Source organism: Pseudorasbora parva, chromosome 4 (assembly GCF_024679245.1).
Source record: "Pseudorasbora parva isolate DD20220531a chromosome 4, ASM2467924v1, whole genome shotgun sequence".
NCBI classification, from domain to species: Eukaryota; Metazoa; Chordata; class Actinopteri; order Cypriniformes; family Gobionidae; genus Pseudorasbora; species Pseudorasbora parva.
The window spans coordinates 40,362,478-40,506,656 of record NC_090175.1 but is presented as its reverse complement, the minus strand read 5'-3'; the positions used below and the strand labels follow the sequence as shown (position 1 = coordinate 40,506,656).

General features: G+C 38.9%; 4 protein-coding genes across 4 annotated transcripts in view; all 4 read right to left on the bottom strand.

Moving 5' to 3' along the window:
* Positions 1 to 43,995, bottom strand: part of tll1 (tolloid-like 1) — a 67,886-nt gene extending 23,891 nt beyond the window's left edge. Inside the window, exons 1-12 of the mRNA XM_067441775.1 lie at positions 43,801 to 43,995; positions 42,080 to 42,517; positions 18,847 to 18,957; positions 15,800 to 15,880; positions 12,903 to 13,073; positions 12,708 to 12,825; positions 5,883 to 6,061; positions 5,098 to 5,203; positions 4,882 to 5,006; positions 1,652 to 1,767; positions 1,360 to 1,462; positions 1,129 to 1,245 (exon numbers count right to left, since the gene is read on the bottom strand). Coding sequence (XP_067297876.1) covers positions 1,129 to 1,245; positions 1,360 to 1,462; positions 1,652 to 1,767; positions 4,882 to 5,006; positions 5,098 to 5,203; positions 5,883 to 6,061; positions 12,708 to 12,825; positions 12,903 to 13,073; positions 15,800 to 15,880; positions 18,847 to 18,957; positions 42,080 to 42,257 — 1,405 coding nt within the window. The 5' untranslated portion in view covers positions 42,258 to 42,517; positions 43,801 to 43,995. The remainder of the gene's footprint in view (positions 1 to 1,128; positions 1,246 to 1,359; positions 1,463 to 1,651; positions 1,768 to 4,881; positions 5,007 to 5,097; positions 5,204 to 5,882; positions 6,062 to 12,707; positions 12,826 to 12,902; positions 13,074 to 15,799; positions 15,881 to 18,846; positions 18,958 to 42,079; positions 42,518 to 43,800) is intronic.
* Positions 43,996 to 81,527: 37,532 nt separating this feature from the next.
* On the bottom strand, positions 81,528 to 109,940 carry cpe (carboxypeptidase E). The gene is made up of 9 exons (XM_067441774.1): positions 109,376 to 109,940; positions 95,374 to 95,570; positions 93,133 to 93,300; positions 92,875 to 92,992; positions 85,926 to 86,108; positions 85,012 to 85,151; positions 84,773 to 84,872; positions 83,126 to 83,244; positions 81,528 to 83,045 (listed from the first exon to the last, which is right to left on the bottom strand). Exons 1-9 carry the CDS (start codon positions 109,614 to 109,616, stop codon positions 82,947 to 82,949), a joined length of 1,365 nt encoding a protein of 454 aa, XP_067297875.1. The 5' UTR covers positions 109,617 to 109,940; the 3' UTR covers positions 81,528 to 82,946.
* Positions 109,941 to 111,286: 1,346 nt separating this feature from the next.
* msmo1 (methylsterol monooxygenase 1) lies at positions 111,287 to 116,883 on the bottom strand. Its single transcript, XM_067442763.1, has 6 exons — positions 116,766 to 116,883; positions 115,634 to 115,922; positions 115,358 to 115,506; positions 115,087 to 115,213; positions 112,839 to 112,993; positions 111,287 to 111,993 (listed from the first exon to the last, which is right to left on the bottom strand). The coding sequence occupies exons 2-6, from the start codon at positions 115,886 to 115,888 to the stop codon at positions 111,804 to 111,806; spliced, it is 876 nt and encodes a 291-aa protein (XP_067298864.1). The 5' UTR covers positions 115,889 to 115,922; positions 116,766 to 116,883; the 3' UTR covers positions 111,287 to 111,803.
* Positions 116,884 to 117,696: 813 nt separating this feature from the next.
* On the bottom strand, positions 117,697 to 142,484 carry klhl2 (kelch-like family member 2). The gene is made up of 15 exons (XM_067441773.1): positions 142,170 to 142,484; positions 141,531 to 141,656; positions 137,990 to 138,096; positions 135,460 to 135,581; positions 134,067 to 134,229; positions 133,818 to 133,927; positions 131,566 to 131,682; positions 131,318 to 131,467; positions 129,226 to 129,343; positions 127,439 to 127,636; positions 124,359 to 124,460; positions 121,922 to 122,050; positions 121,692 to 121,832; positions 121,413 to 121,556; positions 117,697 to 119,105 (listed from the first exon to the last, which is right to left on the bottom strand). Exons 1-15 carry the CDS (start codon positions 142,184 to 142,186, stop codon positions 119,077 to 119,079), a joined length of 1,773 nt encoding a protein of 590 aa, XP_067297874.1. The 5' UTR covers positions 142,187 to 142,484; the 3' UTR covers positions 117,697 to 119,076.
* Positions 142,485 to 144,179: the final 1,695 nt, after the last annotated feature.

Below are 144,179 nucleotides of genomic sequence, written 5' to 3'. Positions count from 1 at the left end.
GTGTTGTTTTTTCGTTTTGTTTTTTTTTTTAAACAGAGGCTCTGTTCTTTCTTTTGATATATTGCATGTTCAGATGTTCATATTTTACAAAATATTCTAGTGGCTCTTAATTTTTTTGTGGAAAATGATCAAAAATGCTAGCCTGGATGCCAGCCGAACTTAGCCCCGCCCACAACATTTTTAGGTCGAGCGGTTCGGTCTGGCATTGCCCCATAGAGGAGTAATTATCTCCGAACAGAAACTGTTCGGACCAATGAAATCATCAGGGTAGGCTTTAGACGATGACGGAGAGATGATCAACAAAGGTCTATCCAATTGATGTCTTTCCTGGTTCGGTTGAAACACGCCTTATAATCACAGCCCAATGGAGCGGTTTCAGACTCATATTCTGACTAGAATTGAGTATGACCACGTCAGGCTACAAAAATGCTGGTGGTGACTGGCAAATATTTTTTTAAACACTGGAGGAGAAAGAGGTAAAAATAATAATTGTTAATGTTATAACATTTTCATTAATGTTATTGTTTTGTAAAACTGGTTTTAGATACAAATTTAAAGCTGATGTAATTTGAATTATTAAAATATTTTTATATTTATATATTTAATATGCAGTCAGCTACAAGCAATCATTTTGTAGGCTGATTTGACCAATGGCAGATGGGGGATTTTTTTTAAATACGTTTAGAAGCATTAATTTGTTTTTGCAATTCTGTTTTTTGTTGCTAGTGCCACACACTTCACCGTTATTAAATTGCAATGAACAGGAAATTGCTTCGTAATAGTTCACACACACTAGGGGTGTCATAATATACTGGTGTTGACCACGACCTTGACATTTAAAAAATGATACACAGATATGATTTTAATACTACACATATGATAATATCGCAAGTAATCCAGAACCATTCGGTTGACAGTCCAACACAGTCTCCACCCATCATACAACAGAAAACAGAGGAAGAGTTTTTTGGATTCCGTAAAAAAGACCAGGTGTTAGACAATTAAGTTAGCAGCGGATCAACAGTAAGTTCTTTTGTAAATGTTTGTACAGTTGTGCTTACAAAATCTCTCTCTGCCTGCCTACACTACACAAAAGCTGATATTGTGATAGCCCTGACACACACAAACCTTCATAGACTGCTGCGAATCCCTTTCCAACCCAGTTGCTGCTACTGCGGAACTCAATCCACATCCGACTGTCTGTGGAAACCAAAACTTCTGGAATTTTATCCCCACAGAAACGACCTGCACAGATACACAAACAATAAGATATAAGATGATAGATGCCCATAAGCACACATTGGTGATTCAAATGACTGTTTCATAAATTCTAGATTGAGGCCACCAGTATGAATGTACCCAGCAATGGCGCTTTCCTCCAGTATCCATCACGAACCTCAATGTAGTCATACCAGCACAGGCTGCTCTTGTAAAGGTCCATAGTGGTGAAGTTTAACACAATCTGAAATGGGCAGCACACATGCAGCTGTCAAATACATCAAACTTCACACATTAGATAAATGTTTCTTTATCTACAACCTCACAGTGAAGACAATCACAGAAAAAAAATGGATTGAAATTTGCAGACACAGATGACTGCTGAACAGTTCAGTGTAATGAACCTTTGTAAAGTCACACAGAAGTGTCTTACCTTCTCCCCAGGTGTGACGGAGATCCTCCATACGCAGTGTGTATATGAAGGGTACCCATTAGGATATCCCGGAGATGAGAAATTCCCCACTGAGTCCTGAAGTGTTTCTCCACATGCTGGAAAGGGACCAACGCAATAACATGATTATTGATAATAAAAAATTTTTGCATAACATTTCAGTATTTGGAAAATTGGAAAAACTGGATTCAAACTGAGTCTTTTTGACCAATTAATTAAAAGAACTGACTCACAAGAGTGATTCGCTCATGATTCAGACTACAGTGGATGTGCTGGATGTTTTTTCATGCAGCCGGGAAGACAACACAATAGAAAGATGTTCACAACTCGGCAAAAAATTATTGTGCCGTAGCACTGTATATTCAGCAGTGGCCGAGCGCCACCGCTAAATAGCAGTGCAGGAAACAGATACACACACACACAATGAAGTAACAAAGACCTATTGATTGTTCTAACGAGATCTCAGGAGCCAAACAGTGCAGGATAGGGTAGAAGATTCTCTGTTCAAGAGAAGCCAAATAATCTGCTGACATTTGCCAAATGTTCCTCCCAATTAGTGATGTAGCGGTTGGCTAAACATTAGTCTGAAGGCCTCTGTTTTTCATCACAGCTCATTGGGCAGTGATTTTGTAGACTCGTTGCGTATGTAGGTGCTTTTGGGTGTCAGTTTCAATGAAGTATAGAGAGACGCAAGTCACAGAACAAACCGGTGCACAGCCATGCATTAGATAAGCTGTTATCTTTGGCTTGGGTGGAGACAGTCAGCCCTATTTCAGACTAAACTTTGACTGACAACCTGCATTTAGAGATATGAACGTTGGACTTACAACAGTAGTTTTCAAAACTTAAGATGAATATGGTGTCATCATTTATCCACCCCATGGCAAATTATATTTAGGGCTGTTAATAGATTAACATTTTTAATCGCAATCAAACACTCTAGTTTGTGCATATAATAACAATTAATCACAGTCGTATCGCTTGTTTACAATTAAGAGAAGTCTAGTTCTAGTGATACTGAACAGGACCACATAGAGTTGGCAAAAAAAAGAGTGAAAGGTCCTGTTCTTAGCGATTCCATCTTTCAAACTTTATTTAGTGTGTAATGTTGCTGTTAGAGCATAAATAATACCTGTAAAATTATAAAGCTCAAAGTTCAATGCCAAGCGAGATATTTTATTTAACAGAAGTTCCCTTTCAAAGCCTACAGCGAATGGCCGGTTTGGACTACACCCCTGCACTTCCTTCAGGAATGACGTCACTAGAACCGTTTGTTGACTAACCCTCCGCCCACAAGAACACACAAAATAGGGGGCGTGGTCTTGTTGTTCTCCCACGTGGAGAAGAGCGTGCATTCAGCGCTTGCATCTCCCCGTTATGGTAAGAGGCGGGACCTTTCCAGGCAAAGTGCGCTATACTGCTGTCCAATCACAACACGGGAAGCGCTGGCCCAATCAGAACTCGTTATGTATTTCTGAAGGAGGGACTTCATAGAACAAGCGGTGTACAGATAAGTAAAATGTGTGTTTTTTTTACAAGCGAAACATAAACTCATGTTATATTGCACACTGTAAACATAATCAAAGCTTCGAAAACACGCGAAGAACGGGACCTTTAAGTATAGTCGAACCCATAGATTTTATAGTATGCTCCATTTGATACTGTGCACGAGCGCATAACATGCACTCTAGAATGTTTCATTTTTCTATTTTTCTATTTTAATTTAAAGTTACAGCAATCTCATAATCCCTCCACAGAAGCGCTCGTCAATGCGGGTGTCTGTTGTTGTTCCATCTCTTTAGTTTTCTTTACAATAGTGCTGTTTTGCACTCATTTTTTGAATACGTTTGTTTTTCTGGATCCTTGGACTGAATACTTTCTCAAAGTGTAACGGCTTAAAATAATCTGATTGCAAATCGGTATAAAGGGTTAGATTAGAAATTTCTGCCTATCAGGGTTACAGTTGCTTGCGCCATTGTAGATGCTCAGTGTGATAATCTCCTGACTTCTGAGATCATCTAACAGTGTATTTTATTTGCATTAAATTATTTTACTGCTTTAAGGACTTGGAATTAATTGCATGCGACAGGCCTAATTAGTTTCTTTCTTCCACAAAACACAAAAGCAGATGTGAGGCAGAATATCGAAGCTGTTCTTTTCCATACAGAGAAAGTCAATGATGATTTATACAGTCGAGAACCAAAAATATAATTAAAGACTTGCATTAATCTTTAACGCTACTTTTAGGGGACTTTCATTATGCTTTTTTATTCTTTTTGGAGAATGTTCCATTCACATATATAATTGAAGACTTGTATGAATCATTTGGGCTAATTTTAGTGGACTTTTATTATGCTTTTGTCCTTTTTGGACAATTTTTTCTTCACATGCTTTAAAAGGAAAAGAACAGTTCTACTTAACATTCTAAATTCTTAAAGACATTCTACTTAACTTCTCATTTTGTGTTTCAAAGAGAACTGCTCGTTTAGGCAAATTGTAAAATGAAAGTGGGCATTCAGTTCACAAATTTTGTCACAGACAGTGAACATGGTGGAAGGGAGATGGCTTGTCTTTGTATGTGAAGTAGGCCATGCGTCACACATTTACACACACACCCTCACTGGTGCATGAGCTCAAACCAATACAGCAGTAAAGTAGCACACTCATATGCTACTCTCATGGACACACACACACACACACAGGCAGTTGAGCCTGTGAGGATCCAATGCTCTTTGTCCCTAAAATGTCAGGGTGGTCCTCTCCTCTTTCCAGAGCAAAATGCACATCCATCCATTCAACAAACCACTTGTCCCCTGAAGGGTGGCAATTTAATTTCTCCAGTTCACCTATGGTGGCATGTGTTTGGATTGTGGGGGGAACTTGAGGACCCGGGGGGAACCCATGCCAGCATGGGCAGAACATGCAAACTCCACATAGAAAGGACACCTAGCTCAGCCGGAATTTAAACAAGGGACCTTCTTGCTGTGAGGCATTTGGCCTACCCAATGAGACAAATAAGCAAAAAGTGTACGTGCATCAAAAAACTGACAAAACAAATGATCTCATGCAAGCTAACACACACACACACATAAATGGAGACACTTTTCTGCTCATAAAGTGAGGTCATCTTCCTGCAGTTAACACCCCTGGTCTTCATTCATTTAAGTTTTCATTTTTTCTCTCACAAACACACTTACACACTGCAGGCCTACCTGGGCATCGGTACAACTTCTTAGCTTGCGATATATCTCCTTTGCTGAGTCTAGTTCTTTGACCTATAGCAGGCCTGACGCCGTTCTCATCACGAGAGGGAAGAATTGTGTCCAAAAACATTCCTCTACGGAAGAGAAAGACAAAAGGAGAATACTTAGAAAGTTGTGTATTAAATTACTGAGTGTGAAATTCCTTGTGTGTGACAGAAGTCTCACCTGGAGAAAGTGTTTCTGGCATAATGCATGATGCTGTCAAAATCATACGGCTCACCAAGAGAGTTGACATCCCCTGGTTCCATCTTAATGAAGTTATACTCCTGACCTGAGTGCGCACAGATACACTCATATTAAAACAGATGTTTAGGCTCACAGGATCAAACAGTGTGTTTAGGCATGAATAATGAAAGTGGAAGTGACTAAAATAAATACCAAAGATTATTTAATTAATAACAACCAAAAATTAACTGATAAAATAAAAGTGCAAATTAATTGATCATATCTTAATTTAAATAGATAGTCTGTGCTTGCTTGATATGTGAGAACCAATGAGGATTGTTTTAACGCGTCAAGCAATCCCAGTTGAGCTTTCATTTTAATATTTGATGAGCTCTATGTATTTGCATTGATCAATGTAAGCAAAAGACAATTAAATCTGTTTAATTATATTATATAAAGTGATCATGTCTCTTCAGAAGACATGGATTTAACCACTCAATTCATATGGGTTACTTTTACAATGTTTTATTAACATTTTGAAGCATAAAAATAAATTAATCTGGGTTACTTTTACATTGTCTTTATGAATTATTTGAAACATGAACTTTTGGGTAATGGATAGATAAAAATTATGAGAGCATATTAAAATATATATTTCATTCATTTTCGTTTTTCCTGTTTAAAATTGTTTTTTGTGTGAAATGTACTGCCGTTGTAAAACGCAGCATTGAACTTAGCAGTTATCTGGGAGGATTCAAATATTTAAGTCATGGGTCATCTATTACCTGGTTGGATGTTGTCTCGGATGATGGTCACATGATCGTCACGGTCAGGTCGTGTGTGCTCGTGCCAAAAGCCAATTACATGGCCAAGTTCGTGAACGACAATGCCAAACTTGTCGCAGTTCTTCCCGATGGATATTGCCTGAGGACCATTGCCACGACGACCGACGTAAGAGCAACACCTTGAGAAACAAAAGATAAAAAGTTAAATGTCTGAAGATCTCAATTAAATCTCAGCTTCTTGTTAGCTCACCCAACTCTTCAATAACTCAGATTCTGGTTATGTCACAGGAGTGTGATAAAATGTACAATGAGTGTAATGAGGGGTTGATGAGAGGTGAGCTGGGATAATGCTTAGTTGTTTGGGGTAATGTAGTTTACTGTGGGGTGAGCAGGGGATAGTGTGAAATGGTGAGAGCTGATTATCGTGATCAGGGTGAGTCGAGGTTAGTTTTCAGATACTTGCAGTGTTGTTTCCTTAACGACAAATAAGCACACATTTTTCACCTCAGACTGAGTGCTACTACAAAGAAACGCAGGAGAGACAAAGAGGAACTAAAAAGAGAAAGGTGGGTCCCAAAGTAAGTCCCATAAGACAGTCTAAAGCAGGGGTTTTGCTCCAGAAGCCAGATTTTAAGTTGAACATCAAGCAGGGAATTTTAGCCACTACAGTACCAAAACTGTTTTTTTTTTTGATGCGATATTATAAGGCGAAGAGTTGTGATTTATGATTGTGTCTGGACAGCGCTATTCCAAGTTGCACTGTATTATTTGAGTTGCATTAAGCAGGTGAGAATATTTGGCACATTAAGGTGAATTTTTTCACTTGCTGGTGTTTGTACAAGCCTACAAATCCGATTATTATTAACAGCAATATTGCCAGCGGCCTCACACCCTGCTGACCGTGTGTGTGTGTGTGTGTGTGTGTGTGTGTGTGTGTGTGTGTGTGTGTGTGTGTGTGTGTGTGTGTGTGTGTGTGTGTGTGTGTGTGTGTGTGTGTGTGTGTGTGTGTTGTAGTGGTCAGCTATGCAGTTCTGTATGCTGTTCTTTTTTTTCAGTTGTTTTTTCTGAATAACAATAGCATGTTGGCAAGAGAGTAGAAGTATTTACAGTGAGAAGAATTTACAGTATGAGGAGTTGGAAATATCATAATTACGTGTTCCATGCACATGAATGACCAAGCCAAGTCATATGTAAAAGAAGGAATCTCTGAATTCTAGATGATACACAAGTTGTAACATTGGAAAAGGTGTGTGTCGATTTAAAAACAATAATCTGTATTATTGACAATATAGGGCCAGATTTACTAACAGCTTGCATCAGCAAGAACACTTTTTTAGCCTGGATGCCAGCTGAACTTAGCCCCGCCCACAACTTTTTTAGGTCGGGCGGTTCGGTCTGGTCTCAATCCATAGAGGAGTAATTATCCCCGAAAAGAAACTGTTCAGACCAATGAAATCATCAGGGCGGGCTTTAGACGATGACGGACAGATGATCAACAGTAACATAATCATCACGTCATCAAAAGGGCTTGGATTATATTTGTTTGAATCCTAAACGGAGAGCCTGTTTGTATATGCATTCACCTTCACAATTTCTCTCAAAAATGATGATCATGTTGGGTAAGTACTTTATGTATCATTAAATTCTTACATTTTTTTACAACACTGGCAAAGATCGTTTATTCCAGCGCGAGTGCAGACAAGGTTGCCAAGTTTTTACAACAAAACCCGCCAACTACTAGCCCTAAACAATAGCTTCTTGGGGGGGTTCCCCGAAAAATGAAGAGAAAAAGAAACAAAAAAGAAACAAAAAAGAAAAAGTTAAAAAAACTACTGTCAGGATTTACTAAAGACGTGCAGTGATAAATTAGCACTGAAAAGATGTGGACATCGGCTTGCGGCTGCCCTTACTGGATATGTATTTGTAAGAATTTCCCTTTCAGACACAACATTTATGAGACTTTTTAAATGAATTAATTTTATAATTTACTGGTGTTTTCACCATTATTTACAGCCCCAAAAAAGCACGTCTTAAACGACGCTACCGGGTAGCGCTAACGGGTAGATTATCTGGCTGCGTCTGCGTTTTTTTAAAAGGGTTGGGGAATTGAGAAATCAACTTTCCCTTGAGCTTTTGATATATAAAAGGGCATGGTAATATAAGATTATCCTGTAAGTTTCAGAGCTGAAAACTTCCTTTTTAGTCAAAGAAAAGCTTTTATAGACACCAGGCCCAGAAAACGATCGTGGGCTTCATCCTTACGTCATCGCGTGATAAAACAGCCTCTACAGCACGTCTAAATCAGTAGCCCCACCCACCGACCCACTAGAGCTGTTTGGATCACTAGCCAGCAGCAATAACAATGTGGAAGAAGATTGCAAAATATTGTGGAAGAACACAGTCGCTGCATAAGCTTCCTTCGGATCATAATATTAGGAATGTGTGATACTTCATTTATTTTAATGAAGTTCTAGCTCACGTGGGGAAGAACATTTGTGTGTTTGCTTCATTTCATGGCAGAACCGTTTGTAAACAATCCTCAAGTGCTGGATTTGCAGACACAATGTTGTGCCTTCTATATTGGATTCGACAGGAATGGTGCAACAAACCTAGGTGAGTAAAACATATTTTTTATATGTAGTAGTAATTGTAGTCTGGAGGTCCTGTTTAGTAAATCTGGCCCATAATCTATAATCAAGTTGGTATCCAATGGCGTAAAACGTATCACTCAAATTTTACGGTTTGCTTTATGTAACAGTAACATTTAGTTGTGAAAACAAGTATAAGCTTTACTTGGAAAATGATTTTTTAATTCAGATATTGTATTATATTACTATGTACTAGTTATACTTCATATTATAAAAAGAGTGAAGGGCTATCTATCAACACATATGATATTATGCACCAAGACCGGGCAGAGGTGTGTGTATAAATGAGGACAATGTATCATTTAAATTTGTATAGACTATCCCTCATAAAATGATCAGCACTAAAGTAGGGGGGAAGGTCTCGATGAAATCCTAACACAATATTTTAGGGGGCCAAAAAAAGGTTAAACCTGTAAAGTCGGAGTCCAAGGGAATCCAGATAGTCTACCATTAAGAATGACTCAGACACACAAACAAAGCAGTAATCTTGATTCCAGTCACTCCCTATTTATAACTTGGATTAGAACACCTTAATCCCTCATTTCATAGCCATTGATAGTGTGGAGTAGACACTCAGACTCAAAATAAAACACATTCACCAATCTACATCAAAAAAGAGAAAGGAATATTTAACCGAAACAACAATGAAAATCTTTTCTGTAATGCCGCTTTGGAACCATTTGTATTATATATAAAAGTGCTATACTAATAAATTAAATCAAGCTGAACTAAATTTACATATTTAGTCGCTTGCTTACAACCCATACCTAACCTAGTAAAATTTTGTCTTTATATTTTTGCAAAGGAGTCAATCATTAGCCCTGTCAAACCTTCTCAACATTAACGCATGGATACAACCTATGTGCTAAATGCCTAAAAAGCACATGCAGACACGTAGAAGGTTAACGCTCACTGATTGAGTTGGTCTGTCAGCAGGTTTATAGTTGAATGACGTCTGCTGATTATAAGAGATATGACTGCACTGAGATGGATAATATTATGTAATGCTCTCTCTACCTCTCTCCCCTTCCGCTAATCTAGTCTTGTCCTTCTGTCAATGGTCGTTCTGTCTATTTCTCTGTAATCAGTCTGGATCTGCCTCATTATTTCACCTCACCTTTCATCAACATCATTCCCAAACAGACATTTCGGATCCTCAGTTTCCATTCATAATAACTGATATAACATTCATAGTCATGATGACACTTCTAATGCTGGTTCAAATTCAACAAGTGATCATGTGATCAAATAATCAATAAAAAGCAAAGTTCTCAGACAGGAACAATCGCCAACAATATATTTATCTAGACTTATGTGATTTCCGTCTTCCCTTTTCTCTCTCTCTCTCTCTCTCTCTCTCTCTCTCTCTCTCTCTCTCTCTCTCTCTCTCTCTCTCTCTCTCTCTCTCTCTTCCTTGTTAACACACTGTTAGGATTCCATTCCTAAGAACAATGGATGGTTTGCTCACCGTGGTAACGGGAAAGGAAGGAAAGCCAGGCCGACTGTAGTCATCTCAGCCGACTCTCACTCCCTCGCTCTCGCAAACACACACATACCTTTGTTTCAAACACACATTACAGGATACACTCATAACAATGAGAGCTGAGTATCTGAGTTTCACTCAACTTTTTTTTACTTTGGACAGACGTCAATAATCAAAACTCTAAACTAGTTTTTATACACTATCAAGTACCGGTGCTGGAGCTAGAAGCCAACTTTGTAGTGTTTCTCCATTGAAGAAAATATGGTTTAAAGCTCTCTAAATCCTGCTAGTTTCAAAGATTCACCCCATCTAATGCATGCATTTATATGATAACACTTTACAATAAGGGTGCACTAATATGCATTAATTCATGCTTAACTAATGCACAGATAATCGTGAGTTAATGTATTACTAATGGTGAACTAACCCATTTATTATTGATTACTTTTTTGGCCTAGCCAAATTGAAAAGCTTCCCATTCACACATACAGTGGTCTAGGTTCAAAATTCTGGTGTCATTTTACAGGAAACCCTTTAAAGTTACATAAAACACTGCTTAAAGTAATAAACATGTAAGTATATGTTGTGTAAGCTGTAATAACCCCCCCCCCCCCCCCCCCCCCAAAAAAAGTAGGCGTTTTTTGATATTTATATTTTTTTCATAAATTCATTTTTGAAAGTGTGTAACTCCGGCCCTGTGTGCTCTAGGAACCTTCAGACAGTTTGGGCTATTTCCACTAAATTCTAGAAACTAGTGGAAAAAAGAAGTTTGTCTGTGTCATGTTGTATGCAAGATTTATTCAAATGGGTCTGAAGGGATGACACCCCCTTCCCCCCTCCACCACCCCCTCCCACCACCATATACAGTGATATAAATGCAATATCCCAGTGTCATTAAATTAATTATACATGCTGGAAACAGCCCAAACTGTCTGCAGGGTCCTAGAGAACACAGGGCCTGAGTCACACACTTTCAAAAATGAATTTATATTAAAAAAATCTAAAATCAAAGCGCCTAATTTTTGGGGGGTTAAAACAGCTTACACAGCATATACTTACATGTTTATGACTTTTAGCAGTGTTTTATGTAACTTTAAAGGGTTTCCTGTAAAATGTATCCAACATTTTGAACCTAGACCACTGTATGTGTGTATGGGAAGCTTTTCAATTTGGGTAGGCCAAATCCAGGCGGAAATGGCACCAGAGTAATTTAGTGTAAATACATTACTTTGTGTAAAACAAATGCCAAAGTGATGCATATCTCCAGAAAGTAGAGACTCTAAGCTTTCAAATGGCACCACGTCATAGCTCCTCCAGAGATATTTAAAATGGAAAGTATATGCATGACAATGTCATTCCCGACCCTGTACAGGATCCTTGGAGTTTAATCGGCTATGTTAATATATATTAAAAAAATCATCAATATCAAGGTTTTAGTTAGTGTTACTATAGTAAACCATGGTAAATGTTGGTGACTTGTTAATTTAAAAGCATTTATCTTTATCTTTGTGGCTCATTGTTTCTCCTGTTTTTCACATAAGTGTTGGTGAGAATGTCAGCTGTGTTTCCTCTTTAAATTAGGCTTTAAATTAGTTTAAATCATGAATCATTTCATTTGTGGTTGTATGGGACAACTCTGCACCAAGCTGGAACGCTTCTTACAGGATCTCACAGTGCTGTTTAGTGCTTGTGTGATTGAGACGGTAAGCGAGTAAAAGCATTCGCTCTAAGTTCACGCTTATGTCAGTTTTGAGCCGAGCTGATACATTTTCCGTGTGGTACATTGTGCAAACGAGCAGCTCTGTTTCATTCCGCTTTTGGCACATTTACCATTTATTGTTTCTCATACGCAACAGAAAAATGTCAGCATTTATCAGTCAGGCAGATTGGTACTGGCACCAGTGCGATGATCTGCAACAACACGCATCCGCAGAATTTGCCTAGTGCATAAACATATCAAACACTTATCGAACTTTTATTATAATTTTACCTCTCCCCGTTTTTACAGTCGTCTGCAAGCTCACATTCAGATTTTTCTCCATCCAATCAACAACCGATGAATAGAACCAAGTCCCAGCCCTATATTTGTTCTTTTTCGATAATCCGTCTCAGACGTGCGACACAACACGGAAGAAAAGATCTGTCACTACTTCCATTACATCACAACTTTAAAGGGTTTTAGTTTTCAAAACAACAACTTAGAAGATGAGATCCAAAACAAATCTAGTCACTTCTAAAATGATCAACAAAGCTGTAAACACTAGAATCACTCAATGTGGTAATGTGTGTTCAGTTGACAGACATTCTACTAAGACTATAAATCTCACTGCATATAATTTGATGATTTAATTAGTATCAAATGTATGAGTTGATTGATTATGACTTCTGATCAATGAATCAAACATAGCTTCTAGCTTGTGATGTCAGATTTTTTCAAATGAAATTACTTTGGATGTTAATTACTCTGGATGTTTGATTGTGCAAAGGTTTTTTGCTAACATTGTCGGTTACATTATCTTTAGCTCTAAATCAATGTAAATGCAGGCTGGTGAAAAGTCCCACCAGCTGACCATTAACTGAACACTCAGCACTATTAATGAGGATCTTGGTGCCAGAAGCACAAGGATGCAGTATAAATGTGTGCGTTACTATTCTCAAATGTATTATGATTATAGTGAAAACTGAAAAACGAACCCGCAGGGTCTGTAAGTGAAGACGATGTAGCTCTCCTCGTCAGTTTTCTCAATGAAGGTCACGCACGTCTGTTTCTCCCAGTGTCTCATTGCTTGTTTTAGCATGGCCCTCTGACTTCCTGAGTTTCCACACACAGAAATCATTTGTAAATCACACATATTCGTATGCTGATGTTAAACCCAGACACACACTTACCGGTGAAGTTGCCTCCTATGACGTAAGGGATGACTCCTCCGGGCCAGATCTTCTCAGCTCGCGATGTGGCAGCACGTGGCACTCGAGACTTCACACCTCTGCCGCCGTTTACACTCCTCCCTCCAGGCTTGGAGCTCGACACATCTTTACTGCTGTTCAATGGCCACGACTCTGTATCACAGAGACAGTAGACAGAAGGATAGAAAACACCTTACAGTAGGTTTGTGTACATTTGCGTCCATTCCTTTTTCCTTTTTTAAACCAGAAATGAAATATGGAGGATGTGTTTTCTTCTTTATTGATACTAAGACCAATAAATAGAATAAGCAGATACAAACAATTTTTTTCTTACACAAATGTCCCTACTTTAATTTCTAGTATTTTTGCGTAACTACACAGATGCTGAAAACACCTTCTAGTGGCTTTTTACTAGGCTTTCAAACAGAAGCCTTTGGTGTCAATAGAACGAATTGCATCAATAATTCTATGATCATAAATATAGTTTCTCAAAATAACTTTATAAATCGGCAACCCTAAAAAAAGATGACATTGAATAATTTAATTTTAATTCAGTTAATTATATATATTTTTTACATTTATAATTTTACCCAAAACCTGACCATTTCTAAACCATATAAAATTGACTTTTGTGTAGCGCTCCAACACATTATGCTTAGAGGTCCCGGCTGTTGTCGTCTCTGATCCAGTCCCTTTGCTCTCTATTGTGTTTTATTAGCCTAGAAATCTAGACGCACCCTAGCCGCAGCAAATGTAATTTGCCGCGAGTGTCGTCTAGCAACTCTCAATACACTTCTGAGCTGTAAACGCCAAACTCTGGTCGGGCCAATCACATCGTATAAAGAGTCGGTGGGTGGGGCTTAACATAATGACGCAGAGTTGCGTTTGCGTGCTTCTGGTAAACACAGAAATTGTCAAACGGCGGTCTTTCAAACCAGCTTTGACCGCGACTCTGGAAGACTTGGAGTTGAGCTTTTCTCTGAGAAAAGGACAAAGAATGGCACTGAAGTCATTCTTAAGAAGGGAAGATGTGTTCTGAGTTTTGTCGACCGGATAAGTCGAACGCTCTGCTTCACCTTCGTTGCTCTGGTTGGTTGTAGCGATATCCAATTGCGTGCACGCTGTGCAGAGGGAGTTTGAAAGACAACCGTTTATCCCGCCCCTCAGATTGAGCCCTGTCAATGGTGAGTTTCCAGACCAAACACCTTGATGTGGGTCTGGCTTGTCAGGCTAGTGTTTTATAATATAAAACATTTGATTTCACCCCTCACTTAAGTCAACCGAGCTCAGTATACAGTTAGAATGCTGAATAAGTTAAAACCAGCATCATAGGACAGAGTCCTGCAACGGGTCGGGTACCCGCGGGTATCCGCGGGTACCCGCATAAAAGTGGCTAAAACGGGTGGATTATGACATTTATAAAATTCACGGGCGGGGATGCGGGCGGATAATTAACTCTGTGCGGGCGGGTAGTAGCGCGGATGGGCGGATGAAAAATATGAGCAATATTTCTGTGGCAAAGTGAACGAGAGAGAGAGAGCGAGAGCGAGCGAGCGAGACCGGCGCGTGATTGTGAATGAGCGTCACCTGCGAGCCACACCGGTCTCGAGTTCTCTGAGGGAGCTCGGAAGCATATAAGGACGAGAGATCACCAGACCTGGATTTGACGTTGAGTTGTGTTTATGTTTTATTATGCGTGTGCGCATGGGAGATGTCCATGAAGGGCTACTCACGTTACTTTCGTTTTGTTTGGTTGAAGTCTTTTAAATGTTCGCCGGTTCCCGCCTCCTTCTTCCCCCATCCAACATATTGTAGGCTATTACAATTTCTATGTCCAAATTACCATTACACATACACGCAACAATGATATACCATTTGACCCATCACGTCACCACCACTGCGACATTGAAACTTTAGTTGATGCCTCTCGTAGCGCAGAAGGAGCGAGCGTTGCAGGAGTAGCAATGGATGAAGTAAAAGTAAAGCTGGTGAGTGGAGTAGCTATATGAAATTGTTGACAATGAGTCTTTAAAGGCACTTTTGCCTGTTTCACTAGCCCATTCATGACGCTGTTGATGTTGAGAGAGGTGTAGGATAAAAAAATAAAGCATTTTAATTTGAATGTTTTAGCGTGTGTGATTTATCGCGGGCACGGGTCGGGTAACGGGCCAATAATTAACGGGTCTGGGCGGGTCCGGATTTAATTTTGAAATTTTCACGGGTCACGGGTCGGATCTGGTGCTAAACTTTGCGGGTACGGGCGGGGGCGGGTCTCCAAAAATGGACCCGTGCAGGACTCTGTCATAGGATCATATACTCTGGAATATCTGGCTCATTTAGAGTCGGTGTGTCTGTCAGACATGTCAGAAAGTGTTTCAAATGACATAGGTTCTATATTTATCAATTTGCATCAAAACGCATGGACTATGCAAATACTAAACAATACAAATCGGAAATAAATAAATAACACAACATCACAATATTGTGGAATGAATGAATGCTTACATTCGTACAAATTATAGTGTTTCTCACAGGTTAATAATTTCATGAGATTTAAAATCGGCCAAACAAATGCTGTGTGTTCAAAATTAAATAAAAATGCTTTTAGGCCTTTATTTATGAAAGATTCTAAAAGAATGCTCTCAAAATTGTAAAAGATTCACAATCTCAGGTGTCTCATTAAAGGGAGAGGCTATGGAATTCTTTTGGTTTAAAAGTTATTTTATTAATATTACAGTAGCAATGTAACAGAAATAACCACAAATATATGTAAACACATTTTAATGTTAATTCTAAATGTCTTACTGATGGTGTTGTGGGGTTCATAGAAAAATTAAAAATACAGTGTTTCATTGCTTATGCATAAAGGGTGAACTTACCAAAGCCTAACCGTCGTATTCTGTCCAGCAACAGATATAACGAACCTCTCTTCTTACTGGGATTATGCTCTCCTAGACCACCTGAGAGAAAGAAAAATATAAGGGAGTTATTAGAAGAATGCTGTGAGAGCGATATTATAATGTTGTGAGAACTTTGTGTGAGTGTTATTGTTAAGCACTGAGTAAACGGCCCTCCTTTATGTGCTATAGGAATTATCATAAATACGATAATTAGCCCTATCACTGGGAATCTTTGGGATAATTTTGTATACCCAAGTTCACGAGTTGGGCGGGCCATAAACTTTAAACTTGGTGGAGGGGAGAACGATTGCTGCTGTGAGGGGTATTCTTTATTAGTTTTTTCCCACAACATCTACATCGCTTTGTCTTCTTGTTAAAGTAGTGCATATTTACATATATGAATATTCATCTGAAATGTATTGTATGTTTTATACACAGTGAAAATAGCCTGTATTTGACCAAAATTCAGAATTTTCATGGATCTGACTATCTAGATAGTGCGGTGAGTTTGTCAAATTTGTCATTGATTGGGATGCTAAATATCTTTATGGATTTAATAAGATCCCAAATAAATAGGCAATAATCAATCTGGTGTCCTCCATGATTCCTGTTCTTTCCAACAACAGACCACCTGAATGCGACAAGATTGTAATCGCACCTTCAGAAGTGGGAAATGTCTGATAGCATGTGAAGCCGTCATAAAACTATGTTTTAAATTGCAATAGGGCCATTATAATGTTATATGAAGACTGTCAGTTAGCCGAAAAACTTCCATCACTGGCTGTCTGCCATTATCACACCTATTGTATCCATTTATCCTCACTTCTACTCATCCCCCATTCACCATCCTCTTCTCCTTCATTCCACATCTCACCTACTCTGGTTTTTCACTCCCAGGGTTCTCACTGAACATCTCTATAGTATATAGTATTCACACATCTCGGTTCCTTTTGCATTTATTCTCTCTCTATCTCTCTCTCTCTCTCTCTCTCTCTCTCTCTCTCTCTCTCTCTCTCTCTCTCTCTCTCTCTCTCTCTCTCTATCTCTCTCTCTTTCTCTTTCTCTCTCTCTCTCTCTGGAATTTCTCAGATGTGGACAGGAAAGTGAGAAACAAACAAAACTCTAAATCCAAGACACAGGAAAAGTCTGAGCTATGGGATTAATGTGCGTACAATCTCACACACATTGTACTGGCAGGTATACAAGTGTGGGCCGTTGTCTACATCAACAGCATCCTGATAAATCTGGAAATATCCAAGGAGGACCTGTCCTGACTGGGTCGAACATGCATCAGTTCTCCTGTTATTCATGGTCCTGATGCAGTTTGCCCTTTTGCCCTGGTGGCACATCCTGTAACAAGCCCAATAAGAACGGAAACGCAAAGCTGAATCCTTATCGTCTTTTTGGTCTCACTTCCGTCTATGTGCTGCCAAAGACTCAGACGATGATAAAGGTGATGTTGCTGACAATGCCGCTACCAGCAAGGTAAAGTTCTCTTAGTTGGCTGTTAGTCTGTGAGTAGTCATTACTCATAGCAATAATTGTATTCTGTTTTAGACACACAGTTTACCTTAACACGCTAATGGTAAAGACGCACACACACATTTCGACTGATCAGTTTAGATAATAGCAAGGAAGGATTTTGTTAACAACATTTATTCAAACTTACAAAGAAACTAACATTTGCACACACACACACACACACACACACACACACACACACACACACACTCACAAACACACACACACACACACACACACGCACGCACACACACTTCTGCACTTTTCTCATTACATAAGGAGTAAAAGACAAAGACCTTGCTGTGCAAACACACACAGCTGTTTGCTGATGGTGCAGTGGAGTTGAGACAGGAGCATTTATCAAGTCTAATCACTTGAAACTATAAACTCTCAATATCCCCACACATTCTTCAATGTCAATATGACTTTAATGACTTTAAATCACCCACAGCCCACAACACAATCATGGACATTTATTCCATCCTTATGACAGCTCAGCATCTCAGACTGATCAAGACATTATCTTAAATAAACAACCCACAGATGCTACTGTGACCATGTGTGTGTGTGGAGGGGGGGAGGGTGTTTTTGTGAAATATGAGGACACAAATGTGTATAATGACATGGGTACAACATAGGTATTACAAGGAGAGGGTGAAATATAAAGTCATTACCCATGTCCCAATTTTTCAAAATGCTTATAATTCATACAGGTTTTTTTTAAGAAAGTAGAAATGTAGAATGTTTCCTGTGATATAGGTTTAGGGGCAGGGGCAGTGGCAGTGTAAGGGGATAGAAAATATGGTTTGTACCGTTTAAAAACCATTACGCCTTTTGTGTGTGTGTGTGTGTGTGTGTGTGTGTGTGTGTGTGTGTGTGTGTGTGTGTGTGTGTGTGTGTGTGTGTGTGTGTGTGTGTGTGTGTGTGTGTGTGTGTGTGTGTGTGTGTGTGTGTGTGTGTGTGTGTGTGTGTGTGTGCCCGTTTCTGTGTGTCACCCTGCAGTTGAATCTGCACAGAGGTCAGCGCTAGATCAGAAAATGTAACGCCTGGAGGAAGGTCTGACTTCAAACATGACATCAGGATGAAAAAAGCACATGAGCGGCTTCAAGGACTGAGTCTAACAGAAGCGCAAACCTTGAACTTGTAGAAAGAGTCATTGTTGTTGTTCTGCACCAGAAACAATCCACAACCAGCTGCTGACCGCAGCTTTAACCTCGTCTACTGTACATCTGCTACTGAACTCAGCTGAAAAAACATGTGCATTAGAATCTTAAACTAAACTGAGGACGTCTCAGTCAGTTGTGAACTCAGTAAGGGCTCAGAACGATTTCCTGAGTCAGATCCTAAATCCTAAAACTCCTAAATCACAAGGGAGTTTGAGGCTGTTTCGCAAATCTTAAAAAAAAAAAACTGATTCGTAATAGAAATTAGTTTTCAATTTGGCCAATTTTAAACTATTGTTGACAAGTGGAGCATGGAGCCCTGTGATATCTGATGTGTCTTACCAGATGTGTGTCCCTGTTTCCCATGTGACTGCTGTGAAAGCTCTATCGTCCCATCGATCTGGAACATTTTCAAGTCCTCTTCATCCAAGGCAATATCTCCCCAAAATACAGCTGGAAAAAAGAAACAGAGAAGGATATTATTAGAGGACACAAACACACACTCTGGCAGCATCATAGATTGATGGCCTAAGTGCTGGCAGACCAACTGAGATTCAGATCAGTGTGGCCTGAGCTATTGACTGATGCTAATTTAAGGTTTGCTGCATATGCAATCGATTGACAAGTTAACATGAGAGGAAACATCTTGGCTTGTCAATTTGCCCTTCACTCTCACTCACTCAGATCAGAGTTACTTACTTCCAGTTGGGATCTTACCAACCATGTTCATATAATGTCAGTATTGCTCTTGTCCCAACATTCCTAAGGTTTAACTACAGTCATGACATCATACACCCTTAAATTAGCCTGTCGCCAAGGAAGTCATAGAGATGGCCATGAAAAAGGAGATAATATTGGGAACCGCGCCATTTGTGTGTGCGGGTAGTTTTGGCAGGCCATTCACTCCTCAACCTTGATATAAAACAATAAACAATGAAGACCATGCTTTAAGCTATCTTGATTGTTCCAACCTTGCCCTTGTGCATACATTCTGTGGGTGTGTGTGTGTGTGTGTGTGTGTGTGTGTGTGTGTGTGTGTGTGTGTGTGTGTGTGTGTGTGTGTGTGTGTGTGTGTGTGTGTGTGTGTGTGTGTGTGTGTGTGTGTGTGTGTGTGCATGTTTTTGTGACATATGAGGACACACATGTGTATAATGACATAGGTATGACATTACAAGAAGAGGGTGAAATATGAGGACATTGGCCATGTCCCCACTTTTCAAATTGCTTATAAATCATACAGGATGAATTTTTTTAGATAGTAAAAATGCACAATGTCTCCTGTGATGGGTAGGTTTAGGGGCAGGTGCAGTGTAGGGGGATAGAAAATACAGTTTGTACAGTATAAAAACTATTACGCCTATAGAATGTGTCACCATATGTCACAAAAACAAACGTGTTTGCGTGTGTGTGTGTGTGTGTGTGTGTGTGTGTGTGTGTGTGTGTGTGTGTGTGTGTGTGTGTGTGTGTGTGTGTGTGTGTGTGTGTGTGTGTGTGTGTGTGTGTGTGTGTGTGTGTGTGTGTGTGTGCGCGCGCGCGAGGTGCACGTAAAGGTGAACTGCACTATTGTTTGTGAGTGTATGTGCACGTGTGTATACAAGCATCCATCCCTCCCCCATCAATTCCTTGGACATTGTTCAGCCTGAATCTGTGATTGTGCTTCATGTCACATTCATATAAAGCTGGAATCTCCAGTGGATCACACCCTTCATACAGAACTAATATTAGCACTGATCTAACCCCACTTCATTTACCTGTGGGACTCTTTGCTATAGTCTAAGGGCTAGAACAGGGCAAATTAGCGTGAAAGCGCAATTGCATAAAATGGGAGTGCACAGTTCTGCACGTGATCTACCAGCAACGTGCAAATGAAAGAACACGGACGCAGCCAGACATTTGCATAACTTCTAATGTAATTTAGGCTTCCCGTTAGTGTGTAGTTTAAGAAATGCTTTTTTGAGGCAGTAAATAATGGCGCAAACACCAATAAATTGACAATCACAAACCTTTGTAAATTACCTTGTGTGATTCATTTATATACTCTCCTCCCATACGTTTTTCACCTGAAAGGGAAACTCCTACAAATACATATGCAATAAGATCAGCCGCAAAAATAACTGTGTCCATGCCTTTTAAGTGCTAATTTATTGCTGCGCGTCTTTAGTAAATTCTGAGTATTCTAAGTAGTTTTTTTTATTAACCAATAGAGGGTTCTTGCTGGCACAAGCTGTTAGTAAATCTGACCCTGAATACTTTTGTTTATTGTAAATTTTTCACACATTTCATTGCAATTTCTTTAATCAAATACTTTTCAAATACATCAAATACTTTTTTCAATTATACAGTTGTTTTTATTATACAGAAATTCCAGGAAAAGCATATTCATATTTTATATTTAAAGATGCAACTGCAAATTTTACGTTTTACAGTAAATCACTGTGTAGTCTTGAATATTTTTGTCCACATCACACACAGGCATTTGTGCATGTATACAAATCTAGCCCCCAGACAGCTAAGCATTCAGTTTCTGCTGAATAATTTTTGAAAGCTGACATGAGGTCTTTCTGCATTTTTCATAAAACCATTAACAGTGAGACAAGACAAAGTGAAATATGTCTTCAGGTTAAGGCAAAGTGCCTTCGACTTGACCGCAGAGGAAAAGGCTTTGTGTTGAATTTGTACATTGATTTGGCAAGTCTGGGAGTGAAGCCCAGTAATGCCTCAGCAATCATGTATCCGTTTAACATCAGTGAGTCTTTGACTGCACATCTTAACTTAGCACCAGTCAATAACTTCAGTCGTGATGATCGATAAACAGAAACACAAAGCATCAAACTAGTTGGGGAATGAACTAGTTTTGTGACTAGCATGAAACCATCACAGTCACATGGGATTGTTAATTGTATACTGTCTCTTTCATTGAAAGTTAAATGTTAAAAGTCAAATTAAACTGATAGTTTAACAGCTTTGCATCTGGTCAAACGGGAACAAAGTGTCATCTGGGGGGATAGGTTTTGGCGAATATGAAATGATAATCTCCGTTCCAAGGATATTGTAGCGTGGTGGGAGGTGTGTTTTAATCTGGGTGCAGTGATATCCGCAGATAAAATTGTGTATTAAAATAGCAGATTATCCTGGAGGTCACACTACAGTTCCAAATGAGATAGAGCAGGTTATCCGGGAAACATCTAAGTCATTCTCACTGTTTCCAATGAATGATTTAAGAGTTGGAGGAGAGTATTGCTGTAACTAATGGCGCATCTTCTTTGAGTGAACTTGTCTCAGCAAGTACATCGAGACACTGAGAATGTTTTTTTTTTTTGCATTGCAAATCTTACCAAAAGTAATACATTCAGTTAACCACTTAGTTTCTAAAATAAAAGCACTTTTAAAACCTATTTGTAACCTACCATTTGTATGCATTATAAGCAATGCTTAACATTGTGGATAAAGCAATACAAAATGTTCATTATAAATATACGTACATTTAATTGGATAAAAAAAAATGCAATCCAATTACATTTGAGTTACTTTATATAATATTTGTGTGCTATACTAAAACAATAATGTTGGCTTTAATGGTTTTCACTCAGAAATTGAAAAGTAGAAATACTAAAATAGTATTATCTTGTAAAATATACTTATACTTAAAAAATATTTCACAGCAAATGTTTTGTAAGGATCAGTTGTAAGTTTTGAAATGCAAAAAACTTGCTGTGTGTGAATGGCCTGTTAGAAGGCAACTGTCTGTGATATCAAGACAGCTCATTAGGCTTTAGAACAGAGCTGTATACTTGAATGAAGAATCCCTTCAGTTTTGACAGACTGTTTTTTATGTACACAGTGACAGCAGATGTTCTGGAGAATCCTGGAGGGAGACTCTGATGAACACACACTACGAGCTCAGAAAGTCTGGCCATATGTTGACGCTTCATTACTGTGATGTCAGTTTAATACCAAGAATCCCTTCCTCATTAAACCCGCTGAAATACACAGCTGAGACTGATGAATGAGTACCATGGGAGCTGAAGGATGAGTGGGGTGTTTCTGTTTGTCAGTGACATGCGTAACTAAAGACATCTGTGCCACATGTCAGAGAGACATGACGCAAAGCATTTTGGGTGACAGCCCAAAAAGGATTCCTGCGAGCTTGATCACAGGAAGAATCAGGGACAGAAAGACAGTCAAACAAAAACACATACGCATCCAAACACAATTCCAGTTGAAGCTGCAAGCAGCGATGAAAGGGCCCTCGCACCCGGAACCACCCGCCACTCGGTGGCCTCAGGAAAACAGGGAATAGTGGGCGGCATACATTTAAGCGGTTAAATATAGGAGAAATATGGCAATGTCACTTTGATGTGCCACACTTCCTTTTGCCAGCAAGTCTCGCTTTGACTATAACTGAATATTGGCATGTAGATGTCTTCAGGTTAGTACTAGCATTATCAAACATGTGAAGTTTGGGGCAGATCGGACATTGTATGCCTGAGTTACAACAACTTCCTGTTTCATGGCGTTAATCGCATACGTTAGAACTGAGCCACGTATTACTTGATTTAATGTGTTTCTAGCATGTTTGGGACTTGATGGCAAATTTAATGTTTCTGGGAGTGAATTACCGTGTAAAGCATGCCATTTCCTGTTGCAAGCAAGTGGCGCTATACCAGAGATGTACAGTAACGAAGTAGAACTACTTCACTACTGTATTTAAGTACTAAAAAGCGGTATCTGTACTTTACTAGAGTATTATTTTTTTCTCCTACTTCCACTTTTACTTCAGTACATATTTTCGATGAGTTTAATACTTTTACTCCGATATTTTTTTAATGTGCTGCATAGTTACTCGTTACAATTATAAAAATGCTACGAATTAGTGATGTCCGGTTCGCGAACGAATCGTTCTTTTTAACCGGATCTTTATAGTGAACCGGTCGAACCAGTTCACCAAATCGAACTGAATCGTTCTAAACGGTTCGCGTCTCAAATCAGGGCTGATCCCAAAAATACTGTAGATATTAACTTTCTGCCATCAGTGACAGTCTCTCAAACTAGAAATAAAACGAATATCTTGAAGTAGATGCTGTAACTCCAATCGTTAGCTGAAGTGAGACATGTTTTGCTGAGAGATCTGATGATGAACTCACGAGCAGCTGATACTGAGCATGCGCGTGTAACCGAACGTACCGGTTGTCGGATCCTCGGATCAGCAGCAGTACAGAATCAAAAACCGTTTCTATCGGACACGTTCGATACTGAGAACCGATGAACCGATGAGCTGCGCATGCGTGTTATTTGTTCAGAGGAACGAAATGCAGGTTAAGTGTATTTAAAACTAATCACGTTTGGAAACATCATAACAAAGCTGTCTCATCACTGTATTATTTTAAAGTTTTGCAAACAATAGATTGTAAAACGGTCAAATTAAACATTTATTTGTTTTATCAATAATGCATGATATTTTCAGGAACAGCTTTTATCTTATTTAATTTCTAAGTCGATACAGATTTTAAAATACATGTAATCAAAACAGTAGGTTTGATATAGACTATTCAGCTTGCAGCAGTTCGCAGCTCAGCACCCTGTGCTCAGCACACACACACACACACACTGATACAGCGGTTCTCGAGTCAGATCGACCGGTTGCAACGGATCACCAGTACAGAATCGAGAACCGTTTCTATCGGACACGTTCGATCTTTCGGACATGTTCGATTCTGAGAACCGGTGAGCGAGATACTGAGCATGCGTGAGAGCGTCGTAACCGAACTGTTTCTCTCGGACTGGGACAGCTGATGCTGATAATACATGAGCCCGGGTGAACACTGAGGATTTGTGTAAGTAGGCCTATTATGTCAATGTATGTTTATTTAATCCGTGTAAAACATCAGTGTTTGCACGACAGTGAGAGTCTCTCAAACTAGAAATAAAACTAATATCTTGAAGTAGATGTTGTAAATCGATTCAGTACGATTTGGTGAACTGTATTTAGTGCTGTTGCAAAACATAAATGAAAAAATGTTTCCAAGATGATGATGATGTCAATTATAATTATTACTATACTAAGTTTTGATTACAAATACTTTATATGGATGTGTTTGAATGTATTTTCATCCTCCGGGATGATAGAAATGACGTCATTACGTAAAGACGTAAAAGAACCGGTGATCCGGTTTTTTTAACCGGATCATTGAAACGAACTGTCCGAAAGAACCGGTTCGCGGAAAAGAACCGAACTTCCCATCACTACTACGAATCAATCCATTCCAAACCCACATTACCACTGCCAGAACGGTAGATGGCAGGTTTGATGAAGCTGGCACATCATTGAGCGAATCAAGCGATTCAAGAAGACTGCATGTGCTCCCGTTCTGCCTATTTTTAGCTGCCAAAAGTTTGGTGAGTGATGTAGAACAGAATAACTGCTGCGCTTGTCAGGGCGCATATGCGAGAGAGAGCGCGCGTCCCGGCCACTATATTTGTTTATATAGTTAATGTGCACTGTGAAGTAACATACAAATAATGAACAGCTGTATTTTTATTAACAAAGTTTAACAAAGATTAATGAACACAGTAACAAATGTATTGGTCATGGTTAGGTCATGTTAGTTATTAGTCTAATACATTAACTAATGTAATGTTAACAAATCAAGCCATATTGTAAAGTGTTACAAACAAATCATTTCCACAGAACACCGCTTGAAATAAGAATATAAGTGTGCTTATATTTGTTTTTAGTAAGAGTGGTAAGTAAGATTTAATCTTAATGAACTACAATATTTTCAGGTTATTTATATGACAATGTGTAAAAAAAAATTAACTAAAAAAATAATTTAGCCTAGTTTAGACCGGAGTGAGGTGAGAACAGAAAAAAGTACAAAGCAAGTTGTTGTTAGCTAGCTGTTCATTTTATTCAATTGTAATTGGTAGACAGTTAGGCTATTAGTCAAAATAAACTTTTGGGAAATGAAATATGATGTTCAAACTTTTGACTACTTTCTTTAATAACTATATAACACAATACTTTTACTTTAACTTTCAGTACTTGAGTAGTACATTTTTAAATAAACTACTTGCAATACTTAAGTACAACATTTTTTGAATACTTTTGTACTTCTACTTAAGTGTGGTGCTTAAAGGGTTAAAATGAAAATTATTTCATTAATTACTCACCCTCATGTCGTTGGACACCTGTAACACCTTCGTTCATCTTCGGAACACAAATGAAGATATTTTTGTTGAAAGCTGATGGCTGAGAAAGGCTTCAGAAAGGCCTCCATTGGCATTCAGTATATTTCCATCCACTGACCCACTCAGAAGACCCAAACAAGGCACTAAAGACTTCGTTACAAAGTCCATCTCACTACAGTGGCTGTACAATAATTTTACCCAGCGAGGAGAATAGTTTTGTGCGCATAAAAAATAAAAATAATGACTTTATCCATCAAGTTATTGTCTTCCGTGTAGGTCTCTGACGTGAACTCACACGATAGCGGCGCTCCTCCTCTTCCGGGTCATGTATTGAACGGTAGAGCTGCGTCATATTCTCGTGCATGCATCGAGTTCACGTCAATAACTTGGTGGATAAAGTCGTTATTTTGATTTTTGTCTGCAAAATAACTATTTTCGTCGCGTTGTAAAATTATTGTACAGCCACTGTAGTGAGATGGACTTTTGTAACGAAGTCTTTAGTGCCTTTATGGGTCTTGAAATGTACTGAATCCCAATGGAGGCCTTTTTGAAGCCTTTCTCAGCCATCAGCTTTCAACAAAAATATCTTCATTTGTGTTCCGAAGATGAACGAAGGTGTTATGGGTGTCCAACGGCATGAGGGTGAGAAATTAATTAAATATTTTTTTTATTTTTGGGTAAACTAACCCTTTAAAGAGCACTTTAACTTCTACTCAAGTCACTTTTTTGATAGAGTACTTGTACTTTTAATCAAGTCTGGGTCTCTAGTACTTTATGCATCTCTGCGCAATACAACTAACTAATATGCGCATGTAGTTTTCTTCAGGCCAGGACTCTTATCAAACGTGAAGTTTGAGTCAGATCGGACATTGTACACCTGACTTACAACAGCTTCCTCTTTCAAGGCCAAAGATCCAAGATCAGATTTTGACAGGCCTCCACGGACACAGCCTTCAGTGAAATCTCAAGATCTTCTCAATGTAACATCACAAAGGCCTTTAGATTAGACTGTGGCACTGTGCAAATATGATTTTGATCCAATTAAATCTCTAGGAGGAGTTTGTTAAAGTATGACGTCTGGAATCGTCATCTAATAACTGATTGATGTCACCTAGGATCCTCACAATGTCAAAAACAGACCGTCTTGTTTTTTAGACATCATCAATCATAACAGTCACAAGAACAATGACATTTCAGGAGATATACATGACACCTGACTAAAAACTGAAGACTGAAAAACCAATATTTTAAAAGATTTTCATTGGTCCTGAGATTAAACTCAACCACAATGGAAAATGCACTGGATCCCACTGCTCAAGAGAGTCAGGCTGAGCTATAAGCATCAAGGGCCCGTTTACACCTGGTATTAAAATCTGTCTCTGTGAATCTGTGATGAGATCACAAGTGGTCAGCTGAGACACATTGCAGTTAACACCTGGCAGTAACATGCAGATAGTTATTGCAGTACCAGTTTTGGCCACAATCTTACATACACTTCCTTTAAACTTACATCAAGTTTACTAAAACTAAACTTGTATTCAGATAGTGAATTGGTAATGCAAAGAAAGCAAGAGAAGAGTCCTTCTTCTATAATCACTAATTCTGTCAATCTCTTATCCATAATGATAGATAAAATTTCAAATAAAAATGAACATTTTACGAAAAAACAGAACCTTTTAACTGACTTACTGACTAACCTCTGATAGGCCATCGTGCTCACGCACTCATGTATGTCTGCCAAACAAAATGACACTGATGTACCCGATAAATGAATTACTCTAAATGCAGTATATTATTGCACAAACTTTTGTATTAGGTTATGTTGAAACACTACATAAACACTACAGGGAAATTTACCCAAGTGCCAAGACGTTTGACAGCCAGCATGTCATAAATACTGACATTAAAGGGATAGTTCATCATCCAAAAATGAAAATTCTGTCATTAATTACTCACCCTCATGTCGTTCCAAACCTGTAAGACTCTTCTTCGGAATACAAATGAAGATCTTTTTGAGTTTTCAGTCCTTTTGAGCTGTCCCTCCGTTGACAGCTCAAAAAGTTCACAAAGACATTGCTTAGTCCACATTTTCTAAAAAGACTCGATCGCTTTATGTGATGAACAATGAGCCTTTTATTCACATATAAACATTCATCAACTCACACATCAGTTGTCGTAAACGTTTGATATGCGAGAACCAATGAAAGTCACTCTCGTGTGTTACGCAGCACGTTTGAGCTTCTGCAAGAACCACTGAGGTTTGTTATCGCGCGTCAAGCAGGTTCGGTTGAGCTTCTGTTTATGTTCGCTGATCAATTTTAACGTGAATAAAAGAATACATTTATTATGTTTATCATTTAAAGCTGTCTCTTCAGAAAATTTTGACTAAGGCCCCGTCCACACGAAGCCAGAGCTTTCCCAAGCCGATATTTTTTTTTCCTCGTTTCAAGAAATATCTGCATCCACACGAGATTACCGAAACCAACTAAAAACGATGTAGTTTGCATGCCAGGCCAGTGTGTGGCGCTGTAATTCTGCCACAGAAATACACTAAAAATGGAGAAGAAGAGTTGTGGCTAGAAGGGGTATAGCAGTGAGGCAAAATCTCACAATAAAATAATAAATATATTTGCTACTTAACAGATGTGTTTTATTAATGCCTACACCTACCCTAACCCAAAACATACCCTTACAATAATGTAGATACGGTAATTAAATGACGCGATATTGATGTGCGCATGCCCAGTGCCCATAGTTGTATCCCTTAACTCTTTCACCGTGCTGGATGTAGTGTGATGACATCCCCATTTCAGAAAATATACGGATTCGCTGTACACGCGAAAACGGAAGATTGCTGTTTTCAGATTTATCCACTTTGGGACCCGGTTCCGAAAAATATCAGATTCATGCTTCTAAAACGCCGGATCCGTGTGGACGAAACGCTGATACGGTACAAAATGTATACGTATACAGCTAAACGCGTCTCCGTGTGGATGGGGCCTAAATCACTCATATGGATTCATATGGATTAGTTTTACAATCTCTTCATTAGAGAGAGTACAGAAAGCTCTCAGATTTCATCACAAAGATCTTCATTTGGGTTTTGAAGATGATTAAAAGTCTTACGGGTTTGGAATGACATGAAGGAGAGTATATGATGACAGAATTTTCATTTTTGGGTGAACTAACCCTTTAACACAAAGGAAAAATGTATAACTTTATGCAAAAAGGATTAAATAATGCATTTGTTGCTCGTGTGTGCATTTTTTCTTAAAGGGGGGGATAAATGCTGTTTCATGCATACTGATCTTTTTACACTGTTAAAGACTTGGAATCCCATACTAAACATAGACAAAGTTTCAAAAGTTAAGGTGGACGTTTGATGGGAGTATTTCTTTGTCAAAAATACTACTTCCGGTTAGTCATAAGTTTCGGCAATTTTTTTTCGATCATGGGTCCACTTGACGTTAAAATTTCGGAATTTCCTTGTATGGGCCGTACGGACAATTCTACCGGAAGAGCGTGAGAGAGAGAGCGAAAGCAACAGGCTACGCCCATCAAAGCGGGGCTCGTAGGCTGCGTTGCACAGGTGATGTGACTTCAAGAAATTAACAATGTCACCAAAAAAGTGTGTTTTTGGTTGCCAGACCAAGACAGTCCTGTACAGATTGCCAAAAAACCCCGCGTTAAGGCAACAGTGGATGTAATTTGCTTTTCCGGATCAGCAACTGAGTTGCGCAAAGGTTTATATCTGTTCACTGCATTTCGGTGCCGACTGTTTCATAAACAAGGCCCAGCTCGACGCCGGATTTTCCGATCGCCTAATGCTGAAGGATGGAGCAGTCCCAACGATAAAGGTCCCAACGTTAGAACCGCAGGCGGTGAGTAAGACTGCTTCAAATGTCTGTGTTTTTGCCTATGCCCATCAAGTAGCCCAAACATGATCACGTATAGTTAATTGATCAATGGAGCATGCAATGTGTAGTGCGTGTAACGTTACATTTGTTTAGCTGGCCACTATACGTGTAACTTTATGTTTGTGTATTGTAAAAGCACTCCAAACAACAATACACAAAGAGTGGGGAAATATGTTGAACTAAATAAGCGAGCTTCTTCATTCAAATGCGCTACTATTCCATGTCTTTCTATGTAAACACTAGCCTGCCGTGCAAAACCAGTCCACTTTCTACAATTGTCTACACAAACCACGCGTAAACACACACACACACGTGCACAACTGCACTTCCCACATGTACACCTTCAAAGACAAAAATACGACGATATAATTCAAGTATAAATATGTAAATAACACAAGCCGCTAAGCATATTATATAGTTAGTGTATAACTTGTACCACATAGAGACGTCCTGCTCTAGTCGTTTTTGCTGCTGCTCCTGTTCAACTGCAGCCTCTGGGTCTGATTCCGGATCATAGATGTATGGCTGTATCTGATTAAAAGCCATATTTTTATTTTGAATAAAGTTTTTTTCCCGCTGTTAGGGATGACACAGCTTTACGACGCACTCAACACAATAACAGCGGCGCGCACACGTCATTATTTAGCTCCACTCACACGATACGCCCCCACCCGCTCGGCTTTTTCCGGAAAGACTCGGAACAGCGCATCTTTCTTATATAATTATTAAAAAAATAAAGACTTTTCGGAAATATGCAGGATGCAATGCTACTCTATAGGTACTCAAGATTGACATGACACTGACTGAAACTGAGTGTTTCACCCCCCCTTTAAAGGTCCCATGCCAAGACATTTTCATTTTATGAGGTTTCATTAATATGAGTTCGCCTAGCCTGAATATTGTCCCCAGGTTGCTAGAAATTTTGACTGGTGTAAACCGAGTTCTGTCTGTCTTTCTCTGCCTTTGAGAAAATTAGAGCTCAGACGAGCCGATCTTGAATTTCCCTGTTATGACATCATACCTAGCCTGACAAGCCAGACCCACATCAAGATGTTTTTTTCTTTTCTCAGAGAAAAGCTTAACTCTAAGTCTCCCAGAGTCGCGGTCAAAAATGATTCGAAAGAACGCCGCTCGCCAGCTTCTGTGTTTACTAGTAGCATGCAAGCGCAGCTCAGCCGTCATAATGTTAAGCCCCGCCCACCGATTCTATACACGATGTGATTGGCCCGACCAGAGTTTGCCGTTTACAGCTCAGAAGTGTATTGAGAGTTGCTAGACGACACTCGCGGCAGATTAGATTTGCTGCTGCTAGGGTGCGTCTAGATATCTAGGCTAACGTCATTCCAGGAACGGTTACCTCCCTTTCCTCTGCCCAGAGAATTTGGCACGACCATGAGGGCGCTATATTTGTTTGTCCTCAAGAGATCATGTCTTGTGAACGAGCGAAGCATAGCAATTGCTCAGTGTTTGGATGTACAGATGAAAACAGAAATCTTTTTTCAGTTCCTTCCTCTGAGCCTCAGAAGAACCAGTGGGTTAATTTTATTTTCTGATGTGTAGCTAATCATCTAAGTTCACACAGACTTTCTAAACCGTTTAATGCTGTTTATGCATCAGTGAATCAAACCAGTGACTAAACAAACAACTTCACATTGTTGCTGTTAGTAGCATGAAACAAATCTGTTATTTAAATTATTACAAAGAGCGATCAAAGAACAATCTTTTTATAATGTCTGAAGCTGTCAATCACACATCGTGAGTATATATACACACTTGTCCGAACTCCTGTAATAATGAAAGAAGCTCAACAACGAAGCTCTTACTGTATTCATATCGATGTTGTGTTTGCTGTTAGTTGTGGTCAAAGCATTTTGTGAGAAAAATAGCATTACAATGACAAGATCACTGCACTAACGCGATCAACAGACTGCCTGTGTAGGCCACTCAATGCTCAAAGGAGGAACAATACAGGCTCGGCGTGATTGGGACTCAACATCCCTTATGAAAGGAAAATATATTTACCAATATATTACTTCAAAATATATTATAATATATTGTAAATACATTGAATAATATATTGATTGTATTATACAATATATTATATATTCCTCTAATATATTGCAAAATATACAAATGATTGCCGCTTTTATATATTGCAATATATTGGTGAATATAAATATTAAATCCCATTTATGTGAATATATTGCCTAATGTATTACATGATATTTTCCAATATACTGCAATATATTTTTGTTTCGTTAGGAATGTATCATGTCTTTGTATGTAATGAAGAAAACAAATGAATAAAATGAATAAAAGTCATATAGAACGACCAACACCATTCAAATCAATTATTCACTTTTATAAAAACATCCCGCATACTGTATTCTACACAACTGACGATGTGTCCTGGTAGCCATATAGCCTTACAGCAGCCATCTTTCAAGAATTCCCGAATTAGAAGTGTTGCAAATATTAGGGATTGTAACATCTAGTCCTTTGAATTAACCTACTATTCCTTTTCTTTCTGCAAACATAGAGATTTTTGCTTTTGAATTATCATTCAAAATTTGCAAGTTTAGTTGTTCATGTGGTCTACCACAGAGTCTGATCCAGCGCTTGCATTTTTCAGAGGTACTGGCTGGTTTTCGGAACAGAACAGACCATAACAATACCTTTTTACCATGTTGGGAATTTGCCACAAAAAAAAATTAAGAAAAAGATTTGTATGTCACAGTCAGTTCAGTAGTTATACGGTATATATGGCAAATAACAACGAGGCTTTTAAGTGCAGGGATTGAATATTGAAAATGTGATGATATTCTGGAGCCAATTTATTATCTTCTTAATATTTGTATTTATCAATGATTACTTGTGATTGTCTAAAACTGATATTAATACTGGTCTGGGAAAGATCACTTAAACAGCAGCAGTTACTGTCATCAGACTCAGACAGACAAACTTCTGTCAGTACAACTATCAGAGCATCAAAGTACCTTTTCACACATCAGGATGTGTAAAGCCATAATTGTTTAATTAGCGAACACATTCAAGGAGGAAGTGTGCGGGTCGCTGACTCATGTTTCCCTGCTCCAAAACAAACAGTCCACGGTGAAACAGAGTGCTGACGTTGGATTTTGGGGAATTTTCGGAAGCTGGCTGTCCGGCCGGAGTGCTCCTGGAAAATCCTCCTTTATTAAACACAACTCCACCGACCATCTCCATGTCATACATATACAACAACGCATCTACTCTGATTATGGCAAGTTGATTTCAGAGAAAAGTGGAAGTAAATGCAGTCAAAGAGCCAAGAGCAGTCTGATGAGGTATTGAAAGCTTTGAATTTTAATGTGAGCGTGTCAAGACATGCGAAGGCAGGCTGATGCCATGTGTGATTTGCTTTACATTCAATACTGAGTCAATTTGTTGGTGTATAATCAAATTCAAATTTGTCCACACAACTATATACTATACATAAACTTCTGTGCTGCAAATAGTCACAATACAACTGCAAGTGAAAGTTTTTTTCCTTGTCACTCACTCTCTCTGTTTTGCTGTGTGCACAGTTTTATGACAAAATCCCTCTTTTGTAAAGGGCATGAATGAAGGTGCGTGCGTGCGTGTGTGTGTGTGTGTGTGTGTGTGTGTGTGTGTGTGTGTGTGTGTGTGTGTGTGTGTGTGTGTGTGTGTGTGTGTGTGTGTGTGTGTGAGAGAGAGAGAGAGAGAGAGAGAGAGAGAGAGAGAGAGAGAGAGAGAGAGAGAGAGAGAGAGAGAGAGAGAGAGAGGGAGAGAGATTCTTCTCAAGCTAAGTGGCAGGATGCAGGCTACCAGGAAGAGATAAGTGCCTGAATGAAGTGGGCTCCCACATTCGTCACACACACGCGCACATACACACACAGTGAGGGAAATCAGCGTACAAAGAGATGGAAATGTGTTTAGTGCACTCTAATGGCATGAGATAAGCACACGGCCAAATATTCACATTCTGTTTTCCCAAGAACAACAGCAGCAAGATGATCAACCACACAGAGTCATTTCCACTGTACATACACACACATACAAGGTCATAAGCAATATGTAAACAGATGGCCATGAATCTGACACACATGTAGATGTGGAATTTCACCCAGCTGCACCATGTACTGTAATATCAAATAATCAGTTACACAGACTCAAAGATTAAATAAGAAACCAGACTACTGTCAGACTGACACAAGTTCCCCCCACACATTAGTATGACCAGCTGTTCCATTAGTGTGCAGAGTCCAAAATTAATACCAACCACCAAACGTGGACAAAAATTGGCTTTGGTTAGTAAATGAAAAAGTGTTACTCAAAGTGGTTTTATAAGGGGTTACACTATTACACTGGGGTTACTGAATGGTAAGATGATAATTCGCTTATATCAAGTCAAATATATTTGTATAAAGCTCTTCATAATTCAAATAGTTTCAAATCAGCTTTAAAAATCAAATAAGAATATCACAATCTTATTGTTGATCTTCTTAATCTTCATTCCTTAAAGGGATAGTTCACCCAAAAATGACAATTCTGTCATCATTTACTCACACTTAAAGCTGTCATGAACTGGCTTTTAAAAAAATGTATACTGTTGTCTGAGGTCAACTAATGATGTTCGTGTGGTTGTTACATTCAAAAGCATCATAACTAATAAGTAATAGACTATTTTCTACATTGGTTTTGAGGCTCTCTCCAAAACGCTGGGTTTTGATGGGCGTGACGCACTGGAGACTTGGAAGTAAACGCCCACGGCTAGGATTGGATAACATTTGCATATTTAATGAGCTTAAGCTCTCCTTTCAGTTCACATGAGAGAGGAGAGATTGAGGGAGAAGCGGCAACCAAAATGATTCTCTCGACCATAGGGCTCGTAAACGTCTTTATCAAACAAACACAATGTTTTATTTCTCATCGACCCGCGATTGATTGAACTATTATTTTTATATTACACATAGCCCGCACGATCGGTCTATATAAGCGCGAACCGCGTGCACACACACACGTTCGGCGCGCGTGCCGTCCTTCGGATGCCAACCGGAAACAGAGCGAGAGAGAGAGAGAGAGAGAGAGAGAGAGAGAGAGAGAGAGAGAGAGAGAGAGAGAGAGAGAGAGAGAGAGAGAGAGAGAGAGAGAGAGAGAGAGAGAGAGAGAGAATAGCAGAACAAGAACGGAATATTATGAGATTCATCAGCCTGCTGGGCTTTGCGAGCCCTGGCCCGTACGTGTCTGAGTCTTAGCGTGCTAAAGGTATGCTCTGTTAGACACGTACACATAAGCAAAACGATCTATAACAATGCAATATTGTTACATATAAAAACACGTTTAACTCACATACGTGTGTTGCAACATTCCTGTCGGATCCAAATCCAGCATCGACCGGAGATTTGTTTACAAACGATTCCTCAGGGAAATGAAGTGAATATGTTTTCCCCACTTGAGCTGGAACTTCATTAAAAATAAATGAAGTATCACACATTCCTAATATTAGGATCCGAAGGAAGCTTATGCAGCGACTGTGTTCTTCCACAATATCTTGCTATCTTCCACATATTTATTGCTCATAGACCGTAAAAAAATATGGACGACTCGACATCATCTGTTTCCGCTTGTCAGATTTGAAGCTTTTAGGCGGCCTGCACGGCGCAGACATCTTGGGACCGAGTCTGCGCAGTAGCAATTTCGGGACCGGAGTTGCGCAGTAGAGCGCAGGAAGTAGAGCAGGAAGTACAGCCGCGATATCAAAAGCCCGCCCACACTCTCGCAGATGCAGAACAATTAATTATGTTGGTGTGAAATAAACAGTTATGGAAATGTAGAAATTAAAGCTAAAGCTCCAATCTGCTCCCAAAAATTCCGAAAAAAGTCTGTTAGTGCCTCAGTGACAACTTCACTCAGAGAAGCCGTCAGTCTCAGCTGTCAATCATGACGTCACAGCCCCCCCAACCCCCCCACCCCCCCGTTTTTATAGCATCAAATAACTAACTAAAACTTAACTTATTTTAAAAACGAACACTTGAAATGAAATCATCGTGATGATAATTGCCTTCAGTGACATAAACTAACTTAGGGGAAAAAATATTTGAAGTATAATTTTATTATTTAGTTTGCCTTGCGACCATTAGAAAACACAGAGGGGCGGCTATACTGGGACCGGTCACCGGGGGGCGATCGAGGCGCGGAAGCTTCAGTAAATGAGAGGGAGACTGCAGGCTTGTGATCGACCGAACAGCTCCATGAGTCGGTGGGCGAGGCTACTAAATTACACGTTTTGTAGAGGCGGTGTTTTGTCACGCAGTGATGTAAATATGAAGCACAGGTGTCTATAAAAGCCTGGTGTCTATAAAACTTTTCTTTGACTAACAAGGAAGTTTTCAGCTCTTAAAGGATATTCTTATATTACCATGACCTTTTATATATCAAAAGCTCAAGGGAAAGTTGATTTCTCAATTCATGACCCCTTTGAGTTGTTCCAAATCTGCATGTTTTTTTTTCTTAGTGGAGACTATGGAAGTCAATAGGGTTCATCAACTGTTTGGTTACCAACATTGTTCAAAATATTAAAAAAAAAAAAAAAAAATGTGTTCAACAGAAAAAAAAATTCATACAGGTTTGGAACAACTCAAGTTTAGTTTTATTTCTGGCTGAACTGTCCCTTTAAAGTTGCATTCAGCAGATTAGAACTGGGCGATACTAGTTTACTTTTAGCAACAATACAAGATATAAAGCAGTTGCGATATACTGTATTTATCACACTGTGACTATATATGCAGATAAAGTTGAACATGCATCTCAGAGAGTCGATATAAAGACATTCATCTCTCTCCTAAAGAAAACATCTGCCATGATGTGCACCGTTTAACAACTTTTCCCTTAGTTAAAAAGTCTAGGATTTTTCACCAAAACTAGTTGCATTAAGCCAAACAAAACTATTATATTCAGAAAAAAAAATCTTCTTCTTCTTAATCATTACATTTTCTCGAACTACTCACCATTGTCAAGTTAGTATTTGTGTGTGTGTGTGTGTGTGTGTGTGAAGACATCATCGCTAGAAATAGTTCTCAGCCATTAGACTGAATGTTTTTTTTTTGTTGACCAGACACAGACTACAATAAACTTAAGGACTATAAACTACAACTCCACAAAATCAAGCACTGCCCTTTATAAAACTAATGGAAACAAATGAATGTGTAACCAATGAAGATATAGTGAGGAATGAAGTGCAGAAAGTATCTGAGAGGAGCTGCAAACATTACAAGTAAACAATATAAAGGGGAAAAAGGGTGTAATAGTAGGCTACGGTATTGAGTTTTAGTGGGTGTTCTGTACTTTGAGGGGTGATCCATTATTAAAAAAATTTGTATATACCATATTTTTATATCAATTCACCCATATAGCATATTTATATTTTGCATTATCCAATTTTAACTTGTCTTTTATATTATTCTTTACTTACTGTATTACTTTATTCACTAGAGATGCACCAGCTGATTTTCTGCATACTCAGCCTGGACCAGTATGTCTTATATTTAATGAATAAATACAATTAGAATAGCAAGACACTATAGAGCTTTTACCAATCAAATCACTAGAAATAAAATTTATGGCACAGAGGTTGCATCTGAATTGGTACAATTACACCTGCATAAATAATATTCACATGAATTTAACATTAAAACATTACAATTATTAAACAGTCACAGAATCATTTATTTAACTGATTTGTTAAAAGCAGCTTAATTTAATAACTAGTTATCGATTGCATTTTAAGCAGAAACATCAAATCACATTCATGTTAAATCAGGCAATGCACCGGCATTCGATTTCGATCGTCAGTCGAGTGTGTGTGAGCTGATGTGGCTTCTCATCACAGAGTGAGGCAGACGATGCATTATTTTATAGTATTCTATACAGTGATAAAGTCTATGTCAATCAGCACTGCATTATAATATACTTTATTATTATGAAAATACCCTTGACGGCTTGAAGAACTCAAATACACCATATTTTGCTGCAGTCGTGTTTATTGTCGTCATGTTTAATCAAAGCGTTTCTATCTTCTGTTTACATAAGGGTTTTCCTGAAATTTAACGTCATTACTAGCCTGACAAGCCAGACCCACATCAAGATGTTTGGTCTGGAAACTCACCATAGACAGGGCTCAATCCGAGGGGCGGGATAAACGGTTGTCTTTCAAACTCCCTCTGCACGCGATAGGATAGCGCTACCACCAACCAGAGCAACGAAGGTGAAGCAGAGCTCGCTGACTGATTAAACATTCGCTGTATCCGGTCGGCTAAACTACGAACACATCTTCCCTTTTTAAGAATGACTTCAGTGCCGCTCTTCGTTCTTTTCTCAGAGAAAAGCTTAACTCCAAGTCTTCCGGAGGCGCGGGCAGAGCTGATTCGAAAGACCGCCGCCGTTCGCCAGTTTCTTTGTTAACTAGAAGCACGCAAACGCAACTCGGCCGTCATCATTATGGCCCCGCCCGTCGACTCTATACACGATGTGATTGGGCCGTCCAGATTTTGAGGAACACAGCTCAGAATGGTATTGAGAGTTCCTAGACGACACTTGCGGGCAAATTAACTTTGCTGCCGCTAGGGTGCGTCTAGATTTCTAGGCTACGTCATTACTTCTCTGAGGCAAATGTAGCTTTTCTGCTCAAGGGCGCACTCTGGCCTTCAGTATGAATTAAAAATTTTAGGTAATAAATAATATGAAAATAATACTTAATACATTTTAAAACTTAATAAACTTTAAAAAATTATACATTTGTTGGACAATCCATGTTTTTCTTCAATGTACAGGAGTTTTTTCCCCCACAGTGGATGCACAAGAGGTTCATATTTCATATTAAAGACATAGACTTTAAGAAATTATATCACAGATAAACAAACACAGATTTTTATAATAATATTTTTATGTTATAATATTTTTCTTACAATAACTCCTTAGGCTTAGACCTTTCTAATGTTTTTTAGTCATATGCTGTCTGCATATTAATAGGTAACCCAGCAGGTTTTTTTTTTTTTTTTTTTTTTTTAAATAAGTTCATTAAAATATAACAAAATAATAGTAATAATTGATAATAATAATTAGTATTAGTATTATTATATTTTTATTTTTATTCTGACATACTCTATTTTTTTATTTGTAATTATGAAAATGTTATTGGAATGGTAATATTTCTTATTTGTAAAAATATTTTTAGCAGTAATCATAATAATTATTAGTCATATTAATATATAAACACAAAATGTTATATACACACACACATATATCGCATTTTAAATCGCAATCGCAATTTTACCCAGAATAATTGCAATTATATATTTTCCCCAAATCGTGCAGCCCTAGCTGTTTTTGTAAAATTTTACATTAAGAAAAAAAGATTTTTGTTTGTATGTGCTGTCAATTATAGTTCTTAGAAATTAGAATCTGCAAAAATGGGGCTGAGCAAGTCAAACAAAAAAACAAGAAATTTGCAATCAACTTTATTTCTTTTCTTTATTGTATATTTCACTAGTAGTAGTGTGTAAATACTTTTACACAATAATGTCAATAAAGCTTTGTTGACTGTGACTCTGAGAGAAGTATACAAAAACACATCAGCTTTCTTTTCTGCGAGTTTGCCCCTTAAGCTAAGCCTGTCCGCATACACTCCCAGTAAACTCCCTTGGGTTTGTTTATGTTTCTCTTGCCTAAACAAGGAGGCGTGGGCTAAATTTGCATAATCAGAAAAGATTGGTTATTCTGTAGCAACAGTGTCGTTAGGTTTACAATGTCTTAAGATAACAGAAACAGATAACATCACATAATGACTGTATAATGTAACTAGCCCTTTAGTGACCTATTGAAACCAATAGAGCTCCTGGTTTCTGTAAACACAAACCAAAGTCCTCAACAATGCACTTACCTCATTAATGGAGCTAATAGCCTTCCAAAACAAACTCATTAAGGTGGTACACCTTGACCATACAGAAGTCAATGTTCATGTGTTTCAGGTTTTGCAACCCTTTGGCTGAAATTTCAGAAAATGACTTTAACCAAACCAACTTGCCACAGCAAACCCTTCTATAAAGTTAATAAAGAAGTTGAATAAAGTCTTAATTTATATCTACAAATGCCAAAACATGTTTTTTGTTTTTGGTATGGTTAGGCCTTGTAACTACTATTAGCTTAAATCAAGAAAAACAAATGTAAACGAGAAAAAAGCAAAAGTGTGTGAGTGTGTTATATCAAATACTTCCGATCAAGCTTTAATACAGCCTGTAAACAATTAAACTAAATTTGGGCCCATTCATCTGAAAGGCACAGCAGCTCCCCCCATTGACACCTTACATTTAATTAGCATGGCTATTTCTGCTAAAACACCAGCACAGCGCAGATATGCTAATACAAGGCTACACTGCGAATGCATCTGTAAAATGCTCCATCAGCTAAGAGAGTGGCTAACGTTAGCATTAGGGAGAGCTGGATCGAACATGTCAATGACCTGGACAGTTTTTGGACCGTCAGCATTTCACCTGGTATGATGCAAAGATCTTTAAGCACTGTACCGCAAACTTTTCCACTAATGACTGTAGCAACTACATATAAAGTTGCAGTTTATGAATTACAACTGTTCAAAAAAACCTTTCGTTTTAATACTAAAATCATGAACTGTTGGAGCACGGTCTTATCTTGGGGCCATTGTGACATTGCGTCATTTTGAGTGTTCACTGGTATTTAGCCGGGTCCATGTGCATGGTACAGGCTGTCATTTTCTAATACTAACAATATGAATTAAGAGCCTATGAAAATGTGATAAATCTGAGAGAAGTGTGTGTAATAGAGATTAAAAGTGTCTTTCTAAGTCTATTTATTTATGAATGTGCTTAAAGGCTATGTGATGATGCTGTCCACCCTTTCCCTGTGGTACTGCATGCAACAAGCCTGTCAAATTTTTAGGCTGAATATTTTACAGTTTGGAAAAACAGAGGTCCTCCCTGTAACTGCCAAACAGCCAAACTCCTACACGCATACACCCAGACATAGACGCACTAATCCAAATATACATACACATTGCACGCATACAAACACTCTTGCAATATCATCTAAAAAACACTGAGATGTTGTTGTTTTTTCCATTCTCATCAGTAATCCATGTTACTTGTGCGTACAGTATGTATGTCCTCTGCATGCATCTGTCTCATGAAGGCCTGGAAACAATGCCAACACATTGCAACGGAGAAACAAATGTCCAGATTTATAGTTCCTGAGTAAACATGATATATACACAAAGGAAAGAGAGAGAGAGAGAGAGAGAGAGAGAGAGAGAGAGAGAGAGAGAGAGAGAGAGAGAGAGAGAGAGAGAGAGAGAGAGAGAGAGAGAGAGAGAGAGAGAGAGAGAAGGAAGAGGAGAGGGGAAAGGTGCTTTGAGAGATTTGTGAGTGAATCTGTGCGTTTGGATTGGAGAGAGGGAACAACAGAACAATTTTACTAAATGAAACTGCAGACCGTGCATTTAAACATCTGCTATGTCTTAGGTGGAGTTTACTTACACATCCAAAAGAGAACAGAGTGAAAAATAAATCATATTACTGGCCTTAAAAGGACAGATTACGATAATATGTATGATGTGTCGACAGAAAGATACAAACGCATAACCGCCAAACCCTGAAATTGACTCAATACACATACACACGATTTCCCTTTAGAGTTTACTCCCATTATATTAGGCTTACATCAAAAATATCTCTAGATAACGATACCACCAAATCTAAAATCGTTACACTACATAAATATTAAATGCAATAATAATTACGCACAACGTGAAAGCATATAATTTGTACTCGTGTGCACTCGTTCTTTTTCTAGCATAATAATAAATTAAGATAGGCTATATATATCTGCAATAACAGGAGTCCTCAATAAATTGTGCATGCCAGCTGTCAGCAGGAGAAATACAGGTTCAGTTGGACTGAGTGAATTCCGTTTCACTTTCTCTAAATTGATACAATAATTGCATGAGATATTATAAATCATGCAGCCGCGCGCTACCTGCACGGACAAACGTGCGCGCGGATAGCACGGGTTTATGACAGCGAAGCGCACGTGGCCTCGCGAGCCGCGGGATCATCCTGGGAGAAACCGAATTAAAGCGGGCTAGATAATATCAGCGGGGGAGGAGGGGTCGTGCGAGGCTTGTGAGAGATATTTTAACGTCAAAAAAAGAAAAGGAAAATATATATAAAAAGCGTCGCTGATGCTCTAGAGGACTGCGTAACGCGAGTCTCCGCGTAAAGAAAAAAAAAAGTTTGGGAATAACATGCAACACTCGTGCGTTTATCACTATGCAGCATCGTTTGAAACGCAAATAAGGTGTTTATGCTTTATCCTTTTATCACCTTACAAAAAGTGTTAACACATCAAAAGCCAGGACAAATCGCAGAAAAGCATCTTACCGGCTTTGCAGGGGTCCTTGTAGTCTATCGTCTCGGTTTTCTCCTCTTCGTAATAATCATAACTGTCATCGTAATCTAAACAGCTGTGCACGGACACTTTGCCCCAAAAAGTCAAGCCGGCCAGCAGTAGTGTGATCCAATTCATTTTACTGGTCAGTGCAGAGTGCAGGTAGTCCATCTGAAGTTTGAATGAGCGCAGATCAAAGTGGAGTGTCTCGTAAGTGTCCGGTAGTGGTGAATTTAGCGCTACACGCGCCGTGTGGACATCATAGTGGTGGTCATTATCATAATTGGTCCGGTTCGACAGACGGGGCAGGACCGTCAGTGTCGCGGCATCTCAGCTGGACGCCCAATGCATAGACATGAACCTCTACAAGTACGGCAGACCAGCTCACTTTTCTTTTCTCTTTCACAGTCAGGTTTCCTGAAGAGGGAGAGCTGCAATGAAAGTCAGTCTTACTGGAGGCAGAGGGTGAGGCATGATGCACATTTAAATTATTATTTAAATGAAGATGTTTAACATATTTAAATGAACCTTCCACCATCCCCATACATTAGCCAAGCTCAAAACCTAGATAGATAGATAGATAGATAGATAGATAGATAGATAGATAGATAGATAGATAGATAGATAGATAGATAGATAGATAGATAGATAGATAGATAGAATTTTTACACACTATAAGAAACTTATTTAAACAACAGACGTGTATCTTTCGTGCATTATAAACGCAGGAAACTATCTGGTTTACTTTAACAATGGCAACCAAATTCACCCAAAACGAGCCGGTAGCTGTAAAAGTCACACGTTCACTAAAATTTGCGCAATGATCCCTGTTTTTCCCGTCGCCTATACAAAACTTCAGGATGTAACGCAAGTTCCATGTAGGTGAGATCGTATTTAAAAACTGTTATAAACACAATAGTTGCTTTATTAGGAGGTGACAGTAAAAGCGGCTGTGGTGTGACATTTAACAAACCTTTTTAACTCCCCTCATAAAGTAGGTCTCTCTCTCTCTCTCTCTCTCTCTCTCTCTCTCTCTCTCTCTCTCTCTCTCTCTCTCTCTCTGTGTGTGTGTGTGTGTGTGTGTGTGTGTGTGTGTGTGTGTGTGTGTGTGTGTGTGTGTGTGTGTGTGTGTGTGTGTGTGTGTGTGTGCCACACACGTCTCTGAACTAAAAGCAGTTTCTCAGTGTGTAATTTGCTGCGTGAGGCTGCTTTAATTTGGTCAGTGTGGACCTCAAAATAGCTGCAGCCAGCTGAAACAAGGAAGCCAAGAAATACTAGAGGAAATAAGTGAGCAGGTTATAGCTAATACATATGTATGTATTTCGTCCATTCAACACATCTCATGTGGAATGTAGGTCTAAACTTCTCTGACTTATATGAAGTGACTGTCAAAACGCCGAAAGGTCTAATGAAGACGGCTTTGGGCTCGTTTATCCATTCTCAGGTCCCGACTAATACAGTTTACCAGCGATAAACCAGGGGCCCGGTCTCCTAACGCCTATTTACCTCAGGAGAGTTTACTGCGAAGCCGGTACGATTTAAGCGTAATCGTCATTTCTGACAGAACAGAGCGCGCAGAGCGTCCAAGTATATAGCCTATGGAGGAGACTCCAACCTTTATCGCGCGCTACTTTACAAACATAAAGAATAGACGCGCCGTAGTTTAACACTGTGGCGTCAAACCTTGTTAAAATATGAGAGAGACGGAGCTTACCTCAGAGAATGCCCTCAGGGTCTAGTGTTTTACAGCCTCAAAGCGCAGGCTCATCCTGAGTACTGCCCTCAGATTCCCCCTCTCTCTCTCTCTCTTTCTCTCTCTCTCTCTCCCTCCCTCTCTCTCTCTGGAAACACTTCTCCCACAGCCATTGGAATATTAGAGTGAGCTTGCTGACTGGTACCGCTTATTCCAAACGTGCCCATTTCCCTGGAGATTAACGCGTCTCTCTCCCTCTCTCCTGACACACACATAGCCTACACACAGATTATTTCCCCCCTCCCTCACGGCAAGGTAACTGTGTGTTGACGTCACGCCATCAATCCATCAAGCCATGCCTCACTTGGCATAAAACTCATGCACACACTCATGCACTGCACAACAAGAGCACTAGTGTTTGTAAACGAGCTTTATCGTTGTTAAAATTACTGCAGCATGCATGATTGGCTGCTAACAGGCCATTTGTGCATCCTGACAAGAAGTCAGAGAAAGCAGATTGTAAACAAGGCAGTGCAGATATTTTTGACAGGAGGGGAATCTCCTTCGATAAGTGGAGCAGGGAACATACTCTGAAGCTTTCTGAGTATGACTGAGTGCATGGAAGTGTATGATTGTGTGTGGGGCTCAGGTAAATCCTAAATGACGAGGATAAAAAGACAGCAATATCCACAATCCTTGTCCTTGTAGGGATATTTTTGGTCCTCATGAGGAAAAGGGTTTAGGGTTAGAAGATACAGATTGTACTGTATCAAAATCCTTTTGTTTATGGAAAGTAGGCCTACCTATAAAAAAATTAACACAATGTGTGTGTGTAGATCAGGTTTTTCCAGTGGGGAATTCCAAAATTGTAAAATGCAGAAAGGTTATGTGAGGTAGGGTATAAAAATATCATTAGATTCACCTAAACCTAATTTTTATTATAGAAGAAAAAAATGAAATAGCTAATAAACATACATACATGTATATGACACTGAAGATAATAAATAGTATGTGAATAGTATAATTATGACAATTTAATAACAATAATCAAAAACCGATAGCAAATATCAAAAACCAGATTATATAAATGAAAACAAATTAGAAATATTTTAGGTCATAAAAAGTAAGAATATGTTTCTGAAATAAAGGAGCAGAAGAAATATATGACTACATGATCGGGTTGCAATCATAACAGAGGACTCAAACTATATTACATTATGAGAGATAAGGATACAGTGCATCTGGAAAGTATTCACAGTGCTTCACTTTTTCCACATTTTGTTATGTTACAGCCTTATTTAAAATTGATTAAATTCATAAATTTTTCTGAAATCTACAAACAATAGTGACAATGTGAAAGAAGTTTGTTTTCAATATTACAAATAAGAAAATTTTAAAAATACATGTACATAGGCCTAAGTATTCACAGCCTTTGCCATGACACTCAAAATTGAGCTCATGTGCATCCTGTTTCCACTGATCATCCTTGAGATGTTTCTACAACTTGGTTGGAGTCCATCTGTGGTCAATTGTTGATTGGACATGAATTGGAAAGGCACACACCTGTCTATATAAGGTCCCACAGTTACCAGTGCATGTCAGAGCACAAACCAAGCCATTAAGTCCAAGGAATTGTCTATAGACCTCTAAAACAGGATTGTATTGAGGCACAGATCTGGGGAACGGTACAGAAACATTTCTCCAGCATTGAAGGTCTTCATGAGATCAGTAAATGGAAGAAGTTTGAAACCACCAGGACTCTTCCTAGAGCTGGCCGCCCAGGCAAACTGAGCGATCGGGGGAGAAGGACCTTCCGATGGTTACTGTGAAAGAGCTCCAGTGTTTCCCTGTGGAGAAAGGAGAACCTTCCAGAAGAACAACCATCCCTGCAGCACTCCAACAATCAGGCCTGTGTGGTAGAGTGGCCAGGTGGAAGCCACTCTTCAGTAAAAAAGCATTTGAAGGTCTCTCAGGCCACGAGAAACAAAATTCTCTGGTCTGATGACACCAAGATTGAACTCTTTGTCCTGAATGGCAAGCATCATGTCTTGATGAAACCAGAAACTGCTCATCACCTGGCCAATACCATCCCTACAGTAAGGCATAGTGGTGAAGCATAGTGGTGGCAGCATCATGCTGTGGGGATGTTTTTCAGCGGTAGGAACTTGGAGACTAGTCAGGATCGAGGGAAAGAGAAATGCAGCAATGTGCAGAGACATCCTTGATGAAAACCTGCTCTACTGTTCTCTGGACCTCAGATTGGAGTGAAGGTTTATCTTCCAACAGGACAATGACCCTTAGCACACATCCAAGATAACAACTCTGTGAATGTCCTTGAGTGGCCCAACCAGAGCCCAGACTTAAACGCGATTGAACATCTCGGGAGAGATCTGAAAATGGCTGTGCACCAACGTTCCCCATCCAAACTGATGAATCTTGGGAGGTCCTGCAAATAATGAAAGAAACTGCCCAGAAAATTTGTGACAAAGTTCTAGCATCATACTCAAAAAGACTGTAATTGGTGCCAAAGATGTTTCAACAAATTATCGAGCGAAGGCTGTGAATACTTATGTACATATTTTAATAGTTTTTTTATTTTTAATAAATTTGCTAAGATTTCAAACAAACTTCTTTTACATTTCACATCATAATTGTTTGTAGAATTGAGGGGGGGAAAAATAATGAATTCAATCCGCTTTGAAATAAGGCTGTAACATAAAATGTGGAAAAAGTAAAGAGCTGTGAATACTTTCTGGATACACTGTAAATTACATCTGTTTTGTCCTTATTTACCAATAGATATCCAAGTAAACATTTGTGTGTGGGTTTTGGCTATACTGAATTTTTGAAAACACCCTCACCAATATAGTGAAGCATGTTGAGAGGTCTTTATTATTCAAAATGCTCATAAATCGGCAAAGAAAAAACATTTTTACATAAAAGCGATGTACTAAAAACTGAAAGGATTTAGGTGTAGGGAATTGACCTAATATCATCCGCCATGTAAAAACCCTTGCGCCCGAGCGATGACCGCTTTAAACTATTAAAGGGGGGGTGAAACACTCAGTTTCAGTCAATCTCATGTCAATCTTGAGTGCCTATAGAGTAGTATTGCATCCTTCATATCTCCGAAAAGTCTTTAGTTTTATTATATTTATAAAAGAAATATGGGCTGTACCGAGTCTTTCCGGAAAAAAACGAGCGCCTGGAGGCGTATCGTGTGGGCGGAGCTAAAGAATGACGATCGCGAACAAAGCGGTGACGTCCTCAAGCGTGGAGAAACCCATGGCTATCTCAGCTAATACAGATAATGATCCACAATCAAATCTGAGGCAGAAATAAATTGAACAGGAGAAACAGCAACATCAGGACGTCCGTCTCTGTGGTATGTACTGTATTTAGTGGACTGTCAACATTTGTGTGTCTTTACTCGCAGTTTATGAGGACATGATTCGGTTTATGGACTATTGTATGCGACTAACGTTAGACCTTAGCAGTAGCAAGCAAACCGGTTTTGCACGTCAGACTAGTGTAACGTTATACAGAGAACAGCAATGGAGTAACCGTTAGCGCATTTGAATGACGAAGCACGCAATCGTGTCGTTTACTGATGTTTACTCATGCGACGGTAGCCAATAGCACAGACATTTGAAGCAGTTTTACTCACCGGCTGCTTCCAAAGCAGGACCGAACCTTTATCGCTGGGACCGCTCCGTCAAAAACACACTTCTTTGGTTTGATTTGGTGAAGTCCTGTGACAGCAGTGGCGTGGAAATCCACTTTGAGACGCGACTGAAGAGATGTTGTGAAGCTTCCCGTCATTTCTGCGTTCAAATCGGTTCAAATGCAGCGCTGCCTTCCCGGAATGCTGTGCTGAAGCGTTGAAGTCGCTCGACGTCAACCATAGGAATAAAGTGGAGCGCGGCGCGGACTATAACCGACAGAAGTGTTCACGGACGACTGGATCTGCACCTGAGAGAGTGCTTACGGGCGTGCATTTCCTCTCTCGCTCTATTCATGCACGCGCACCCTACCGGGAGAAGTGCCCGGTAGGGTGCGCGCCCATACAAGGCCCATACAAGGACCTTCCGCTCTATTAACGTCAAGTCGACCCATACTCGAAAAAAACTCTCCGAACTTGTGAGAAACCGGAAGGAGTATTTTTGACACAGAAATACTCTGTCAAACGTCCAGCATTAGTTTTTGAAACTTTGTCTATGTTTAGGATGGGAATCTAAGTCTTTAACAGTGTAAAAAACTCTGCAACTCTGCAAAAGTATGCATGAAACAGCATTTCACCCCCCCTTTAAACTATGCGCACATGCGTGTAATATAGTGATTTCGTAATGACACTCAAGCACATTTCTGCCCACTGCATGTCAGCTGCTTAATATTGCATTTGATAAGACATTTTCCATTAAAGGTGCCCATCAACTCAGGCTTTTAAAAAATGTGGTACTATCATGAGTCCTTATAGAAATCACCACATCTGGCTAGTCTAAATACACCACTAGAACAATCATATGTGACCAGGTAAGGCGTGAAAAAATTATATTCGTTGATTTGGAGATTCCACTCCACAGAATTGACACATACAGGAAACAAGGTACACGTGTCACATACTGAGAAAATGAGGCTTTAAGCTGTAAAACCTCACAAAATGTTTGAATTACTATACTGGAAAGACGCAGTTCTTACTCTAACAGTACTTCAGCACTATTCAGAGGAATCTTTTCCAGGACTTTAATGGATGACATCTGATCCACAGTAACCTCAGCAGCAATCCAGTGTTCATTGGCATGGAGACACAAGTGAGAAAAATAATTAAATAAAGAGGTGATTAGCATGGCGCTGTCAGATTGACTGACATAAGCTGCAGTGTGACTTGTCTTTGATTCTGGTTGAGCCCAGCATGGACTTAAAGGTGCCCTAGAATGAAAAATTGAATTAACCTTGCCATAGTGAAATAATGAGAGCTCACATACTGTGAATCTTAAACACCATTGCCTCCTACTTCTTATGTAAATCTCATGCATGAAAAACACCACGGAAAAATAAGTGATTCTCAACATAATGCCAACCGTGACGCAATCGCTGGGGATCATTTATATGCACGCCCCCAACATTTGCCTCTGCCCAAACATATGTTCATTGTCAGGGGGAACTGACGGAGCCAAATCACCGAGACTGCAGGTAAACATGCGTCACGCCAGGATAGCCAAAACAGCAGCTCTCATGGACACATATGTCATGTTCCAGGCTATGCAGGGGACGTGAGGACTTTTGTACCCTTCCCACAGATAAAAAATATCAACATTCATGGTTGATGTTTATAATCAGATACCGCAACAATTTAATCCAAGATCGTTTGTTTGTTCGGCCCATTTCAAGCAAGCTTCGCTCAGCGTCTTAAACTGTGGGCCAAGTATACAATGCAAATGAAATATGAATACAAAATGGACCAAGGACATAAACAAACCAAAAACGACCCTAAAAAGGACATAATGCTCAAGCATACCTTTTTTGTTCTCGTCATAGTCACGATGTTGCCCATCACAGTAGTTAGGTACAGACATCAGAACCGCGTTTTCTCAGAGCAGATCTTTGTTTGTTTGTGACGGAAAGATTCCTGCTAATGTTTTGACTCTTTTTATAAGCTCTTCACAAGTTTTCAGCTGGTCAAAATAACACCATATGTAGGCTACACTACGCACATACATTGCACATTTATCTGAGCACGCAGCATTGTTTTGGCTGTTCGGTAAGTTCAAATTCAAAATATACGCCATAAAAGCTAACAAATCAGGTTGTGAACATGTCACTATGCCTTTAGTTTGAGTATGTTTAGGTTTGGTGTTAAAAATGCCAATGTGAACACTAGCATGCAGGCCAGGACTAAAAAAAAATATTTTTGGTACAGACCAAATGAACCGAACTATAAGTGTGAACACACTCTTAATACATTTTGGAATAAAGGCTCTATTTTTATATAAGGTGAAGGCTTTATGGAATAAAGACTATTTTCCATTAACGTGATGAAGGCCCCATATGTAATAACCTTTGGCTTTTTAACACAAATCGTAAAACACATTTTCAAGCCCTCATAGAACGTCTTACCCTTGTTCCCTGAAAGAGGGAATAGAGATGTTCATTGATACTAACATATTGCGATCTCACTTTGGAGCCCCAATCACCTCTGAGTAGTAAGAAAACAGGCCAATGAATATTGGCGAGTGAAATTTGCATGCCAAGAAACTTTTTTCTGGACATACAGGTATATAAGATATACGGCCCGCAGCTCATTCCTTTAGGTTTATGCTGAGTAGCCGAGACAGGGATCCAGGACATTCAGCAGAGTGGTTCAGGGTTGTGGCAGGAGAGAAGTAACATCTCCATTACCTCCTTGGGGTGAAGCGCCACAGCCACTGAACTGTGTTACAAGTGTTGGAGAGTGCTCATAGTGCTCTAACCTACAAAGCGTCTCACGTAAACGCAAAGAATAATAGTCCAGTCCTCCATTCCAACAGGATCGAAGGGACAAGGCTTATCATGGAGATGGTCATAGTTGCTGTTTCTTCTATATGTTGTTTCACAGGAAGAGTTCTTCAGTTCTAGACTGTTTTCTAAACTGCTTGTTAAGGGCCCAGTTCAAGATTCGCACACCCACTTTCTTGGGTACGATGAAGTAAGTGACTTCATCTTGGCTGGAGGGACATGCCCTGTTGTGTCCTTTGGCAGCAGTAACGTAATTTCCACACGCAATAACAGGGGCGTCCTTTGCCTGCCACAGAGGTAAACTGGACATCACTGAACATGGGGAATGCCTGTCGTACTGATTTGCGTAGTCTGGGATGATCCGTGAAAAATAGCGTCCTGAAGTAGAGGCAGTGAATGTGGTGCGACTCCATTAGGGACTGGCTAGAGAGGCATGAGGAAGCAGCGTGTCCTCGAAATGTGAACTTCTTGAAGGCTGGGAGTGACAAAACAGAGAGAATGAGGAAACTAGCCTAGAAATCTAGATGAACCCTAGAGGCAGCAAATCTAATCTGCCGTGCGTGTCGTGTAGGCACTCTCAATACACTTCTGAGCTGTAAAAACAAACTCTGGTCAGGCCAATCACATCGTGTATAGAGTCGGTGTGTGAGGCTTAACATGATGATAGCAGAGTTGCGCTTGCGTGCTACTAGTAGACACATAGATGCTGGCGAACGGCGGCCTTTCGAACCAGCTTTGACCGCGACTGGAAGACTTGGAGTTGAGCTTTGCTCTGAGAAAAAAACAAAGAACGGCACGGAAGTCTGAATGTGTTCTGAGTTTTGCCGACCGGATACGGTTAATCTATCAACTAGCTCTGCTTCACCTTCGTTGCTCTGGTTGGTGGTAGCGCTATCCTATCGCGTGCAGAGGGAGTTTGAAAGACAACCGTTTATCCCGCCCATCGGATTGAGCCCTGTCAATGGTGAGTTTCCAGACCAAACATCTTGATGTCGGTCTGGCTTGTCAGGTTATGAGGAAACTGCTATTTTATTGAATTCTTTTTTATTGGAAAAGAAATAAACTGTTTTAAAAGAAACTGAAGATTCTCTGCCCAGCCCTCCTTCGGGGGTAAGACCACCACCTTCTAGTTCTGAGCAGCTCCCTCCATCTCTAGACCACCTGTTTCAAGGCAGCTTAGATGTGGTGGTATCATGCCGGGGCAGGATATGCTTAATAGTCTCAGTCTACTTTTGGACTATAAAGGGGACTTGTAGCTTTGCAAAAAAAGAGTCGTGTCTGCAATGCCAACATGTACATGCTCTCGCAGTGAGAGAACCATCTTCTAACCCCTTCTCAGCAGAACCCCTTCACGGCTGAATGCATCCTTTCTCCTGCAAGAGAAATAACCTCTTACACGCTCTTTTAGATCAGGAACAATGCTCTTTTTTATGAGGCAATTGGAATAGAGTGATCAGTGTGCACAAAGACATGGCCCAGAAGCAAAAATCTGTGAAAAAAATGAGTGAGCTGGCAGCCAGCTTACATACCCGTATGTGCGGTAGGAGTGGCTCGGCATGCAAATCGCACTCGCCAATATTCATTGATCCATTTTCTTAATATGTGTTGCTAGTCGATTAGTCAACTATAATGTTCTGCTATGGCGCTTTGTTTGATGTTTGTTTGGTGTAGTTTGATGTCGACTAGTTGCTGGTCATGGCCTATAGAGGGCACAACAGAATAAGAAATATTTGAAGTCAGACAATTAAAATGTGTTACAACCAGCTCAAAATTGCAACATGAACGGGAGGCAACATGGACAAATACATGCATACTCCGAAAGCGCTCAACAAGACATGTTTGATCTGGATGCTCAAAACTGATCAGGAGAATGCACGTTTTAAAAATCTTACTGTACACGTCAGTTAATTTGGGTTCTAAACTAATGCATGCTGCACTGTAACACATGTAATGTATTGTCAACGCTGTTGATTTAGTAATAAAATAGCTTAGAAACTAAAAGGTTCTAGCATATATTTCTTAGTAACTAAAACCCACAGCTGTACTATTAGAGAGACACTGCAAGGTATAATTAATTCACATGCAATCGCTCTCTCAACGCATTAAATGTAATCTTTACTGTGCTAACTTATCTGTATCGTATTTAGAATGTGAGCAGCGCTGTCATATGCCATAATCACACAAATGTCGACTTTAAAGGGGACATAACACGCACAGATTCTGCAAATCTTGTTTTAATCGTGAGTATAGATTATTACACCCTTCATATCTTTGAAGAGTTTGTTGATCAGTAAGTGTGTGTGGACACTTCTCCAGGAGAAGTGCCCATACAAGGAATTCTACCCTTGTCATACTGGACCACACTTGAAAAAACCTTTCCGAAACTAACAGTGTATGAACCCTGAAGGAGTGTATTTAGCACAGAAATAGTCCATCATAAGTTAAACTCGTTTTTTAATACTTTCGCCATGTTTAACATGAGAATCCAAATCTTTAACAGTGTAAATAATTCAGAATACATAAAATAGCAGTAGACATCCCCTTTTAAAAATCTGAAGCCGTTCAACACCTATTTCTTACTACTCAGAGGTTTTTTACCCTTTACGTGAGACCCCAGTACCTCAGTATCCACGTAATGTTGAACTTGACTGACTGAATGGGAATACAGAGCTGTAAACGCCATGACAGACCAAGCCAATGGTCAGCCGTTGGCCAATGTCGGGCCATTGAGCATCCGGCAGCTAAATTTTTGCTGTGTTCCACACAGTTGAAACTAGTCAGTGCACCATTGGCTGCCCCGTTGCAGTCCCCCATTTTGTCCGACAAACAAATCAGACAGTAGAGTTAGTACATTAACGTCGCTGGACATGAACTTGAAAATGTATGTGCATTGACATTTTACAGAGGTTGAAACAACATACCTTCTGATATTCATTCATATGCAGTTCATTCTATAACTAGTAGTAAAGAGGAAGAGAGGATCATTTCATGTGCCGCTTAAACTGAGGTCCAACAGCAATCTGTCCCAACACCAAGAGCCACAAAACGATATTTAATGTTTGAATTTCTTAAAAAATTTAGCATAGCTAGCGAAATTTGACAGCTGGGACTTAATTTCATATCAAAACAACACATTCTCACACCCAACTCGTCACATATGGACGCTTGACCAGGACCACTTGTCGTCACTTTTCAACGAACTGGGCGTACCTTTATCGTCAATTTTCGACGCGCTGGGTGCTCCATTCATTTCAGTGAGAAACCTTTGGCGTCATACACAGACGCATTTAATTCTTTGCGTTTGTAAAAGCAGACATGATTTTATTAATATTTAAATAAAATAAATGTAAATGAAATCATGTTAAAATGTGTCTAAATAGCGTAAATAAAATAAATGTAAATGAAATTATGCTTGCTGATTTAATTGAGAAGCACACTCCAACATGTCATAACAGCAAAATTATAAACCAATAAATAATTTCAAAAAATAAATCAAAAAATAAATTTCACCATGACAATAATATTCCCATTCCCAGTGCGTCTGTGTATGACGCCAAAGGTTTCTCATTGAAATGAATGGAGCACCCAGCGCGTCGAAAATTGACGATAAAGGTACGCCCAGTTCGTTGAAAAGTGACGACAAGGGGTCCTGGTCAAGCGTCCATATGTGACGAGTTGGGTGTGAGAATGTGTTGATCAAAAGTAACCTGCTCTTGCTTTGTCTTTTGGCGCATTGTCAGCGTCCTCTTTGTTCTGAAATAAAAAAATTCACAGCATGAGAACAAATTTCAGAATAATGTCACAGAAATTATTCATGAAGATGAACACATGGCATCCATGTAAAGAACCAAGCAGATGGTCAGATTAAGTTGTTTATGCCTGTTTTTTGTGATTAAAATATGCATGTACATGTAATATTTCATTAAATTAGAGGACTTACTAAGAGGAAGGCATGGTCTGCTCCAATGCAAAAGGTGAAGTCTAGTACTACACACCGTACGTGTAAGTGGGGAGTGAGGGACTGTGCCCTTTAACCCTGTGTGTGAACTCAGTTCTGGAGTGTAGTGGAGTCCTTCTGTGAGTAAACACACACTTGGCCAACGGGAAGAGAGGATTTCCTCTGTTTAAACACTGTGTGTGAGAGTGTGTGTTCCAGGAGAGAGGAGACAGAAGTGAGGTCAGTGAAAGGGATGTACAGAGATTTGAACATTCGAACAGTTACTTTGTTTGCATCAAATGTCTATAACAGGCTGAAAAAATAATCGTATAATTTCGTACAGCAATATTTTATAATATCACCCTTTTTAATTCACATAAAAGGATGGTGAGAATATGCAAGTAGGCAGACTAGTAAACAAGGAGAAAGTGGAATGAAAAGAAAACCCATAAAGGCATGGCTTCATCATGAACACAATGCAAACTGTTTGTGTGTGTGCTCAAGATAAGTTTAAAATTAAAATTAAAATATTATTTAATTCAACAATAGTTTATATTTAAATTTGAACATAAACCAGTGCAATTAGAGGGATTTCAAAGAAACAGAACAGCTGCAGAAGAAGAGATAGAAAAATATACTCTTGTATATTTAGAGTGCTTGGACAGAAAACATTTACAATTACATGAGGCACATAGTCGAGTAATTTCTGAAAGGAGCTGAGCTTTCAGACCCTGTACTAACACACGGAAATCACCATGCTGTGATTTTCCTTAAGCAAAGACTGTATGTGTGTGTCAGGAACTGGTGTCTCTTTGAGTCTGTCTCTGGCCGTGTGAGATATGTTTCCTCTCTAAAGTGGAAGTGCATTATGATCAGCTTTAGGGAGTGTGTGTATGGACATTTCTGCTAGCAGTGTGGACATTTCTGCAGGCAGTTTATGACTGAATGGAATTCTTACCAAACATGCAGCATGAAAGAAAGTCATTTAAAATATGTGTTTTAATAATAAAAAAAGACAAATGACACACTTATTTACATTGTTTGTGAGACCTCATTAAATGTACACTATCTAACTTCTGGCTGTGTTTAAAAAAATGCATGCATTTTGCGGAATACATTTTTTTTTTTTGGATGTGCTTGTGATCCTTCACAATAAATAAAGCTTTACAATAAACTCTTTTAAAGAGCTTCATATGGCAATTTATCAGTTCAATAAAATACTGAACTCACCTGTCTCTGCGTCACTTTTACAACATTCAAATCCCTCAGTTCTTGCCATCTCTAAAAAACCAAGCCTATGTTGATTCTGGTTTTATTACAACTCTGTAGCTTTTCCTTTTTGCCAGCAGTCAACAGAAAATATATTATTCTGCTATATTTCTATATTCTATATTTAGCACGCTCCATGTCAACTTTTCTTGCTCATTGTGACAACAACCATACATGTAGACGGAGCAACTTTTCTCGATTTATGGATATGACGAGACAAGCACTGGCGAGTGACAACATCCCAACAGGTCTAAAATTTAAACACTTATAGGCTTGCCATAATGAACCGGTGTAAGACAAAAAAAAAGTACTGCAAGAAGGATTGATTGATTGATTTATTAAAATGTTGTCAATTTTGAATAAATTGAATAAAAGTATACCTTTAACTAAATTACACTAAATACATTAATTTGGCTTATTATACAGATATAACACTATACCATAATCTTTCATTTCATAAGGTGTTTGTAATTCAGGTTCATGTGCAGCCCCTTGCATTTTCTTTCCCCCATCACCTCACTCTAAAGGTGTGGACTGCTCCAGATAAGATAAGAGCTATGCGGACCAAACCACTCAGGCTTTGCGGACAGGGGAAGATTGGACAGCTGAGGTGGCAGCGCCAACAGGAAATGGCCGCCTTTGAAACAGGAAAAGGACGTGAAGAGTGTTTGTCAAAGGATACTGAGATGATTGTTACATCATCTAAAAGGAGCTTCTGTGTGTGTGTGTGTGTGTGTGTGTGTGTGTGTGTGTGTGTGTGTGTGTGTGTGTGTGTGTGTGTGTGTGTGTGTGTGTGTGTGTGTGTGTGTGTGTGTGTGTGTGTGTGTGTGTGTGTGTGTGTGTGTTTGTGTGTGTGTGTGTGTGTGTGTGTGTGTAATTGTTTCATCACTTGTTAAGGCCACGTTTCGGCATTGCAAATACAGCAAATTCAGTCATTAATATTAAGGGACCAATGTTTCAAAATCTGAAATGCAAGATGTATAGTTTTTCATATGCAATATCTTTATGTTTTTTTAACAGACCTGGTATATCATTATAGCCTGAATGCCAGCCGAACTCAGCCCCGCCCACAAAATATTTAGGTCGGGCAGTTCGGTCTGGCCTTGCTCCATAGAGGAGTAATTATCCCCGAACAGAAACTGTTGGGACCAATGAAATCATCAGGGCGGGCTTTAGACGATGACGGACAGATGATCAACAGTAACGTAATCATGCACGTCATCAAAGGGGCTTGGATTATATTTTTTCAAATCCTAAACGGAGAGCTTGTTTGTATCTGCATTCACCTTCACAATTTCTCTCAGAAATGATGATCATGTTGGGTAAGTACTCTGTGTGTCATTAAATTGTTATTCACGATAAAGATCATGTATTCCAGCCTGATACTGATACCAGCGCCCGTGCAAACAGGGTTGCCAAGTTTTTACAACAAAACCCGCCAACTACTAACCAACCCTAAACAATAGCTTCTCAGGGGGTTCTCCGGGGAAAAAAATGTGTTTGTGGGGTAAAATGTGTGTTATTTTGGCAAGGTTCCTTGCAAAAATTCGCACTCATGGGTCTATATATCACATAATAGTCGCTTCAACCCGCGGACATAGAAAACACCCCGCGGGGAAAAACACGCCCCATAATCACAGCCCAATGGAGCAGTTTCAGACTCATATTCTGACTAAAATTGAGTATTTTTATTTATTTTTTATTTTTTGACCACGTCAGGCTAATATCATTATGGAACTGATATACCAGTGAAATAATCTGTTATTTCATGATATAAGACTTAATTCTAAATTCAGAAAGTCTACACATCTCTTTGACATTTTATGTACACCTGGTCAATAATTTAATTTAATTTAATTACTGGTCAATTTTCATTTTGGTCAGATGCACAGTTTCTTTTTAAAATAAGGGTCTTGGTCTGATTAAGCGACAAACTAGACCAAACATAATGTCATTAAGTGTGGCTAAACAAAACTAATTATGTTACAGACTCAGTGTAGTAGGATTATTAATGGAAAAATATCTGGATGCCCATTGTGAGTGACCTTCAGCCCAGTGTCTATTTTAATCTTAAAGGGGGGGTGAAATGCTGTTTCATGCATACTGAGATTTTTACACAGTTAAAGACTTGGATTCCCATCCTAAACATAGACAAAGTTTCAAAAACTAATGTTGGACGTTTGAAGGTGTATTTCTTTGTCAAAAATACTCCTTCCGGTTTCTCACAAGTTTCGGAGAGTTTTTTTCGAATATGGGTCGGCTTGATGTTTATAGAGCGGAAGGTCCTTGTATGGGCCGTATGGGCTCTTCTCCCGGTAGGGTGCACACGTGTGTGACTAGAGCGAGAGAGGAAATGCACGGCCGTAAACACTCTCTCAAGCTGCAGATCCAGTCGTCCGTGAACACTTATGACGCGCCGCGCTCCACTTCATTCCTATGGGTGACATCAAGCGACTTCAACGCTTCAGCACAGCATTCCGGGAAGACAGCGCTGCATTTGAACCGATTTGAACGCAGAAATGACGGGAATCTTCACAACATCGCGGATTTCCACGGTCACTGCTGTCACAGGTTCACCAAATCATACCAAAGAAGTGTGTTTTTGACGGAGCGGTCCCAGCGATAAAGGTTCGGTCCTACTTTGGAAGCAGCCGGTGAGTAAAACTGCTTCAAATGTCTGTGCTGTTGGCTATCGTCGCGTGAGTAAACATCAGTAAACGTCACGATCGCGTGCTTCGTCATTCAAATGCGCTAACGGTTACTCTATTGTTGTTCTATGTATAACGTTACACTAGTCTGACGTGCAAAACCGTTTTGCTTGCAACTACTATTGGTTTCTGATTCTGGATCACGTATTAGCTGAATCCGATCGATAGCCATGGGTTTCTCCACGCTTGAGGACGTCACCGCTTTGTGCGCACTCGTCATTCTTTAGCTCCGCCCACACGATACGCCTCCAGGCGCTCAGTTTTTTCCGGAAAGACTCGGTACAGCCCATATTTCTTTTATAAATATCCTAAAACTAAAGACTTTTCGGAGATATGAAGGATGCAATACTACTCTATAGGTACTCAAGATTGACATGAGATTGACTGAAACTGAGTGTTTCACCCCCCCCCCCCCCCCCCTTAATAATAAGGAACAAAACTAGCCAGGCTTTTAAGGTGCCAATCATTCATTTCTGTTTGTCTTGCCATATTATACAGAACAAAACCACAGCAGTTTAGAATTGGCTACTGTCTTATCTAGGAAATTAAGGTTTGGCTGGTTAGCAAGGCCAGGTTAGCCACTAACCTCTAGTTAGCTCCTGCTACACATGCTGCGCTACACAAAAAAACATGTTTCTCCACTGATGGCCATTCCAAAGTTGTCATCTACAGTACACTGTAAAAAAATTTTTTGCGATTTTGTTATTTCAACAAATTTTTTTCAGTAGAGATAACTAGATTGTCCAGACAACAAGGCATTTTAAGTTTTCTTGTCCTCAACTAGACTGAAAGTTAAGTGAACAAGTATAATTGTTGTTTTAACTCAAAAACATATGTTGAAATAACTACACTAGATTTTCTGTTGAATGAACAAGTATAATTGTTGTTTTAACTAAAAAACATTAGTTGAACTGTTCTGGATTTTACTCCAATTATACTTTAGTCTATTTATTTAACTACAGTAAACTAAACCTAATCTACTATGTGCAGCTGATTTATATACAACACTCTAATTATATAGATATGAGCACATTTATTTAACTTACCGTATTTAATACGTACCATTCCACACCATATAAACCAAGTCTTAATTCAAGGAGTCAATGAGTAAAGAGTTTTTGTATTAACACGGCTAGTGAAAACAGCGCCATCTGGCGGAGAGGATAATTATGTACATCCAGGAAATGCACGTGCTGTATGCGCGCGCCCCCGTATCCCCTCCCCCACCGACTGACAGACCAGACGCCATTTCCCTTCAATCGCAATGCTGAGCAAATGAGTAGTGTTTACACCGGCATAGTGTTTTATCTCATTAACAGTATGAAGTTTATAACATTATATTGTGGTAGGATAGTATGTGTGTGTGTGTGTGTGTGTGTGTGTGCGTGCGCACCTAAACTTAGAGATATCTTCTTTGACTCGCGGTGCAGAGCGGAGGATAACGTTAGAAACAGGCGACTGAGGCATGAGAACTTTTTCACAGGGAAATATTATAAAGTAAGTGTTTTATCTCATTTACCATTTGTTTTTCATAATTTATTTATTTATACCAATATGTAACTTATATGCTGTGCGCGTTTAAACGAGCCAAAATTTTTCTCTCAGGGGACATGACTGCAGACATGGAGTTTACGTTCAACCAAGATAACACAAAGTAAGTTACGTGTTTAACCTCATCTACAAAGTGTATTTATGACATTATATTGTTTTATAATTATATTTGTGTGTGTGTGTGTGTGTGTGTGTGTGTGTGTGTGTGTGTGTTGTGTTCCCAGAGCCGTTGAAATACAGAGTTCCTAACGTTACACGCTTTTACCTCGCGGGGTTCATGGAGCTCTCAACAACTCGCGCCGTCTATTTGTTCGAATGGTTGGAGGTGGACAGCAGTTTCACTATATTTGCTGCAATTTCTGGTAAATATTAACTTTATGAATTTAAATAATATCAAATTGTGAAATTTGAAGTATTCAGCCCTAATTAAATCACATTGAGTCATTGTACAGTGTAAACATTGCAACATGTTGTCAATAAGCCTATAAAATGTGTGTGTGTTTTTTTTAAAAATGTTTTTATCTATTGCTCCTTGACAAGAAACTGAACTGGTTTATGGATCGGATGAAACTACATCTCGCTTCACTGCATGGTCTCTCTCTTTTAGATCGCCATCAGATACAGATAAGTTTCATGAAACTCCTTGAAAATTATTAAATGTGAGTTTGAATCGATACAGGTAAAATAAATAACTATTAAAGGGTAAGTTCACCCAAAAAGGAAAATTACCTCATGATTTACTCACCCTCAAGCCATACTAGGTGTATTCCAGACGAATACAATCGGAGTTATATTTAAAAAAAATCTAAAGCATTATAAATGGCAGTGAATGGCAGTCCAAAATTTTAAGCCCAGAAAAAAGTGCATCCATCCATTGTAAAAGTAATCCACATGGCTCCAGGGGGGTTAATAAAGACATTCTGATGTGAATCGATGGGTTTGTAATGTAAAAAGTTATAATGTAAAATATGTAGCTTCTGGCGCGACGACCTTCCGTATTAAAGTTACGGAAAAAGTGTAACTGGCACAGCGACGGCATCGGACATGGTGTAAAAAAAACGTAATTGCCGCGACAATGACGTCGGACGTGGCGTAAACCTTTTGAATTTCGAGAGGCATTACACTTATTTCGTAAGTTGAAGGCGGTCCGCCAGAAGCCTTTATTAATCCCCCGGAGCCTTCTGGATTATTTTTATAATGGATACAGGGCTTGACATTAAGCATCTTCATGTGCTTGTCCGGAAAAAAGTTTGATATTTTGTGTGTGTGTGTGTGTGTGTGTGTGTTTTAAATATAATTTATTCTGAAGCAATATGCTGACCAGTATTCAATCAGCTTTGACATATTTAAATCTGCATATTTGTTAAATTTTTAATTATTATTTTTTACTTTATATAAAGGGCATTTCCCCTCTAATCTTATTAAATATAGGCTATGCTTCAGGTTTCATTTTATATTGTAAAATTTGATCTATACATTAATTTAAAATAAGACACTATAAGGGCTGTTACCAATCACATTAAATAATTTACACTGAAAAATTTAATTTGCATTAAATAATGTTTTGAAATTTGTATTTTTGGATAGACCAATAATGTTTAAACATCAAACCAAACCTCCAGTAGGTGGTAGCAGGTGGCCGTTTTAATGAGTGAGTCATTGAGTCGTTCATTCAAAGATTCATTCAAACGCTGAATCGTTCAGTAACTCACATGTTGCTGTGACTTGTTGGTTCTGCTGTGAATGATATTCACTGCTGAAATAGAACAAAACATTAAATATTGCTTCTTAAATGTAAGTGACTTTAAGGGAATGTTAATTTAAGTGAATGTTAATTAATTGTTTTGCTATGAACTGTCATATGAAGTCAGTGTCATTTTCAGTCGTGGTGGTATTCAGGAAAACAGGTCAAGTGTTGTAATGTCTTCTCTAGAGGCTGCACAAGTGTCAACAGCGCGACCTTGTTATCGTCAGTTCATTATATATTATTATCCACTATCAATCGCCACTTACACTAAATTAATGCAATCATTCTTGCATTTTGGTGATTCGCTAGCTATTTTTTGTTTTAATCAGGTCCATCGGGCAAGTAAAATTCTCTTTCACTTGTCCCTTCGAAAAATCCACAAGCGTTAATGTCGAGCCCTGGGATAGATGCACTTTTTTTCTGGGCTTCAAAATTTGGGCAGCCATTCACTGCCATTTATAATTTTTGGATTAGCCAGAACTTTTTTTAATATAACTGATTCAGGGCTCGACATTAACGCTTGTCTGGGACAAGTGAAAGAGAATTTTACTTGCCCGATGGACAAGGGCCTGATTAAAACAAAAAATAAACTAACGTTAGCGAATCACCAAAATGCAAGAATGATTGTGCATTAATTTAGTGTAAGTGGCGATTGATAGTGGATAATAATATATGATGAAATGACGATAACAAGTTTGCGCTGTTGACACTCGTGCAGCCTCTCGAGGAGAAATTACAACACTAGAGCCATTTTAGCTGTTTCCTGAATACAATCACGACAGAAAGTGACTCTGATTTCATATGACGGTTCCATAAACATTACATTAACATTCACTTAGTCACTTACATTTTAGATGCAATATTGAGTGTGTTTGTTCTATTTCAGCAGCGAAAATCGTTCACAGCAGAACCGTAACGCGTCTCACAGCAACTGAACGATTCAGTGTTTGAATGAATCGTTTGAACGAACGACTCAATGGCTCACTCATTAAGACGGCCACCTGCTGCCACCTACTGGAGGTTTAGTTTCATGTTTAAACATACTTTCTAACATTTGTATTTGTCTATTCAAAACTACAAATCTCAAAACATTATTTAATGTACCGTATTTTCCGGACTATAAGTCGCACTTTTTTTCATAGTTTGGCTGGTCCTGCGACTTATAGTCAGGTGCGACTTATATATCAAATTTAATTCATACTGACTGACAAGAATAAACATATAGCCGCGAGAATGCGCTCTATGCTGCTCCTGTAGCCTAATATTTACTTATACACAACAACTTAGAAAGACTGAACACAAACAAAATGCTCCCATAAAGAAAATCTTATTCTGCAAAATACAAACAGCATGTAGTAAAACATGCAGCGGAGAACGAGTCTCACAGCGTTCGTCTCGCGCGGCAGAGCCTCTCCCGGCAGAGTTCAAGCCTCTGTGGACTCGTTCCTTCAGCTCTGGCCATCTTGCTTACAGTCCGCAAGTAGATTTCTTTTTCTTCTTCATCACAATTAAAGTAACCTCTGCTTTTCGCCAGTCCCTTACAAGTTTCTCACTCATTTCAAACTTTCTTTCTTCTGCTCGGGTTATGCAGTGAAGCGGGCACGAGCGAGTGCACGCGAGCAGGTGGTCGCATGCGCGCGCGGGTGCTCGCGTGCTCGCATGCGCGCGGCTCCAGCTCTGCCCTAATGCGACTTATAGTCCAGTGCGACTTATATATGTTTTTTTCCGCGTCATGACGCATTTTTTGACTGATGCGACTTATACTCCGGAGCGACTTATAGTCCGGAAAATACGGTAGTTGTGATTTTTCAGTGTAAATTATTTTATTTGATTGGTAACAGCCCTTATATTGTCTTATTTTAATTTAATGGATTGATCAAATTTAACAATATAGAATGAAACCTGAAGCAGTGCCTTTATTTAATAAGATTAGGGGGAAAATTCCCTTTATAAAAGGTAAAAATATCCTACATTTCAAATGATTCAATATTTTTTTTTAAAATCACAAATATGCATATTTAAATATGTCAAAGCTGATTGAACACTGGGGAGAATATTGCTTCAGAATAAATTATATTTAAAACGCACATACACACGGAAAAACAAAAAAATATCGAACTTTTTTCCGGACAAGCACATTTTTTATTTGGCCAAGTGAATGAACGATTTGAAACAAGAATGTAATACACCTAGGATGGCTTGAGGGTGAGTAAATCATGGGCTAATTCTCACTTTTGGGTGAACTAACCCTTTAATATGTGGTTTTAAATGTTGTTTTTGTTGCTTTTTTGCATTTGAATATTGCACTTTACTAGTAGATACAGCATGAAATAAACATGTATGAACATCAGAGAATATGTTTAAAGATACAGTACAATGTATGAAATCTGTATTGTAGGGTTCCCGCGGGGTCTTAAAAAGTCTTAAAAAGTCTTAAATTCAGAAAGTTACATTTAAGGCCTTAAAAAGTCTTAAAAACGGCCAGATTTTCATCCTAGGTCTTAAAATTAATTTACCAAAGTCTTAAAACTTTTACTTCCGTTCAGAAACACAACCTTTTAGTTTTCTTTGCCCGACTGCTTCATGCATTTTTGTCCTTACACTTTTCCTTCAGCTTTTCAGAAAGCTGCGATTGGCAAACGGAAAGCAAGAAATTACCGTAATAAACCATATTTTGGCAAAAAGCGCTATTTGTCTTTAAGGATTTTTTTTAAGCGCGCCAAATGTTGAGGATTTACGGTCAAATAGTGCTTTAATATGCTGGCGCCAACACTCGCATTCTAATAGGCTTAAGCGTAATGTATTCTGATGTATTTGATCTGACTGGGTGGGCAGCTGTCAATCTCAGGCCCAACCGTAGATCCGCCCCTATCATAGGTTGGTTGTTTTGTCTGGTATGCACTTGTGTCTACGCGCGTTTTCAAAGAACATGGGTCTTTGCACACTGAGTCCGATATTTTCGCATGCGTTTTTTCATATTCGTGATCCGAAAAACTCGTCACGCACAGAGACCTTGCACACTGAGTCCGATGCTTATTAATGAATGTGTTACGGGGAAAAACGCAAAACAAGACAAAGTGACGTCTAGTGAGGATGATTTGTTTGTCCTGAGGAGATATTGGGTTCATCTAACGTTACTCCTGTGATCGCGTAGAGAGGAGAGTTTCCCTATCAAGCGGGATTATCCAGATCGACCGATTCAAAGTTGCAGTTTCAGTGGCTCAGTTTGATGCTTTGCTAGCGATACTGGAGACATATTTAAAAGAAGACCACTAATTTCTGTGAATCAATTGATCCCGAACACCTGGCAGTATGTCTATGGATCTGATCACACACACACACACACACACACACACACACACACACACACACACACACACACACACACACACACACACACACACACACACACACACACACAGACAGACAGACAGACAGACAGACAGAGCGAGCTTTACAGACCCTTACGAAACAAAAATATATTGCAATATATTTGAAAATATCATGCAATATATTCACATATAACGTTATGGGATTTAATATTTATATTTTCCAATATACTGAAAGCGGCCATCATTTGTATATTTTCCAATATATTGCATGAATATATAATATATTTTATAATGCCATCAATATATTATTCCATATATTAAAATATATTTCAAGAAAATATATTGGTAAATATATTTTCTTTTCGTAAGGGGAGACTTGATGTGCTATAATTATAGTTGTGATATAATAATATTTGTAGCATTTTTGCTAGAATAATATGTATGGTGGCTCTGAGTTGTCAAAACGTCTCAAAATGCGTTTTTACGGATGCGAAAACGCAGAAAATTGAACCTGTTCCAAAAATTTTTTTGACGGACAAAAGTTTCGGAGGCAGTGTGCAAGCGTGATTGACATAACGTGAGGTCGAATTTATTTTTGGAAGTGCGTAAATTATTATTCTAGCAAAAATACCACAAATAATATTATTATATCACAGCTATAATTATAGCACATAAAGTCTCTGTAAAGCTCTGTGTGTGTGTGTGATCAGATCCATAGACATACTGCCAGGTGTTCGGGATCAATTGATTCACGGAAATTAGTGGTCTTCTTTTTAATATGTGTCTCCAGTATCGCTAGCAAAGCATCAAACTGACACTTTTAATCGGTCGGTCTTGATCCCGCTTGATAAGGAGGGGAACTCTACGCGATCACAGGAGTCTCTCCACATCTCAGAACAAACAAATTATCCTCACTAGACGTCACTTTGTCTTGTTTTGCGTTTTTATCCCCGTAACGCATTCATTAATACGCATCGGACTCAGTGTGCAAGATCTCTGTGCGTAACGAATTTTTCGGAATACGAAAAACCGCATGCGAAAATATCGGACTCAGTATTTTGATATCAGTTTCTGAGTTTATTTAATGTTTCTATAACTGAATCAATAAAAATAGAATGTTTGAGAGTTTCTGAGATCATTTATAATGCTTTTAGTAATGCGTCGTGTTGGTCTTAAATTTCACTCATAATGGTCTTAAAAGCTCTTAAAAAGGTCTTAAATTTAACTTACTGAAACCTGCAAGAACCCTGTATTGTCTCATGTAATCGCAGTGTTTCAACTGCGCAAACGTTAATAAACGTCAATAAATAGCTTTTAAGCAATGTCATGTCACATTTACCTCAGAAAAAATATTCTGTCAGCTAAAAAAAGTATATTTACTATATTGCATAGTTATTGTATTGCTGTTCTTTAGTATTTAATGTATGTTTGAATAAATATTTTATGACAGCACCACTTAAAATTTGTATCTGTGTCTCATTTTTTTTCAGCCAGATGATGATGAGAGAGACATTGTTCATGGGGTTAATGTAGGGCATCTTGACCATGAGTGAGGACATCAGACATGATAGTGCCTTCCCAGATGATGTTGTGGATGTGGATGTCATACTAGACGGAGATTGTGGTCATGGATCTAGAAGATGCCCTAAATGCCTTTGCCACACTGTTTGGGCTCGAGCTATGAGGTTATCCAACTTTTTATTTTATTTTTATTTTTAATCTAGGTTTAATGGTTGGGGAGAGCTGCAAAGCTGAAAAAAATGCAGTGAGGTAACACTGGTGAATATGTGCTGTTTATGCTCATTGATAAATGTACTGAAGCTTGAGAGCTTACACATTGTTAATTAAAATGAACTTAAATTAAGTTTAAATTAAAATGGTATAAAGCCAAATCAGAGGTGTTTAACAGTCTGTGCCGTTTCTTTTTGCAATTTTCTGAAGAAAGGACATTTCAGACCTTTTGTGTGGTTGTTTTTGGTGTTTGTTTTTGCAATAAATATAAATGTGTACTGATATGTGTTGCTGTGATTTTAATTTGCTATAGGTTTTATTCTAAATCAAATGTAATTTACAAATCAATATAGTAATGCAATTAATACTTATTAAAGCAGCTTTGCAACCAACTAAAGTGAAGTTATGATGACTAGAACATTTAAGTTCAGAAAACTGAAGTGAAGTTATGATGACTAGAACATTTAAGTTCAGAAAACTGAAGTGAAGTTATGATGACTAGAACATTTAAGTTCAGAAAACTGAAGTGAAGTTATGATGACTAGAACATTTAAGTTCAGAAAACTGAAGTGAAGTTATGATGACTAGAACATTTAAGTTCAGAAAACTGAAGTGAAGTTATGATGACTAGAACATTTAAGTTCAGAAAACTGAAGTGAAGTTATGATGACTAGAACATTTAAGTTCAGAAAACTGAAGTGAAGTTATGATGACTAGAACATTTAAGTTCAGAAAACTGAAGTGAAGTTATGATGACTAGAACATTTAAGTTCAGAAAACTGAAGGGGAAGTTTTTATTACTAAATGGAATTAGTTCAGATAACTTATCCAAATAAGTAAGAGAAACTTGAAAAAACCAATGCAAAAAGATAACAAAATATATTAAGTTAAGTCAACAAATAATTTTTTACAGTGTACCCAGATAAAAAAAAGATAATAATAATAATTGACAATTAACATATTAAATGTTTCATATTTGAGATAACATAGGATTACTTTTGTTTCTTTATTTTGTCACTTTCTCTTCTTTCCTGTACTTCAATTCTCTCTTTAACCTCAAGAGAGATATTCTTCGATCCACAGAATAAAATGGATGGATAAACAGAGGACAAGTAGAAAAGGTTGTCCTTCAACTGTGGGTGTGAAAACCTGGATCAATAAAAAGGAAGAAAACTTGCTGTGCACTTCCTTCCATTTTCATCGTTGTACGCTACAAATAAGTGCATTCAGTGTTTTTGTAGAATAGCTATCCATTCTTTGGCGCATATACATCATTACATTGAAATAAATACGTTTTATTTTGTAGCTTTTTTTATTGTCTTGAGGTTCAGAACTGATTATGGACTTAATGTTACATTAATAAGAGAGTGTGAAAATGTGAAAAAACACGTGTTTGTGTGTATGTGCCTAAGGTAGTGACCTATCACACGCTGCCTCTGATTGGCTGTGGCAGGGTTCTGCCGGGGTCTCTGTGAGGTGTCTGTGGAGGTGACTGCTCATCTCTGTGATTGGCCGATCCCCAGCAGCAGCTGTTCTAATACATAAAACTCAAAGTCCAACAGTCGCATGAAAACGGCTCCAGGGCATTGGTTTGTCAGACTCCACCGCAGCCACTGGGGAAATGGAGGCTCTGTGTGCTGGACTACACACTCACAGAGTTATCATTGTATTCAGGATGTGACTTTTGTTACAAAGACAAAGAACCAGAGGTTACACCGTACTTAAATTTAAATATGCAGGACCAAAACATCAAAGATAAACTGAAGAAAGAGTATAAAAAATGTATCTCTCTCTTACACACACACACACACACACACACACATTTGTTTTTGTGACATATGGGGACATTCCATAGGCGTAATGGTTTTTATACTGTACAACCGTATTTTCTATCCCCTTACACTGCACCTGCCCCTAAACCTACCCATCACAGGAAATATTCAGAATTTTTACTATCTAAAAAAACTCATCCTGTATGATTTATAAGCATTTTGAAAAGTGGGGACATGGCCAATGTCCTCATATTACACCCTCTCCTTGTAATACCTGTCGTACCTATGTCATTATACACATTTGTGTCCTCATATGTCACAAAAACATGCCCACACACACACACACACACACACACACACACACGCACACACACTTCTGGTTCACTATCTTGGTGAAGACTAGACATGATGGTTTTTATACTGTACAAACTGTATATTTTATACCCTTACACTAAACCTATCCATCACAGAAAAGTTAGTGTTATTTTTAGGTATTTTTACATTTAAAAAAAAAATGAAAATCTGATTTATAAGATTTATAAGAATTTATAAGAAGGTCAGTCTACATTCAGGTTGAAGTCCCGATTGGGTTCTCTCTCTCTCTCTCTCTCTCTCTCTCTCTCTCTCTCTCTCTCTCTCTCTCTCTCTCTCTCTCTCTCTCTCTCTCTCTCTCTCTCTCTCTCTCTCTCTCTCACACACACACACACACACACACACACACACACACACACACACACACACACACACACAGACACACACACACACACACACACAGTCTGGTTCATATCTTTGTGGGGACCTCCATAGACGTAATGGTTTTTATACTATAAAAACTGTACATTCTATCCCCTACACTGCCCCTGCCCCTAAACCAACCCATCACAGGAAACGTTCTGTATTTTTACTTTCTCAAAAAACAAAAAATACTGGATGATTTATAAGCCTTTTGAAAAGTGTAGAGAATAATGTAGGTGATCTCAGGTTTTACATTTGGTCCCCACAATGTAATATAAAATGGACACACACAGGCATGCACCCACGTGCACACAAACACAAACACACACACTTAATTTCATTCCCTGCTGGATTTCCCTACAATAGCCCAGCATGTATCATGATTAATAGATACAGTGTAGAGGTGTTTTTTTTTTGGGTAAACCAGCTATAGCCACACACATGCACAGCTCAAAACAAGAAAAGATTATAACACATTCCAACAATGTAGCCAAGAATTCCAAAGTTTAGACTATACTCAAGGTACAACTAAACTAGTTTTTGCATTGTATCAATAAAATGCAAGAGGTCCAAAACTCACAACAATAAATCTACAGGGTTGTTGGTTGCCAGGTTGCAGAACGGGTGCTGTGGTATTCTAAATGCTTTATTAGCAAGTTGCTGTATGGCTGCTAGAGTTTTCTGAGTGATTACTTACTGGCCCAAGTCAAAGTCCAATCTAGTCTCATAGTGTTCTGAACCTATATGAACCAGGGATATCCTTTAATGCACATATATGTGGATTTCATCACTGTATATTCTATTCATAGTTCTATTTGTAGATATTCATGTTCAGTGTTGAGCAATATTTCAGCAGGACTGTGCTGTGCTTTATGCCAGAGCATTAGATAACACAGTTTCCCACTATAGGTTTACCATCCTTTCTGTTTCTGAATTGTATTTGGCTGTAGAGCTGTCTTTGATTTGCATAAGCTCTTGATGGCTATATCTTGTTTTACTTATTACACATGTGAAAATTATAAATTAAAAAAGTCTAGTGAAACTCTTTAATCTTAATCATCCTAATTTTGTTTTCTCCTCTTCTTGATGTTCATTATACTCTTAAATAAGCAGATGTATAGTAAGGTTTAAAAATATATAAATATAAGTTCTAAAAAGGCTATACAAAATAACTTTTAAAATTTGATTTAGGTCCAGCTACAAAGAAAATCTTTATATATATATATATATATATATATATATATATATATATATATATATATATATATATATATATATATATATATATATATATATATATATATATATATATATATATATAATGTGTGTGTGTGTGTATATGCCAATGCAAAGACAGAAAAAGACTGGACGTAGAGGAATACGTGACGATCACATCCCATGATTACCATCACAATACATATACTGGACCCAATGACCTTTGCAGCATCTCCCCCTTTCTCTCGCTCACGCTCACACTCATTCATACAGTCACATCCCACAGGCACACTTGCATACACAAACATTAACAAACACTAGTTCAAACAGACAGATACTCACAAACATGAATCTCACTCATTATTCTTTCGGTTGTACACGTACACATATACACACTCTCTCTTTCTCTCTCTCTCTCTCTCTCTCTCTCTCTCTCTCTCTCTCTCTCACACACACACACACACACACACACACACACACACACACTCACAGATTAGGATGGTGTTCACAGCCCAGTGATAGAAGGATATTTGGAGAAAGGAGAGAAGGTTAGGCCACCCAGAAGAACAAAAGAGAAAAATACAGAAAGAGGGAAGAGAACGGAAAGAAGCAAAGGATTTGAAACAGTTCTCAAATCAAAGCAACACTGCCACAATAACAGACATTCTGCCTTACACACACGTATACGTTTCTCTCTCCCACACAGACACACACACACAGCAGTTTTTGTGAATTGTGGGGACTTTCAATAGGCTTCTTTTGTTTTTTGGACCGCTGGCTGGTCCCCACAATGTAGGTGATCTCAGATTTATATTACATTGTGGGAACATTTGGTCCCCACAATGTAATACACACACACACACACACACACACACACACACACACACACACACACACACACACACACACACACACACACACACCACCTCTATCTCGTGGCTATGTCTTTTTCAGTCCTGATCTCTGATTTCTCTTTTGTGTCCTTCCAACTTTTGCCTCCCTTTGGGAGAGTTTATCTGTTATCCACTTGGCACTAGTTCTGTACCATGGCTGAGATCCATGTGACTGCTTTTGTTAACATTTTGGATTAATACCTTTATGTTCATAATGTGGGGCACCTTATGAGCGTCAGCTATCCATTGCAAATTGACCAGGGAAATAAAAACAACATTCTGTGTCAGTTCACATGCTGCCTTAATGGCTCAGTGATATAAGAATGTGTGGAACATAAGTACATATAAATGATAGATATGTGCTTTTGTACATAAGAGCTAATATAAAAAGTTCTAAGAATTTTTCCTCTATGTTTTCCATAAAGTACCATTACTTGTCCATTCATCCAACATTTAGGCCTACTATAAAATGTTTCAACAGCGCCCTCTTTTGATGTTTTCTTTAATTCCCCAGACCATAATATTTCCATATGGCCATATTGAAAGAAAGAAAGAAAGAAAGAAAGAAAGAAAGAAAGAAAGAAAGAAAGAAAGAAAGAAAGAAAGAAAGAAAGAAAGAAAGAAAATTCCATGAAAAAGGCAGCGACAGAAACAATTTAAAAAAAACGTGATTAGCATGCCCAAGCCAAGACTCCAAAACAGTCAAGTGCAAAAGTAATTGGCCGTTTGTTAAAACTTTGTGCTGTTGTTTAATGCATTCAATTAGATATCGGTGTCAGCTCTCGCGGGAGACTGGTGCGCATGTGTATTTTTAGCTCTAATTAAACACATATCAATGCTTCTCTCACCCCTCTCGCGGGGAAATAATGAGAGAAGTGTTCCTCAGAGAGATAGTATTGCTGTTTTAGGCATTCTGAGATCCCTCTGGGCCAACAGGAGAACTGCCATACAGTTACCGTGTCCTCTCTGATCAATAGTATTGATCAGCTTATGCTAATAGGTAAGGAATGAATAATGGGCGAGACCGCTTGGATCTGCTATGCCAGCAACTACAGAATAGAGCTGAATAACTTGCCTACACAACTTTTTTTTTTTTTTACAAAGTTATGTAAAATTAAGAACTTCCCTACTTTGTTTACAGTTTAATCTAAGTTTCAAAACAGTGACCATTAAAGCTACACTGTATGATATTTTTCCCGATATTAGAATATTAGTTTCTGTTCCTCTCAATTCTGATTTCGTTCTAACTCCTACAGTGGCCGATTCAGTCCAAGACTAACATGGCTATCCCCCTCTTCAGATTCCCTCTTTGACTAATTTACTTTCAAGATGGAGGGGCAATGGCGAGCAGCATCCGAACCCCTCACCTGTATGTATTTTTAATGACATATTATAAACTTACAAGAATACTAACTTGAAAGAAGTAAATATACATTAATGAGCACATATATTTTTGAAAGAACTAAGTGTTTTTAGCTAAGAATAAACAAAAAAAAGTTACAAAGCGTAGCTTTAAAGGGTTAGTTCACCCCAAAAATTAAATTCTGTCATTAGTTACTCACCCTAATGTCATTCGACACCCGTAAGACCTCCGTTCATCTTCAGAACACAAATTAAGATATTTTTGTTAAAATCCGATGGCTCATAAACGCAGACTGTGAAAAGCTCAGAAAGGGAGAAAGGCCTCCATTGACACCAATGTCAATTCCTCTCTCAAAACCCATAAAAGGTAACTAAAGACGTCTTTAAAAAGCCCATCTCACTACAGTGGTTCTACAATAATTTTATGAAGCAACGAGAATAGTTTTTGTGTGACAAAAAAAAAAAAACTAAATAATGATGGCAGATTTCAAAACACTACTTCCTGAAGTTTCACCTTAATGAAGAGCTTAGAGGGTTACTTCAGCGCTGGGAAGATGAATCTGTATTTAAACTGGGTCATCAATGTACATAGACTACTGTGGCAAGCGGGGCGTGGTTCAGCGAGGTCTGCAGCGGGAGAGAGGGCCGCGGGACGAGCGGTAAGTGAGTGGGTTGGACGCAGATTAATAACACCTGTCTCTTGTTCCAGTAATGAGCGCGGGGATGGTATAAGAGATCGGTGGAACCGGAGACCGAGGAGAGAGAGAGTCGGACTGTTGGTGCGAGAACACAGAGACTGAGTTTACCCGGAAGCCGGAAGTGCCGCGAACCGGAAGTTATTGTTGCTTATGAGTTTGACTGAGAACACACGAAGAAGTGTGTTATTGACATTGAGAAAGAGAAAATAAAGATACGCATCAACAGTCCAGCCGACCCCTGTGTCCTCTTCCTTCCTTACTATATCGAACTTGTTACACTGGTGCCGAAACCCGGGAAGGAAGTAGGACCGCGCCGCCGCCATGACAACCCCAACGCCCTCCGCCTCGCCGTTTGCGGACATCATCACCTCTCTCGCGGCCCTCCATCAGGAACAACACCAGTCCATGCTGGACCTGCGGGCGGACCAGGAGCGCCGCTTCGAGGCCATCGTCCGCGGCCAGCAAGAGGACCGCGAGAGGTTCCGGAGCTGGATCGACCGGGAGGTTCGCACCGAAGCCGCCGGGCTCGCCAGCGCACCGGTCCACGTGCCCCTACACAAGATGGGGCCACAGGACGATCCCGAGGCCTTCATAGACTTATTTCAGAAGGCCGCGGAGGCCTGCGGGTGGCCCCGGGCACAGTGGCCGGTGCGCCTCATTCCTCTGCTGACCGGAGAAGCCCAGGTGGCCGCCCAACAACTGCCGGTGGCGAACCTCCTGGAATATGAAGACCTGAGGAGGGCCATCATCCAGCGGGTCGGCCGGACCCCAGAGCAGCACCGCCAGAGGTTCCGCTCGCTGGAGTGGGGCGAGGCCGGCCGACACTTCGCGATGGCCCAACAGCTCCGGGACGCGTGCCGCAAATGGCTATTGGCCGGTGGAAGCGACGTGGACCACATCGTCGATCTGGTGGTACTGGAGCAGTTTATCGCTCGGCTACCCAAGAAGACCGCCGAGTGGGTCCAGTGCCACCGGCCCACGTCGCTGACGACGGCCATCAACCTGGCGGAGGACCATCTGGTGGCGTGCCCGGGGGTCGGCGAGCCCCTACTAACCTCTCCCTCTCTCTCTCCCCCCTCTGTCTCTCCCTCTCGCCCTGTCCCTCTCCCCAGGTCCCGTCCTCCAGGCCCTCCTCGCGTTCCCCCCGGAGGCCGGGGTGGGATGGGCCCAGGACCGTCCGGGAGTTCGCGGGCTCCGCCCAGGGGGGCGGGGCCGCTAGGGGCGGGTGGCGACAATGGCTCCGGTTTCACACCCTCCCCGCGCTCATTTTCCAACCCACTCCCCGCCGCAGGGGTGGCGGGTAAGCCTGGGCTGGCCTGCTGGCGGTGCGGTGATCCGGATCATTTTGTGGACCGATGTCCGAGGATGGACATCGGGACAATGATCCGGATCCCGGACGTCCAGCGGACCACCCCCGATCAAGCAGGAGAGTACCAAATTCCTGTAAGTATCAAGGGGGGTACATATCAGGCCTTGGTGGATTCAGGATGTAACCAAACCTCGATCCATCAAAGCCTGATGCAGCCTGGGGCATTGGATACAAGCCGCATGGTTAAGGTGTGGTGTGTGCACGGGGATGTGGTGGAATATCCGGTTGTCCCAGTCACGATACAGTTTAGGGGGAAAAAGCATAGTGTTGAGGTGGCGGTTAGTCCCCACCTCCGGCATCCGTTAATTCTGGGGACGAATTGGCCCGCCTTTTCGGCGTTATTGGGGTCGTTATGCGCGGATGCCGCTTGGGAAAACAAGGCTAGGAACGGGGCGGTGCGAGTGCAGGTTGGCGAGACTGATACGGGACCCTTGGGAACAGCTTCAGAGGAACCTAGCGGGGTTGAGAGACTGATTCTCTCGGACCGCGATGACTTCCCTCTGGAGCAGTCTCAAGATGAGACTCTAAAACATGCTTTTCAACAGGTCCGCACTATCGAAGGTCAGTCCCTCCAACCCGCATTGCCCGTCACGTATCCTTATTTTGCCATAATTAAGGATAGGTTGTATCGAGTGACCCAAGACGCTCAGACAAAAGTGGATACAACCCAGTTGTTAGTACCAAAGAGCCGCCGGGAAATGCTTTTCCAGGCGGCTCACTCTAACCCGATGGCGGGCCACCTGGGACAGGCGGCCACGCTGAATCGTTTAATGACCCGATTTTTTTGGCCAGGCATTCATGACAATGTGCGCAGGTGGTGCGCGTCTTGTCCTGAATGTCAGTTGGTGAACCCACTGGCCGCCCCAAAAGCGCCATTGCGCCCCCTACCATTAATGCAGGTCCCCTTCGAGAGAATTGCGATGGACCTCATCGGGCCATTAGAGCGGTCCGCACGCGGACATCGTTTTGCGCTAGTTATCGTGGACTACGCAACACGGTATCCGGAAGCAGTGGCTCTCCGCAACATCTCTGCGAAGAGTGTTGCGGACGCACTGTTTCGTTTAATTTCCCGAGTGGGGATTCCGAAGGAAATCCTCACTGATCAAGGCACGGCGTTTATGTCACGCACGTTAAGCGAATTGTACGGATTATTGGGCATTAAATCCATTCGAACAAGCGTCTATCACCCACAAACAGACGGCTTGGTCGAACGGTTTAATCGCACTCTTAAATCCATGATCCGTAAATTCGTACAGGAAGACGCCAAAAATTGGGATCGGTGGTTAGAACCCCTCTTATTCGCTGTGCGAGAGGTCCCGCAAGCCTCCACGGGGTTTTCCCCCTTCGAGCTTCTCTACGGACGGCAGCCCCGGGGGGTGCTGGACGTCCTACGAGAAACTTGGGAGGAGGGGCCTTCGTTGGCCAAGAACGAAATTCAATATGTGCTGGACTTGCGAACAAAACTCCACACCTTGGGGCGGCTATCTAGGGAGAATTTGTTGCAAGCCCAGGACCGCCAAAGCCGGTCATATAACAGGGGTACTAAACTACGCAAATTCACACCGGGAGAGAAAGTGCTCGTTCTACTCCCAACGTCGAGCTCAAAATTAATGTCAAAGTGGCAGGGGCCGTTTGAGGTCGCACGGCAGATAGGAGAGCTCGATTATGAAGTGATACGATCCGATAGGAACGGGGCACGTCAAATATACCACCTCAATCTGCTAAAAATATGGAATGAGGTGGAATCGGTGTTGTTGGCAACGGTGATCGGGGGAGAGGATGATCTCGGGCCAGAGGCGAGCATTAAAGCGCAATCAGTCGCGTTGGCCCCTGGGGGAGATCACCTCTCACCGTTACAACTCGCTGATTTATCGAAATTGCAGGCGGAATTCGCTGACGTGTTCTCGCCCCTACCGGGACGTACCGACTTGATTCAGCACCATATCGAGACCGAGCCGGGCGTGGTAGTTCGCAGCCGGCCGTATCGCTTGCCTGTACACAAGAAAAAAGTAGTTCAGGACGAATTAGGCGCAATGCTCGACATGGGAGTAATCGAGGAGTCCAACAGTGACTGGGCGAGCCCGATAGTTTTGGTCCCCAAAACAGACGGCTCGGTCAGGTTCTGTGTGGACTACCGCAAGGTGAACGCTGTGTCGAAATTCGACGCGTATCCAATGCCGCGGGTTGACGAGTTGCTTGATCGGTTAGGCACGGCTCGATTTTATTCGACACTGGACTTAACAAAGGGCTATTGGCAGATCCCCTTGTCTCCATTGTCCAAAGAAAAAACAGCTTTCACCACGCCGTTTGGATTACACCAATTTGTCACGCTTCCTTTCGGCTTGTTCGGGGCGCCCGCAACCTTCCAGCGACTCATGGATAGGATTTTGCGTCCCCATGCTGCATATGCTGCTGCGTACCTGGATGACATAGTGATTTATAGTCACGATTGGCAGCGGCATATGCAGCATGTGAGGGCGGTCCTGAGGTCGCTGAGGAGAGCGGGGCTCACGGCCAATCCGAAGAAGTGTGCAATTGGGCGGGTGGAAGTAAGGTATCTGGGCTTCCACTTGGGTCATGGGCAGGTGCGTCCCCAAATTGATAAGACTGCCGCAATTGCAACCTGTCCGAGACCCAAGACCAAAAAGGAGGTAAGACAGTTCTTGGGGCTGGCGGGATATTATAGACGGTTTATACCAAATTATTCGGACCTCACCAGCCCTTTGACTGATCTTACTAGAAAGGGGCTACCAGATACGGTCCAGTGGACGGAGCCGTGTCAACAGGCTTTTACCCAAGTAAAGGCTGCTCTATGTGGCGGGCCGCTCTTACACTCCCCTGACTTTTCTCTCCCTTTCTTGTTGCAGACTGACGCGTCGGACAGGGGGCTGGGCGCAGTCCTGGCCCAGGAGGTGGAGGGGGGAGACGGCTCCCCGGCCTGAGTCGGGCGGTGGGGGTATGTGGCAAGCGGGGCGTGGTTCAGCGAGGTCTGCAGCGGGAGAGAGGGCCGCGGGACGAGCGGTAAGTGAGTGGGTTGGACGCAGATTAATAACACCTGTCTCTTGTTCCAGTAATGAGCGCGGGGATGGTATAAGAGATCGGTGGAACCGGAGACCGAGGAGAGAGAGAGTCGGACTGTTGGTGCGAGAACACAGAGACTGAGTTTACCCGGAAGCCGGAAGTGCCGCGAACCGGAAGTTATTGTTGCTTATGAGTTTGACTGAGAACACACGAAGAAGCGTGTTATTGACATTGAGAAAGAGAAAATAAAGATACGCATTAACAGTCCAGCCGACCCCTGTGTCCTCTTCCTTCCTTACTATATTGAACTTGTTACAACTACATTGACAGTGCATCTTGTCTAGTGCGCATGCGCGGCTGACAGTGCATCTTGTCTAGTGCGTATACTACATGCACACAGGTGTACGTGTTCAGAGCTGGAGTCGACGAGCTGGAGTCTACGAGCTGCTGAGAAGAACACGCTTCAGACTGCGCATGTGTGTTTGAGAACACGTGTCGAACTGCGCATGCACGGCTGACAGTGCATCTTGTCTAGTGTGCATCCGCGGCTGACAGTGCACCTTTTCTAGTGCGAATGCGCGGCTGAAAGTGCATCTTTTCTAGTGCGCATGCGCGGCTGACAGTGCATCTTGTCTAGTGCGCATGCGCGGCTGAAAGTGCATCTTTTCTAGTGCGCATGCACGGCTGACAGTGCATCTTGTCTAGTGCGCATGCGCGGCTGACAGTGCATCTCGTCTAGTGCGCATGCGCGGCTGACAGTGCATCTTGTCTAGTGCGCATGAGCGGCTGACAGTGCATCTCGTCTAGTGCGCATGCGCGGCTGACAGTGCATCTTGTCTAGTGCGCATGCGCGGCTGACAGTGCATCTTGTCTAGTGCGCATGCGCGGCTGACAGTGCATCTTGTCTAGTGCGCATGCGCGGCTGACAGTGCATCTCGTCTAGTGCGCATGCGCGGCTGACAGTGCATCTGGTCTAGTGCGCATGCGCGGCTGACAGTGCATCTTGTCTAGTGCGCATGCGCGGCTGACAGTGCATCTTGTCTAGTGCGCATGCGCGGCTGACAGTGCATCTTGTCTAGTGCGCATGCGCGGCTGACAGTGCATCTTGTCTAGTGCGCATGCGCGGCTGACAGTGCATGTTTTTCTAGTGCGCATGAGCGGCTGACAGTGCATCTCGTCTAGTGCGCATGCGCGGCTGACAGTGCATCTCGTCTAGTGCGCATGTGCGGCTGACAGTGCATCTTGTCTAGTGCGCATGCGCGGCTGACAGTGCATCTTGTCTAGTGCGCATGAGCGGCTGACAGTGCATCTTGTCTAGTGCGCATGCGCGGCTGACAGTGCATGTCTGCAGCCAGACCCTTCTCGCCAGCTGAGCTCTGAGTGTGATCTCCCATCCCCCATGCGCGGGTTCAAAACATGCAGAACTGGCTCCCTCTGCTGGCTGTAGTCTTTAGCCTTTGGCCAAACATTCCAGAGAGTTTTCCAGAAATAAAATGCATAAATCTCTTGTCTCAGAGGGATATGAGGGGGGAAAGCACAATCATTCAAATATACTCCAGGGTTTCTACTGATACAAAGCCATATGCTAATCGCTGAAGTAACCCTTCAATGAATCAGCGTATCGATTCATGATTCGGACCGCGTGTCAATCTGCCAAACTGCTGAAATCACGTGACTTTGGCGAGCCGAACCCTGATTCGATACGCTGATTCATAAGTCATCATAAGTTGTTTTTTGTTTTTGTTTTTTTTTGCGCATAAAAACTATTTCTGTTGCTTAATACATTTTTTGTAGACCACTTGATATGGGCTTTTTAACAACTTCTTTAGTACCTTTTATGGGTCTTTCTGAGCCATTGGATTTCAACAAAAATATCTTAATTTGTGTCCCGAAGATGAACAGAGGTCTTACAGGTTTGGAACCATAGATATACATAATAAATTCCTTGATCTATGTCTGGAACGACACAAGGGTGAGTAATACTGACAGAATTTTCATTTTTGGGTGAACTAATCCTTTAAGGTATAGTTCACCAAAAAATGTGAAATGATTTCACTCACCCTAATGTCTCCAAACCTGTAATACATTCGTTAACATTTCATTCATTCTTTGACACTTTAAAAAGTTCATAAAGTGATCGTAAAACTACTTATTGAGCTTGAATTGAGCGGTTTAGTCCAACATTTCCTGAAGACATCGCTTTATAGGATGAACAGATAGAATTCAGGCTTTTATTTTATTGATAAACATTCATCATAGCACACATCAGTTATGGTAAGTAAACAAAAGCTCAAGTGTTTGCTTGATGTGCATTAACCAATGACTTTCATTCCCGTTTGCTACAGCACATCTGAACCAATGAGGTTCGTTCTTGCGGTCAATGTTCGGTTGAGCTTCATGTTCGCTGATCAAGTTTATAAATTCAGTCTGTTCAGAGATCGTGTCTCTTCAGAAAATTTGGACTTAACCGATCAATTGGAATAATTTTAGGATCTTTTATGAACTTTTTGAAGCGTCAAACTGTCGAAAAAATCTGCAGATTTCATTAAAAAAAAGTTTTATTTGTGTTCTGAAGATGAAGTCTTGCGGGTTTGGCACGACATGAAGATGATTAATGACAGAATTTTCATTTTTGGGTGAACCAACCCTTTAAATTTCTTAATCTATGTGTGTATATATTATACAATGATGTTGAAAGATTAGAATTATTCAGTCAAAAAGGTACATTTCTGTCACTGGGGCAGTACCCTAAGGTACAAAACCGAAAAAGGTAGGCCTACTACAACGTACCTTTAAGGTACGAATTCGCACTCTTAAAGTACTGATACTTTTTAAGGTACTATGGACCATTTAGGGGTGATTAAGGTACAAAGATATACTTTTCACTTTTGTACCTGTACCAGCACTGTAGTTTTTTTCCTGAGTGTTGGATACTAGTCAAGAATGTCAGGACCCGAGACAATTATTTTGCTTGTTATATTTTACCGCTATATGTTTTTGTTGATGTTGTTGTTGTGGACCCTAATTACTACTGCAGTACTGCCACACTTATATTAATTTTAATACCACACATTTATTTTCAGCTGCTCAGACAAAACAGACAAATTGGTTTAGACACCAGGCTTGTGCAAAATTCAGAACTGGCCTTCATTCAATTCATGAATTTGAATTGATAATAATAATAATAATAATACATGCAGTTATTTATATCACAACCCAACCATAAGCTCTACTCTTATGCACAATGGTAATGGTCAAAACTTCAACATAAAAGAAATTCTTTCAAATGTCAAACATAAATGAACATTATACATTAACAGATGTTTCACTCAAAAACACTTAAACAACACTTCATTTCAATATTAATCTCCATTTCCAGCCATATGCTAAGCATGCTGGGAACTAACAATGTTGTCACTAAATAAAACTGCACAATTGAGCTAATTCTCTTAAAATAAACAAGTAACCTTATTTTCCTTAATTGTATCAGCTTAACCGGTTCCTCAATTCAAGCCTCAAAATGAAATTGAAAAAATTAGGAAAATGTATCTCTTGGTTTTATTTCTATACAACACTGAACCACAATTGTATAAATAATAATATATAAAAATTTACACACTATTGTTAATTATAACCTTTTTTTTTTGGGGGGGGGGGGGGGGAATTACAAGGCCCATGATTCATTTTTTAGTGTCATTCCTCAACCCTGCATACATTTTGTTCTAAAATATAGATAGAACAGATGCAGATGAAGCTGCTATGGCAAGATGGACATGTATATTCAAATTGTAATTCTATATCTTGTTTTTGACATCAATTCAAATTCAAGACCTGAATTGAAAATTTGGAGTCATTCTCAAATCAATTCTGAATTGTGCATAAGCCTGCTAGACACGGACAACAGGAAGAAGACTGAACAGAAAGGGAAGTTTATTTTGGTTGCAAATTGCGTCATTCAGTTAAACCATCGTTACATTCATATACTAGACATACCACTGAAGTCCCGAAGGAGAAATATATAAGCTGGCTTGAAATGCCATTTTATGATATTAATATTGAAAGTTTAAGCTTTAATTTGAATGTGCATGAAATTCCCCAAATCAGTCGGACCAATGAGAAATTCTGAATGCAGGATTATAGACTTGATCATAATGGTGATTGATTTAGCATTAACATGTGCCATTTCATTTTACAGAAAAACACTAAATATAAAGATACTGAAACAGACAAATAAGACAATATATTACATAATGTTCAATAAAGACTGCAGATAGTACTTCATTGGGCACAATTGTGCATTTTGGTATAGATTAAAAAACCATCAGATCTAAATAAACTTCTATTTGTTTAGCTTGTGCCATTAAAATCTGCTGTTATATGATCAGAAATGAAACTCTGCTTTACAAACATAGATAATACAGATTTATAGCTATTATCTATCATATGTTCATCATTTTTTTAATTTTCTATATAGTTCTTAAAACATAAGATAGGAGTTTAATTGATAACCTCTTCCATTTTCTTTTCATCTAAATTCTGGATATGATATTCAAAGTTGTAATTATTAAATTATTAGTAAATGAAATAGGTTTATCAAAAGTACTCCCATTCAAAACATCAAGCGTAATATTATTTAAACCAATAGGACAGTGTTTGAACAGAAATAGACTCAGGTGTAAATGAGTGCTGTCTACATGGGCTTCAGTCATAATCAGAATAAATAGTAATATTCATTGCTGACACATACATTCATCACAACACAGTGCTCTCTGATTGGTTGGTGTGATGGGTGACCATAGCTACAAAAGAATCTCACAATATCAATGTAAAACACAACGTTACAAAAGAGAAATAGATCGGTCCACAATATCGACTCCGTGTAATGCATGTTTCTTTTCTGTGTGTACATGTATTTACCGTCGCATGCCTGGAGAAAACAGAAAACGCTCTAAAGTAACATAAACCTGGTTAGGCTAATCAAAATCACAAAACCCCTGCAACAGGAGCAACTTAACTTTAGGGGCCTTTCACACAGTGTTTCATTTAGTGAAAACACATGTATTCATCCATATTTACAAGGACGACCGACCATATATGCAGATACCTAGCCCAGCTCTTCCACTGGTTGTCTTTGTCAACATGTATGATTTGTATAATTTTCATATGGCTGTTGTACTTTAAATATGTTTAGATGTAGTGCCTGTAACATAAAACAATCGAAAACGAACCCCCAAAAAATGGAATTATGTCTTTTGAGATTATGAGCCACACATATGACAACAATAAATATTATACACCCAGAATGCTTGTGATGGCCTCTGCTTCAGGTCAGTTAGAAGTTGAGGGTCTCTGACATCATCTTCCACCAATCCATGAGCTCCTCCTTCTCTTCCTCCTTCCGCTCTTCCAGCGACTCCAGCTCAAAATCCAGCTGAGATTGAGAAAAATTGAAGACATGAAAAAGGGAAATTTATATTATGAGAAGAGGAAGCGAAGAGGGTCTGTGTTTACCCGTGTAGCAGGGCTGTGGGGAACAGCTACTTTCTTGACCACCGTGAGGTACCCAGGAGCAGACGCTGATACTTTGTAGTTACCAGGAGCCAACAAGCGCCAGTAATCGCCATCCTTAGCTAAGGAAAAAATAATTTGAGTGATTTACATTTGAAACTTCCAAAAGTGGTGCACACACACACACACACACAAATGGCCACAAGAGGGCAGACCTACACACACGTGTTTTTTTTAGCAGAACCCTAACTGGGTTGTAGAGTTAATGTCAGGTTTAAAATGAAAAAAACGCTGTTATATACCAGCTTAATTTACAGAAACAAGTTCAAAATGCAGGCAGAAAAAAAATGACTGACAAAAAACTATTTATTATTTATTAAGTTATATTATTTAAAAAAATCCTTAATACATTTCTTATGTATACATACATGTATATGTTCCCTCTCCATTATTTATTAAGTTATATAAGTAAATGTTTCAAAAAGCATTTGTTAATGTTGCAGAATTCATCAGTTATGAATCTGTAAAAGCTGCTCTAATGTCATTATTCAGCTCAAGTCAATTCAATGTGTCAATGTCGCAAAGTTCATCTCTTATAAAACAATAATATTAAATTTAATTAATTATAGATTAGATGATAGATAACACACAAACACACACACACACACACACACATATACAATTTAAATGTAATATATACCGTAACCTATACTGTAATATATACTGTAACTGTGCTTTTTCAAGTCATTTTTTTATCGTTTAAGGCTACTGTTATTTTATTTAATTTTTTTCAGTGGTTGTTATTTGATAGGTAGCCTAAGTTGCTTTCACTTTAAAGATTACTGCCTACAGTAATACACGGACCCAATAGCCTATACTGACACACTTCCCAAACCTATTCACTCAAGACACTGCCAAGACGGACATTTAGACATAATAATGGGTGTAGGCTATTTGATTATGATTGTTCAAGGGCATAAGCCTATATAGAACAGATCTGTATACTCGCGAAACTGGCAAACTATCCTCCGCCTGACATCGGTCCGTCACCGTGTGTCAGGAGCGAATTGAGTTCGTGGTATACAACGCTTTTATTAACTCTTTTTTTAGTGTTATCGGGCATATCATACTTTTATTTGGTCATTCCTCCATCTAGAGTAATCAATTCATCCGGTCCTGGCACTTAGGCCTATGCGAGACGAGATGGCAGGCGAGAAAGATTTACTTTTGCTTTTACAAAGACACACTGTGCAAGCACCCCAACGTCTGTAATCCTCATGAAAACAATGTATTTAAGCTTGAAATAAATTAGAGATAGTTCAGTTAGAATTTTTTTGTTGTTGTTATTGAAAGTACATTTTTTGTGATTATTTTGCGGTGAAATGGCAAATTATGCAGGATCGCAAAAAAAAGTGACATTTTTTTTGATTTTGCATTGTATTCAGCGATGGCGGAATCGCGAAAAACTGGAGGGACTGATAAATGATCCGCCACCTGCAGCATCCTCACATGCAATATAACCTATTACCCAGGACTCCTTCTTTATGTATACAGACATGCTATAATGACACAAAAATGAATTTATGGATTGCAGCTTTAATTATGCTAGAGGATCCTAGCCTTTATATAATTAAATTGCTGTGTGTGTACCTGAGGTGATGTCGTGGTCGATTCCTTCAACAGAAATAGAAGCGTTTGAGATGGGGTTCCCCTGGAGATCACGAACAAACCCCGCTACTCCTCTATGAACCTGCGAAGGACATAAGTGATCAAAAGAGATGAAACTACCCCCCTCTAATCCTGACTCATATGTCTGAGCTTAACAGAAAACAAAACAACCCTCTCCTCCTGTCAGCACTAGGCATGTAAAGCAAAGGATTCAGGCGTACCTGCTCTATGTAGTTGACGAGTGAATTGCGGTTCTGTTCCCAGTACTGCTTGAGTGTGTCCTCAGGAGGAAACTTATCACAGCTCAGTTCCAGAGTGATCTCAAAACAATTACTGCTCAGATAGTTGAAGTCTTGCATACCTGACAGTCAGAAAGAACAAGAAAGATCAAGGGCTGAACATGGCCAGTATGTGGACACCCAAACACCCACTCATGTGATTTGTGATTGCACATTTAATTTCAAAACCATCTGCATTAATCCCCCCTTGCTGCTATTAAAAGCTTCCACTCTTCCAGGAATTTGTTCCACTACATTTTTGGGTGATGCTTGAAACTGGTGTTCCAATTAATCCCAAATATGTTCAGGCCATGTTATCAGGCCTTCCCTAATCTGCTGCCACAAATCTCTAGAAATTGACTGCAAACTTTTGATAAATTAATTCCCCTGCCTTTTTCATGGCATTTCTATGAATTTCCAAGTTTCCTTCCAACTAAATAAAGCTTTAAACATATAATATACCTCCATTTGATCTCTTGAAAGTTCAGCCTTTTAAAAACTGTTAGTTTTCTTTACAAATCTGGTATTACATCTTCGGCTTTTAGCCTTTATGAAAAAAAAGCATAGAAAATATACATCAGGCAGGATGTATGTCCAGAGGAAGCATATATGTCCATCCTGATTTTGCAGAGTGAGATGTTTCTGGGTCAACATATTTTGTTGAGCCTGGAACAACATTCTTGTCCGAAAGTGTAATGCTAACCATATTCCTACCCCTAAACCTAATACCCATAAGTTTTTCCTAAGAAAAGAGGGAAAATGACAGATGAATAAACTCCTTTATACAGATGTTCTGATGTACAGCACAAGTAATACAGACACCAGATGAGAAATTTCCTAAAGCTGTGCATTGTTACCTCCAGGCACGCTGTACCAGGCTCCTCCGTTGGTGATGCCCTCTTTGAAGCTGGAGTCATCATCATTCTTGCGGCACGGCGGCCGGTTTGGGTCAGACATCACTGGGTTATAGCTGGAGTAGGCTTTAGCCAAAGTCTTAAACGCCAGATCATCTGGACTAGCACTATATTCATGAGTAGAACCTGATGGACAAACAGAAAAAAAACAGTTCTATCATTACCACTTCAATTACATTACAAACACCCCATCACGTTTCATAACGTCAGCTCAGAGGTAGAAGACGAGGTGAGGCGAGGCAGAGCTAATATCAGCGTAACTTTTTTTTTTAGCCGAAAGAATAATTGACAAACAAAAATGCAATGTAACAGCGTGCTAAGCAAGGCACAGACAGCACAAAACAATGAATGAAGGAAACTGAGGGCATTATATACACAACTAACCAAGGATCAAAATGAGGAACAGGTGTGTGAAATCAAATAAAAAAATATAATGGCTCGTTTCCATGGATCGATACGGATCAGTACAGTACAGTACAGTATGATTCGGAATGTTAAAGTATGATTTGTCTTGCTCAGTTGAGGACACTAAAATGCTAACTAAAGTTATCCAAAAACTAAATACCCCCCCCCCCCAAAAAAAACTAAATCAACTGTATCAGCTTTATTACTGATCTGCCCACAATTTCGCTATATGATAAACTGAAATGAGCTGATAACATCACCGTTATTGCAGAACGACTGTACAGCTGAATCAATTTTTTTTTGCAATATTTTCCTGTTTAAAGGAACACTCCACTGTTTTTAGAAATAGGGCTTATTCAGCTTCTATACTACATTTAGCTTAGCAATGAATGGAATCGTATGTTGCAGAGTATGTCCAGAGTAAAAGTGATTTTTTTAAAAACACCCACCTAATTACTTCTTCCGGCCTGCGTATTCACAACAAGTAATAGTGATGCAGATTAAGACTAGGCGATTTCCTATAGGCAGATATTTACTTGGGACTATATTATGGGGAAGCACAGATTAAGCACTGCTAGTTGTGCGCAGAGATATCATGGCTCTCATCCTCACGTCCTCCGGCGGTTGAGCGATCACAATGTGTTGAGTGATATCTCTGCGTCCAAGTAGAAGTGCTTCCCTATAATATAGTCCTAAATCAATATCTGCCTTTAAATCGCCTAGTCTTAATCTGCATCGCTATTACCTGTAGTGAACACGTAGGCCACAAGAAGTAATTAGGTGTATTTTTTTTTTTTTGGATCACTTTTACTTGGGACATGCTAGCTGGCAACATAGGATTCCATTAATTATGCTAAGCTAAGCTAGCGGCGACCCTGCCAAACTTAAAACAATGCTTGCACTGAGACAAAAATGCATTTGTAGGAAAGAAGTTGAATAAGCCGTATTTCTAAAAACGGTGGAGTGTTCCTTTAACACTGTGAAGCTGCTTTGAAACAATCGTCATTGTAAAAGCGCTATATAAAAAAAGTTGACTTGAGTTGACTTGATTTAAACAGCACCCTTATGCTAGGCGCAGTGTAGTGATCAACATCCTTCTTGTGCAAAGAAGAAAGCATCACAGTGGACGACATACAGAAGATCTTGTTCTTGCTTCTGGGCATGTGGCTGTTGTCACCAGAAGACAACATTCCTTGTTTGAGCCAAATCTGCAGCGATAAACACAGCTGCGCAAGTGACCAATCAACATTCTACAGTGAGTCTAGCTACCACACTTTAGTACTGGACTATTTTGCTAGGCACCCCAAAGGAAGGGTGCCAAAAAGTGGTACAGTCTGGTTCACAACTTCTGGAAATGGAAACGGCAAAAGTTGTGTACCTAACCAAACTGCACTGAACCGCACCGCTTGGTGGAAAAGAGCCATAGGTAACCGTGACAAAAGTCAACAGTCAACCAGGCAGTCGTGGCCTAATGGTTAGAATCAGACTGGTAACCGGTAGCGGCGGCAGGAAATGACTGAGGTACACCTAAACCCCGATCACTACTGTCTCCACAGCAAAATGGCTGCCCCCTTGCTCTGGGTGTGTGTCCACGGTTTGCAGTGTGTGTGTGTGTGTGTGTGTGTGTGTGTGTGTGTGTGTGTGTTCAGTACTTACTGCTCTTAATGTGTGTGCGCTAACTTGGATGGGTTAAATGCAGAGGACAAATTATGGGTTACCATACTTGGCCTTCACATGTCACTTGCACTTTCAACAGAAAGAAAACACCGGAAATAATGAAGAAAAACCAAAAGTCAGAAATAAAACTGAAAAAACCTGGAAGATGATGAGGAAATACTCTTGTAGAAAAGATGAATTAATGGGTCAAATGATGTTGAATCATGCAAAAAGGTGTGTGTAATGTTTAAGATTACTGTGTACTAATTACACAAATTTTCAAATGTTATTAATTTGATAAAAATAAAGTAAAAAATCTACAAATATTAATAAAGACTAATTAATAATTAATTTATTTTATTTTATTAATATTTTTATTATTAATGTTATTTTATTAATGATTATATTTCTATTTAAATATATTTTAAAATGTAATTTATTAATGAATGTCAAAGCTGAATTTCCAGAATCAGATTCACATGTTCCTTCAGAAATCATTAAAGGAAAGCTTGTTTTCCTTTAAAACGGATGGATTTTTTTACAAATAGAAAGTTCAGCATTTATTTGAAATATAAATGTCAAAGTCTTAACTGTCACGTTTGATCAATGTATTGCATCCTTGCTGAATAAAAGTATTAACTTACTGACTATAAACCTTTGAATTATATATATATATATATATATATATATATATATATATATATATATACACTGTAAAAAATTATTTAGAAAAAAAGTTACCTGGTTGCCTTACAATTTTGAGTTCATTGAGTTAATACAATGAACATTTTTTTGAGATCCGACAACCTTTATTAAAATATTAATAAAAGATTTTGTAAGCATATTGGGTAATTGTGTGTATTATTTCTGATGACGCAGTGAAACATGCCAAATAGTGCTATTTTCATGATTTATCAAATTTTTTATGTGGTTCAGATACAAAAATATTTTGAGTTTCTACTTATTAAACAAATTTCCTTTATTGTATCAACTCAAATTTTTAATTTTAATAAACTCAAAATTTTAAGGCAACAAGGTTACTTACTTTTTTAAGTTAAACCAACAAAAAAATATAAAAAAAATTTTTTACAGTAAGTGTACACAGGTCCTTCTCAAAAAATGTGCAAAAGTTCATTATTTTCCATAATGTAATGATAAAAATTTAACTGTCATATATTTTAGATTCATTGCACACCAAATGAAATATTTCAGGTCTTTTATTGTTTTAATACTGATGATTTTGGCATACAGCTCATGAAAACCTCAAAAAATTAGCATATTTTATCCGACCAATAAAAGACATTTACATTTACATTTAATCATTTAGCAGACGCTTTTATCCAAAGCGACTTACAAAAAAGGGGAGAGCAATAGAAGCAACGAAACAGACAAGGCCAACAACCTGTAAGAGCTGTAAGAAGTCTCAATTAATTAGCACAGTACACAATTATTATATATATTTTTTTATAGACATCTACAACAAAAACTCACGTACGCAAAATACAAAACACTGGATTTTGATAGCTAAGATAACAACCCATTAGGACTAAGGCTGATGCCCCAACTGTTGTCGTTAATGCAGATTCAGTGGCCCAATGGGTTGGTTTTGTATGGCATTCTAGCTAAACGCGCAGCATTAGCCATCTACAACAAAAACTCACATACGCAAAATACAGAACACTGGATTTTGATAGTTATGATAACTATGTAACATACCCGCCTGAAGGCAAAAAATCCGGATGAGAGACGTAGATATGATCCAGGAGTGTGCGCTTTTTGGTAGTTGCTGTGGTGATCAGTAAGTGCTATTCTGTATTGGTCAGGTGCAATTGGAAAAGATGTGTCTTAAGATGTTTTTTAAAAATGGCTACAGACACGGCAGCATGAATTGAGATCGGCAGGTCATTCCACCAGGTGGGAACGGTCCAGGAAAATTTCCGCGAGAGCGATTTCATGCCTCTTTGGGATGGAACCACGAGGCGCCTCTCACTCGCAGAACGCAAGCTTCTGGAGGGTGTGTAAGTCTGAACAAGTGAGTTTAGGTATATTGGTGCAGAGCCAGTGGTTGTTTTGTAGGTGATAACTAGTGCCTTAAATTTGATGCGAGCAGCCATTGGCAACCAGTGCAGTTTGATGAAGAGAGGCGTAACATGCGCTCTCTTCGGCTCATTAAAGACCACTCTCACCGCTGCATTCTGGATCAGCTGCAAGGGTTTGATAGCGCATGCTGGAAGCCCAGCCAGAAGAGCATTACAATAGTCCAGTCTGGAGAGAACAAGAGCTTGAACCAGGAGTTGTGCAGCCTGTTCTGATAGGAAGGGTCTAATCTTTCTAATGTTGTATAAAGCAAATCTGCAGGACCGGGCTATTGCCGTAATGTGGTCAGTGAAGTTTAACTGGTCATCAATCACAACTCCAAGGTTCCTGGCTGTCCTTGATGGAGTTATGGTCGATGAACCAAGCTGAATGGAGAAATTTTGATGAAGTGCTGGGTTGGTTGAGAAAACAAGTAATTCTGTCTTTGCAAGATTGAGTTTAAGATGATGCTCTTTCATCCAGTCAGAAATGTCAGCGATACGAAATGACAGGCAGCGATACGAACACTGACTGTAGGATCATCTGGTTGAAATGTGAAGTAGATTTGAGTGTCATCAGCATAGCAGTGATAGGAGAAGCCGTGTTTCTGAATGACAGAACCTAATGATGACATGTAGATGGAGAAGAGAAGTGGTCCAAGGACTGAGCCCTGGGGAACCCCAGTATCTAGATGATGTGACTTAGACACTACACCTCTCCATGACACCCTGTAGGATCTACCAGAGAGGTAAGACCTGAACCACTGGAGAGCAGTTCCTGAGATCCCCGTCTTCTTAAGTGTTGACAGGAGGATCTGGTGGTTAACTGTGTCAAAAGCAGCAGACAGATCCAGCAGAATGAGCACTGAGGATTTGGAAGCTGCTTTTGCCAGTCTCAGTGCCTCAGTTACCGAGAGCAAGGCAGTCTCGGTCGAATGGCTGCTTTTGAAGCCGGATTGGTTGTTGTCTAGGAGGGTGTTCCGTTCAAGAAACATAGAGAGTTGATTGAACACAACTCGCTCAAGGGTCTTTGCAATGAAAGGCAGAAGGGAAACCGGTCTGAAGTTTTCTAAAAGTGCTGGATTCAGAGAGGGTTTCTTAAGCAGTGGGGTTACCCGAGCCTGCTTAAATGCTGTGGGAAAGGTTCCCGTGTGAAGAGAAGTGTTGACAATGTGAGTGAGTGCAGGAGTTATTGAAGAAGAAATAGCCTGAAGGAGGTGAGTGGGTATAGGATCAAGTGGACAGGTAGTAGGGTGATTGGAAAGGATGAGTTTAGAAATATCTGCCTCGGAGAGAAAAGTGTTTTGAATACAAAAAAAAAGGCAACCTTCCAATAATTATGTTCAGTTATGCATTCAATACTTGGTCGGGAATCCTTTTGCAGAAATTACTGCTTCAATGCGGCGTGGCATGGTGACAATCAGCCTGTGGCACTGCTGAGGTGTTATGGAGGCCCAGGATGCTTCGATAGCGGCCTTAAGCTCATCCAGAGTGTTGGGTCTTGCGTCTCTCAACTTTCTCTTCACAATATCCCACAGATTCTCTCTGGGGTTCAGGTCAGGAAAGTTGGCAGGCCAATTGAGCACAGTAATACCATGGTCAGTAAACCATTTACCAGTGGTTTTGGCACTGTGAGCAGGTGCCAGGTCGTGTTGAAAAACGAAATCTTCATCTCCATAAAGCTTTTCAGCAGATGGGAGCATGAAGTCCTCCAAAATCTCCTGATAGCTAGCTGCATTGACCTTGCCCTTGAAAAAACACAGTGGACCAACAGCAGCTGACATGGCACCCCAGACCATCACTGACTGTGGGTACTTGACACTGGACTTCAGGCATTTTGGCATTTCCTTCTCCCCAGTCTTCCTCCAGACTCTGGCACCTTGATTTCCGAATGACATGCAATATTTGCTTTCATCCGAAAAAAGAACTTTGGACCACTGAGCAACAGTCCAGTGCTGCTTCTCTGTAGCCCAAAGTGGCTTGACCTGGGGAATGCGGCACCTGTAGCTCTGGATGTTTCTACTCCAGACTCAGTCCACTGCTTCCGCAGGTCCCCCAAGGTCTGGAATCGGTCCTTCTCTACAATCTTCCTCAGGGTCCGGTCACCTCTTCTCGTTGTGAAGCATTTTTTGCCATACTTTTTCCTTCCCACAGACTTCCCACTGAGGTGCCTTGATACAGCACTCTGGGAACAGCCTATTCATTCAGGAAATGTCTTTCTGTGTCTTACCCTCTCGCTTGAGGGTGTTAATGATGGCCTTCTGGACAGGGTCGGGTCAGCAGTCTTACCCATGATTGCGGTTTTGAGTAATGAACCAGGCTGGGAGTTTTTAAAAGCATCAGGAATCTTTTGCAGGTGTTTAGAGTTAATTAGTTGATTCAGATGATTAGGTTAATAGCTCGTTTAGAGAACCTTTTCATGATATGCTAATTTTTTGAGATAGGAATTTGGGGTTTTTCATGAGCTGTATGCCAAAATCATCAGTATTAAAACAATAAAAGACCTGAAATATTTCAGTTGGTGTGCAATGAATCTAAAATATATGAAAGTTTAATTTTATCATTACATTATGGAAATTAATTAACTTTTATCACAATATGCAAAAATTTTCACAGGACCTGTGTATATATATATATATATATATATATATATATATATATATATATATATATATATATATATATATATATATATATATATATATATATATAAAATAAAGTTTGTGTGTTTTTTGTGTGTATGTGTGGTTTCTCACCACTGCGTGTCTCATCATATGGGTAGTTGGCCACCACGTCTCCTCCATGCAGATTGGCTGACAGGACAAATGGAATGTCTATAATCCAGTGAATGACAGCCTTAGTTTCTGGTGCGAGCTGTAACATACATAGGTCGAATCATTCATTTTACCAGCCCAAAAACCACTGATTCTGTTCTAAATGTATAACACTACTGACACCGTACTGCAATAAAAAAAATTGTTTTTGTTAAAACAGTTGATCAAACCCTTTCTCACCTTGGTGTTTTCATCCACAGCTTTCTTCATGTTTTTTAGGAGGTGGTTGTTGGCTCCTCCCTCTCTTTCGTTCATGTAGACGATGCGATCAAGATCTGGAAAGTTGCGGTTCAGATCAATCCCTTGAGCATTGCTGCGGCCCACAAACCAGTCTTTCATCTCACCAGGCTGAACATATATTATAATAATGATATCATTAGCAGAATTATCACAATCATTAAAAACATAGATTAAAAAAATAGAGAGCTTGACAGCCAAAATCACTATCAAATGTTTTATGTAAAATAGCTGCGTGAAGATCAAAAACATTAAAACAAATATTTTTGTATTCTACAAAAAAACAAAAACAGCATGTGGGTTTGAAATGAAATGAAGGTGCATAAATATAATGAAAGAATTTTATTTGTGTGTGTGTGTGTGTGTATGTGTGTTTGTTAACCAAACACACACACGCATCTTTAATACGTCACAAAGGCTGCATTTTATTTGATACAAAATATAGTAAAAATAGTAATATTGTGAAATATTTTTATAATTGGTTTTCATTTTCAGCATCATTACTCCAAACTTCATGATCCTTCAGAAATCATTCTAATATACTGATTTGGTGCTAAAGAAATATTAAGTATTACTATCAACATTGAAAGCTTTGTTTTATCTGAAATCATGATACTTTTGTCAAGATTCATTGATGAACAGAAAGTTCAAAAGAACAGCACTTACTTAAAATACAAATATTCAGTAGAAAAATGTGTTTGGTGTATTTATTTTATTACAAAGTTAGTTAGTTTAGTTGGTCTCCTCCAAGATAGTATTCAGCTGGTTCAAGGTTCATCAAGGTGACCAGCTGGTCTTCCAGCCTGACAAGCTAAAAAATGCCCACAACCCCTCTAAAACCAGCCAATAGACCAAACTAGCCAGTTTGGTAGACTGTCAAACCAAGTGGATTTAAGTTTTTTTTTTTTTTTCAGAAGTTCTGAACGCACAGGTGACAGTAAAAACAGACTGATATGGAGACTGCATTTCAGACTGGTGTGGAGGAAATCACTTAGGTTACTTGTCATTTTGCAGACGCTACAGGAAATGCCAGAGTCTTGTAAAGGGAGTTTGGCTGAAGGAGGAAGTCTGAATACAACCCTTACAACTGTTTTAACGTACAAATAAAACCCGTATCACTGACATAAGCCTTTACCCTATCAATGATCTCTGTCATCCTCTCTGTCCTACTGAAATCATTTTCTAGTGAAATTTAAATTAAAAATGTGCTATATGTACTAAAAAATATGTGTCTAAGTACTCAGAGTTTCCAGGACAGAACTTTCCATCCACCCCTGAAACAATCACAAAAGCCCATAGACGACGCATGTTTGCTGTGTGGGTCAGCATAGACATTTAGTACAGCTGAAGCAGTGTGGTAAACCACATCCCAGAGAGGTGTTTAATAATCTCTTGGTTTCCCCTTAACAAACATAAAAGTAAAAGACCAGGGACCTTGTGTATAAAATATGTCAAATGTTTCTTGAAATGTCAAAGCCAACACTTGTGTGAGTGCAGGCAGCATAAGGATGTGGTAAACCACAACAGTGTTATGAAATCAGCACCCCTGCATTCTGCCAACAACTCTCTGCTAAAAGATGTTGAAGACCAGACTTAGCTCAAAATACTGTACAACCAGGGCTTACTGTAAATGTCATATTACTTTAGCAGAAGAATACGGTCGTCTATCTTGTTTCATAGTTCTAAATATGATTCGGTCTATATATACAGTTTATGAAGAGATACAACTGCATTTTAGAATTTAGATTCTTCTTTTATTGTGAAAGAAGTGTGTGTGTGTGTGTGTGTGTGTGTGTGTGTGTGTGTGTGTGTGTGTGTGTGTGTGTGTGTGTGTGTGTGTGTGTGTGTGTGTGCCCTTGTTTAAATCACATTGTAAGGACCAAATGTCCCCATAAGGATAGTAAAACCTGAGATTACCTACATTGTGGGAACCAGCCAGCGATCCCCACTTTTCAAAAGGCTTATAAATCATACAGTATAAGTTTTTTGAGAAAGTAAAAATGCAGAATGTTTCCTGTGATGGGGAGGTTTAGGGGCAGGGGCAGTGTAGGGGGATAGAAATTACGGTTTGTACGATATAAAAACCATTACGCCTATGAAGATTCCCCACAAAGATAGTGAGCCAGGCGTGTGTGTGTGTGTGTGTGTGTGTGTGTGTGTGTGTGTATGTGTGTGTGCGTTTACCTGTGAGGCTGCTTTCTCAAAGCCATCAGGATTCATGGAGGGCATGATGTGAATGCGTGTGGAGTGGATCAGGTCAATAATGGTGTCATTTCCCTCCTGGTACTCATTACAGAGATACTGGGCCAGATAGATGAGCAGCTCTCTGCCCACAGCCTCATTACCGTGCATGTTCCCAATGTACTTAAACTCCGGCTCACCTGTCACACACACAAAAAACACTGTTAATAAATACACAAGTCTGTATCCAAATTAACTGACACAAATAACAACTAAATAATGCTTTACCAGTAATTTAAAGCTTTATTTTTTTAAGTGACCTGTAGTATTTGAGTTTTATGTTCAAATAGTTATTGCCAACTGCTTCAAAGATATATCAATAAAATAAAAAACACCAATACCTTACCAACAGATCATATTGAATGTCTTTGAGGATAAATTTGTATTATATTGGCACTGGGTTATAAGGAATAGAGATCCACACATAAAAAGAAAAAAACATTTACATTACATTAAATCAATAATAAAATATTATATAGTTTAACTTAGATTTTAAGATTTTAAATTATAAAAAGACTTCACTAAAGACACATTTATCACATTACTGTTGATTTCAAAAACTAAAACAAAAATATGTTCTAAGAACATATTTTCTAACGTTCCCGTTCAGTTATAAAACTTTTATTTCTGAGTTTGAAATGTCCAATTTGTTTCCCTTGAGCTTTTGATATATAGAAGGTCATGGTAATATAAGAATATCCTCTAAGTTTCAGAGCTGAAAACGTCCTTGTTAGTCAAAGAAAAGTTTTTATAGACACCAGGCCCAGCAAACGGTCCTGTGCTTAATACTGACGTCACTGCGCGACGAGACACCGCCTCTACGGAATCTACAGCACATCTAATCCAGTAGCCTCGCCCACCGACTCATGGAGGACTCGTGCTAGCTGGTCAACAAACAGTTAATAAGCAGAGGAAGATTAACATATTGCGCTATTCCTGGTTATGGAAGAACACAGTCGCTGCATAAGCTTCCTTCTGATCCTAATATTAGGAATGAGTGGTTGAACTTTATTTTTAATGAAGTTCCAGCTCACGTGGCAGTGCGGGATCATTTGTAAACAAATCTCCGGTCAATGCCGGATTTGGATCCGACAGGAATGGTGCAACATGTGAGTAGAACGTATTTTTATATGTAATAGTATTGCATTGTTATAGATTGTTTTGCTTATGTGTACGTGTCTAACAGAAACATATCTTTCGCTCGCTGGAATCAGACACGTACGGGCCGGCAGGCTGTTGAATCTCATAATATTCCATTCTTGATCTTTGCTGTTGTCTCTCTCGACTTGATATAACAAGGGTGGCGCGTGCGCATGTGTCTGTGTGTGTGTGTGTGTGTGTGCGGTTCGCTCATATATCGACTGATTGTGCGGGCTATGTGTAATATAAAAATAATAGTCCAATCAATCGTGGGTGGATGATAAATAAATGATTGTGTTTGTTTGATAAAGACGTTTACGAGCCCTGTGATCGAGAGAATCATTCTGGTTGCCGCTTCTCCCTCAATCTCTCCTCTCCCTCATGTAAACTGACAGGGGAGCTTGAGCTCATTAAATATGCAAATCTTATCCAATCCTAGCCGTGGGCGTTTACTTCCAAGTCTCCAGTGCGGCACGCCCATCAAAACCCAGCGTTAGTGTGTTACACCATTCCTGTCGGATCCAAATCCAGCATCGACCGGAGATTTGTTTACAAACGATCCCGCAGTGAACATGTCTTCCCCACTTGAGCTGGAACTTCACTAAAAATAAAGTTCAACCACTCATTCCTAATATTAAGATCCGAAGGAAGCTTATGCAGTGTCTGTGTTTTTCCATAACCAGGAATAGCCCAATATCTTGCTATCTTCCTCTGCATGTTTATTGTTGTGGGCTAGCTAGCACGAGCCAATCAGCTCCATGAGTCGGTGGGCGGGGCTACTGGCCTAGACATGCTGTAGAGACTGTTTCGTAGCGCTATGATGTAAGATTGAAGCACAAGATTGTTTTCTGGGCCTGGTGTCTATAAAAACTTTTCTTTGACTAACAAGAAAGTTAGAGGCTATTATTACCATGACCTTTTATATGTCAAAAGCTCAAAGGAAAGTTGATTTCTCAATTCATCACCACTTTAAGGCTATAACATAACAAAATGTTTGTAAAATATATTTATGACACTATGCCTTGTATAATACTATTCAGGCATTTAAAAATATGAAAATAGGAATTAGTTTAGACTTCACATACACTAACTTTTAAAAGTTCAGTCAGTAAAAGAAATCATCAACAGTTACAGAGAAATTACATTATATGGCATAAATTCAGTTTCAAGTAAATGCTATTATTTTTTAACTCTCTAGTCACCAAAGAATGAAGTAAGTTCTCTACAGTATACCTGTCTCACTAGAACAAAAACACGTATATTATATTTCAAACACTAAACCTAATGCAAACATGGGCTCAGGTAATGTCCTCAGAGCTTTCCAGAATCCTCTCTCTTTTTACACAATGTCCTGACCCATTTAAACCCTCCCTAACAATTTTGTGCTCAAACTTGAGCACTAACATAGGCAAACACATTTCATCCATCGAAACAAAAGCACAAATCACCAGAGGCCAGGAAAGGACACTTAGCGTTTGTTTCTTTGGTAATCTCAGAATCACGAGAACTATTCTGCCTGATAAGCACACAATACTGATTTGTTGTGACGAAGAGCTAACAAATACACAACAAGTAAATTATGTTTACCTGCGATTGCACATTATACAAGCACCTTATATAGGACATGGGCTCTGAAATAGATGTTTACATTGGAAAGACCAGTTTAGAAAAGCCAACACACCAGTTAAGCCAGAAAACAAAGACATACAGTGAACACACATTTGATTGCCAGCCATGCACACAGATTGGAAGCAGATGGAAGCGCTGTTTTATTCAGCGGGGGTCCTTGCAGGCTCTGGCCTTTTTATAGCCGTCTATTTCATTGCCTCCCCTGAACATCTAAATATTCTACATCTCGCAATTAAAGAGAAGCATGTGTGGAATATCCACAGTGCGTGTGTTCAGGCTCCTAAATAACGATGTATGTCCCTGTCACATTTACAACCAGTCTTTGAAGGTCCAACTACTTCAAAATGAAATTACTGCCAAATTCTTTCACAGATGTTAAAGTCAAAGCAAAGTATTCCCAGGCCTGTCCGCAGGAAATGTGCGTCTGAAAGTGCTATGTGTGTGTGTGTGTGTGTGTGTGTGTGTGTGTGTGTGTGTGTGTGTGTGTGTGTGTGTGTGTGTGTGTGTGTGTGTGTGTATGTGTGTGTGTGTGTGTGTGTGTGTGTGTGTGTGTGTGTGTGTGTGTGTGTGTGTGTGTGTGTGTGTGTGTGTGTGTGTGTGTGTGTGTGTGTAGATGGGAAGGTGGGTGAGAAAAAGTGTGTGAAAGACTGAGAGAGAGAAAGTGTGAAGGTGTTTTCTGTTTTGATTTTTTTGAGGGTTTTTTAATGCAGGATGTGCTGTTTAACTTTCATTAAATGTTATTATTTTTATTTTTATTATTATTATTATTATTATTATATATTTTATATTAGCTGATAAGCAAGGAAGGAATAATAATACAATAAATAATTTGGTGTTCCAAATTCAATTGGCATTGACCTCACAGCTAAGATAAAATCTACTAAGATTTTTATCCAGATGGATCTGGCATTTTGGGATCCTAAAAAAACGCTATTTTTTCAGAGTAAAAAAATCTGAAACCGACAGCCTTGTGTTTTTGTGTGTACAGCTAATCCATATATTTTGTGAAACGATGATGTCAGCACCACGTCTAGACCCTAGTCAGTCACGCATGCACATGCGCCAAGTCTTCTTCTCCATTTTTAGTGTATCTCCATGGCAATACTTGCAATTTGTCATTCATGTTAACATTTAATCAATAAACTAGATATAAAATATATGTGAATTCAATTCATAGGCATGGATGAACATCTGCAATTTGTATATACAGACTTCAGTGTGAATATCAGTGACAGTAAAAGTGTCCATCAAACTGATAACGGTCTACTATTTTACATGAATTAATATGCAATACTTCAAGTATTAATACAGTGAATTCCATTTTTTCTCAAGAATTTTCATTGTCCAAACAGTTTATACACCTCCCTATACTCCCATCAGGTTGTCGAAAGGATTTCATCAAAGATAACCACAATAAATGTGAAATCCTACACAAGAACACACTTTCCCTTTCTTATGAAACACAGTTCTTATATATTTGAGTCTTATCCAAACAAAGCAGTCTTGATAGCAGTGATGAGGACATCATCTGCTGTACAGATGAGGTGAGGTGCGGGCAGGAGGGGAGGGAAAACCGCTAATCTATCAGTGAAACAGCCAAACAAAAAGGGTAAAATAACACATTTCAAAGCCATTCAGCCTACATCACCTCTCTCCCTCTCTCTAAACATATTCTATAACATCAACACCATCCTCCACATACTTATCTCATATATTCTTTCCTCTCTTTGTATTGTCCTCCTACCTCCTCACTTTATCCCTCTTTCTCTTTCTACTCTTTCTCACAAAGAAAATACGTCAACTGAAAGATCAGAACTGTTAAACAGCATACGCATGTTAACCTCCTTTAGGGACAATTCCTCAAGAAGACAAACATTTAAAGACACATCATTCTGTTTCTTGGATATACCTTTTGTGATTTGTGTACGCTCACATCTGTTTTTAAGACAAATCTATAACCATCTAACATATTAATGTAGCCTAATTTAAGTGACATGGGTAAAAGATCAGTGTTCATCAACATGTAAAGGATATAATGCTTACTTGCAACTATCTACCGCAAATAAACTTCCTGAAATAAAGATTCAGTGTCACAGACAAACTTATAAAACAGATCATAATTCCTTCAGATAAACATTTGGACGTATATATATACACACGACCCTTCAGGCTGCATTTATAAAACATATAATAAAAAAACAAATACAGTAAAATATAATTATAATTTAAAGTAACAATTTAATTTAAAGTAAAGACAAAGCCAAATCATCTGAGACAGCAGAGAGTAGCTAGCGCTCTGTAGAGCAGTTTGTCCGTTTAGGGCTACTGTAGAAACATGACGACAGAAAATGGTGACTTCACTGTAAGGGGACCCGTAGTGTATGTAGAAATGACTCATTTTAAGGTAATAACGTAACGTTCATTATGTAAGGTCTTTATACACAATGGAAAACAGTTATGTATATTATATTGCATTTCTGTCAATAGATCCTCCTAAATATTACACAATGCACATTTAACATATTTTAAAATGTAATTTATTTGATGGCAAAGCTGATTTTTCATCATTGATTTAGTGATCAAGACACATTTCTTATTATGATCAATGTTAAAACAGTTGTAATGCTTAATTGTTTTGTGTGTAATCTGTGATACATTGATTTCAGGATTCTTTGACAAATAGAAAGTGTATAATAGATCTGTATAATGTCTATCATTAAATCTGAAATCTGTATAATTAAATCTGTAAATGTCTTTTTTGCCAATATTGATCAATTTAATGCATTTGCATTATGTGCATTTTGATTTAATTATATGCTATAAAGATGTTTTATGGCACAACACTGATCTGGTCTTCTCTTGAATATTAATAGGTCATCCTGTGTTTCGCTTAAAGGGATAGTTCACCCGAATATGAAAATTAATGTTTTACTCACCGTAAGGGAAAATGTGTATATGACATCCTTCTTTCAGATGAATAAAAGTGGAGTTATATTAAAAAAGTCCTGGCTAATCCAAGCTTTATAATGACAGTGATTGTTGTTCTGTTTTTGAAGTCCATAAAATGCAACTGTCCATCAAATAACGTGCTCCACACGGCTCCGGGAGGTTAATAAATGCCTTTGGAAGTGATTGCATGCTTTTGTGTAAGAAAAATATCCATATTTAAAACTTTATAAAGTAAGTAACATTTCGGAAAATCATCTTCTGTATACAGTTTATGGAAATAGTGTTGAAAGTGCCTCTGCAGTTCAAAGGCATACGCAACCAGGTACGCTTGTCAGACGTCATGTACGCAACTTGAACACCAAGAAGGCAATTTCAACACTTTTTCCATAAATTCCACTCTGATTGTATTAATCTGAAATTAGAATGTCACATACACCTAGGATGATTGAGGGTGAGTAAATCATGGGCTAATTTTCATTTTTGGGTGAACTATCCCTTTAAGTGATGTTTAATACTTACAGTCTTCTAATCTTACTGGCTATAATTACGAATAATTACTTATTCTTCCTTAGAATCAAGATTTGATTTGACCAATTTTTATTCCCCATTAGTGCAGCATTATGTTTAGTGGAACTCCTCCTGCTAACCTTTCCCTCTCTCTCTCTCTCTCTCTCTCTCTCTCTCTCTCTCTCTCTCTCTCTCTCTCTCTCTCTCTCTCTCTCTCTCTCTCTCTCTCTCTCTCTCTCTCTCTCTCTCTCTCAGTGAGAGAGAAGTGAGACACTGAGAGAACAGAGAGCTCAACGCTGAGAAATGCAGCACCTTAGAGAGCAGAAACTGCTGTCTCATCTTCACAAAAAGAAGAGAAAGAGGAAGTGTGAAAGGGATTTTATTCTAATCTTTCTGATCTCATATGTCCACATGATAACAAAAACTCACATTATCACTTTACTTAACATAAAAGACCCTCTTCCTCTCTAACCTCAAACATCACAACTGAAACCTCAGCTATAAAAATGATTATTTCGTTTTGATTCCATCCTTTATTATATCCTTTCTACTAAACCCATCCAGCCTTGAATCCATCAATTCAATCAGTCAGGAAGTGTGTGCTCTTGACGCAAGTCTATTACCTCTTAAAGACACACACAAACAGTGCCAGAAACGTCATAGACACACTAGTTTCCATGCCTATGTTGACCAAAGGAGACCATTAATTCAAGATAATTGATTCAGCACACTTCTGCAGTGGAAACACACATATTTCACAAAAGGTCAGGCCTTGTATGACACAGCAACAACATCACTGCAGAGATAATGGTTGTGTGGGGGAAACAAAAATATTTAAAGGAAAGGTTTGATTTACAAACAGAATGCTGAACATTGATCAAAGACTAAACTGTAGTCCTGTCTAATGTGAATATAGATCTCCTAAAACTGATGATGTGAACCATAAAAAGAGAGGGAGAGAGAACAGATGTGGATTCTCTTTAGGATGTATTATTAATGAACTTATTAATGAACTCGCTCACTGGAAGATACCACTTACATCACAAACCTACAAAAAAAAAAAAAAGAGAAAGTGCTTTGCTTGCTTCAGTTATGCTCTTGTTTTTCTGGACAATAAATATGTACAATACAGTGAGAAAAGGTGTAGATAGAATTGCTCATTTGCTCATTGAATGCATATCAAGCATTCATTTGATAGAAAATACTGAAATAAACAGAAATATTGTTAAAGATTTTTTCAATTTTGAGAAGTGGTTTTCTATTTTAATATACTTTAAAATATAATTAATTTCTGTGATGCAAAGCTGAATTTTCATCACAGCCATTATTACTCCAGTCTTCAGTCACATGATCCTTCTATCTAATCTAATATGCTGATTTATTATCAATGTTGGAAACAGTTGTGCTGCTAAATATTTTTTATAGCCAGTGAATTTTATATTTTTAGGATTCGTTGATTAATAAAAAGTTTAAAAAGCACAGCATTTATTTAAAATATAAATCTTTTATAATAAATCACTATATTGGAATGATTTCTGAAGCATCATGTGACTGAAGACTGGAGTAATGCTGAAAATTCAGCTTTGCATCACATAAATAAATTATATTTTAAAGTATAATAAAAGAGAAAACATTATTTTAAACTGTAATAATATTTCAGTCACAATATTACTGTTTTTTATTTAAATTGTCTATTTATTTTTTAATTTTTACTAAGACTGTAATTTAAAAAATATATATGTCAAACTATTGTATTTTTGTATAATTTTGTGCATTCTCACAAAAAATAAAAATAAATATATATATATATATATATATATATATATATATATATATATATATATATATATATATATATATATATATATATATATATATATATATATTTGAAAAGATTTTTAAAGTCAACTCATGTTTGTGATCACTTACTATACAAGTTACACAACTTTTAACATGTTTTTGTATTTCATGTAAACTTTGACATTTAATCTGTATGGTATGTTTTTGATGATTTGCTGTGCTCCTGCCCAGGGACAACAGATGAAATTTAGCTGTGTAGCTAATTCTGGGGTAATATTTTATTGTCCATTGTCCCTGTCAGATAAAGAATAAATAAAAAAATATATACATTTTTTTTTTAAATGTGTCGCTCCAATGCTTTAAAAAGTCCTGGAATACCAATGTGTATTTGTGGAACATGCATTATGGAAATATGCATATGCAATACTAACATTAATATAAAACACACTTCATCTGTTTGAAGAGCTTAAGAAACCCCCTTGGAAGAAGGCAGTGAAAAGGCCAGATCTTTTCAAACGTTTGTATTCTGCAAGCTAATGGATGAATGTGTATCTGATATAGGTGTTGTCACATGCTCACTCAGCAGAGCACCAGATGGCCTGTTTCTCAGCGCATCCCAGCCCCCGTGGCAGACGGCACTGCGTGCTAATTCTTCCACTCATCCTCTTCCTCATCTGACTGAGCACAGGGAAGCGCATGGCTCATGGTGCTAAGCTGATCTGTCTCCAGGGCAACAGCTATTTCTGCCCATGCCGTAACACATAACACTAGCAGCACCCGACGCAGAGCCGCCTCACAATGGGGCCTCTCTTTGATATCCCATTCTCTTGCATCTGTACACTGCTGCTGCTGCTGCTGCTGCTGCTGAGTTGCAGCTGGTTGCCCGAAGCTACAGGCTGTGGGTAGGGCTGGAAACTCATCTGGTAGCAATAAAAGACTTAATGCAATGAGTCATATCTATGCAAACACACTTTTAGAGAGCCAACCATACTATTTAAGGAACAGGGGCCCAGCCCCTACCTTTTAGGATAAAGGCTCTTACTACTGGTCTCGCTCGTATACACAAAAACACAACTGAACACACATGTGTTCCTTCACTCTCTCACACATATACACACAGAACTCCACATCAGCACAAACTGCACTGGACTGTGAACCAGCTGTGCTTAGTCAACAAGAATAGACATTTCTAAATAAATGTCTTTTTTGTTATGCTTTTTTTTATACATGACTACAGCTGAAAATGAGATGTGATGAAAGCTGAACTGGCCTATATGTTATCACTTAGTATTTTCACAGTGTTGTATAAGTATCACTTTACAACAAGGTTCGATTTCCCAGCATTTATTGACAATTAATTATAAGATTATAATAGCATAAAATGTTATTATTTATTAAATGGATGTTTTTTTAAATGTATAAGAATTTTTTTTATTTAAGTTTTTTTATCTTTCTTGATTTTATTTTTTCATTAATTTATTCACCTTTAAATAATACATTGGTATATTGAAATTTACATTAACCCAGATTAATAAATGCTTAACAGTATTAATAAACAGTATTCTTCATTATTAGCTATAGATATATAATTATATAGCTGTATATATATATATATATATATATATACAATGCATTAACTAATGTTAATAAACTTTAATCTAACCATATAGTAAATAAAAATAAAGTAAATTATAGGGTAAAGGTGCTTGTATTATCTAAATTAGAAGTTCTCAACATCCCAGACATTTTATTATAAACTCCAAAAGGTCTGTAGAAAACATAAAACCCCTTACAAACACTGGAACCAGAACACAAATAATCTTAAATGAACACTCCTAAATAATTGATGCACCTCTGTGTAGGATTCAGTATGAGGTATTCAGTAACTAGCTTAGATTTACTAGAGTAGATCACTTAAATGAAAATGATCCCAAGATTTACTCACCCTCAAGCCACCCTAGGTGTATATAACATTCTTCTTTATGATGAACAAAATCAGAGTTATATTAACAAATATCCTGACATTTCCAAGCGTTATAATGGCAGTGATGGGGGCCATTTAGCCTGGATGCCAGCCAAACTTAGCCCCGCCCACAATTTTTTTAGGTCGGCAGTTCGGTCTGGCCTCAATCCATAGAGTAGACCAATGAAATCATCAGGGCGGGCTTTAGTCGATGACGGACAGATGATAAACAGTAACGTAATCATGCACGTCATCAAAGGGGCTTGGATTATATTTTTTCGAATCCAGGAGAGCTTGTTTGTATATGCATTCACCTTCACAATTTCTCTCAGAAATGATGATCATGTTGGGTAAGTACTCTGTGTATCATTAAATGATTTTATTTTTTTACAACACCGGCAAAAATCGTGTATTCCAGCCTGATACCAGCGCGCGTGCAGACAGGGTTGCCAAATTTTTACAACAAAACCCACCAACTACTAGCCCTAAACAATAGCGGTTGGTTCTCTGGGGGAGAAATGGCATTTGGGGGGGGTAAAATGTATGTTATTTTGGAAAAGTTGCCTGCTAAAAAAATCGCACTCATGGGTCTATATATCACATAATAGTTGCGGACATAGAAAACACCCCGCGGGGAAAAAAACGCGGACTTGGCAACACAGTGCAGTTGAACTATGTTGACATTTTGACAATGCGTTGCTTCGTTGCTCTGATTGGTTGTAGGTCTATCCAATTGAGGTCTTTCCTGGTTCGGTTGAAACACGCCTAATAATCACAGCCCAATGGAGCAGTTTCAGACTCATATTCTGCCTAGAAATGAGTATGACCACGTCAAGCTAGGGTCCATTAAGTTTGAAGCTCAAAAATGCACATCCATCCATAATAATAATACTCCAGACCGTTCCAGCCTCCAGAGGGTTAATAAAGGCCTTCTGAAGCAAAGCGATGCGTTTGTGTAAGAAAAAAGATCTATATTTAAAATGTTATAAAATAAAATATCTACGTTCCACCAGACCATCTTCCGTATTCAAGTTGTGCAGAAAGTGTAAGGCCTCTCGCAGCTGAAAACCGTAACGCTACATCTGCCATCATACATCATGCCAGTTACGTTTTTTTCGTAAGTTGAATACGGAAGGCTGTCTGGGGGAAGCTAGATATTTTACTTGAAAAGGTTTTATATATGGATATTATACAAACACATTGCTTTGCTTCGAAGGCCTTTTATTAAACCGCTGGAGCCGTGTGGAGTAAATATGGATTTTTTCTTACAAGAAACTAATCTTCCTGCCATTATAAAGCTTGGAAGAGACAGGGTTTTTATCTATTAATATAACTTATTAATATTAATATAATTAATATAACTGTTTATCTGAAAGAACAAAGTCATATACATCTAGGATGGCTTGAGGGTGAGTAAATCATGGGGTAATTTTCATTTTAAAGTGAACTAATCCTTTAATCCGTTAGCCTAATTCCAGACTGTAAATGGAAAAGATCCAAAATCCAAGTAGAGCACACTAAATTAACTATGAGAACTAAATGAATATACATATAGGTTCGGCTCAAGGATTTAAAATCCTACCATAGTAGCCTACATGTAGTAGCCAACAGAACACAAATGTAATGATAGTATGAATATTATTTGTGTAAACATGTATGTTTAAGCCTGTATTGCTCAAAACTTAAAGGGATAGTTCACTTTGAAATTAAATGTTGATATGTTTTAGCTTACCTCATGGGCATCCGAGATGTAGGAGTATTTGTTTCCCCAGTAGTTTCAATTTTGATCATTTTAGGTCAAACCGTTCTTGTCTGTGCCTCACATAAAGCAGGTCTATGGTCACCACCTCAAAGAGCATACTTACGATGGGGGATTGTTTAATTTGGACTTCTCTATGTATGCTCATCTGACATTGACCTGTATTATGTGTGGCACAGACAACAACGGTTTGACCTAAAATGATCAAAATTGAAACTACTGGGGAAACAAATACTCCTACATCTCGGATGCCCATGAGGTAAGCTAAAACATATCAACATTTAATTTCAATTTGAACTATCCCTTTAAAGCACTATGTAATTTTTTTGTTAGCTAGACAGCGCCTATTCAAAACAAAGGCGTAGTTTGATGAAGTTTGAGCTCAGAATCTTGGGATGCGGTCTTCACCTACCAGCCTGTGGAAAACAATCGGGATAGGACTCAGGCAGAAATCATGTTCATGGATGCGTTTATTAACGTTACTATAGAATAAAATAGAGCAGGACAGAGTGTTGGGGGAGCTGAACAAGGCCGCTGGAGCGATTGTTATGCAAACACTCGCCTCGCAAGCAATGGGACTTTTATGATTACGGGACACAGTCGCGGGCGCCATATCCACTTTTTGGTCATTAGTATGAGGTAACGCTGCTCTGTTTATCATATTAGATAAATTTAAGTGTGTTTAAAATTATGCTAGACAGTGAGTTCGCTCAGCGGCTGCTGTGACACTTGTTCACATTGCTAAAGAAAAGCGTTTCTACAGAATAAAACCGGAAACCGAGGGGAACGCAGATACGACGCAAATTGACAGGCGAGTCCCTCATATGCCCTGGCTCCTTGGTTACAATAGCAATTTTCTCACAATTTACAAATAGTTGGAAACTGAACAAAATATATAACACTGGCCTAGTGATTTTTAGGTATTTTACTGCAAAAATACTATATAGTGCACCTTTAAAGGGATAGTTCCACCAAACATTTTAATTATCCCATGATTTACTCACCCTCAAGCCATTCTAATATGACATTCTTCTTTCAGACGAATCCAATCTGAGTATTAAAAAATATCCTGGCTTTTCCAAGCTTTATAATGGCTGCCCAAAATTTGAATCGCAAAAAGTGTATCCATCCTATAAAAGTAATCTACACGTATCCAAGGGGTTAAAAAAGGCATTTGAAGCGAATTGATGGGTTTGTGTAACGAAAAGATCCATATTTAAAACTTTATAAAGTAAAATATCTACCGCCTTCTGTACTTATAGTCATACTTTGGGTGAAATATCCCTTTAATTACATGTGCAACAATTAAGAAAATAACAGCATAAACCTACCATAAAATGTGCTTAGCAACAATACTGATTTATTCCAGTGTTCTCTATAATCCCATTGGTCAATAACTATCCTACATTCAGCAATCAGAGATTTCTTAATAGTGCCAACTGTCCGAGGCAACACTGTGTAACTGCCCCTCATCTGGGTAACCTTCATTGTTGTACAGTCTATTTAAGTAAGCTAATAAATATCAATAGGCTACGTGTATTGATTTATTTGGTAAGAAGGCATTCAATAAGCAGTGTAATTGAATCTGTAATTGATCTGCAAACAGATTCATACAGCACCCTTCGTAAAATGGCGTCCACGCGCACAGCGAGCTGCTGTCATCACAACTCTGAGAGCGCGCAGACACACCAACGCGCACCTGCGCGCTCAACGCGATGAAACACTTGCAATATTATTAAATAAGAGACGGTGTACACCATTGCGAAGACGCAAAATAGTCTCTAATGCAGACCCTGTTGAATTCCAATATGCTATTAAATAAATTGTAGCACTTTCATTTTAAATTCATAAATGTCAATAGCCATTCAGTGGATGTTCGACACGCGGGGGCCAGAGATTGTGTTCGGCTCATTATGTGTTCATTTTAATAATCTTTTTTTCGTCTGCAAGAGGCTAAAATTTGAAATAGGCCTACTTAAAAAAAACTGATTTAATTGGAAGGGTAAATGGTCGACTGTCATCTGAAAATCCACTATATTGATTGGCTATTGAATAACCTGATCTAATTTCACGTAGAGAATGGATAAACATGGAAAACAAAGGAAAACGATTGCTTATGCGGCTCTATATAGCTTCACTGGTTAATGCTATGGTGGTCTTCTTATAATAATCTGGCATAATTAATGACCATCTCTCACCAGGCTCATGGACGCCAGGGTTGTCGCTCATCTCCAGCACGAGCAGCTCTCGGCCCTCGTAACTCTCCCCCACCGTGTAGATGCGGGTGATGGAGGGGCACTGCAGCCACACGGACACCAGAGCTTTCCGCATCTCCTCATATTGGTGGTACTCAAACGAGATACCTCCTTCGCCCGCAGCATCCCCGCCCGAGGCCAGGGCCAGCATCAGCAAAGCCCCGCAAAACACCGCCGCCGTCATCACTCCCGTCTCTCGAATCACTCGACACTCGTCTCTCTTCACGTATTTATATTCTGTCTCTCTTAGCACTGCTGTCTGTCTTTCTTTTCTTTCCTGTCTTCTCTCTTTCTCGTTTTCTGTGTCGTGCCCCGTATGGATCCGCAGAACTGATGCGTGGGCGCGAGTCCTGACTCCTGACTAGACTACCTGTTTAGCCGCGGGGACGCGCGTGAGATAGCGGACGTTACTCCAAAACCACGTTACTCTTATCTGAGAGCGAACTGCGAAGCTGCAGAAAGCTCAAGATTACACACGAGTAATCGGTGAACGCGCACGGTGCTACCCCTGCAGGGGCGTGGCTTATGTAATGACGATTTTGTATAATGTATCCAATCGTCATATTTAGTTAAAAGTACAGTGGATACACATTACTGGATATTAACATTATATTAAAATAACTATAAGCCATAAAGTACATAACTGATATACCAAAAGTGCAGGGTTTTTTCAATAATGGCACAGCAGATTGTAGGAGAGTTGATGGTGTGTTAATAATACATATAAAATTAGCATTAACAAATAAGGATTGATTCCCCCCCACCCCACCACCACCAAAAACATAAAATAATATCAGTCTCAAGTTACGAATCTATATGAATTTCTTCTTCTGTCCTGGTTTTTATCTGGGTAAATAATAGTTTTATAGATAAAAACTCCTTAAAAAGGAACTTACCATAACAGCATGCTATATTAACTATGACAATGATGCCTGATAAACTAAACTCCTGATTCAGTAGTCTAATACTGTCAGTATTTATGTTGAAATGTCATACTTGTGAAGTAGACGTATAAATATCATTAGATACTACATAAACTGGTAGTAATATGAGCTACTAGGGTCATAGACTATGCCAAAAATCAGTTTATAATAATGTCTCTAGAGGTAGGCCTATCACTAGATCATCTGACATTACATAAACAAACGAAAACAAATAAATATATACTAATAAAAATATAATCTGAAATTATATAATGATAGTAGACTGCTTAAAACCCCTCACAAAAAATATTGTGGTTGTAGTAGCTACAGTAATGTACCATATAATAATTCCATGGTACATATAGCATAATGGAATCCATACCATATTTAAATCTGGTTAATATCTCAGACACCATGGTAATAGCTTAGGTGAGTCTATTTTTGGAAACATAACAAAAAAAAAAAAAAAAAAAAAAAAAAAAATTTTAGTTCCGATCCAGGGCGCCCCCTGCTGCCCACTCACCAACCTTGCAGGTGGTGCCGTACTTCGAGCTTCATTACTGAGGTCCACTTGCCTCACCCCTAATTTCTAACACACACACACACACACACACACACACACACACACACACACACACACACACACACACACACACACACACACACACACACACACACACACACACACACACACACACACACACACACACACACACACACACACACACACACACACACACACACACTTGTGGGACAATACCCACCTCATATGGAACTTACGTACTGTAATATGACATTTGACATGTACAATGATTTTACTGAAGCACAACTGCAGAGTCAGTGTTTATGTTAATTAGTTTTTATTGTTGCCGTCAAATGAAAAAGCTAACACCTCAGTTAGCTTTCTCCCTTATGAACCATTGTTTTTTTATCTTGTTTTTTTTTAATTATTTTTATCAAAGCACATTTATATGCTATGGGTTGTCACTGAGGAAAGTTATACGATCTTTACAGGAATTCTGCGAAAATAATCAGGAAAGGCAACAAAGCAAAAAAAGCCATTACAAAAATAAGATTTTAAAACATTGCATCATTGTTAAGGTTTAAGTAAAGTGCTTTTGAGCAAATGTCATCACTTGAAACATATGAATGTTTATAATTGAGAGCACAGAACACGGGCTGAAATCCTTTCATTCCTAAACAAACAGTCCATTGGAGTACTGTGATCAGTGGTCTGTGAGGTGTGTTTTCCCTTTTCAAAGGCACATTGCTTTAAGAACCTTGCATTGATTTGAATCCATTGATTTTAAATACTTTACAGAGAGTGTGTCCAGGGGGAGGCAATGCAAAAGCATCAGACCAACCAAAGCCCACATAGGAGTCCATGAGAGATAGATCATTCTAGGTGATGATGAAGCATCAGTGTATGCAAGAGAAATCTCTGTCAATCAGTCGCTCTTCTCAGCTTTATGATGTGTGTAATGTTTGTTAAACTGGGAGTCAGTGTTGAAAAGTCTGTCCCACCAGGTGAATGTAGATCCATAGTTGCCAACAAAATTCATGTGGTGGAAGTCATGGAAACGAGCTCCAGCGTAGAATGGAATTAAATGTAGGGGGTTCAGAGGAATGTCGTAACCACTAAAAAGAGGGCAAATGAAGGAATGTCAAAGAACATATCAAAGAACACAAAGAGCATTCTATAAAGATAAATGACATGATCAAAAAAGTATTGTAAAATATTTTATCAGGATATATTTCCACGCAAAATATAGTTTAATAATTTAAAATCCAATTAATTGGTCCTGGAGAGACATAGTCCTGCCGAATTTAGCTCCAACCCTGATAAAAACTCTTTAGACCTTGATTATCTTGTTCAAGAGTGTTTGATTAGGGTTGGTAGGAGCAAAACTCTGCAGGACTGTCCCTATTCGTATACTATATGTCATAAATAGTATTTGATAGTACGTCGCATATTGTAGTATGTTGAAACGGGTATTCCAAACACATCTGGATGGTCTACTATTTCGGTTTGTGTGAGGTTAGAATTCGAAGTGCAGATCGATGCACACTCTAACGGATACTATTGCCCACAACCCATTGAGTGTTGGACTAGGATTCGATTAGAACTACAAACATGGATACAAAGTTTAAAAAACTACAAACATGGCAGGTGTGTTCGAGTACAGTAGTGTGTCCCAAAGCTTGCATACTCTTCTGCTATACGCTCAAAAGTATGTATTTTTTCTTTACAAAAAGTGTACATGTTTTAGGTTGTGGTATAAATCGGCAAATTGGGATGAAGCATGTGGCTCTCCAGGAGTTGGTCACGCCTGATCTAGTGTATCTAATCAAAATATGTGTACTATAGTGCCCCCTAACATTGCAATACGTTATTATCAGCATAATAGTGTTGACGTAGCCAAATGTACTGATCCAGACCATGACAAGTCCACATTCAATTTTATTGTGTGCACTGAGCTTACCTGTGAACATCAATGGTTTCAAGCAGCCGGAATGTGACCCAGGCCCAGAGCAAAATCATGTGATTGCAGAAGACCATGATGCCAATAAAGAATCCAGCCCCCAGAATCAAAGTCTCAGCAGGGTGGGCATATTCTGCCTGCATGCCAAATGGAGCCTAACACACACACACACACACACACACAAAGATGATAGATCAACTATCATTATTAAGACAAAAATGTAATAAAAAATAAGATTTAAGGCACGCTGACACAAAGAACAATATGGAAATCGCCTAGTATTAATCTGCATCACTATTTGTACTCATTGTGAATACGCAGGACAAAAGAAGTAATTAGGTGTTTTTCTTTTTTTTTTTTTTTGATTACTTTTCCTCTGGACATGCTAGCTGGCAACATAAGATTCCATTCATTATGCTAAGCTAAGCTAGCGGCGACCCTGCCAAACTAAAACAATGCATACACTGAGACAAAAAATGCATTTTCCCACATATCTAAATGTAGGAAAGAAGTTGAATAAACCATATTGGTGGAGTGTTCCTTTAAAGCAGGAGGATAGATTCTGATTTACTCATTGTGAAAAAAAATTATTGTGAAAGCGTAACCGGTGAACAGACCAAAGCCCCTTTCACACTGCGATTCCGGCAAATACACGGATAATGCGACCCGGCATTTGTTCCCGGGCCGCTAGATTTGGTCCATTCACACTGCCAGCGAAATACCGTAATATGTGCACTCACACACAACCCGTAACGGTCCCGGATCGAGTTGACACGTGACATCCGTATATGTGACGTGTAATGGCGAGCGATCTCAGCTTCAGCGCGGATAGTAAGGAGCTCCGTGGTCTCGACTTGAGTCCAGTTTGCACACGTTTCTGCTTGTTTAATTTGAGTTTCTTTTGTATACGAACACTCTCTGCATTTAAAACACAGACTAGCTCTTCTGGCACTGCAGGGTTGTATTATTGAAAAAACAAGCTCTAGGAGTCGCACGATAACTACGTACACGTTGCGGCATTAGTTTTGGCTTTTGTTCACACAGCGCTCGTCCCGGGTCGAATCCCGCAATATTACTAGGTCCCCGACCCGGGTTCAGTTCGGTAATCAATTCCGGGACGTGGTTGCTTTCACACAGAAGGCAACCCGGCAATGTTCTGGGAATATTGCGGGTCCGACGAGCAGTGTGAAAAGGGCTCAAGGGATACCACTCCAATGGGGGGAAAAAAAGAAAAAGAAAACTGGCTGACTTATAGTTTCCCTTAATCTGCACATTGGGCCTCATCCATGAAACACGAGCAGAACGAATTTGTGTGTAAATCGTTCGTAAAGCCGCTCTGATGTAAATTTTCGGAATCACAAAAATTTTCAAAATGTTAGTTGGTACGATGATGACAAACTGATGACATTGCATTTTGATGCACTATGTAGTGGAGGACTACCATAATAACATTTCAGGAGCTGATTTACGCAGTCTTTTTTGTTTTGTTTGTACTGTTAAACGTTGGGTAATAGGCAGCGCTCGTCACTGTTCTTTTTTACCAGGCCGTCCAATCACAGTGCAGGAGGGGTGGGACAAAAACTACACCGACCAATTCATCCCACTTGTACACGAACCGAACAACAATAATAGAGAAGATAATACTGTTTTTTTTTGTTTGTTTTTTACTGCATTTCTAAATTCAGAAATATTCTTCAAAATGAGATACTAGTATCACATTACTGCCATGGATATTCTGTATCATAGCTACCAAAGTATCTCAGCTGGAAAAAACACTCCCCTTGCAAAGCGCTTTCAAGCACCACCAGCTGCAGGTGTTTAGCTGGCTAAAACATGCTTTGGTGGACACACGATAATTTAATATTTATTGCTAGTTATATGGCCAATTAGTCTCTTCAACATTTATGCAAAATCCTGGATCCAAACCTGAGAAAAAAATTCCAGAAGAGTCCACAGCGTTCCTAGTCACATCATTTGAATTTGTAACTCATGGGCGGGGAATATGCAAATTCTGAATAGGCGTGCACGCGCATCCTTTTTACACACGTTTGGAATTCACTAACATACACACGTTTTACTAACGAATCTGTGGTATACGAAGTGTTTGTGAATCTGGAGCAGAGTTTTTGTAAAGGTCCATTTTACGCGCAAATTACTTTTACAAATTACAGAATTTGCTTATATATTTACAAAAGTTTCATAAATGAGGCCCCCTGTGTGTATATTGGTGAGAATGTGAGTAACTTACAGTGAAGTCATGATGGACTTTATGAATGTACTTGTAGATTCTGCGATGATGTAGCGCTCGGTGAAGGAAGTAATGCCATGTGTCCTCGATTACTGCACAACCAAAACATTGGGCCAATACATAAGGCCTGAGAAGGTGAGAGAGATCATACAAATGAAAACAAGGCCCACTTGAAAAAAGATTTATTTAAAGCCAGCCACAGTACAACCCTCAGGATTTTCACTGTAACTTCTATTTGAATCACATTATAAAGCGAGAGAGGTCTTCTCACCAGCGAGGCATGGATTCCCAGTCATAAGGGATGCTGAAGAACTCAGTAAAGTAATATGTCCCACAGATGAGCGGTAGCTGGATACAGAAGTGATTAAACAGCAGCATCTTAAAGCACTTCCACTGTCTCTCCCATGTCTCTGGTTTATCCTGCAAGTACAACAATAAAAACGTGAAGTTAACAAAATACAATTTTTAACAACTAAAAAATCTATAAATATCCATAAAAAACAACAACAAACAAACAACAACAAAAAATTCCTTTGATTCCACATACCGGTTGGATTTTATACTTCTGCATGAAAGGGAGGAACTGAAAGATGAATCCAGGCAAACAGAACAGGAAATAGATGAGTTCATGGACGATGAGCGAGCCCCAGGTGGCGATCTGGAATTTGCTGTAGTTCTGCAGCATGTGGTTCCACGCATGCTTCAGAGGTTCCTGCAGCGGATTTTCTGGAAGATATGAATCCACATATTCCACCGCCAGATACGCAGAAGACAGAATGTTGGCTGTGCCGTTCACCTCCATGGCAGCGAGTCAGGGGGACTCTCCAAATGAGTAACTGTATAAACACATGGCATGAATAAAGATCAATGATACTCAGCTATCTAGCTCAGAACGAGGTTTGCCTGAAGAACAGGTAGTATATATGGAACTGCATCATGTCAGGACATTATTTTTTTTTTACAGTCTATGGTCAGGACAGGGTTATGCCAAAAATATTAATACGAGTTACAATATGTTCATAAGCCTCTGAGAGAGTCCAAGTCCAGTCTTTTGAAACCAGTCCAAGTTTTCAAGTTTCAAGTACAATTTTCAAGTTCAAGTACAATTTTAAATGAGTTTAACTTGAAATAAAAGCCAAGTCGAGATGAGTTTGATCTCTGGTAACATCCAAATGTTGCTTGACATTAGTTTTCCAATTTAAACTAATTTATATACCTTTAATATGCATTTTTGGTGACAAATTCAATACAAATTTAAAATGATCGGTGGTGATATTTCACATTATATTCCAATTATTAAATATGCATGGTAATATTTTGGCCAGAATAGACTAAATAAGTTGGTCTGGTTGCATAACCATAAATATTCATACACAAATCATTCATACGTAAAGATTAGAGACACTGGGTATTTTGGTCATCATTTTCAATTACAATCATAACCCATAAACATTTTATTATCTCTCTAAAGCAATCTATTGAAATAATTTAACAAACAACAAGTGCACTATGTAGTCTAAACGTAAAATTTAACCTGTTTACATTATGTACATGTTAAACGTGTGTTTACATTGTTCTACAGCTGTAACTCTAACTAGGGCAGATGAAAGAGCGCAAATAATTTTTGAACATTACAACAAATATCCTATTATATAAGTGTGGATTTCAGCACGACTCACCTGTGAGAAGCTCTCCTTCTACCTGCGCTGGCAGTATGGTCGCTTTTAATGTATTAGAACTTTACATAGGACCATTGGCTGAGACAAGAGGAGACGATGTGTGCGGGCAGAGGCTGTCCGCTGATTGGCTGTGACAAGAAGGAGACTGACGTATAAGGGCCGGGCGGCGGCACGATTGGTTGAGGGAATGAACTGACGATAGTGAGACCTTGAATTTCCGCAGCTCCAGCCAATAAAAACCAGCGCTTGTCTTTCATAACCTGCGCTGACTGAACTGCACCGCCACCGCCTGGCAGTGAGTCTTTATTTTCGGTCTTTATGCCTCGGACCCAATCCTAAAAAAATCCTAATTTCTAGAACTGTACTGTTATAGAACTGTTACTGTATTTATTTCGCTTTTATTTATTCATTTACGTATTTTATAATAATTAAAAAAATTAAAAAAAATAATAATAAAATGTTTAAATACGTTTTATTTTGTTTGTATTTTTGCGTCTATTAACTGTAAAAAATAAATAATATAAATATTTCTTAATACTGGAAAATATTTTGTAAATAATCGGTCATGATTTATTTATTTGTATATAATTGTATTATCTTAATCTCGTTTTATTATTTTTATTAATTTATTTTCAGTTTTTACACTCTCTCTAAACTCCCTTGAAGGGATGTTAATTATGGAGTATTCAAACCACATAATTTTACTCACTGTAATATGCATTATTTGGTACCGAATACATGCATTATTTAATGGAATATATTTTCAGTAAAATAAAGCCCACAAGTATAACAATTTCACATTGGAAATATTCAGTAGGCTAACATTAAATTGTTTTGTGCTTCATATGAACACAGACACTCTCACACTTACACACACCAAAACAATCCTAATGTTATGTTTTTTACTATAAGCATGTTTATTATTAATGATATAAAACAAGTTATGAAACTTCAAGAACACAACATTCCTCTTGACTGACAATTAATAATACACTGTTGTATATATATATATATATATTCATTAATAGCCTTGGTGACAGTAGTTAAAGAGAGTTAAATACTAAACAGCAAGAGTAGAATAGGGAAAAAACATTAAAGTTACAGAAAACAAAGTAGAAAAGAGGAAAGAGAACAAAAAGAGAAAGAGAGAAAAGAAAGAGAAATCGTACCTTTATACTTCTTCAGTGTTCAATACCGCTAGTACAGATAGCACGTCACGTTGGTTAGTGAGTACAGCAGTAGTTTAAGAATGGCACACAAACATCAGTATTTAGAACCATGCAAAGCGGCTTAATACCCAAGCAACCAGCATCAGTCCACAGTATCGTGCATGCCGAAGCGTTCATGTCAAAGATCGCAATTCTCGAACAACCGGACCACAAGAAAAAAAAGATACTAAAAGAAAAAACAACAGACGGTTCAAACTTTAAGACTTCAAATGTTGTTTGGCAAACAAATTGCAAAATGTAAAAGTTTGTTCATCTTCAGTAGAGATCCTTCTTGCATACAGGCAAGCAACGTTTCAGCTCTAACCATAAAACAAAATTCACAATATTATCATCATCGTCATCATAATACTCATCATCAAACCTTCATAAATGAAGATGGTTAGAGTCCAGTGACTTCATACACAACCTTTCAAGAGGCAACAAAGTGCTGGTCCTAAACTAGACACATTTTCCCTCAAACTTTATTTGAAAAAACCATCAATAGTTTCCTTTAGATCAAGAGATCAAGCAGCAAAAATCTCTGGCCATCCTCTCGGCTCAAACGCAGGAACGTTTTGATCACGTCACAGACGCGCTGGACAAATTTTTGCACCAGTCTTTTCTCAGAGGTTAGCAACATTATGTTTCGGTCCTGCTTCAGTACTCCTCAAAGTGCAATAAACTTCATCAGTGACTACTCTCAAACAAGAGAAAAAGAAAGAAAAGAGAGATAAAGAGTGTGTAAGTGTATAGCTACAGACGAAAAGAGGTAGTGTGAGAATGCTTGTAGTTAAGTATCTGTATCAATGAGTGGTGTGTGTGTGTGTGTGTGTGTGTGTGTGTGTGAGTGTGAGTGTGAGTGTGAGTGTGAGTGTGTGAGAGAGAGAGAGAGAGAGAGAGAGAGAGAGAGAGAGAGAGAGAGAGAGAGAGAGAGAGAGAGAGAGAGAGAGAGAGAGAGAGAGAGAGCAGTTTTCTCCAGGCCATGTCCATGGTGAAGCAGTTCCAGGATGAAGCCTCAGCCATCGTAAGAGCTTCAGTGAGCGAATCCTCTGCTGTACGTCAGCTTCAGCTTCAGCTACAGGGTTCAACAACTCCACAGCTGCTCAGAGAGGCTTATCAATGACGGTCACACCTACACACACAGACAGCGGAGCGGTACAGTGATACTACAGGACTTGCTATTACAGCAATCATGACATATAATTGGGTCTGGAAAAATGAATTAATAGTATATAAATTAACATAAAATAATTTCATATATTAAATATATTAATACAAATTCATTTATTGAAATGTATTTTTAAATATGCATATATTAGCTAACATAAAATTCACCCAAAAATGCATTTTTCATGCATTGTTGTAGATTATGTAATAATAATTTTATTTGGCTGACACTGATAATTATAAAATGGCCAAACAGTAACTTGGCTGATAGGGCTATCACTATGAATGCACATGCAGAAGGAGTAAAAATGTGTTGAATGTAAAAAACTTTTGAACACCAGATCATCCGTCGTACAAATACACTAATTAACCACTAGATGGGGCCATTTCCTATTCTGTGCTCTCTGGTGTCAAGTGGGGGTAAATGTTTTCATCCAAAAATGAAAACGATGTCATCATTTAATTACCCTCATGTTGTTACAACCTGTATGAGTTTCTTTGTTCTGCTGAAAACAAAAGAAGATATTTTGATGAATGTTTGTAACCAAGCAGCCAAAACAACCATTGACTACCATATAATTTCCCCCTCTACAATGGTAGTCAATGGTTGCTTTCTCTGCTTGGTTACAAACATTCTTCCAAATATCTTCTTTTGTGTTCAGCAGAACAAAGAAACTCATACAAGTTTGAAACAACATGACGGTGAGTGAGAGTGAATTTTCATTTTTGGGTGAACTATCCCTTTAAAGGCACAATATGTAAGATTTTTCAGATTAAAGCAGCACCAGGTTGGTTTTGCTCTCGGGGTCCCCCTACAGTTGGGAAACAGTATTGTCCTCTAATACTGTCTGTCATCCTACATCAGGGGATGTGCAGGTGCATTTGTTGACATGACAACCATGATAGCCCTGAACACATGATAGTCCTGAACACTGCAGAAGTTCACAGGCAGTTGTTCTGCTTGCGTCGCGTGTGCAATGTCTTCATCCCAGGTACAGTGGCATATGTTTCAGCATGTCATATGAATATAATTTCATGGGTAATTTACTTTAGGCGTTTTAAAAAAATAAAGTTTTTAATGATCGCGATGCTCACGTTTACAAGCCAGCGTCATTATAGTAGCCTAGACTATTGGTTTTACAGAATCTATATGATAGCCTGGTTTTACCAGACTCTCGTACATTTCATTTGTACATAGAGTCTGGCCACTCTCCATTGACAAGGGTTTATTTCCGCAAAGGCGGGCACCCTGTTGAGGTTTAAAACTATTGGATCTGCCCTGAGCCACTCTGGATCTGCCATAACCAATCGCTATCGTTTGGTCGTGACGTATGTCATGCGCCCTTCGCCTGTTTCACTCATGGAAATCCGACAAAATAAAAGTGCACATGCCACCTCAGTAATAAAACTATAGGATAAAACCTTTAACTCGTGCATTCGGATTGTGATTTATTCACGCCACGGTGGAGAGGAGAGTTTTGTGTTCGCGAACGCGGCGCTCACGTGGTCCGTAACATCATTGTATGCTGTAAATAAAATGTCATATGCTTGGTATGATAATAAATGCTGCTATAAATAACAGCCGCGTTTGCCCTGATGAAGACCAATTTGGGTCGAAACATGTTGGCTCTTGTATTTTAAAATGACTTAAGCCATACCAAATAAAGGCTTTTTAATTATTTCCTTATCCTTCACCTAAGGATAAGGTGCCTTGGACCTGCCTTTTTTGTCTTACATATTGTGCCTTTAAACTATTTCCAGCCTGTCAGTGTTTTTTTTTTTAAACGTTTTTTTAAGTATGTGCTTATGTTCACCAGGCAGCATGTATTTGATCAAATCTACATTAGAAACAGAAATATTGTGAAATATAAAAATGTTATATATTTTTGTGATGGCAAAGCTGAATTTTCACCATCTAGTTTTCAGTGTCACATGATCCTTAGAAATTGTTCTAATAGGCTGATTTGCTGCTCAAGAAACATTTCTTATCATCAAAGTTGAAACAGCTTAATATTTTTGTGGAAACAGTGACGCTTTTTCTCAGGATTCTTCTATGAATAAAAAGTTCCAAATAGCAGCATTAATATAAAATAGAAATCTTAAGTAAAATTATATATTTCTTTACTGTCACTTTTGATCAAATTAATGTGTCCTTGCTGACTACAAGTAGTACAGTAAAAAAATGACTGACTGAAACCTTTGAATAAATGTACATATAATAATGAAAAACTATACAACTAGAATGCCATTTTGGCATGTTTCATTTTCTGACCTGCGTAGCTGCGTCCTGTGCTCATGCAGGTGGGCAGTAGTGTCCATTTATCAGTGTTTGGATTGTAAAACTCCACTGAAGCCAGGTTGCACGAACCATCATCACCACCAATCACATACAGCAGGTTATTCACGGCACACACACCTAAAACACAGGGAAAAAATATTGAAATATATATATACTTTTGATCCAAAAATATCAGTCTGAACTGTTTTCATGTTAGCTGGCACTGATGCATGTTACGCCAGTCATTAAGAATGTATGAGTTAACTAACTCACCTGCGTTCCTACGGCACATGTTCATATCCGCCACCTGTTTCCACGTGTTAGTGGCTGCATCATACACCTCACAGCTCTTTCTAACCAAGGGGCCGTCGTGCCCACCTACTGCATACAGCAGGCCTTTCAACACACCTACACCTGTCCAACACAAACATTTGAGGATTACACGGATACACGTTGATGCCAGCATATGTGAAGGTATGCGTGTGAGCGTGTTTGTGTGTTACCTGCACCACTACGACGGGTTCCCATCTCTGCTGTGTAAGTCCATTCATTAGTGTTGGGGTTATAGGCCTCAACAGTACTCAAACACTGACGTGTTGCTCCATCATACCCTCCGACTGCATAAAGCAAACCTACAAAGAGAGTTTGAAATCATTTTCATCCCCTGTTCGATATTAAACAATTTTTTTGAAAAATAAAATATGCATTGCATAAAAACCCTTAGCCAAGGCTAAAATTATAACGCTAAATGTTTCATTATCAATGCCAAATTAAAATGTATTATGTAAAATTATATGTATTAAATATATATTTAAAATAATAATAAAAATATTTCCATATAAACAAATAAACATATTTGAGGTTGATTTTATGTTTTTTAAAGAAGTATCATGCATTTTGTGGATCAAAAAATATAAAAAACAGTAATATTGTGAAATGCATTATTTAAAGCAACTATTTTAATATATTTTAAAAAAGGAAAAGCTGAATTTTTAAGCATCATTACTCCAGTGTCGCATGATCCTTCAGTTTTACTGCTTAAAGGTGGGGTAAGTGTTAAAAATCGTTCTAGAAAAAGGACTCATTTTTACCCGATCAGCAGGTAAGGGGCGTGTCTATGGTGAGAAGAGAGGCTATGTGCACGTCATTATTCAAAACACACGAGTCACACAGGACCATAGACAGTAAAAGAAATGGACAGAGTGTTCCCATAGACTTCAACGGCGGAAAATGAGGTCAATCAGAGGCACTCACTTCCTGATGGCTGAGCGAACTGCACAGGCTCAGACTGAGCTTGACGACGAAGATGTGACGTGAGCAACCTGTCTGACAGTTGTAGGTCTTCTAGTAGTTGTGGAAAGTAAAATCTGAATCACGTCGTTAAATATTTTCTCCCGTTGCTTTTGGCTCACTACCGTCTTCTCCCCATTCTTCTCCCTTGACTTTATGTTTCCACGTCCCCCTGACTGCCTCATAGACAGTTAAAGATTGTTTCTGCGGCTTCTAAACAGCTTCTACGGGGCGATAGTGTAAGATACAAGGTAATGGAGCCTTTCATACATTGTCGTGTTTCTTTATAAATAAACAATGGACAAATGGAGTCTTTAAACGCCTCAGATGTAAAGTTATTCACTGTCAAAGTGACTCAAAAATGAATGGGAGTCAATGGGATGCTAACAGCAGGTGATGGCCTGGTTACCAATGGCCGCCCCTATGGATGGAACGCTTTCTGAGTGCTAGATTACCCCCTTGTACAGGACGGACATTAGCCGAGAACTAGCCTAATATATGCTGGCTTTTGCGTGAATATGCTCGTGTGTCATGTTCGCTTGTTTGTCCATTTGCGATCGTATTGTGGCTCACTTCAGCGATGATAAAGACCCGTTCATTTCCACACCGTATGGAGCATCAAAATCCCCTCACTGTTTCAAGGTTTCAAGCGGCAGCTCACAAAATGCGTCCGACAAGTAAGATACTATACTCCTAATATATGTTTGTTTCCTCTTTTCATCTATATAATCCTAATCCAGTCATGATTGTAAAATGTCATAGCTGAACTATCGAGCTTGTATACTAACATTATCGTGTTGTTCATGAGAACGGTTTGTGTTTTGTGATCGCTTTAACTCTAATCCAGTCATAATATGTCGTTAGTTGGACTGTCGGCTCGTGTTCTATCAAGTTGTCATGAGAACGGTTTGTGTTTTTGTGATGGAAGGGGTGACTTTTTCATTGAATATTCAACCTGGATTAGTAACACACAGATTCTGCCATAGTCGTTGCCTATGTGTGGGGCGGAGCTATCAAAATAGGGCAGAGTCCCTTTTTGGGGGTAGGGGTGTGTTTGTTTTGGTGATTTGAAATATCAACAAAAGTTACCAGATAGCACTTACCCCACCTTTAATGTTTTTGTGAAAATCATTACTTTGATGAATATAAAGTTCAAAAGAATAGCATATTATAATTTTTTATTTTATTTTTTGCAATAAACTTAAATACTTACAGTCACTTTTAAAACAATTTAATGCAACCTTTCTGAATAAAACTAATTAAGTTTTTGTTTTTATCTTACTGACCGAAAACTTTTGGTACTGTATACAATTCTGTACATTATTAATGATTATTATTATTATTATTAATTCATTTATTATCATTATTATTTTATTGGCATTACAATGTAATTACTAAGCAGCATCAAAAAATATGCAAATACATTAATATGGCAATATACTTGTTATTACAGGTCAGTCAACTTTGCATACATTTTGTATAATATATAATGGGTCTCTGGTCTCAAAAGGCTGAAGACCCCTTGTTTAGACCCTATTTTAACTCAATATCAATAATCACTATCAAATGCCAAACAGCACAGAACAGCAATGTATGCCTATTGGCTGTGTACACTCACAGAAGGCGATAGGCTTCTTGGCAGTCACTAACCTCCAACAACGCCGACTCCAACACTGCTACGTCGCGTGCTCATGGGATTAACGTGGAACCACTCGTTGGCCTTAGCGTTATATGCCTCTACAGTAGCTAAACCTGCAAAACAACATTTTTATCATCGTAATGGTAACAGATGTAAGAATACAGTACGTGTTGTCGTGGAAATTATTTATTTTCAAAGTAATTAGGATTCAGAGAAGTATTGAAAGGTTTTACAATTATTTATTTCTTGCAAGCAAGGCGTTCATCACTCTGAGCTTTCAGAGAGAGAAGGCAATCTTCTCTCTGTGTCTGAAAGTTTTATACCCTCATCCTCACGCGCACAAGCTGCTGCCCTCAACTTTCTCTTTATTCTCTTTTGCAGCTTGCAAACGGAGGATTCACAAAATTCACGTATCATAAACACATTAACATTAAACTAGAAATCTAGATGCACCCTAGCGGCAGTAAATCTAATCTGCCATGCGAGTGTCGTCTAGCAACTCTCAATACCCTTCTGAGCTGTAAACGCCAAACTCTTGCCAGGCCAGTCACATCGTGTATAGAGTCGGTGGACGGGGCCATAATGACGACGGCCGAGTTGCGTTTGAGTGCTTCTAGTAAACACAGAAACTGGCGAACGGTGGTCTTTCGAATCAGCTCTGACCGCGACTCTGGAAGACTTGGAGTTAAGCTTTCCTCTGAGAAAAGAACAAAGAACGGCACTGAAGTCATTCTTAAGAAGGGAAGATGTTTTGAGTTTTGCCGACCGGATACGGCGAATGTTTAATCTATCAACAAGCTCTGTTTTACCTTCGTTGCTCTGGTTGGTGTAGCGCTATCCTATCGCGTGCAGAGGGAGTTTGAAAGACAACCTTTTATCCCACCCCTCAGATTGAGCCCTGTAATAGGTGAGTTTCCAGACCAAACATCTTGATGTGGGTCTGGCTTGTCAGGCTACATTAACATAGCATGACATCTAATATTAATACACTCTGTATTTGCCTGTTGTCGGGCAGAAGCTTCTTTGAAAGTTTCTCTGAACTGGACTCTATTCTTGTTATCTAGTTTCAGCGAAATCAAGTAGAACTTAATATTCTCTGAAACTTATTTTAATAATGCGTCAAACCAAGCAGAACTTAATGTTCTTTGAAGCTCTACATAATAAGACAATGGTTACTGACAATTAATGTTAAGGCATGAGATGGAAGATCTTATGGAAAAATGATTACAGTGTTTACAGTGTATTTAACTGTGTTACGATAGAAATGTAAAATGACTGACAGTAATACAGTAATGGATGCAATTCAACCACAGCTGCTTTCAGCACTGGCATATGATAAAGAAGGATTGTGTGAATGTTGTGAATTCGTTTAATTTTAATGCATTTTGTTAGACTTTCCTGAAAGGCTTGGTGAGTATTTCAATCAATTCACTTATCCTCTGAGCTATACTAAAACATGGAAAAATCTGGGTGTTTATAGGTTGTCATTTAGCCTACTAAAATCTTAATATTTGCAAATAGATGCTTTTTTTAAAAATACATTTTAGATTGTATTCCTTGTAACTATTCCTTTAATGTTCTCTTCTTCTTTTTTTTCTTTTTTTACAAGAAATCCCCAATTGTCTGCAACCATTGATTATAGAATTTTCTATATTTAAAGGGATAGTTCACCTAAAAATGACAATTTAGTTATCATTTAGTTATCATTATTTGTTATTTACCTATTCAATTTGTTTTATTTCAAACCCAAATGTATTTTTTTATGATTTTTAATGACTACTGTTTTTACTGACAAACAGAAATGAAAAAGACCAGTGGCGGCTCCAGGATTTTTTTTTTTTCTTGGGGGGTGCTGGGGGGAGAATAGTTCAGGAGAAAGGGATAGTTCACCCAAACATTCTGTTTTACTTACTTACCTTCAAGTTGTTCCAAACCTGTATGGATTTCTCTCTTCTGCTGAAAACAAAAGAATATATTTTGAAGAATGTCAGTAGCCATACAGTTGATGAACACCTTTGACTTCCACAGTACGGGGAAACAAAAACCATGGAAGTCAATGGGGTTCATCGACTGTTTGGTTACTGACATTCTTCAAAATGGCTGCAAAAAAAATAAAAATAAAAATTCATACAGTTTTGGAACACCTTAAAGGAACACACCGACTTTTTGGGACTTTAGCTTATTCACCGTATCATTCAGAGAGAGTTAGATAAGTCCATATCATTCTCATCTCCGTGCCTGCAATAACTCTGTCTGATGCACCCACTGCTAGCCTAGCTTAGCACAAAGACTGGAGCTAAACAGCTCCATCTAGCCTACTGCTCAATAAATGACAAAAAAATGCCAACATTTTCCTATTTATATGTTATGATGCGTATAGCTACATCATGTACCAAGACGATTTTCTAGACCGTTATGGCTTGGACATTTGACGTTTATAACATGAGTGAATCTTCAAAAAGATCAGGCGCTTTCGACAATAATCAAGGACTTAAGCCACCAAAGTAGCTACTCACCAATAGCAGATTACAAGAGGACAATACGTCTGTTGTTATCCTCTGAGCCATTCTGAGATGTGTCTGAAGTCCGCGGTCTTTTGCTTCATATTTAATAGCGCTCCATTATGATCGCTGTTGATGAAGAGCTTAATATGATCCCTATTTGCTAATTTGCGCCGTACCCATGAGTGTGGCTTGACTCCTACCCCCATCAAGATCATTGTTCATACATATAGGCAGATTAAACATTTATTAATTTATGTTTTTAATGTGCCGGCGCTATGCAAATTTCTGGCGGGGCTATAACCTCGGCAAGCCCCGTCCTAGCGCCACCACTGACAAAGACATGGTTTTGGTTTTAAAGCTATTGTTATCCAATTTTTGCCCTCCAGAAATCTTAAAATGCACATATATAAAAGACCTCAGTATTTCTTAAACCCTGCTTATGATCCCAATTTTTTAATTAGTATCTTTCATAGTAATAAGCATTGTTACCATAACTAACTTTACAGTTATGCACTTCTCCAACTTAAAGAAATGCTGCTGCACACATCGTAAAAGCATTTTTGGCTCAAGATGAATATATGCGTTACCTGTGCTGCCATCGAAGCCCCCTACAGCATACAGCAGTCCATTGAGTACAGCGGACCCTAGTGTTGACCTCCGGTCCTGCATGCTGCTGACACAACACCACTCATCTTTTACTGGGTCGTATGCGTCCACCGTCCTCACACGCAATGACCCGTTGAAACCACCGACAGCATACACAACGCCGCCCATGTACACCACACCTATACATGAATTAAAATAGATTTTTGTGAATATCTATAACAGTTGCTGACTAAAGATTTGTATTTTTTATGTAAGATTATGTGAAGTTGTTATATCGTTAAAGGAACTGTTAACTGTAACTGTAAGAAATGTATTTCAATTAATTATAAAATGGCCCTGATATGTGACTAGACATTAAGAAATCATGTTAATTTTTAAATACTTATATCACTGACAGTAGTCCGGCCAGGATATTGTCATTGAAAGGTTGTTGTTGCAGCTCTCAACTGATGTTGATGTTGACATGTTGTGTTTCAGCCTGAAGCTCCACCCTCCACCTATCTACCAATCACGAGATCAAGTAGAGTTTCGGCATCTGGGTTGCCAGATCTGCTCTAGTTACCACAGCTGCAGCTACAAACATTCCTGCTGGATCCTGCAACCTATCTGGCAACCTCGAGTCAGGGGAGAGGGGATACCTCTACAGAAATTTGAAAGCGATTACAGTACCAGTTTTGGCCACAATCGTACTTCATTTAATTATCTTGTATTTCATAATTTATTTAACATTTTGCTGAAAAGCCATATGGCTGTTAAAAGACAGGTTTCATTGTTCAACTTATCCTATAGTCTCAAAAAAGGCTGCATGTATTTAAACAAAATAAAATAAAACAGTAATATTATGAACTATTATTACAATTTAAAATAAATGTAACAATTTAAAGTACAATTTCTTTGTTAATATATTTAACAAAGAACTGTATTTAAATGTAATTTTATTACTGTGATGGCAATGCTGAATTTTCAGCTTCATTACTCCAGTCTTCAGTGTCATGTGATCCTTAAGAAATCATTCTAATATGCAGATTAGATGATCAAGAAACCTTTCTTAACTGTACTGTACTGCTTTACTGTACATTTCTTGTACTGCTTAATATTTTTGTGGAAACTGTTGACGATTTAACCAGGCATTCTTTGATGAAATAGCATTTTTTTAAATAGTAAACTTTAGTCACATTATAAATGTCTGTATAGTCACTTTTGATCAATTCAATGTAATCTTTTTTTCCTCTGACAATAATGGTTGAAATGTTGTAATGTTTTTGTTTTGTCATCGATACTTATTTGCCTATACATACCTTTGAACCCAATAGTTTTTACCCTCTCAGTTCATGTTTTCTGTGTTGTATGCCACATAAAATTGGCCTCTTTTGCAATATAAAGATCTACGCTTGAAATTTCATTTTCATTTTTCACCCACATAAGGTGTTTAATACGCCAATGATCTTACCGTCGCTAACTAAATATAATTTTCATGACCAGGGTCATTTCAACAGCACCACATTTTTATCAGTATACACATCATGCCAGATTACCCAGCAAATTGCATTTAACTCACCCAAGAGTTTCTATCATTATTTTCAGTACATGGAGTTAATTACCTTTAGAAACCGAATCAATTACAGTAAGCAACACAACAGTCAAGTAAGAACTGGAAGGATGCAGTGAAGTTTTAAAAAGGACCGCTGTTAAATGTGAGACCAGGGTGAGTCATGTTGGTGCCTGCAGAGAATGTCAGTCATTGTCAATGATAAGCGTGCCTGCTCACCTGCTCGACATCGTCTGGAGGGTAATTCTGCCACTTGGAACCATCTCTCCTCCTCAAAATCATAGCATTCCACACTGCGGATGGCTTTAGGGGCCTGTCCTCCCACTACCACCATCACCTTTAACACACGTGATAAAAGGTTCAATACCCTTGGTTCTCAACCCTTTTGTTTATCTAGTATAAATAATTTTATATACATTTCATTATATAAAAGTTATTTTAGTATAAATTCTTACAAACTTTGCATTGATGTTTGTTTAAAGGTGCAGTGTATAGTATTTATCTATTGGCAGAAATGCAATATAATATACATAACTATGTTTTCAGAGATGTATAAAGAACTTACATAATGAAACGATATGCTGTATAACCTTAGAATGAGCCATTTCTATCTATATACATGGTGTGAAATCGCAATTTTGTGCTGCCATGTTTCTACAGTAGCCCTAAACAGACAGACTTCTCTAGAAAGCACTAGTCACTCTCCGTTTTCTCCGACAACTACATTTGTGTAGCCCCTGTAGCTTCTATATGTGCTTCGAAAGGGAGCATTGGGTTATTGCAATTCACAACCTCACCACTAGATGCTGCTAAAACTCACACACTGCAACTTAAGTCTTAATGGTAAAATTTTCAATAAAAACGTTTAAATATGGCTTGAAAAATATCACGTAGTGTAACCATCAAGTAAAAAGTAATAGCACATGTATTTCTTTACACCTTAACGCACGCAAGCAACCACATTTTAATCATTATGAATTTTATATAAACCCTCTTGATCTGTGGTTCTTAACCTTTTTGACCAGCTTGTCCCATTGTCTTTAACAATAGGGCTGATGAATTTTTTGTATAAGGATAAGTTTTTTTCTGATTTTCTGGATAAGGATAAGGACTTAATTTTATTTTTTAACTACTCTACAAGTATATTCATTAAATGGCCAATAAATTATTAGATTTTTATATATGACATGCCTTTTCCAGGTCTAGCCCATAGATGTGGCCACCCCTGGCCTAAGCTTGGCCACCCCGCTCACAACTGCTGTGTATATTTTTTTTTTGACAGGAATTTTTTGTTTATTTAACGCAGGCGCTAATTTTGCTTTAACTTGTAAAGTATACAAACAACAATGGATAATATTTAAATGCATAAAATAAAATGTTGACTTCTGGCCTTATTATATAATTTAAATAAATTCATATTCTTGCATATAGGGATTCAAGAGAACATTTTCCTCCACTGAGTTTAATTTATGACAGAACTGTTGCAATTGTTTATTTTGTAATAACTAATAGCAAGTTAAACTTTCAGTCTTTACTTATTTGGTTGGAAGGTTTAGAAATAGTCCTTATAGACTAAATCAGAACTGTTGAAGAGTTAATTTATTATATAAAATTCAATGAAGATTGAATAATTTAGGCTATGTAGTTATCTGCATGTCTCATCCATGAAAGATGAAACAAAGAAGAACAAGCTATTGGGTTTGGTTGAGAACCAGAACCGAGCTGACTGAACAAGTTAAACTCTCGCTATAATGTAAGCCCCTTGTCTGGAGGTGAGGAATAACACAAATAAACTGTCAAATTCACTCAGTATTCCATGATCTAATTCACTAGCTATACTATCTCAATTACAATTAAGTACAAATTAACTGTATTCATTTGTGTTGTGTGCACTAAAAAGTCCAGTATGTAATAGTCAAACTAATTTTTATGTTGAAATAACAATTTCTGTGCCACCCCAGAATGGTTGCTGGCCCCTACCCGGCCACCCCTATAAAAAAATCCTGGCTCCGCCTCTGCCTCCCCTCTGAAGAAATCAGGACAGAAGTGGTTGAAAGTGGCCAAAATAAATTAAAGTGCCAGGTGTAAATGTGTATCTTTCCCTCATATACTTGTGATACGATTGACCAAAACACATCTTGATACCAGGTGTAAACAGGGCCTAATATGCTAAAGGATGAGGAGTTTGAATCCCGCTTGCATTATGTGCAGATCATGTTCACCCCTTCTTCATCAAACAACTTGTTGCTCTTTACACCTGATAGCAATGAAAATGTCTGAAATGATCATAATCAAGACTGTCCTAACAAACCTTTGGGTAGCTGATGGGTACTCTCACTCTAGTGCGGATGGTCTTCATCATGGAGCGCTGCTCGGCAGGCAGGAGGTGGTACTTCATGGCTTCAATAAGGTAGTCTTTACAGGCACTGCTGTTCTTTACTAGGGTTTCCTCTTCCACTCTCTACACACACACATAAAATTAAATTACTTTCATTGCTAAAGAACATCAAAGCACACTAATTTACTAATGTGCTTGCACACACGCACAGACGCACACACCTGTACGAGGTATTCTCTGGAAAGAAGGGGCAAGCGAACATGTTCCATCAGATGAGCCATGTGTTCCTGACGCACATCTTTATCATGCGTGACCCACGCTATGACCGCTTCAAATACCTATAAACACACAAAAACATTTATACCAGTTTATATTCGTCTAAAATAATTAAATCTCAAATGGTCAGACTCAGCACAAAATAAACAAGATTCAAAACAATTTGAGATCCTATCACAGCAATAGCATATGTAGATATTCATGTGACCATATTGCATTTGAAAAGTGAATGCTAATACACGCTGGACAACATAAAGGCACCACCTAAAAATTCAAATGTTTTTAAAAATATCTTAAATGTGCCAAGTTTTTGTCTCAATGACATTTTTGTTATTTTAGTATTAATATAGCTATGAATATTTTGAGTCAGCTTTTATTTTTTACTTTTTGCCATTTTCATATGCTTTTATTCAGGTGCTTGTAATTTTGCAATAATTTCTTAATAAGTTTTTTTTAATATTACTATTTTGGTTTAATTTCTTTTTATATCAGTTTGAGTTTGGAGTTTTTATTCATTTTTCCGTTGGTAATGTTATTCCTTTAACTTGGCAACATTTCTTATAATCATTTAGTTTTTCATCTAATATTTGAATTTTAATTCATATTTATTTAAATTAAAAAAAAAATTAAATAATAATAGTTGTAGTTTTAGGCTTAGCTAATGCTAAAAACCCTGTTGGGGAGTCACATCATAATGGCATTTTATAACCTAAACTAATCTTGCTTTGTAATAAGAAGGTTATTCATCAAATTATCTGATATATTAAAGGGGGGGTGAAACACTCAAGTTTCAGTCAATCTCATGTCAATCTTGAGTACCTATAGAGTAGTATTGCATCATTCATATCTCCGAAAAGTCTTTAGTTTTATATTTATAAAAGAAACATGGGCTGTACCGAGTCTTTCCGGAAAAAACCGAGCGCCTGGAGGCGTATCGAGTGGGCGGAGCTAAAGAATGACGATCTCGAACAAAGCGGTGACGTCCTCAAGCGTGGAGAAACCCTTGGCTATCTCAGCTAATACAGATAATGATCCACAATCAAATCTGAGGCAGAAATAAATTGAACAGGAGAAACAGCAACAGCAGGACGTCCGTCTCTGTGGTATGTACTGTATTTAGTGGCCTGTCAACATTTGTGTGGCTTTACTCGCAGTTTATGAGGACATGATTCGGTTTATGGACTATTTTATGCGACTAGACCTTAGAGGAAGCAAGCAAAACGGTTTTGCACGTCAGACTAGTGTAACGCTATACAACAGAGAACAGCATTGGATTAACCGTTAGCGCATTTGAATGACGAAGCACGGGATCATTTCGTTTAATGATGTTTACTTATGCGAAGGAAGCCAATAGCACAGACATTTGAAGCCGTTTTACTCACCGCTGCTTCCAAAGCTACTCATCGCTCGACGTCAACCATAGGAATAAAGTGGAGCACGGCGCGCGACATAAGTCTTCATGGACGACTGGATCTGCACCTGAAAGTGTGTTTACGGGCGTGGATTTCCTCTCTCTCGCTCTAGTCACGCGCACGCACCCTACCAGGAGAAGAGCCCGTACGGCCCATACAAGGACCTTCCGTTCTATTAACGTCAAGTCGACCCATACTCGAAAAAAACTCTCCGAAACTTGTGAGAAACCGGAAGGAGTATTTTTTACACAGAAATACTCTATCAAACGTCCAGCATTAGATTTTGAAACTTTGTCTATGTTTAGGATGGGAATCCAAGTCTTTAACAGTGTAAAAATGACCCTGTCATTAGAGAATAGATTCTCTGTATGATATTATTTCAATAAATGTAGACATTCTCCTCCAAATCTAATCCCAGGAGAGATTTCTGAGACGCATGTCAATACATGGTGTAAACAACATTCTGTCAACTTGTGACGAATGTTATTACCAGGTGGAAAAAAGCTATAATTAATAAAAACACAAACATATAATATCTTTAGAAGCTGGTGTTGCCATGGCAAAAAAAAAAAAAACAGCATGGTGCCCACGCCTTGCATCTTCCAACTCTTGTTTCCATGACGACAAACAAGCTCTCACCACCAGCAGCTACAGCTATTCCCATAGTGTTATTGTACCAGCAGTATGTTACCATGGCAACAGAGCTGCCAAAGTCTGCATGATAACATCACCTGTGTGCTGCTATAGTTACAGGAATACAAGTCTCTCATCAAACGTGAAGTTACCTTTTCTTCGGATGGAATGGTCAGTTTGTCACTTGCTATGAGGCTGCACACTTGCTCCATGCCCAGATTGAGAAACTCCTCACTCTGCACGACCTCTGAGAAGTGCTGCTCTGTGAGTGTCAATGAGTGGGAGATAGAGAGAGAGATTGAGATTGTTAAACAGAGTTAACGGCACGCAAGAAAGAAACAGAACCGATTAATTAAATTGAATGAATTTCTCTCTTCTCTCATGTACGGATGGACACACACCTGCGTATGTGTTGGCGAGATTGAGCAGCTCCGAGCAGGCATGCAAATCAGCAAAGGCGCGGATGCCGAGGCAGTTGGTTGGGTGAAGTTGAGTTATGAGAAACTCGCAGCAGGCCTTTTTTACTTCCTGCAACTGCAGAAGACCAGCGGCAGGCAAGAGCACCTAAACACACATACACACAAAAAACTCACATAACCTCAAGATTTTAATCTACTGTATTTTTCAGGTACACACAGTTTAACTTAAAGTCAGGTCAAGTCTCCTTTATTTATACCGCGCTTTATACAATACAGTTTGTTTTACAGTGATAACAGATTTCGGCTGTTGTGCTGAAGTCCTTTCGGTGTGTATTCAGTTCGACTGTAGATCACTAGTTATTAAATTAGTTAATTTTATCTATAAAGCAGTTCTGCAAAAAACAGTGATGTCATCTTCCAGCTCTGTTCAGTTCTCATTCAACAGCGTCATTACAGTCAGATCAAAAATATTGTTGAATATTAATTGTCCCCAACTAAGCAAGCCAGAGGCGACAGTGGCAAGGAACCCAAACTCTATCAGGTGACAGAATGGAGAAATAAACACTGCAAGAAACCAGGCTCAGTCGGTGTAATTATGATTCAGACTACATCACGCCAGAATTTAGACTGGGATCAGTAGCATTCATAAAAAGCTATTTATTTATTATTAAAATTTTTAATTGACTGATTTTTGTATGAAAAATATTTTTGCAAAATAATTAATAATCAACACAGTTAAATATACTTTCCCTCGTAAATACGTCACATTAAGGAATTAAAACGGGTTGCAAATGTCATTTCTTGACATTTGCAAGGAAGTAAACACACAGGATGCACTCCTGTATATGTCGGATGTGTGAAATGGATGTCTTTGCATTATGTTTCGCAGTTTTTATGCATCTCGCGCCATTAAGCGCTGCATGAAGTTTAAAGCAATTCATTGGACTGCTTTTAATGCAAGAATGTGTCCTGCATGTACACCCTTTACTGCTTTTCACCTCTATTTGCTCAAAAGAAGCTTTATGTACATGCAGACCAAATTGACAGGATAAAAGCCAGAATGGGCAAGTTATGGTACCGTCAACTGGCCCCGGGCCATTCATATTGTTAAGCTCTGCAAAGTTTGCATTTAATCGCTCCCTTAAAAACTCAGTCTCATTTTAACACCCTCAGTCTAGTCAAATGTGCAGACACAGACACATAAGCTACTGACACCCACCCACACAGCACACAAACGCATACTTCCTGGATGTGATTTTCTGTCCTCTCAGAGTAATACCAAAGAACACAATATAAAAAACTAAGATTCTGTCAACTGTGTTTTTAGGTCATATTTCTATAGCATGCAAAAAAAAAGTCACCCACACGTGCTTACCTGCACATTCTCCTCTGTTACTTGTATCTCAGCAGTGTAAACATAGTCAATAAGCATTCCCAGAGTCCAGCCGTCAATCTCTTTGATTCGAACCTTTTTCTGACGGCTCTCTGTCATCTCTCCTACAAACACAAATATTATATAAAATATTATTAGTGCTGTCATATCAAATCCAGAATAAAAGTTTGTGTTAACATAATACAGGTACTGTGTATAATTGTAATATAAATACACACACGCATGTATTTAAGAAAATGTTGTTATATATATACAGTCTTGTTCAAAATAATAGCAGTACAATGTGACTAACCAGAATAATCAAGGTTTTTAGTATATTTTTTATTGCTACGTGGCAAACAAGTTACCAGTAGGTTCAGTAGATTCTCAGAAAACAAATGAGACCCAGCATTCATGATATGCACGCTCTTAAGGCTGTGCAGTTGGGCAATTAGTTGAATTAGTTGAAAGGGGTGTGTTCAAAAAAATAGCAGTGTGGCATTCAATCACTGAGGTCATCAATTTTGTGAAGAAACAGGTGTGAATCAGGTGGCCCCTATTTAAGGATGAAGCCAACACTTGTTGAACATGCATTTGAAAGCTGAGGAAAATGGGTCGTTCAAGACATTGTTCAGAAGAACCGCGTACTTTGATTAAAAAGTTGATTAGAGAGGGGAAAACCTATAAAGAGGTGCAAAAAATGATAGGCTGTTCAGCTAAAATGATCTCCAATGCCTTAAAATGGAGAGCAAAACCAGAGAGACGTGGAAGAAAACGGAAGACAACCATCAAAATGGTTAGAAGTAGGGCTGTAACGATATGCGATATGAAATCGAAATCGCAATACGCAGGTCCACGAACCTGTATCGCGATGTGAGAAGGCAGAATCGCGACACACCCCTTCCAACTCCCAGAATTATCCTTCCTGTCCAGGTCCAACTTTTAAGTCAGCAGTATGGCAACATTTCAGCTACCCGGTGGAGAACAAGGATGGCAATCGTGTAGTTGACCCACACAATTTGCCGTAAGTGTTTCAAGAAGCTTCCCCAACCGGCTGGCAACGTGGTGTGAGCGTGGCGCTTCTGTTGCGTGTCATCCGCGGGGCGGCTGCGTGGCATTTTCTCTTTCTTTGCACACCAGAAGCGCGTCTGACGCGGCGCTTCTGTTGGTATTGATGTACAGGAGGCCCTATACTTCATGTTAAATATATATTACCTATAGGTACCGCAAAGAAAACGTCGGCAGTAGCCTATTGACCATACAGATATATGGTATTGACGGCAAAATAGGCTACAGAATACTGTACAGAATAAATAGTGTTTAATGGCTGTGTAAGAATAAGTGTAAGAATAAACAATGTTTTGTCCCCCCCATATCGAGGTTTGTATCGTACCGTGGGTCAAAAATCGTGATGCGAACCGAATCGTGGGTTTGGTGTATCGTTACAGCCCTAGTTAGAAGAATAACCAGAATGGCAAAGGCTCAGCCAATGATCACCTCCAGGATGATCAAAGACAGTCTGGAGTTACCTGTAAGTACTGTGACAGTTAGAAGACGTCTGTGTGAAGCTAATCTATTTTCAATAATCCCCCGCAAAGTCCCTCTATTAAAAAAAAGGCATGTGCAGAAGAGATTACAATTTTCCAAAGAACACATCAACTGGCCTAAAGAGAAATGGAGGAACATTTTGTGGACTGATGAGAGTAAAATTGTTCTTTTTGGGTCCAAGGGCCACAGGCAGTTTGTGAGACTACCCCCAAACTCTGAATTCAAGCCACAGTACACAGTGAAGACAGTGAAGCATGGAGGTGCAAGCATCATGATATGGGCATGTTTCTCCTACTATGGTGTTGGGCCTATTTATCGCATACCAGGGATCATGGATCAGTTTGCAGATGTTAAAATACTTGAAGAGGTCATGTTGCCCTATGCTGAAGAGGACATGCCCTTGAAACGGTTGTTTCAACAAGACAATGTATGTATATATATATACACACACACACACACACACACACACACACACACACACACACACACACACACACACTTTTATTTTGGATGCAATTAATCACAATTAATCAATTTGCCAGCACTAAATATTATATTTTATACATATTATATATATATAAACTAACAACATAGTTTAAATTAAAAGTGTTGTCTGGGGTGCTGAAGGCAGAAATACAGTTCCCAGCATGCACCATGGCATGTATACATAATCCAAATGACTGTTTATATCATTACTTGGACTGGTGTTGTTGTGGTAGTGGCTCCTTTACGTTATTCATATTGCGATAACAATCTCTGCCCTTAAACATCTCACTATTTCTATGCTTGATAATCAAGGAACATCAAATATGCTAAAAATTCCTAGTCTTTATCCCGGAGTCATTATTTTCTAGACACTTTGTTGTTTTTGTAATGCAGTATTTATTTTTCTTGTCATTACTTGTACATAATGCTTTGGCAATATTAAACATGATCATGCCAATGAAGTACTTCAAATGAAAATGTCAAAACTGTGTGTTCTCACCTGTAAACATAGCATGGAAGTAAGGACTTCCAGCAGCTAAGACGACTCGATGAGCAGCTATCTCCACATCCTCTGCAATGATGGTGACATCACACAGCACACTTTGACTGCAGAGAGGAAAGATTTCATACACACTGACCATTTCTTAAAACCCACACACGGTGGCCCCACTAAGTATTTGGAAACTTTTGGACAAAGTTTCTGAATGACATTGCATTTGACATTACAAACATCTAACCTTGTGGCATCTGCAAAAAGTTCCTCAGAATTAAAAAAAAGATGGTTTTAAAAAGACTTTTGAGCAGTAGAAAGATGAATCTAATTGCTATATGTATTACTTTCCCTCAAATTCACACAGGTGTCCAAGCAGAGTAACCAAAGCTGCAGGTTTTTTGCAGCAACTTTTTGGGGCCCCTGTGTGTTTTTAGGAATTGGTCAGTGTATATATTATATTTTTTGATCAATATATAGACCTGTTTTACATTTTGAAAAAAACTATTCTAAAAAATTTAGCTTGAAATGTGTGCTTGTGCTATGGCTGTATATTAGCCTAGAAATCTAGAAGCACCCTAGCGGCAGCAAATTTAATCTGCCCGCGAGTGTCGTCTAGCAACTCTCAATACCCTTCTGAGCTGTATTCTCCTAACTCTTGCCGGGCCAATCACATCGTGTATAGAGTCGGTGGACGGGGCCATAATGACGACAGCCGAGTTGCGTACTTCTAGTAAACACAGAAACTGGCGAACGGCGGTCTTTCGAATCCGCTTTGACTGCGACTCACAAAGACTTGGAGTTAAGCTTTTCTCTGAGAAAAGAACGGCACTAAAGTCATTCTTAAAAAGGGAAGATGTGTTCGGAGTTTTGCTGACTGGATACGGTGACTGTTTAATCTATCAACAAGCTCTGTTTCACCTTCGTTGCTCTGGTTGGTTGTAGCGCTATCCTATCGCGTGCAGAGGGAGTTTGAAAGACAACCGTTTATCCCGCCCATCGGATTGAGCTCTGTAATAGCTGAGTTTCCAGACCAAACATCTTGATGTGGGTCTGGCTTGTCAGGCAAGCTGTATATATGATTAAAATTGTAATTGTTAAAGGTGGACTATACAACTTTTCTGTCCACTAGAGGGTGCATATTCAAAACAAAGGTGTAGTTTAATGACGTCAAGTTTGAGAGCAGCATCTTGGGACATGTGGTCTTCATCTCACAGCCAGAGGAAAATAGGACTCTTGCAGAAATCATGTTCTTGGATGCGGTTATTAACGTTACTGTAGTGTGAAGCAGAGCAGGACCAAGTATTGTGGAGCTGAGCAAGGTCGCTGGGGCGATTGTTAATGAGATGAACAGCACACGCCTTGCGAGCAGCGGGACTTTTATTATGAAAGGACACCGCCGCCAGGCGCCTTTTCCGGTCACAAGTAGAAAGTAACACAGCTCTGTTTAACATATTAGATACATTTGAGTGTGTTGAAAAATATGTTATGATGTTACTCTGTATGTTTGCTCAGCGGCTGCTGTGACACTTGTTCACACTGCTAAGAGTAAAGTGTTTCTGCCAAATTAAACCGAGGGAATGATGCAATTGACAGGCGACTCGCCAAGACGCTAGGCTCAGACGTCCCGGCTCCTTGGTTAAAATAGCAATTTTCTCACAATTTAGTCTTACAAATAGTTGGAAATATTTGGGATATTGTAGGTACTCTCCTGAACAAAATATACAACACTGGCCTAGTGGTTTTGGATATTTTACTGAAAAAATACTACATAGTGCACCTTTATAATAGCTGTTTCAATTTTTTATATATGTTTTTTATATTATATAAAATATATATTATTCCTGAATTTTTCAGCATTACTCCAGTCTTCAGTGTCACATGATCCTGCAGAAATCATTCTAATAAACTGATCTGGTACTCAAGAAAAATTATATTTAAAGAAAAGTCCTATTATTATCAATGTTGAAAACAGTTGTGCTGCTTAAGCTATGTTCTTTTTTTGTAAGGGAAATTATATTTTTGTTCAAAAGAACAGCATTTTTTCATTTATGTGATCTTTTGTTCAATTTAATGCATCACTAAATAATACAAGTATTAATTTCTTTGAAAATAAAAATTTTACTGACCCCAAACATTTGAACAGCACTGTATATTGTAAATGAATGCTACTTGTTTTTAAATTTAGCCTACGGCCGAAACACAGTCGTGCTGATTTAGAGTATTATTGCATGGCTAGCTTCCAAATACTTTATTTTGCAATTGCATTAATAAAACAATTTTAATGTTACAACAACTAGAACATTTTAAAGGCACAGTATGTAAGTTTTGCCTAGAGGTTGCTTATTCAAAACAAAGGCATAGCTTAATGGCGCAGTGAATGAGTGTGGAATCATGGGAGTTGTAGTCTTGACTCTTCACCTCCACAGCTGATGGAAAGGAATGGACTCAGGCAGAAATCCTGTTCATGAATGAGCGAACGAATTAAAGTTTTATTAACTTTACGGTGGTATAATGCAGGATGTGCCGAGAGTTGCTGGGAGCGAATGCTAATGAGAGAGACCTGTGGAAAAACACTGGTCTCTGAGCTTTTATTATGCTTATGCTGCACTCAGCCGCTTACCCTCTATTTTCGTTGTGTATGTGGGGTAACGCAGTGCTGTTTTACATGGTTAAAACAATCACACTAAATACATTCAATTTGTATTCACTTGGTGGTTGGTATGAGAGACTTGACTGTTGCTAAATGACATGCAATTAATTTATATATTGTATAATTAAAATGTATTGTATGATGGAGAAAGCTCTCTGATTAGGCTATGTTAGCCACTTGACAAAATAGTGTTGCCTCTGAGGCATGAACATTACTCACAGTTAATCAAGAAAACAATACAATGACTAACTGTGTTGCGCTGTATAACAATTATCAGTTTTGTGTTGATAAATGTTTATCCGAACAGTTGCTCGCCTGTCTAATAAAATACACTATATTAAAGTGTCCTTGGTGTTTCCATGGTTTCTATGGAAATCAAAGGTAGCGCGAATATGACGTCACTGACAGGATACGGTCCCTAACACTGGTTAAATAGCTGATTTCTCTGAATTTAAACACTGTTGGAAACATTTGGAATAATGTAAGTACACAGGTCAACTATATATTTAAGTGTTCTGGTGTTTTTTGGATATTTTATTAAAATTGTATTTACATATTTTGCCTTTAATCCACATGCCTGAAATCATTCACGATTCTGTCTTTGTTTACTCATCAGTCATTCCAAAATTGTGAGACTTTCTTTTTTTCCCCGTTGAACACCAAACGAAATGTTGGGCAGAGCAGTTAACCACTCACTTTATTTCAACCTTAAAGAAAAAAATAAGGTGAACATTGACTGAGGCTGTCATTCGACCAACATCTTTTGTGGAACACAAAAGAAAGTGATAAAATAATTTTAAAAAGTAGGTAAATGATCTATTATGAGCAGAAAGATTTTGTATTATCAATGTTAAAAAAAGGCACAGCATGATTTCTAACAGTATCATACGCACACACCTGCGGAGATCGTTCATGATCCTGAAGGCTTTCTTCATGTGACGTGGATTGATGGTCACTGCACTCTGTTTCTCACACACATCATCCTTCAGCTCCACAGCTTTATGATGGCAAAGCTTAGTGCATCTGAAACACACACACACACACACACACACACACACACACACACACACACACACACACACACACACATTACAGTGACCATTTGGTATGGAAGCTGTTTCCACCACAGAAAACAAACAACATAAAAAAATTGGACTTTGTAACTCACAATTAGGACTATTTTTGTCATAATTGCAAGTTTATATCACAATTGACTTTTCTTCTTAGAATTGCGAACTTCTTAGAGAATGTAATTTTTTCAGAAAAAAAGTCCGCATTGTAATGGGGGGGAAAACATAATTGTGAGAGAAAAAAAGCTTCCATAATATACCAATTGTCAAATATGACAATGTCAGTTCGTAAACATGTGAGAGAAAAAGTGTTGGAGGTGTGTGGGCAAAGACTGAGAGATGTCATGTGATCTTATGGCTGAACTGATTTACTCTAGTCTATATTGACATTACAGTAGTGTAAACAAATGCAGCCAGGTCTCTCACACACTCTCTCTCTCTCACACACACACACGCGCGCTCTTACAGTGGATGTATCTCCATAGCGCTGTCTCTGTTCACATCAGTCTGCGTCTCTCCATCTCTGGTCGGGCTCTGTCGTTTAAATCCTCGCTGTGTCCCGTCCACAGAACCGAGCCGAACCGGACTGGACTGAGTCCCGGTGTGCGGGTCCAGCTCCGCAAACGAAAATGAAAATCGGCCTCAGAAACGGGGTCAGTGTGACTGACGTGTCCGGGTAATGAGCCAGGTCCGTTGTGTAGGTGAAAACAGGACACATCCAGAGACTGAGACGCTATATCTCACATACAAAAACAAGAGTGAAGGAAAGAATGACACTCTCCTTCGGCGAAACAAATAAAACACCAACGGCCCCACAGCGCCTCCTACTGCTGGAAGACCTCACCATGACAGACGGCAGTGTGTGTTTTGGTTATATCTGAGACCATTAATGATCGTTTCGAGTCCAGGGAATTATTTTATATGATAAAATTCATATAAAATGTCATAACATTAATACACTACGTTCCAAAAGTTTGGTGCGATTTCTAATGTATCTAGAAAGAAGTTTTCACTATTGTTAAATATTATTACATAATAAAAGTAATTTTCTATTTTAATGTATGTGAAAATGCAACTCAGTATCATGACATAGTCTTCAGTGTCACAAGATTCTTCAGAAATCAATCTAATATGCTGATTTGGTGCTCATAAACATTTCTTATTATTAGACATGTTGAAAACAGTTGTGATGCTTAATATTTTGTGGAAACTGTGATAATTAGTTTTTCCAGGATTCGTTGATGAAATATAAAGTTCAAAATGACAGCATTTCAAATTTTGAAGGTTTGCGTATAAAGACAAATATACTAATATATGTAATAAAACAGAAATGTTTTCATAAAAATGTCTTCATCAATAACTTTATCATATAAAGAAGTAGCCTAGAAGTCACACTTTTTACTCAAGTCAGTATTTCTCAATATTTTTTAACATAATTTTTTGTATAGGGACATTTAACAATAAAAAATAAAAATAAAAAAATAACCTCTCTTATAAAAATGTGTCCATAAATCACAGATATAGATAAAGAGTAAATTCTGTTACCATACTTTGCCTTCAAATTGGTGGAATTATCTCTCACAATTATGTAAGATACAGGAAATGATGTCACTTTTCCTCACTGATAATATCTGAAGCGCTGAAAGGTGTGCTGTTTGAGAAAATATTTTAATCTAAAAAGTTGTTACACCAAGAGTTGTTTTGTAAAATGTCCAAATTTACCACAATATCGAAAAGGAAAACAGAATTTATCACTGATAACGGTTGTTTAAAAGTCTTTTAATAATGATTTAATTAAGGCCAATCAGTTTTTAATTTCAATAATGTTACCTTCAAACTCTGTCACAAATTCTTTATTATTTCTACACATTCCCTAATTTTTCTGTTGACAAACAATACCATAAAGAAATATTTTTTCCGTTAAAAGTAAAAAAAGAAATAACTTGTGTTTGGCAAGCACTAGATTATTAAAAATTAATGTTTTCAATAAAATTCTGTTAGTGAACAGTTTTTTTCCGTAAAGGTGCAGTGTAAATTTGAGTGGCATCTAGTGGTGAGGTTGTGGATTGGAGCCGCCCACTGCTCCCTTTCGAAGCAACTAGAGAAGCTACGGTGACCGACACAGGAAAAAGATGTCATCGTCTGAGACAGCAGAGAGCTGGCGCTCTGTAGAGCAGTTTGTTCGTTTAGGGCTACTGTAGAAACATGACGGCGTGACTTCACTGTAAAAGGACCCGCGGTGTAGATAGAAATGGCTCAATTTTAAGGTAATAAAAAGGTCTTTATCAAGCGGCAACCTCCCACGATCTCTTTTGAAGCCAATACGGAAGTAATGCAAACTGCAATTCCTCAACTGGCCACTAGAGGCAGGCTCCAGAAGGGAGCAGAATCTTTTTGAGCCCCATGTTAAAATGCCCAACTTTACAGCAGAAAAAAACAGCCTGCTACAAATTGTGGTTTTTGCAAGCGGCAACCT

Excerpts from the sequence above, each read along its gene's own strand:
- klhl2 (XM_067441773.1), bottom strand. Across the intron at positions 127,637-129,225 it reads CTCCAGACGATGTCGAGCAG|GTGTGGTGTACATGGGCGGC; the intron begins GTGAGCAGGCAC and ends ATTCATGTATAG. Across the intron at positions 121,833-121,921 it reads AACCCGTCGTAGTGGTGCAG|GTGTAGGTGTGTTGAAAGGC; the intron begins GTAACACACAAA and ends TGTGTTGGACAG.
- msmo1 (XM_067442763.1), bottom strand. The coding sequence starts at position 115,888 with ATGGAGGTGAACGGCACAGCCAACATTCTGTCTTCTGCGTATCTGGCG. Across the intron at positions 115,214-115,357 it reads TGGGAATCCATGCCTCGCTG|GCCTTATGTATTGGCCCAAT; the intron begins GTGAGAAGACCT and ends TCACCTTCTCAG. Across the intron at positions 111,994-112,838 it reads GAAACCATTGATGTTCACAG|TGGTTACGACATTCCTCTGA; the intron begins GTAAGCTCAGTG and ends CCCTCTTTTTAG.
- cpe (XM_067441774.1), bottom strand. The coding sequence starts at position 109,616 with ATGACGGCGGCGGTGTTTTGCGGGGCTTTGCTGATGCTGGCCCTGGCC. Across the intron at positions 83,245-84,772 it reads CGACCACGACATCACCTCAG|CTAAGGATGGCGATTACTGG; the intron begins GTACACACACAG and ends TTTTTTCCTTAG. Across the intron at positions 83,046-83,125 it reads CCCACAGCCCTGCTACACGG|CTGGATTTTGAGCTGGAGTC; the intron begins GTAAACACAGAC and ends TCTCAATCTCAG.